A 144179-nucleotide genomic window follows, 5' to 3' on the forward strand; every position below is an offset into this window, starting at 1 on the left:
AACAGCTCAACCAAATTCATTTTAATAAGAAAAAAAGGCTATAGGGCAGAAACTGGAGTGGATGGCCTGTTTTTACACACAATGGCAGAAATGTGCTCATTTATAAAGTTAACTGAAGTTCCAAGGAGTTAAAAAAGCACCAGTAAATGTGACATTGTGCATGCTGTTAAAAAGACTGGCTGTGCCAAACAAAACTGTAGTTTTCAGAAAAATGCATCAAAAATGTAGGAAAAATTGTATTTAATGATTCTTCTCATGGTCATAAACTGCAACATGATATAGAATCTGGTTCCGTAAGAGAACTTTTGTAGAGCTTTTTACATTTTAAAAACGTTGTTTCTACTGGTTCCCAGTGTAAACCTGTTGTTATACAGTGATGCTGAACTACACCCATAAAAACTAATACAAACAAGGGTGGTGTCCCTCACAGTGTTGCTGGTGGCTGATCAGTTACACAACTGTTGCTGCATTGTAACCAAACTCTGAAAATAGAAAGGGAGGTTTTTAATTTCAGTTCTGTTCAGGTATTTCCTGAGTTCCTTATGTTTCCTGTATTTTCCGCATTTGCCTTGGTCTTTCGTTCCTTTCAAAGCTCTCTCCATTTCCCAGTGTGTCTGCTACTAGTTGTACTGTGTCCCAGGATCTTCATTTTGCTTCTGTGATGCCAAGCAAAAATCATGAATGCATTTCATGTTTCACACACTAGTAGAACTGAAAAAACTTAAATGTTTTTCCATTCCTTCACATTCCTCAGAAGGACATGATCTTATCTTCAGAGTGGTGAAATTTGATTCTGCCTTTTGGAGAAGCCAGTATATTAGTCCCGACAGCGTGGAAATGCATATATTTTAGTGTCAAGAGGGCTCTCGCCTTGTAGAGAACACTATACGTTAGTCTCCAGGCCATTCATGTCAATGGAGCAGTGGTCCCTGTCGACCCTCTTGTGAGATGGGGACTTCTTCTTCTCGGCTGGCCGAACACCTTCCTCCAACTGAATGAGTCGTGCCACTTCGGGTGGGATGTGGTCTGGCTTTACCCCTGGTGGGGGTTGGAAACGCCCATTCTTCTGGTAGGTCATCATTTGCTGAATGCTTATTAAGGGTTTGGTTTCACAGATCAGGGGAACCTGGAAGGAAGAGGTAGATGGTGACTGGAAAGGTCAAAACGTCTGTAGGTCTGCCTCAGAGGATCCCAGTAGAAGGCACCAGCTTTCATAGCACCATGTAATATACCATAACTAACACATAAGCACATAACTATTTTTACCAAGATCATGTGAGTAATTAATACATATGTTGATGACTTGACCACTTTATCCTGTTTTTCACCAGAGTAATGTTCAGCAGGTGTTCAATTCAGACAAATTTCAGAACAGTATAAGAACTGGGTGTAACACCTCACATGTGAGTTCAGTAAAGTGGAATGTCAAGATCACTAATAATCCATTTAATAATTACTCATATTTTGACACAGTTTTTTATGGTAAATATGTTAAGGGAATTAGTAACAACATTCAGAATGGATGCTCTCTATTAAATACGGTAACAAGAAACTAATGGCTGACGCCTATATGGTGTACCTCTTCTCCTTCTTTGACAAAGTCTTTTCTGCAGATGTGTGCCATGATGCCAGTGGCAAGGGCATCACCCATTACATTTACCATGGTCCGAAACCTGTCCCTGTGGAGGAATAAGTACGCATCTTAGTGAAATCACAATGAATTTCTAATGTTAAACATACAGCAAAAAGTGAGGAGCCAAAGTCCATCCTGAGCTCTTAGCTACTTGGTCACAGAGTTCGAAAAGGAACATTGAGAATCATCAACTCAAGCACTGAGAGAGAAGGTACTTTACAACTCTTTTAAGACAACTTACAATGCCCAGTCCACAGCAATGATAAGAGTGATGTCGTCGGTTGGCAGTCCTACAGATGTTAACACAATCACCATGGTGACCAGTCCAGCTTGAGGTATTCCTGCGGCACCAATACTTGCTGCAGTTGCTGTGATACTGGGGATCACAAAATACTTTTGATAAAGCATTGCTTTGTCACAAATCCTAGCGGAGGAAACTTCTTAATACCTGTTGGGAACGTCATGACAATGGCTCTCAATGTGTGGTCTGCAGATTACTGCTGTCCTCCAGTGCTCTTTAAGTGGGCTACCAGGCTGACTTCACATTAATGATGTAGGGAATTGGCTGCCCCAGCAAAATATCTGCCTTCACTGCTGGGTGATGACTCATCGTATGGTTTTATATTTGATGTTTTGTTATTTAAATTTTCTTGTGGAGGGAATTGAGTGCATTTTCATTACATTTTTTGGAAAACAGCTTGGGAACTGCTGCTGTGAGAAAACTCACTGAAGGATTGGTTGCGTTGCCATCCTTACTGACACATTACCCTTCACTTTGATGAAATGACATAGATTAGACTTTACCACTAAAGGTTTAAAGGACACATCTACTCAGCTGTTGTTCTCACAGGACATAAAGCAATACAATTCTATGGTCTATGTACAGTATGTATGCTCTAACGGACCCTGAGAATTGAGAGGGCTGCAAAGAATGTTAAGTGGAGATGACACGTCACCTTGGAGACATTGACTTACACAGTACATTTGATCTTCAAAAGAGGTTATTATGGGACTAGATGTTTCATTAAATTTCTCTAAAGCAGCCCCCTTGTCACAAAAATGAACATCAGACTTCAGCTCATTGATCAATCAAAATAATACAATTTTGCTATAAAAAGTTTCTTGGAAACAGAGCAAATCCAGTTAAGCTGTACCACAGCCCATTTAAACATTTATGAAATCATATTTTTCATAATTCTTACACCATAGCAGGAAAGTGTGAAAAGTGCCCTCCTGTGATTCTGTAGCATGTAGAACCCAAAAAGTTATTGTTTTTTGTGTTATGTGATCAGTCTCTTACTTCACATTTGATAAATTCTGCCCCACCATAATTCTGCACCACCTCACTGATATTTGAGGGCATTTTTTTATGCAGAACTCTCTTAAGGTCCCGCCACACCGTCATAGGGATCAGAGCTGAACTTTGACTTGACCATCCAAAAACCCTGCTTATTTTCTTTTTCAGCCATTCAGCAGTAAATTTAATTGTGTGCTTAGGGTCATCGTCCTATTGCATGATTCACTTTCAGCCTGACTTTAGCTGTTTGGACAGATGGTGTCACATTTTCCTCTGCAATATGCTGGCATGGAGGGGAAATCATGGCGAGCTCGATGATTGTGTGGTGAAATAGCCATAAGACATCACCCTCATGACCATGCTTGGTGGGGGGTTTGAGATGATAGTGATGAGAAGTGGTGTTTTATTGGCACCAAACATGGTGTGGTCTTTCAGAAGAAGTCTTTTTTCAAGTGCAAATTTTCAAAGCTAAGCCATGCTATTTTTTCAGAAAGAAGCATTTTTCCCTGGTTTCCCAACCAGTAAGCCATACATTTTTAGTCTTTGTCTTGGGTGTAGTTATAAACTATAATATGAACTTTTGACAGAGGCCCTTGGGCTTTTCATTTTCTGAATGTCATATGCTCTGATCCTTTAGTAGTGTCAACAGTCTTGAATTAGGTCCATTTGTAAATTAGTTTTTTCTGTATGAATTCAGGACAAGCGGTTTCAGACAATGTGTGTATGTGTGTGTGTGTGTGTGTGTGTGTGTGTGTGTGTGTGTGTATGTGTGTGTGTGTGTGTGTGTGTGTGTGTGTGTGTGTGTGTGAATTCTGGAGTCCATAGTTTGGAAATGGATTTATAATCCTTCCCAGATGGATAAGCAGTAAAAGTAATTTCACTGAGATCTTTTGTCCTTGCCATGGAGTGTTATCACAAGCTTCAATACTTCAGGCAAAGCTGACCAAGTTTCTGGTCTTACAGGCAATAGCACTTTTTAACAATCAACTGATCTTGTGTACTGGGTTTTATTGACCTTCTTCATTGATGTGGAAACCCTACTGCATTCTTGGCTTTTGCATGTTCACGTATTTTTGTTTGAATAAAAAATGACAAATTAACTATGTGTTCTTGATCACATGATAGATAATAGCTAGGATTTGGTAAGGAGTAGGAGTAGGAGTAGGTTGGAGCAGCAGGTAGCATAGTGGCTAGAGCTTTTGCCTTTGGATCCGATGGGTAATGGGTAAATCACTTTAAGTAGCTTAACACAGTAAATTGCTCTGGAGAAAAACTGCAGCTAAATTAATTAATCTAAATGAGCAGATGATAGTTATCTCCTTATACTATATGTAATACCACAGTATAGAAAGAGCATGTATTGTAAATCACTGTAAATAATGAGGAATTATTGTACTGTAACTCAAGTCTTGTTTCCAGATGCAAACATGACAGTGCAGTTCCTTTAGGAAAACAATGTAACCTCAAGTATTGTATCTTTTGAGTGTGTTCTGAAATTAAATGTTAAAACCGTGTTTTAAAGCATGTGTTGAGCAGTCAAGCTTAGAAAATGCAATTTGGTAATGATTAAATTGCATGAGAAAAACCAAGATGAAATGAAAATTGCTGATAGGGAAAGCAAACATTAACAAATTGCTTTTTCGTTTATGTGCATAGAAAAAACTAATTGCTGTTTGTCCAGTACAACATGTGAAAAGGGCTGTTAAGCTCCAGCAGAGCAGTCTGTCTTTTTTGGAATTTTGTCTACCATTTTCGTTGTTGAAGTGTTACTTTTTACACAATATCTAAAGTGATTCTCAACTGAAGACAAGCGAACAAAAATTTCCAGAGTATATTAGTTAGAAATATTAAATTTTTTCCTCTCCTTGCTTGAGACAAACCTTATGGTGATAATCTGCCCAAAGTCCAGCTCGTAGTTATTGACTTGTGCAATGAAGATGGCGGCCACTGCCTCGTACAGTGCTGTGCCGTCCATATTGATGGTAGCTCCAACAGGCAGCACAAAGCGAATGATTCGTCTGTCAATGTGGTTGTTCTCCAGGAGGCACTTGAAGGTGATAGGCAGTGTGGCAGAGCTGCAGAAACAGAGGAACCAGCACTACAATCACCATCTCTCTGAATGTATATTATCATTCTCCTGCTGAAAAACCTCTATTTAGTTACAATGGTTGCCCTAAAACTTGCTGACAGATACCTGGAGGAGGTGGCCAGTGAGATGAGCAGGGCTTGCAGGATACCACGAATATAGACAATGGGACTCTTCTTGGTGATGAAGAAGTACATGGCAGGCAGGATGAAAAGACCATGCAGTACCAAACCCATCACAACAGTGACTGCATAGAAGCCCAGCTTCTTTCCCATAGCTGAAGGATCATCCATCTCTAGTATCTTCCCCGCAACCAAGAACACAATGCCAAATGGAAAGTACCTGCATATCCAGAGAATCTGGTAAACATCACCCTCTACAACCATGCTTCACATTCATGGCTTAAAACAACAGATTTTACCAAATTCTACTACGGTGGTCATCATCATTACTCTACTGCACAGTGATTTCAGCAGAAATGAAACTGGCTTAAGAGGAGCTGACTGACAGAATCATACAGACCAGATGACAATGGCAACAATCTTCAGGACAGCTTCATTCAAACTCTGACAGAAGTTGACCAAAGCACTGCCATTTGGCCCCATTCTGCCAAGCATTATACCTAGAAAAAAAAGGGTAAGTTAAAAAAGCCTATTTAAAATTCTTGTCATTATTCCATAGGTGAATCCATGATGACTGAGAGTAACTGACTGGTAATAAGAGAGTTGTGATGGTCCATACCCATAGTCGCTGAGAAGATGACAATGCCTAACACATTCATGCCCTCGCTAGTTCCAGGGAGCGTACGGAAAATGACATCTGGGGGAGGTGTCAGATCCAAGGAGAAATTCTGAATGTCTGTGCCATTGTCATCCTGAATGCCATAAACGAAGACTCGCCGAGTAGCGGTCTCTGTTGGGTCCTGGCTGATGGTGGGCTTAGGAGACTTCAGGATGGGGATACTCCTGGTTCGATACTAAAAGGGATAGAAATTGTTCAGCTGGTGAGCTGGTATAGCTTGCTGATTACTGACATGGTCATTGTTTTAATTGGCTTATATTTATGTATATATAAACTGAGCTCTGAATTGCTATTAAGATCAAAAACCTTGAAGGTAAATCATACAACAATTTAATCTACCACAGTGGTGGTACTGATTAAGTGTATATACATTTTTTTCCCATGTCATGGTCCTTTTCTTGCGAGTGATCACATGATTCGACTGTCCCCCTATATCAAATGTAACAAAGATAAACATGAGAATAATCTGGTTCTGTGCACCATTTGACATTACTCACCTGCTGAAAAGTAGCTTGAACTAAGTTTGCTGGGAACATGTTGCTGTAAAAGAAAATAAGATATTCTTTTCAAAAATTATCAGTTGCAGTGACAAAATGCTTTGCCAGTAACAATGTTCTGATACACCTCCAAATAAAACATGACAATCAAAATACAGAGAAATAGTTATACGTCATGAGAGATGTCTCAGGTTTGCACACTATATTTAAGATTCAGTTCAAAAAGAGCACAAATGCAAAATGTGTTTTGTTACCATGTGGATCCTATTACAATGATTGTAATTATTATAAACAGTAAATCAAGCCAATAATTGTAGACATTGCTGAAAGTGCAGAACAGTGATCTCAATGCTTCTAATCAAACCTGGGGATATTAAATATTCAGTGAGAGGCTGCTCTGAAAGGGATTTAAAGTCAATTCCATGGCCAGCTGTGCTCTGGGATGGGGAAAAAAATGAACAAAATGAACACAGAGAGCTAACTGTGTACTCTCACCTTGCGCTCCCGTCATCTCGTTGTAATTCGCTAAATAAACAAAGCGGAGCATTGGACTGAAGAATGACAATGTGTAACTTCAACATATATCTGCTAAGGCTTTATATTGGTATTTTCCATGGTTCTGGCTATACTGTCTGCTACAGTATTGTGTAAAATGTGCTGTATCAAATTAAATTTGACTTGCTGGTGGATAATAATAGAAAAGGCATGTAGGCCTTTCGCGTTCAGGAGAGATTCTGCATCACTGTAGCGATATAAGGGATGATTTGGGTGAATTGTATGAACTGTTCAGCTGAACGTCTGTTGCAAAGCAATGCAGGCCATGGCCTACTGAGCGCGACCCAGTGACACTCAGCAGTAACGCGGTCCAAGGCTTGTTCCATTCCCCTGTGGGAGCCAGTTCAAGGAGACTCACCTCAGAGCCAGGGATGTTAATTATCTTACTTCACATGTTGACAGCACAGGCATTACACCTGTGCTTAACTCAACTGTAGGAGATGTGCTCAGTGGTACTTCTGCCCACAGGTCGTGCAATTTTTCCTCACTCTAAATGAAGCTAACTGTTACCGTGCTAATGTGGTGAGCACAACAAAACCAAAGCCCTTCAGGTATGCTGGAACCTCCTATTATGAACATTCAAATTAAGAATGCTCAAAGCTACAAACTTTGTTCAGTTTATTCATTTAATTGCACTTTCTTCACTCGTTTAATTTCGTTTGAGAGAACGTTGGCGCATTTCCACATCCACCATTGGTTGGCAGTGAAAATAAGTACAAGAATGAGTAAGAATGTATAAATTGAAGGATTTTTGCATTATTAAGCTTTTACTGACTGTGAAATAGTGGTTGCATATACCAAAAATCTAGTTATGAAGAAAATTCTTCTGAATACGTCTGAAGACCAAGTGTATCTGCTAACATTTTGCACCTTTAGTTAAATGCTTCCTTTTGGATATCAGTAGTCCCCTTTCATCAGATTTTATTTAGCAATTTGTGCAATCTAATCCTGAGAAGTTGAGCTGTAAAGAAGATTGCATGGGTCTTGCGAACTGCAACCTATTCTCAACACATTTTCTCAGGTCCGGAAGGCTTCTCGCTTCTCTTACCGGATAAGGTCAAGCAAAGCATCGGCAGAGCTCATAATGGGCTTGCCACTGTCCTCTGAGTCCTCCTTCTGTGCTGCACCTCCTGGATGTATGATGATAACCATGATGATGCCCACCACCACTGCCACAAAGGTGGTCCACAGGTAGTATGAGATGGTCATGATGCCCAGGCGACTGGAACACTTGGCATCCAAAGCAGCCAGACCAGACATCAGACTGTAGGAAAGGATTCAGAACAGTGGTCAATCCCAAGCACAGGTCAAAGGATGGAAACCAAAGTGTGGTCACTAATATGAAAGCTGTTGATCATCTTCCTTTCAAGTTTATTCATATATGCTTTGGAGTGGATGGTTTGCAGTTTTCTCACATTCATGTATCATGGAGTTCTTACACATACAATTCACAGAGAAAGCTGGTAAAACAATGTTTTAAGGTGATGAGTCTGATTTCAATTTATATACTATTTAAAAGCTTATTGACATTTTTTTCCATATTCTGTGTTGCACAAAATGGAAACAGCATTGCATTTTTCCTCACCTGGGAAGTTAGAAAAAGTGTGGTTATTCCCCAGAATCATCCTAATAACCAGTAGATGTACAGTAATAGCTATTACAATGTGGTTGTATTGCAGTTGCGAAAATTATTTGCAAAACTTTGTTTTATAAAAACAGATAAGTACAGTAAAGCATAAGTACAGTAAAAAGCACTGAGTTGAGAATGACAATGGAGAATATTGCTGTGGCTATGATGTAAATAAAACACAAAGCATGCCATAAAACAAGACATTACTCACATATTTCAGTTTACCGAAACTAAGTCCAAGAACCTCTCCACCCACCTCTAGAGTAAAACTGATTTCACCACGGTGACCTCCTCTTCCCCCACTATATATCTTCCTAACTTTTGTACTGTAAATTAACAGTAATATTTTTGGCTGACAGAAACTATAATTGACTGATTTTAATTAACAGTTGACAAGTTAATTGAGATCTAGCGCTCAAAAATGGTGGAATTGTTAAAATCTGTTATGTTCAGACAGACATTGTGAACTTTAAAGGAAAAGGTCCATCTAGAGAGATTACATATCCAGGTTATCATAGATCCAGCAAAAAATTCAATATAGGCATCTATAAATTTAAAATATAAATTTTTTTGTGCATGCAACTTTCTGCAGATGCAAATATACGTACACACAGCCGCACACAGATGGTTCACTACTTTAAGTCACCACAGTAACCACTCTTCAGGATGTCAGAGTTCAAGCTGGTGATATGTCCTGTTGTCAAACACCCATGAGGCCACATAGCTAATCCTGCACAGCCAACAATAGCGCAGCACTGGGATCTATTGCATGTAGCCCGATTCATTAAGGAAATGCCAGCCACCAGATTAATTCTTCATCAACTCAAATGCTCCAGTTGAAATCAGTACACAGCCATGCTTTTATATCAATTACTTAGGCATGGCATAAATTTAAGCAGACAAAATACTGCACAATGTATACCACAATCGCGAATTTTACCATCAGTGGGCCTGTGAATATTACGTAATTCGAAATACTGTACTCATTAACTATCTATAACTATTTATCCCATCGGATTGTGGTGATCTGGAGCCTATCCCGGAAGCATAGGACACCAGGCATGATACACCAGTCCGTTCAGGGGAAAGGTACACACATTCATTCACACATTCCCATACTAAAGCCAGTTTGGACTCCTCAGTTCACACGAAAGACATCTATGGACTGTGGGAGGAAGGATGAAACATCACTGCACACAGACTGAAGTGGGGTCACAGCAGTGCTGTGAGACATTTAACAAGCTATATGTTTCATACTTTTGTCTACAAAAACTTTACTTTCCCAACAGCTGTGGATACCAGTCTGAAATTCCTGTTTTTCCAGTAGCAAAACACTCTGATGTTACCAAAATCCTGCTGGTGTTATTTTGTGGAAGCATCTCTCTTGCTCTGGTACTGGTAATATCGAATATTCATACTGGTTGGTGTTGAAATTTTCTGATCTGCTAGCTGGAGCAGTGGTGTAATTTCCCTTTTTTTTTTGCAGATTGGAAACAGTGCAGTGAAAAATGAGTGTGAATATGTTACAGTTCTTATTTTCTCCATTCATTAACATTCCTCTGCCTCTGAGTATTGTTCACCTCAACCTTCTTTGACGATAGCTTTGCATTACATCACTTTGCTGCCTTGAGGCCCGTTTAAACCTGTTAGCCCCTAGTGTCTGAGCTGTAATAAAGTTATTCTTCGGCCGCTGCTAAGTCCACTCTCTATCTTCCAGTTTTCCATTTATTGACTTCCCCCCTTTGCTCTCAATGTACCTTTTGCACATGCTTCTAGTCCTGGATCTCACTCTTTCAGGCTTCTTTTGCAGTTTCGTTGAAACAGGTTACTGACCTTCTCCTTTTCTACTCCTGATTCAGGGTTTCTGCTTCCTTTTCTGCTCGGTTTAAAGTTGAGCATTCTTAGATGTTCTTCAGACTGGACCTCTTCTGTTCCATCCAGCTGGAACTTTCTGTGTTATCTTCTATGTTGGTGAAGTTTTTGAGTCACACACACTGGATAATGAACAAACTGCTTTCCACCGTTCAAAGCAGTCTAGTGAGATTTTGTGCTATCTCTTATCTCACTTATTTTGCATTTCTCTTTTCCTGGAATACTCACTTCATGACTCATTTTTGATTTCATCAAACATCACTTGTTCTTTTCGGATGTCCAACATTTTTTGATACTCAAATGAAAAACCGGTTCTGTCCCTGTTTCCCATGAGTACTCACAGATATGAAAAGATATGGTGATACAGATTATGGCAAGAGGTACAGAGAGAAGGTATAAAACCAGCGGTGACACACACTCACAGACTAGAAGCAAAACACAAAAATTCAGATCTTACTACTTATGAAAACAAAATTAGTATTATTTTAAGTACATTATCATAACAGCAAACCTAAGAAACAAAGTGTGCATTTTCGTGGAGTTCTTTCTCACCACGAAACAGTAAAAAAGCAAAAAAAAAAAAAAAAAAGTGCTGGAGTGGCATATAGTCAGAAAAATCTGAAAAATGTAAAATGTGTGCATTTTTCTACTGCTACAATTAAAGGTTTCTTCCTACTTATGGGCTCTAAAAGTTTTTACATTCATCACTGAACATGCTCATTAAAAAATATAACTTTGACACTGCTGGATGCCCTTAAATGTCAGATAGTTCTTTCTGTGTGACAGACCTTTCTGGTCTGCTTAAACAGGAGAGGACTGGTCAGTACCAGCTTAAGAGACAAATGAGGGATAAGTGGCTCCTCAGCACAGTTGTCGCGGTTTCTGACCATGCAGCTCGATGGCCACATGTCTGCAAGCCCCCGGTGAGCACAGCAGTCACCAGAGCTTAGGAGAATTATCGTCTGATCTTCACACAGGCACACACAACACACACACACTTTTTAGAGCAGAGCTTGCATGCTGAGCAGCCTGGCTGATTTAGACTTGGTTAAAAACACTGACAAAATCCGGGAGGGGTGCTGCTTTAACAACTTGGAGAAAGATACATAGCCTGTACAAAACTAAATATTCAGTAGTTTCAGTGGGGGAAATATCTGTGTTGGAAAGAATTTGCTGCAGGAGCAGTAAGAACAAACTTTATAATTAATACTATTAGGTGAGGTTGCCCTGTACACTTGAATAACTGTGTGACAAGGAATTCCGAGCCTCCCATTTGATCAGATAGAGATTTGGTCAGATTCTTGTGGCCTCTAATTCAGTTGACACCACTTGGTTTTTTTGCTTTCCGTTTTGGCATTTATACAGTTGGATAGGTGCCGAAACAAAAACAGATTCAATGAAGCAAGGATGCTCATTCAAATCTTTTGCTTTCTAATGTTATTTTTCTAGCCTTGTGATACACAGGATTCGCTCCATGTCCTGCCAGCTTTGAAAACTGAATTATTGAATATGTGTCATTTTCTTTGTTCCATAGAATCAAAGCCATAGATTGTATTTCAGCATGGACTTCCAAAAATATTCGTTGAATTTGCACAGAGCTGGAACTACAGAAGTGAAACAGATGAAGAGAGTGCATCAGAATTAACTAGGGCTTTGACTTTTTACCAGTATATTACTTACTTTCACTGGTTTTTTTCAATAAAAGTGGCACCATACCAAGCATAATTAAAACATAAGTAAACACCGATAAAATCACATAAGAAATTATTCCGAAGCTATACACTGAAATTACATGAGACCTAACGCCACTGGTCACTCATATAGTTGCCCTGGTGACCAACAGGATATGTAAACTTTCAAGCTCTGCTTCATTAGATGAAGCATTTTAACCATGTTACAGCAAAAATTAATTAACCATGTAATTTGTCCATTTAATTTTAATTGCATAATAACAGTAAAATGGGTGTCTCATCACAAGTACTTGAAGTATTGTGTTTCAGAGTACAAAAGCAATTGGTACAAAAGTACAGAAATTATCTGCTGTTTTAGACCCTGCTTATTCTTTGACGAAGTATATAAAACAGAGTTTGACACAATTACTCCTTTTCATTTTACCAGACTCTAAATTACTCCAGGCTTTAAACGTCTATCAAAAAGGCAAAACAGACTATAAGTAAACCAGAGTAAGTATCAATTTGCACATTTTATTTATTCTATGTGTCACATAGCATCAAAACATCACAAGCAGCTGTGAGAATTTACTAATTCTCACAATTAGTTGTGAGAAACCTGAGAATTTACCAAAGAAACCAAAGACATAAGGAAATAAATTTTATACCAAAGAAAGCTGAGCATAGGAAAGGAATGCTCTAAAAACTAATACTATGTTTAGGGAAGTTGCCTTGTAGTCTCATTGTCCTTGGTTCAGATTCCCACCCCTGCTGTTGTACTCTTTATGAAGGTGTGTACTCTCAGTTGCTCCAGTATAAATACCCTGTTGTATGAATGACTAAATAATTTTATAGTTGCTTATCTTAAATCGTAAGTCTCCAGAAACAAATGAGTCATCTAAACAAAAATTAATAGAAATAAAAGGGCCAAAATTTTGACATAATGAATACAAATAGCGTGTTCTGCTTTCCAGTGTCACATTGGAAATCCATTAAAACAAAGACTACAAGCGCACTGAACTATTTTCCTAGATAATGAAATGTCCATGAAGGCAACATATACCTTCACTTGATTGAACTCAATACCTCAGCTTGATTGTTATAATGCGACGAGTGTACAGAATGTTGACATTTGTTTTTAATGGGTTTAAAGAACGATTTTACAGATGGATTTTAGAAAAATTCCAAACATATGGTTAAAATGGTCAATATCAACATTTATTCATTTCACACTTTTCTTTGCAGAAACGCACAATTCTGAGTGTACAAAAGTACATTCAACAACATAGATGCATTAACATCATACATTAGTTTGAACCCCAGACATGTTTATTGACATATTTAAATTTCATTTCACAATGCCTGGTCTGCAACCCAATTTTTTACAAAAATTCCAGCATCTGTATTTTCAAAGAGTGTAACGAAGGACTTATCTGAAGCCCTGTGTCTCTGTGAGAGCCTTGCTCTGGTTTGCCCTTCAGTCCCAATTAGCCTTTGATTGCACAGTTCCTCCACAGAGAAACACTCATGTGCTTTCTGAGCCTGTGCACCGAAGCCTTGCAACTTGTACATGTGAGAGCGCCATAAGAATGCTGGAACATATGGAGATTACTGAACCTACAATGTGCAAGAGCCTTACAGTAATCCAGCCCAGAGATGACAAAGGAAGGCTTATTTGTTCACTCACACCAAGAGCAAGGCACCTTGCTGGTTAGTGCATTCTGATGGAACTGCCAAGCTCTCCATGTGGGTTAAATCAGCTCTGATCCATTCTACTTTCTAAATGCACCCTGATCTTCAGCTGAATGGTGAGATACCTTGAGACATCAATCTATCAGCATGAACAGATTTGTCCTTTCAGATGAAGTATTGTTCAGGAGCAAGTGGTTATATCTGCAGGTATTCACATTAACGTTTCCTGCTACCATCCAGGCTGCAGGTGGTATAATCACTAAAAAGTGGGTTTGTGACCCAATTTTTGTCCAAGAATAAAAAATGGTAGTCCCTTCTAAAATAAATTCTCATAATCGTGTGATTTCATGGGTGTGTAGAAATAACTTAATACTGTCTCAAAGTTTTGAATTTTACAAAAGAACTCCATTTGAGCCATGCCAAAGAAATAGTACAGGTTTTGGTTGAAAATGTTCTTTATGAATCATGTATAGACAAAATTTGCCGTGGCAGTGTATGATCTGACTTTTCAAAACAGCATATAATTTGCAGAGATGTTGCTGGGCTCAGCAGCTAAATTGTATATGAGTTTTTGTGCATATTTTCTTATTGCAACTAATGGCGTTCTCATTCGTTTGATAGACAGAGGAACACTTGTCGAAATGTCAAAACTAATAAATAGCCTTTCACATATTCCCATTGACTCTAACAGTCTGAGCAATTTATTATTAGCATCCAAGTAAGTATGTAAATAAAATAACACTCCAGCCAAAAGAATCATGCATTTCCATAAGATACTCAATGGGACTTTTTGCTTTCAGAAAGTTTTTCATATGATGGTAAAAACTGTCCCAATGTATCCTAAAATGACACAAGCCTCAAGCTTTAAGGTGTACCTTTCTAGAAAAAAATTGTGGGTTTTTCAATACAGAAGAAGAAATTGTTAACATAAGAAAATCTACCTGTCCACTGAGTAAGATGCATGAAATGCCTTCATCGCCATACATTACATAGAACAAACATTATAGAGCAGTCATCATAATCCATGTTATGATATGCAAATTTGTAAAAACACCAGGTTTGTCAATAAAAGTGGGACCTCTGGTAGTGTAGTTGTTAGTGCTACTGCCTTTGGACCCAAAGGTTGCAGGTTTGATCCCCACCTCTGACTGTAGTACCCCTAAGCAATGTACTTATTCTAAATTGCTCCAGTGAAATTACCCAGCTGTGTAAATGATTGTAAGCATGTAATAATTGTGACCTTAACATTGTAAGTTGCTTTGGAGAAAAGTGCCAGCTGAATGTAAAATGTTGTACTTTAATCTTTCAAAAAACGTCTTTCATTCACAGTACAGTGCTACAAATGTACGATTGTCTCAGTGCTCCAGAATCATGAATTATTGTTGCCTTACAGGAAACTGAAAAAGGGATTTTACTGCTCAAAAGTGCAATTCACAGTGGGGTAAGAAATAAGTTAGCACAGCGCTTCACATGAATTGAAAAGGTTTGGATAAGAACAGCAACTGTACATCCAAAGCTGAAAGTTCCTAGTGAAAAGTGTCCTACTTCCACGGTTACTAATGACAACTGCTTTTCCTGTTCGCTAGAGAGAACTGTCCTGTTCAGGTAAAAAAAAAAATAAAAATCTTAATTTATTACATTTAGGAAAATGAAAATCTAAAGTACCTCTCAAGATTTAATTTTTTTAAAAGCAGAAATTAGATTTGACAAATCTTTCAAGGATTCGATATGTGTAAATTCTTATTGTTATGTATGTGAGCAGTTAAAATGTTTGAAGTTGCAATTACAGCAACAGAAAGGTTAATATTACAACTTAATAGCAGAGTGCAGGCAAGCAAGAAACTGGATGATAGAAGGTTTGTGAGCAAACAAACAACATGGTCTGAAAAATTATGCCAGTCTGGCAGTCATGTAGAGTAAATAAACAATAGAATTTGTAAAAAAAAAAAAAAAAAGGAGGGAAGACTTACATTTTAAATATTTAATCAAGAAGATCTAACTCTGTTTGAAAATTATGATGTCCAGACTCTTAGGAAATGGTTTAGGGCTACAAATGAAACTCCCACATGATGCACAAATCAACTATAACCACTTCCTATGTTGTTTCAATTTATTATTTAAACTGAATATGAAAAGTTATGCTTCCAGATAGGGATTTTGGCTAAAATTTACTCTCTAGTCTGGAAAGGCAGAGTAGCAGTAACATCGATATAATTTGTGTCACTAAATAAGTGTATTAAATATGCATTTAGGTTGTACTTAAAAAAATGTCGGTATAGATTTTATCTCTAGTTCATCTATTTCTATTCATCCATTTTCAAGACTGCGTTTCATTTATCCTGGTGAGGGTTACAGCAGCAACAGACCTTCCAAACTTCGCATTCCATGGCTTTATTAATTCTTTTTGACTGCAGTAATACTAAAATGTGGTTGTTTTTTCACAATGATCCACTTTTTGGTTTTTCATATTGAGCTAAATTATTTGGCTTTTGTGCAAATATTTTCCCCTGGTAAAAATATCAGGGATGCTCTTGGTGGAATTTTGCAATATTTTGCCAGATATTAAATCAACTGTATAAATCTAAGACACTCATACCTAACAGATGGTGCAGAATCATATGAAATAAGTCATCTGATGCATGCAAATCCAACAGCAGAAAAAGAGAAATAAGTTTTTTTCAAACAAGGGAGAAATTCTAAAACTTTTAAAGGGATGAATTTGGAAAGTTCTTTAAATTAGTTTCATGATGCAAATGTATGCTGATGGATTTAGCCATGTAGGAGCAAAACTCTATTAGAGCAGATGAAATTTATGAACACTTTCCTCTCGTGGGTATGGCTATGGTAGCATTTCTTTGAAGCAATTGATTTAGAAATCCCACCAGTACTACAGGTGCAAGCATTAAATTGAGACCATAACAACAAATTCATGAACATCTTCATAAATGAGGACACTGCGCTGCATTACAGTTATTCATTTATCAGACACTTTTCTCCAAAGCAACATACATCTCATAGAAAATACCATCCATCCATTGTCAACAACCGCTTGTCCCAAGCGGGGTTGCGGCAAGCTGTAGCTTTACCCAGCAACACATGGTGCAAGACTGAGGGGACACACCCAGGATGAGACACCAGTCCGTCACAAGGAACCCCAAGCAGGACTCAAAGCACAGACCTGCCACATAGCAGGCACTGACCAACCCTGCCACGCCATCACACCACCATGGCCCCCTCCACAGAAAATACATTTTGTGCATTACCTTAGGAGAAAGAGACACAGCTGCAGATGTGTGGCTCTTAAGTACAGTTGATTTCCTTCACCATATGCACCGACGTTCATCACACAAGTAGCGGCAGACAATTTTACTAGAACATTACCGATTCCTAATCAGCTTCCTAAAGGTTTTTTTTTGGAGATATATATATATATATATATATATAGAAAAATTTATGTTACATTGCAGGAGTGGCTCTGTAAAGGATTGATCTGAGCATGACCATGAACATTTACACCTTACACGAACTTAAGCGATGGGCAAAGTGAGTTTGGAAGAGATGAGTTTTAAGATCTTGTTTAAATGTGGACAACGCTTCAGCAGTTTTGAGCGAGAGGGGGAGGTTGTTCATCTAACGATGAATTATAAATTGTATATAATGCGTTGGGGGCATGGGGTCACAGTGAGTGATGGCAGTACCTCACATCTCCTGAGCTCCTTGGTGGGCATGCGGTTCGAGTTTAAGTACGTGGAGTTTCTCCCTGTGTTTGCTCCCCCAGATATATATGAAGAAAAAGCACTAGAAAACCGCTTCTGTTCCCCCCTTGCCTTAGAAACCAATTCTGTGGTTGCTATGAATCAGCATTGACTCTGTGGCACTTCCACACATCCCAATATTTTGTTAAATTGCACTTGAATACATATATAAAGAACAATAGGTTTCATTCTCTTGCCCACAGCGCATAGGTACAGTAACTGAGCTCACTTTCAACAAATACTATAGAGAAATATGTGTGATGTAACTGTCTCTGTTTTTAAACTGTTTTGTTGTACATTGTCTTTCATCTTTCCATGGAATAGAAACCTTGAATACTCAAGAACTATTTGAACTACTCAAAAACTCAAGAACTTAGTGCTTCAGTTCAATGGCATGTTGTTAAGGGTCTTATTCCAGCACAATACTGCATTATGGCAGTCTTAGAATGCTGGCTTGTTTTCAAAAATCACAGTGTCGAACTTCCACACTTGGCTGTGCATGTACACTCTGAAGCTGGACCAGCAGTTACCCAGCAGCCTCGGGGGACCTTACCTGGACACGACGAGAGGCAGAATAAGCATCTTCAGCATCCTCATTAGCAGCTCACCTGGGAATTGGAAATATTTCACCTCCTGCCATAGAGATCCAAAACAAACACACAACTCTTACAAATAGTGCAAGGGAATACAGAGTGATTATCAAAATGGCAAAGGTGCAGCATTATTGAGCTCGTCTCCTAAAATGGGTTGAATACATGTCAGCTGTGTGATTTGCTACTATTGCTGCTGCAATTACATTTAACTGTCATCATTTTGTTAAGACCTGGGATATAAAAGGAACAGCTCAGTACATAATAGCACTGGTGATGTTTTTGTTTATGAGGGTGCCCTGGGCTTGGTGTCCTTATGCTGCGAAGTCACACTCATACAGAAAGGAGCAGGCATGAATTTTGTATAAGTGTAATACATGCATGTATGATCCTGTGAATATATGAATGTCAGAGCGAAAGGATGGGTAATGGATGAGTATAGCTGCATCAGTGAGATAAAGCTGGTGATAGTGGAAATTGAGATGTATTGCAAATACAGTAAAAATAACCACTGCTTCAAAGATCAAATGTATTTCAGAAAAGACCTCACAAAATATGGAAGTATTTGAAATTTTTTACATAGATTCATTCTTTAGCAGTCTGTATTACCTACTAGTTTCTGTCATTCACTGTCCTTAACTGCTTATCCAAGAGAGAGACACGGTGATCTGGAGCCTACTCCAGAAGCAAATATAAGTAGGGTACCACTTGGACAGGATGCCAGTCTATCATAGTATAGCCACACACACTCATTTACTCACATGCTATGGACTATTTACATTTCCAGTTTAAAACTTGTCTTTGGACTGTGGAAACCAGAGCACCCAGAGGAAACTCATGCAAACATGGGGAGAGCATGCAAGCTCCACACAGACTAAGATGGAATCAAACCTACACCTGAGCAGCCTGCTGTGTCCCCTTCTGTTTATTTTAACATAATTGAATGTCCAGGGAAATCATCTCCTAAAAAACAATCACATCATACAGGCCCATTGCAATGCGCTGTGATACCCAAGAGGAGTGGGCAGCCATTGGTACTTGGACCCCCAGAGGTAAACTTTTCTCCAGTTCCTTTCAATTGTTTTCCTTTCTGAAGTTGCTTTCCTTTTCACAGTGATGAGGCCATACTTGTTGCAAGGAAATAAGGACCACTGCACCGCACTGTACTGCAGAACCAGTATGGTGAGGATACTTTTGCCGTGTTCCTGTTTTGCATCATTTTCATATACCAAGCCAAAGCAGAAAAATGGAGTAAAGAGAATAGAGCTCTAGTACATTTAAAGTGGCGCTCCCTGAAAAGCTCCCCCAGGGCCCCTGGAACAGATTTATTTCAGTCATTGGAATCAGGACTTATTTCCTTTCAGGAAATGCATTCTGTCAGCCGGGCTTTTTGCTGGCATACTGGACCTGATCTCGCATTAAAACTAACTGCACATCAACCTAACATTGATGCGTCATTGAAGCGTTTATCCATAGCTCAGCAGCGGCTGATTCTGAAAAAAGATGAATGAGCTTACAGGAGCAGAGAAAAACTGTTCTATTTTTATTGTTAGCTGTGGCATTGGTAGTCCCATAAAAACAGGGTTATTTGTTACATGTCATGTATTAATATCTTAGAGTCAAAGGGTCACTTAAGAATCCTAGAATGACTCAGATGACGTGCAAGTGATAATTCTAATCTGATCCCACCACATCTTGTTTTTTAAACTCTTTTTTCCTTTTGGTGGGGAAAAATCACAAAGAATGGGCCCACAGGGAGTATAGAAGATCCTGATTTGACTCCTGCTCTAGTGCCCTTGAGTAAAGTACCTATCTTTGAATTTCTGTGGTAAGAAAAACTGCTGATCTATTCAAAAGAATAAAGGCCTCACACTGCATGGTGCTTCGACAAAAAGTGTCACATAAATGAACTAGTAGTGACTAATAACGTGCAACGAAACTAAGCACAAAAAATTTCGATTTTTGTGAAATAATTCTATTTGATGATCCAATGCAGGGCGGCACAGTGGTGCAGTGCGTAGCGCTGCCTCCTCACAGCATCTGGCTCAGTTTGTATGGAGTTTGCACGTAATTGCGTGTTTTTATTTCATGCGCTACACGACTCAAGACAGCATTTACCCACAAGCCATGAGGTCACTCAACACCCACCCGCACTTATAGCTCCATGAAAAGACTTGACCTGGTAATATGATTATTGTCTGTTCATTGCTGCTGTATTTACTGTCCGTGCATTTATTGCCTGCTTTTTATGTATAACTTTTTGAGTCTGCAGGAGACATGCAAGCAAGAATTTAAGTGTGCAACGTACACCCATACTATATATTCAACAATAAAATCGACTTGCCTTGACCTATGCATGTTCTCCCTGTGTCTGCATGTAATTCCTCTGGGTGCTCTGGTTTCTCCCAGTCCCGGCACATACAGTTCAGGTTCACATCACAACACTAAATTGCCCCAAGTGTGTAAATGGGTCAGCAAGTGTCTGTGGCTACCCTATGATGGACTGGAATCCTCTTTAGAAGTGTACCACCTCACTCTTGTGCCCACTGTTTCTGGGATAGGCTCCAGACCACTGTGACCCTAACCAGGATAACCAGTTAGTGAAAGTGAATGAGTGAGTGAGTTATAACATAAATCAATTTGCATTGTACTTTAATCACATTTAAGTATCGTAGATTATTCCCTGTATTTATGTCACAGGATATGAGTTTTTTTGTGGAGGCCACGTTCAGCCTGAACTATTTACAAGTTCATACATTTAGAAAATCTGAGACTTGCTTGGTCTTGTGTCTGCAATGCAACATGGCATCTGGCCCATTCGCTCTCAGTGGTTTCACACTTTGAGAAATGAGAACTTACAGAAATCTCACTGGGGCTTTGAAGCTTTATTAGGTGTCTGCATTGTCCTGCAAAACCCACCTTTTTAGGGCCTGTACATCAAAGATGTTTATGCAAGTATGCTAATGAGGATATCCAGCTTTATCTTTTCTGTGGTCTCTCAGTTTTGTAAGAGGTGTACTTCAGCTCTGCTTCAGCTGCAAAAAACAGTCGGTTTACATTGCTCCCAATCTAAGGTCAATTAGAAAACTGTGAGAGAGGGCACTGAGATCTATGACATGTTGTTTTATACCCGGTGTTGAAATGGCTCAGTTTTAGGCCATCATATAAGGCAGCCACTGCACACGGTCCAGAGAGGGAGTGGAAGAGAATGGCAGATGACGACGGAAGCTAAACAGCTTTTCTCTTCTGCATTATGGCAAGAGGGCTTAGCTTGGCATTTCGGAGCGGGATGAGCGCACCAGCTAACTGGCCCGTGCGAACACAGCACGGGTGAATACTCCCGTTGGCACAGCACTCCTGCAGCTGCCACTGGGCACCCAGACCGTAGGCCGCCAGCACACGGTGACCCCATTTCCGCCCTTCAGCAAGACCATAATGCTGTGGTTTATGTGTGAATCGTATGAAGCTATGCACGCCCACACGCTTGGCACCGTCTCTTATCCAGCTTATGAGCGTCATATTGTACAGTAAAGCTTTGACTGTTGCAAATAAATTAACATCACATTTGGTCTCTTGCAAATCAGTTTCTGAATTCTATTTAAAACAAAAATGATATTACTCACTCTGTGCTGTATTGGTAAAGAGCAATTGGACATAGTTGAAATGCATTATGGAAATTTCTGAAATAACTAGGGGCTTTATATGTGCAGGAATTAAAAAAAAAATACACAGAAAAGCTTGGACAAATCACACAGTAATGAGCCCCTGGAATAGCCATCTCTTACTTTTTTGTGTTCTTCTTTAATTTACATTTACATTTACATTTATTCATTTAGCAGATTTACATCTCAGAGAAATACAGCTTGTACATTACATTAGGAGAAAAAGACACAGTTGCAGACATGTGATTCTTAAATAAACCTAGTTTGCTTCTTTCCACTTTATGCACCGATGTTCATCTCACGAGTAGGTGCCGAAAGCTCAGTATAGACGAATCCTGATCACATCTAATTTATCCATTCCAGATTGTACATAAAGACATATTCCACAAAAGGAAACGGAAATTTCTTTCTAATATTCCTTTAATAGAGAAATCATGCAGCACTACCGGACAGCAGAGAACATGAGTGACAGATGTTAAAATGTAATGTTTAATCGACTCTGTTGTGGTACCTGCGATGTGAATGTGCTAAATTCTCACTTCAGCCAGTTTTGGACCCATAGGGGGGTCTGTCTGTTCCAGTGAGGCTTTGACCTCTTGTAGACATGGGAGCTGGCAGCAGTTCGCTGCTCTAATCCAGCTGTCTGCCCTCCATTGACACTGATGGACACAAGGTAAGAGGACCTGGGAAGGGTGCGCCCGACAGCAGTCTGACTCATCACTTCTCTCACATAGTCTTTGTCCATAGTCTGTGGAGAAGCATTCAGGAAGATTTTCATGATACATGTACATGGTACTTGTATCTATGACAATAAACTTGAAACTTGAACTTGACAGTATGACCTGCACCTTCTCTGCCCTCTGTGACTCTCAGTCTTTTTTCACACTCTGCTTCCTCAACAATGTGACCAACAGTCTATTTGTACTTTTCGGCACCCTAACTTGTAGTTCTTTAAAGCCCCTATTCACCATCACTCTGAGCCTCTCTTGTTCTATGGTTCACAGGCTTTATGCACTCAGGAACTTTTAACTTTTTCATACTCTTTGACTCTCTGCCTCATTGAGTCATTGACTCTATGACTTACACTCGACCTCCCTAATGGACCATCTCCTACACTTCAACATCAGGAAGCCTGATGGAAACTGTGTTTGACCTTGTCCACCAATTTGTCTATTCCAGCATTTTTACCATTTAGCCTTTTCCTGTATATCTGATGTTCTTACGGACGGAAGCATACGTTGCTCTTTTGGAGAAAATTAGTTATGGCAATACATAGCTGCTGTCACTGCAAATGTTCTGGAAGAGTTCACTAACCAACGTTATTCTGACGGCCAACTTAAATAGTTACACAGCACAAATACTGCAGTTACTGAAGTTATCATTGTTGGTGTTTTTGTTTTTTGTAGGATTAAAGCTCAACGAGAACGTAATTTCCTCATGCGTACTACAATTCTGAGTGAAAGGTTTCCGTTAGGCCAACAAATGATGAAACCACATGTGTGTTTTGCCTCAGTGAGTGGTAATTTATCTTTAACGTGAAATCGTAAGACTTTTACGGTAGACCTTCCACAAGGGTAGGGCAGGATCTCTCTCCGGTCTTAAATAGTAATCTTTTTCTGACAGCTTCAGTTTTTTTGTTGTCAGAGCTACCTGCTGACTTGTCAATCTCGCTTCTCTATTGTATATTTTCTAAATCTTATGCCTTCTTTTCAGATGTTAATTTCAATGTGGAGCATCACTGAAAAACTGCCAAACTTTGAGTGAGCAATAATGAAAAAGAAATTTGTCGATCCTTTTTTGCTTTATAAAGTTATATTAAAAAAGGCTGTGCTTTTGAAATGCACAACAAACTGTCTAACCCTCAGGCTATATTATCACATGGAAAACTAACATGACACATCGTCAAGAAAAAAGATTTTGAAAGCACTTAAAGAAAAACAAGCAATGGAGGTGAGTGTTGATGGAGCTCTTTAGAAGCTTAACCTTTACCCCTACCTTTATGTTAAAAATGCCTGCATTTTAACATGGTGAACTGTACATTTTATCCATTATCGCTGGCAGCGGAGCGGGTAGACAGGGTGACAAGGCAGTTTGTCTCTACTACAGAAGCCAGACCTGACCTATGGTACGAGATAATCAGACTCCTTGTGCTTTGGGTGAGCATGTCAGCTGGCTAAGCCTCCACTAAGCATCTACAGTGGGGCTTCTGTAAATTTTCTGTAAGTCTGTTGGCAAATGGCTTCACCGTAAAAGACTAATTTTAGCAAATTAAAACTTTGATGAATGTCTGTTTTGTTCGGCACACCGGAATATACTTAGTCTTTAAAAGTAACTTGTAATGGCTGGCATTTGCATCTTTTTAACTTTAAGTAGAAGCAGTCACCTGAAAATTTTTAAATGACATCTTCACTGGGAAAAGTTAATCATTATAGACACATGGAAACTGTGGAAAAACAGCACCTATTCAAATGGAGCGTGAACAGTACAGAGTGAAGCAGTCTGCCTGTGCCTGAGGGGTAACTGGCAAGGCAGTGTACTGATATATGCGAAAGATGCGTATGTTTGCTCCAGGGGGGTAAGCCGCCGGTGGTGTGGTGGATTAAAACAAGCTCTCGATGGACACTTGATAGGGAAACAAGAGATCAATGCCAAGCCTGCAATATGCTGCTCCCATGTCTTCACAACCTTCAAGCAGTAATGTATACCACTGCAGGCAAATCACAGTTGCTTCTGAAAACAGAAGTACAAAGTAAATGTGGAATTTGGGACCATATCTAAGAACAGAATAGAAATATTGGGGTATCTGTTATTGTAATCATTCTTCTCAAACACCTGCTATCTAAATTTGGCCTGGAGGGGCCCTGCTATTCAGAGTTGTACAAATCAAATAAGCACTTTTGTTAATCAGCAACTTTGAATATTGTTCTGTTCCTGCAGTGTCGATTAATAAGCATCATTTAGTTGTGGTTCAGCATGTGAGCATTGGTAAGTATCATTTTTTTAAAGAAAGATTTCTTGTACATTTTCTGCATCATTACTTCTTAGGTGGCACACATACTTGAAAGTTCATAGAAAGCACAATGTGCTCAATTCAAATGCCCGGTTAAGTGGTCCGAGTGCTGTGCTCATGTCTTCAGTGAACCAAAGGAAATAAAAAAGCTATTTTTAAACAGCTTGAACTTCATCCTGAGGACCTTCTGCAAGATACAGTGGGCAGCCTGTTCAATGCTTGGGGTTGCTCTAGCATTTCTTACAAATAAATCTGTGCTTATGAACAGCAATATTCACCCATTTATTAAATGTCATGTGTTCAAAAGTTAATCATACTGTTTCAATAACTGATTGAAACCTATAGCTTCAATAGTTTTCTCAATTTTTCACTGAGAGTGAAAATGCTTTTAACTTTATGCTTTTCTAGATCAATTATGCCCGTACACACTTAATATTATTTTATTATATTTTCATTTGGACATATTCATATATATATGTATATATATATACAGTATATACTGTATATATAAATATATTGTTTTTCAAGTAATAGTACATTAAATTATTAATGAGATTTGTTTCACAAAAATGTAAATATTTGACCTGATAATGTAACCTCTGTGTTGCATAGGCTTCTCCTGGAGGTTTTACCTTACTTAGCCTTGCCCCCTGTGCCTCTGGGGTAGGCTCTGGACACTGTTTGACAATAAAAATCCTTTTCATTTTTCTCACACTTTGAGAAGAAGTTGCTCCAGCCATTGACAATCTCAATTAAAACAAATGGGTTTCTGCGCTTTGTTTGCTGTGTAATTGAATGACATTTACATTTTCTGAATATAGTGTACACTTTTCTCACAAGGAGCATACAATGATTATCGACTATTATTTAGCCAACGATGGTAGATAAACTGCATGAAATTCCAGTCATTCACCCATTTATACACTAGAGCAATGTGTCACATTCATTCACTCACGCATACGCACAATAAGGACAACTTAGACTCCCCACTTCACCTGAAACACATGTCTTTAGGCCATGGGAGGAAACCAGAGCACCTGGACCAAACCCACAAACCCATACTGGGAGAACACACAAACTAAACACAGACTGAGCCAGATTTGAACCAATGCCTAAACGCACAACCAAGGTGCTGGGAGGCACCAGTGCAACCCAATGCAACCCAATGCGCCACTCTGCCACCTGAAAGAGTAAAGCATCTCGCTCAAACACAAGGTGTACACTGCTGGCAGTGATAAAAGGAGAGCAGTAGTGCCATTAATGAACTGGGGATAATGGAACAAGGCATAATCTCAGTTATAGGGATGACACTGATTCACTATATTAGATATTCTCTTTTGCCCATATATCTTCAAATGTGAATTTGGAAGATATACGGGCCAGGGAAAGAGGTCCAAGACTGAAACATACCTCCCCAGCACTGTGCTGATGAAGGAGGTATTCAAGTGGAGCAGGACATGACTGGGATCAACGGGCAGACTGACCTGCTCAGAGAGGTGTTTAGCACGAAGGAAGAAGCCCAGGAGACACCCGATGACAACGGCCAGCACAGAGAGGATGAGGAGCCCATTCTGCTTGCACACATTCTTCACCCGAACCCACGTCGAGTCCAGCGCCAGTGCCATGGCAGATCCCTAGATTGGCAACTGGTCAGTACCCCATGCACAGTAAAGATTGTGTAAGCAGTGGGCACGAGGGGGCTTGGAGAGGAGGCTCAGGAGCAGAATGAGCCTCAAGTTTCCTCCACATAAAGCCCCGTGTGGCGTATCGGCCAAACTGCTCTCTCCGTGTGAATCCCAAGTAAGATCATCGCATGCTTCCAGGCGTACTGTTTGGCCCCACCCCGCTCAACCTGACTAAACCAGCCCCTCCTACTTTAGCCCCCACCATTGGAGGGCCTGTGACAGCTGGCTGTTTTGTCCTCAGGGTTAGTATAGCCAATCCTATCAGAAGACCTTGCGCTAAAGGGGATCTGGAGCCGGATTAAGGGCCTCTAAACAATTGGACGGAGGATTTTGACAATGTAGAGAACAACAACGCAGAGGAATGAGAGAGGGGAAGTGCTTCTGCATCAAATCAAATCAACAAAGGTGCTGGTCTACATCCGGCCACCGTCATGTGATATTCAAGGACACCACATCAGGACAGAACTGATGGATGGCTGGCTTCCCAGCATCTATTTTACATCTAATTACTTGTTAAACACTCACTCACTCACACTCATTTTTAGAACCGCTTGTCCCATACAGGGTCGCGGGGAACCAGAGCCTACCTGGCAACACAGGGCGTAGACAGGGCACAGACACACCCAGGACGGGACGCCAGGCCGCCGCAAGGCACCCCAAGCGGAACTCGAACCCCAGACCCACCGGAGAGGAGGACCCAGTCCAACCCACTGCACCACCGCAACCCCCACTTGTTAAACACTGGCTTACAAATTGTTACTTTCTAGAATGCCCAGGAGGGGTGGGCAACCACTGGCCCGTGGACCCCCAGAGGTTTTTTTTCTCCCTCAACCTTCAGTTGGGAGTTTTTGTTCCTTTCCCTAGCAGCCAGTAGGTATACTTATAGCTCTATAATAAGTTCTTCATTATGGTAGCCATTAGTTGACTGTCTTCTTTGTTTGTATCAATTTTTCTTGCTGTATGCTTGTGTTAAAACTCTCTGTGTCACTGCATGAGAAGAGCGCTCTATAATAATAATAATAATAATAATAATAATAATAATAATAATATTTGCTCTGCTGCTAGAATTCACATGATTTCTCGTTCACCATAAACAGATTGTGCAATATAGGTCCTCATCAGTTTTAAGAGTCTGTTTTGGATGGCTTACAGTACTAAATCAGAGTAAAGAATGTGAATTTTAAAAAAGGGTAATGTAAATTACAAACATGAAAAAGAAATGATGAACCAGAGCAAAGTGTGAGCTTTGCCAGGTTGACTTGTGACTGTGATACAAAAAAATATGAATTTATATTGATTACCCTGATCACATAGTGTATTAGTTATTTACAGTTTATTTAATTTATTTTAATAGTCTATTTGCATGGGCTTTACTGGTGGTATGTTAAATGCTTATTGTGTGAAAATTGGAGGAGGTAAAAGGTACATCAGCTGAGTTTTAGAGTTTTTCGTTTATTTGCTCAGGGACTCTGACAATCACCATGGACAACGCCAAGTGACCAGAAATTCACAAAAAAACTATGGTTGTGTTGAAAGTTTTGGGTTTCTAATTTATTTTCGTCCTTTGCAGTAATTATTTGCAGCTTCATGATCAACACAGCTGTATTTTAATATTTACCCCCAGCAGTGGCTGTAACCCTATGTGACATGAGACTGATCCCTCATCTCACATCATTTGACTGAAGTGAAATGGTGTTTATTGAGGATTCACACCTGCCACTCATTAGGCTGGGGTTTGTTAAGTGTGTGTGTGTGTGTGTGTGTGTGTGTGTGTGTGTGTGCGTGCAAGAGGATGAGAGTAGTGATGCAGCATGTAATTTCAGAGCTGGTCATGTGATACAAGGAAATGCCACCAGGAACAAGTGTTAGCCACAAGTGTGTTCATGTTGCTTTCTTGGATGCTTTTATCTAGACTAAGGTAATTGACAGTGTTTTACATTGAATAAATTGTAAATATTTGAAAAACCTATATGGATCTACTCGAGTAATGTATACTACTTCATATGGTGCCATGTGACAAATGGGCTTCCCTCAAGAACCACGTATCTGCATCCAAATGTCCTTCTATTCATGTAATGTACTTTCTGTATTGTTCTCTGAGATGTACATCACTTTGGAGAAAAGCATCTGCTAAATGAATAAATGTAAATGTACTATTGTAGATATTTTCCTGAAGTGATTTCAGGTTATTTTTTGCACTCTGGAGGATAACAGCAGTATATGTTTTGGGACATTTTTCTTCCAGCACCACTTTACTAATAGGCTGGATGTGTTTCTCCAGTTCAGAATCCTTTTACTCCTCAACATGAGTCAAAATGATTGTAAACGCTTATGCAATCACCTGTATGCAGTAATCAAAAATAACCTTGAACCTTGCTACTCAAAGGTAGCTTTGAATGTGAATATTACGCACCGTATTTCATATTATAACTACTTCAATAAGCTGAAGTCAAACAGTCTTGAAGAAACAATTAGACAATTTACCCTATCAATACCACCGCAAAATATAGTTTGTTCATCATGATTTCAAAAATTTTACTCCACACCCCTTATTCAACGCAGTGACTTCCACTGCTAGATACACTACTTACACTGGGTCACTCATCCATACATCAGTGGAACACACTCTCTCTTTTACACACACTATGGGGAAACCTGAACAGCATGTCTTTGGACTGTGGGAGGAAACCAGAGCACCCAAAAGAAACCCACACAGACACAGGGAGAACATGCAAACTCCACACAGACTGAGCAGGTATCAAACCCACACCCTCTCGCACCACCCAGGTGTTGTGAGATAGCAGCGCTACTTGCTGTGTCACCATGCCCCCCCATAATTGTTTCATTTCAGTTTTACAAACATGTTTAAAAATATCACACTAAAGACTGCTAATTGCTACTGAAAGCTGACACTAATGTCACTGATGTTAATACTGACACTGCAATATCTTGCAGCTAATGTATTTAGATATTTGCAATTTTATTCTTGTGTGGGGGGGCGCGGTGGCGCAGTGGCGCAGTGGGCTGGACTGGGTTCTGCTCTCCGGTGGGTGTGGGTCTGGGGTTTGAATTCTGCTTGGGGTGCCTTGCGACGGACTGGCGTCCCGTCCTGGGTGTGTCCCCTCCCCCTCCGGCCTTATGCCCTGTGTTACCGGGTAGGCTCCGGTTCCCTGCGACCCCATATGGGACAAGCAGTTCAGCAAATGTGTGTGTGTGTGTGTGTGTGTGTGTGTGTGTGTGTGTGTGTGTGTGTGTGTGTGTGTGTGTGTGTGTGTGTGTGTGGTCCCTGAACCACAGTTGTGCATTGCTTTGGGAAACTATTTCTCAGAAACCCTGTAGAAAAGATTACCACTTTTTTGCCCGTGAGGAGTGGGTGCTTAATCCATTAGTGACCTTGAACAATGTGTGATTCCTTCTTCTTCATCCTTCATCCAACAACAACAAAAAGCAATTTGTCACTGTTGTCTTTGAACGGTGAATATTTTCTTTGCAGTTTCAGTTTTTTCCTCCACATGAAGGGAGAAAATGACCAAATACATGCACAGAGAAGGAGAATTACTGATACTTTATAATGAAGAAAACATAATTATGATATTTAATACAGTAAATATTGAATAAATTCATCATCAGTATATCACATTGTGAAATCTTTGCACTATTAAGACTCCCCCTTCTAGCCATCAGATGTCTGTAGAGTCATTTGAGCCTATGACATTACAATTTATTGTGACAATGCCCTTAAGACTCAGTAACAAAGCCAACACATGAATGGGAGGTACTGACAGTGTATTAGTACATAGAAGAAGAAATAAATATAGATTTTGTTCACAATAGTCTAAAAAGCTGTAATACATCTATGTGACAATACAACTACAAGTCAGAGGGTATAAATTCAAAGCAATGCTAAAGTGGCTGCTCTAAGATCCCTAGACCAGGGCTATTTCAATCACAACCCTGTAGGGCTGACTATAGGAGGTTTTTGTTCTAGCTGGCCAGTGGAGCACTGGATTGAATTTATTGAACTCATTGAACCCATTAAACTGCCTCTCTGAGTATTTGGCCGTGTGTAGAGAGCCGGAAAACCTGCTGGGCTCGCCAACCAAGACTGTGGGCAGAAAAGCCCTGGAAGCTGTAGGGCAGTGCGGCCCATCTCTACGGTGACAGATGTGGACATACAACGCACAAGTGCGCTAAACAAGGTTAATGACAGGGTCCACAGTGCCCATCTAGGTACAGGTTCAGAAGCAGAAGAGCTTAGGCTGTTTGTTGGCAGTCTAATATCTGTAATAACCAACCAACCCACTGTTTGCCCCAAGCAGGAGCCTATCCCAGAAGCACAGGGTGCAAGGCCAAAGGGGGAGGGGACACACCCTGGATGGCACACCAGTCCATTGCAGAACACCCCAAGGAGGGCTCAAACCCCAGACCCACCACACAGAGGGCACCAGTTAAACCTGCTGCACCACCACACCCCCTCGTAACAACCATAACCAGGAAAATTTGATAAAAGTTTAACTTTCCAAACCAACAAACTCCATCGCACACACCTTTGAATATAAAACAGTATAATTTTGTTTTACAGTGATGAGCTTCTGGTAAAGTCACTGAGGATACTGTGGTAGTGCACTGTGCATTCAGGTGTCCTAATGGGGAACAATAATTGATATATTTCGTTCACTGACATGGTCCTGAGACAAGAGAAAAAAGGAATATGGAAATAAGCAGCTAGCAGTGTTGGAGATGATCTAACGGAGGAGCGAGAATTAGATACTATCTGATAAATGCGGAATTTGATGAGAGTGATGAGGAGACCATTATTTCCTATGTACCGAACTCAAAAGCTGTTCAGGTTCTGAGACTGGAGAGGTAAGAGCAGACTTGAAAAGTAGAGTTCCGGTAGGTATGATAACATCTCTTTTTCTCTTTCCACTCACTTTCCCTTTATCTCTACTATGTGACTGTAGTGGTGTGCTTCTGTTTGTGTGTGTGTGTGTGTGTGTGTGTGTGTGTGTATGTGTGTGTGTGTGTGTGTGCATGTGCATATGTCTGGTATGAGAAAGGTCTTTCATTTTGTACAGAAAAAAGACATAGATTGTGCAGGGTCTGACGCAGTCTGACGTCTGTAACATTTCCATTCTGTGCTCCGATGTGTAAACAAACTCTCTACTCCTGTGGAAAAGCTGTACCTTGACCTAGAGAGCAGGGGAGAATGGGTGCATTGATGGGGCTCTGTCAACAGTTCTCAGAAATTTTAGGTAAACAAATATTACATGTTTTCTCCTCTTATCATATGTGCTCAGAGGTTCTGATTGACTGCTACTAAGTGTCTGAACCAAAATCAAAGCCCTGAACTCAGGCATAATGTCCTGAAATTCATCTGTAATTTGGCACTCTTTCATTTTAATAGCATTAGATTAACTAATGAAGTCATGGTTTGGCATTTTATAATTTTTTTACTAGAGCAATTTAGGTTAAATATCTATGTCACCTTTTGGAACTCTATAAGTCCTTAATAATTACAACTGTATGCCTGACAGCTCACACTGACGATTGACCAGGTGCCCTGTTTTTTAAAGTAAACATCTTATTCTTGTGCAATTAATCCAAATGCATAAATGTTGCTGCTCATACACTGTTAAAATTTTCACAAGAAAGGCAAATGGAAAACGCTTGCCAAAACCTTTTACATAGCAGCTGTTTAAAATAAAACTGTTATCACATTTACATATTTAGCACATGCTTTTCCCCAAAGCAACTGCCAATGAACTCTACGTAGTGTTATCAGCCCACACACCTTATTCAACGCAGTGACTTACACTGCTAGATACATTACTTACGATGGGTCACTCATCCAGACACTAATGAAACACATTCGCTCTGTCACTCACACACTATGGGTGAACCTGAATAGTATGTCTTTGGACTGTGAGAGGAAACCAGAGCACCCAGAGGAAACCCACACAGATACAGGGAGAACATGCAAACTCCACACAGCCTGAGCAGGGATTGAACCCACATCCTTGCACACCACCCAGGTGCTGTGAAACAGCAGCGCTACTTGCTGTGCCACCATGCTACCCCATTATTATTATTATTATTATTATTATTATTATTATTATTATTATTAGGGGGGCGTGGTGGTGTGGTGGGTTGGGCCGGGTCCTGCTCTCTGGTGGGTCTGGGGTTTGAGTCCTGCTTGGGGTGCCTTGCGGCGGACTGGCGTCCCGTCCTGGGTGCGTCCCCTCCCTCTCTGGCCTTATGCCCTGTGTTGCCGGTTAGGCTCCGGTTCCCCGCGACTCCGTATAGGACAAGTGGTTCAGAAAATGTATGTGTGTGTGTATTATTATTATTATTATTATTATTGTTATTATTATTTGTCATCTCTGGAATGAGTTTTAATCAACCTTATTAACCCTATTAACCCATGCCATATTTAATTGTGATAGACTTGCGGTATTAACTTCTAGAAGCTTTAGATAAAACAGTTTTTTAACTTTTCCTTTAGTTTTATTACTTTTTCTACATTAAGGTCTCCTAAACCCTCCTGAGAACAGTGGCCGTCACTCCTCCACCAGCCAATGAATGCAGCCCGACTCAAATCCAGCGCCTTAGTTCTGGCTTAGTGGCTTTAATCTTAACTGCCTGCAAAATGCTGTCGGCAACTGGAACCCACTCAGGTCTTCTGGGTAAGCATTCCTGACGCTGCTCTCTAGTGCGGCGCTCCCTGTGTGCTCTTGATCCATTTGTTACGGTTTCATGTGTCTCTTGAAGGCTGAGAAAGCTAATTGTAAAGTCAGTTTGAACAAAAGCTAAAGCATTCAGGGGTGTCCCCCAGGGCCAGACCTGAATACCACTGCACTATAGTTCTTGCCAACCTACAGCTGCTCTTCTACATCTTGTTCTTTTCCCATTATTTTAGGAAAATGTTTCAGAGCTGCTTATCCTATTCTTTTGGAGACCACTGTACATGTACGGGGGGTGCGGTGGTGCGGCGGGTTCGGCTGGGTCCCACTCTCTGGTGGGTCTGGGGTTCAAGTCCTGCTTCGGGTGCCTTGCAACAGACTGGCGTCCCACCCTGAGTGTGTCCCCTCTACTCCCTGCCCCGCCCTGCGCTCCTGGGTTAGGCTCCGGCTTGCCATGACCCTGCTCGGGACAAGCGGCTTCAGATTTTGTGTGTGTGTGTGTGTGTGTGTGTGTGTGTGTCTGGAATCCATTACCTCATTGAATGTCAGACGACCAGCACAGTGGCATTACTCAACCTCAGGCCGCTTACACAAATTGCTTCCTGTGAGATTTGAATTATTTCACTTTAAATTTGAATGAGTACACCAATCTGTGGGCACTTCTGATAATTGATATTTAATTGCATGATTTCACAGTTAAGCCTATGAAGTCAAACAGTTCTTGTCCCACCTGTAGAGCAATTATGTTGTTTTTGTTTCAAGGAAATATCACTATAGAGTATAATTTAGGGCCTGATATGCTATTTCTTTAGCCGAAAAATCCGAATGTCTACTTCACACACTGACTGAAGCCACTCGCCCCAAGCGGGGGTCACGGCAACCCAGAGCCTAACCCAGCAGCACAGGGCACAGGGCTGGAGGAGGAGGGGACATAGCCAGGACAAGCCACCCCAAGCAGGACTCGAACCCCAGACCCACTAAAGAGCAGAACCCAGCCAAACCCGATGCACCACCCTGTCCCCGCACACCCCATATACTAACAAAAGAGCACATATTTATTACAACATGGAGCTTGTATCACACTGTGTCATGGATGTTAAGGGTCATGAGACCGCCTCTGAAATAAACCATTGTAGAAATCTCACAGTCTGCTGCATTTTTTACAGGACATGTCACTGGTGCAGAGCAAATTATTTGTGCAGATTCCATTTGTGTTTTCAGCAAACTTTTGGGCTCACATTAAAATTCAGATGTACAGCTGAGAAATGTTTTATTAGCTGGGGAAGCAAAAAGAGTTGAAAGGCCTTCAAACTGAGTCTTCATTCCCTTTTCAAAAGCTCTTTAACATTAAGCTTTTCATTCTGCATCATGCCAGCTTTAGGAAACATACTGGTTTTGAGACTATCTCAAAAGTCTGCTCTTTTGATTTTCAGCACTGTTACCCATGCCACAGTAAATCATTTGGCAGTTTTTGTGACATGAAACTGCTTTTCGTGAATCAGATGTTTGGCTTCATTCCAGCTGTTTGCTCTCTTGTTGCTTTAGAAACTCAAATACTGATGTGCTGATTTTCACACCTCTTTTGTACCTGGCAAACACTGTTAATTGATATGCAGCATGAGTCTCCTCTATGTAGACACCTTTTAAATGTTGATTGAAGCACTTCAAAGTTTCAGTCTTTTTTCACGCGTTTCCGTCATTTTGTACGCTCTCTGTATTTACCTCTCGTGGAATATTGCTGTTTGTATTGAGTTACATTTAATGATTTCAGCAGATAGTGTTATTCAGGATACCTAAAAATTGTGATGATAAAGGTACAAGTCCCATAACAACCATTTAAATGCTGAATTTAGAACAACTTCAGTTGAGTTTCAGGTATCACATGTTACATTAATGCAAAATACTATGCAAATCTGTGAAACTGATTTTAACTGAGAAGCTTTTCTGAGCTTACAGAATTACATTTCCATGAAATGAACCCATGACTGAAAAGAACAGATTGATACAGAGAACCCTCCTTTGTTGTATGTTGCCTCACTACTCCAGTAATTACATGACTAATGGTACTCAATATTTATATTTATTCACTGAGCTGACACTCTTTTCCAGACCAATTTACACTGTTAAGGTACCTACGACTATTTACCTATTTAAACAGCTTTTTAATTTTACTACAGCAATTTAGATTAAGTATCTTGATCAAGGGTACCACAGCAGTTGGTGAGATTCAATCTGCAACCTGCAGATCCAAAGGCAGCAGCTTTAACCACTACGATTCCTCTAAAACAATTCCACTTTTTTGTAGGGGAAAAAAAGTGAACAGACAGCTCTGCAGCATCTTAGTTTTTTCAATGAGTTTATCCAGGCACTGTTTGCAGTGGAAAAGGGGGTGCGGTGGCGCAGTGGGTTGGACCATAGTCCTGCTCTCCAGTGGGTCTGGGGTTTGAGTCTCGCTTGGGGTGCCTTGCGACGGACTGGCGTCCCGTCCTGGGTGCGTCCCCTCCCCCTCCGGCCTTATGCCCTTTGTTGCCGGGTAGGCTCCGTGACCCCGTATGGGACAAGCGGTTCTGAAAATGTGTGTGTGTGTGTTTGCAGTGGATTAGAAGGTAGGTACTGTACAGGAACAAGCAAAACCTCAGACATGTGTCCTGTCTAAAATTAGACATCTTCATCATATGTCTGCTAAATGGATTCTTAGAATTCACAAGCCAAGACGCAATATCAAGGATGAGTGCAATCAAAAGGATAACAATTCTAGAAGGACTGCCTGACATTTTTGGTGCAGATTGGAAGCAGAAAATTTCTCTGAGAGTCTCAGTCACTGCCATATGAAGCTGGTCTTTTGTATTGAATTAAGCAAGGAAATGGTGGTTTCACAGGAGATAGTTGTCATCATCCTTCTGTGAAGTACACCAGGTCTCTATTGATGATGTTAGTCTGGCTGACATGACACAACTGTGACTAAACTTGTTCCATTCGGTTTGGAAATAGGTCAGTTCAGAATACCATTAACACACACTTATTCACTCAAACAACACACAGAGTGGACCCATGCAAACTTGGGGAGAACATGCAAACTCCACCCAGCCTGAGGCAAGGGGCAAGCCAGGCCTGATTGAATGTATTTGTTCTTTTCTTCAGGTGTTTGTCTTCGATGAGTTGAAGAACATCCTTGGACATTCTTGGGGTCAGCAGCTTTCCCAAGACAGCTTTGATGAATGTAAACCCTTTAAGGACATTTGTCCAAAAAGCTGCTGGGGACTAAGAGACACATAAGCGAGAGACTCATTTGGCTTTGCGAGATCTGGCTCATCACAATAGTGCAGACCGGGTGTTGAGTTGGCTGTCCTTCCCTGCCTGGCACCAGGAGGATCTAGGAAATAGGAGCATATTAATTCTGTTCGATTGGAGAAGGGAAGGGGGGTCTGTAGGGTTTGTCCAAGAGGCTCAGGTCTCTTGACGGGCTTCCCCACTGCCCTGTCGAAAATGTCAGCGAGTTGTCAGCACTGAACAGTGTATCACGCCTCCAAATGGGATTCAGCTGTAATCAGGGGAGCAAGAAACAAGTGTTGCCTGCTCCTCCGAAGGTGATGACTCATTAAGAACTGGATAGTCAGTCACAGCCAATTCATCAGATGAAAAAAAATGGAGTGCTGCATCAGCAGGCCTTCAGCACACATACATTTCTTGGACATCAGGATGGTTTTTACAATCTGTCTGGCAGGCTCTAGCCACCCACTCAAGAAAGTGAGACAGGTGTGGGAGACAGAATAAGACAAATAATAAAGACAAAGCAGAGAATCATTGACAAAATGCACTTTCTCAAACGGCATGGATAATAGCAGAAAAGCTATATGTTGTTGAGCACAGTTCGTGTTTTAAAGTCTGTGGAAAACCATTAGCAAGGTGCTTTTTGTGTATATATATCTTTAAAGTAAAAGGAATGAAGAAAAAACTGTTCTATTGACTTTCTTCCTATCTCCACATATAAACAGCAATTAATGACTGAAAAAAGTTAACTGTATATCTGCTTTATGGTCTACTTTTAATGGCAAAGCTGTGAAATTCTAAAACTTCGAACTCCAATGGTCCTACTGTAGACAATGAGTCCTATTGCCCACCTCACATTTAGCTTTTATTGATTTCTCATGGCCTTGATTCACCAAAATACTCAACTCTGTGGAATCACCATGGAAACATCACATCCTTAAAATCCCTCTTTATGTTGACGGTTCATTCAGCCTAAAAACCCTTCTTTCAAACAGAATAAACACAAAAATATCAAACTTTAAAAGTAAAAATTAAGAAAACAGTTTTTCTCTGCTAATTGTATTTATTTTTCGGATTATTATCAGTAATTTCTTGATTCAGCATTTTGGCAGCTAGAACATCTGTGCTGCAATGTATCTGTTCTGCAATTATTATTATTATTATTATTATTATTATTATTATTATTATTTAGACTAAGGGGGGGCGCGGTGGCGCAGTGGCACAGTGGGCTGGACCGGGTCCTGCTCTCTGGTGGGTCTGGGGTTTGAGTCCTGCTTGGGATGCCTTGCAATGGACTGGCGTCCCATCCTGGGTGTGTCCCCTCCCCCTCCGGCCTTACGCCCTGTGTTGCCAGGTTGGCTCCGGTTCCCCGCGACCCCGTCTGGGACAAGTGGTTCAGAAAATGTGTGTGTGTATTATTTAGACCAGTTAATCATGGGGCACTCACATATGTGTAAAGTCACTCATACATCTGGACACTAAGCACAATGCCATGAAATTGGCAAAAATATGCAAACTTTGTTCAAATAGAGCTGCCAATGGATTCTCAGCACTGCAGAAATCCTGGTCACAGCTGCTATTTCTGTCAGCTCTGCCTGCTGTGTGAATTACTGCATGCAAGTCCATTAGTGGCAGAAATAAGTTGTTAAGCTCTCCTGGGGATCCTTAGAACAACCGATATAATTAATTAGCATAATTTGCTATTTCACCAAAAGACAAAGTACAAATTCTGTTCTGATACACATTAAATGTATGTTGGAATGTCTGCTAAAGGATGTTATAATATTAACAAAATTCTTTGGTTTCAATTAGTCAAACAGGCAGTTTTTCTCTATTTCTATGCCCTGAATGATTTTGTTTTTATCTGTCCAATTTTTTTTTTTCAGCATAGCTTGGTGCCGAGTAAAGATATACAATCTGTCTATAACATGAGAAAAGATAGGCTAGTGTGTAGTCATCTTTCCCTTAATGAGTCAAAGAGAGGACAGATAAAGATAATATATCTTTGTTAAGGAAACTGGAGTGAACTTTTGCCCAAAAGGTCTGTAAAATTTGAATGTACAATTTTCATAACCTATCCATCTGTTTCCAGTGTTTGTCTCTGGAGGTGAAGTACACTTTCATCAATGGCATTGATCTCCTGGTTGAGTGTTTTGGTTTTGCACAGAGTTTCCACAGGACATTTGTCACTGTACCATGAAGGTGAACATAAAAATGAATATGTTAAACAACAAATCCATTTCGACTTTTCAGAAAACCATACTTAAGTTGTATTAATGAGGCGGTCTAGCGCAAACAGAATGAATGAAATGAATTTCCCTGAACAGAAAAGATTTTTTTGTTTTATTGTTCTTTATATCACTGACAGCTTTCCCTTTGTTTGTTAGTTTTTTAACTGAGAAACTATTTATGTCTTAATTATACAACACTCACTTGCTGCTCTCTTGGATAACAAGCAATACGACAGTTCTATCTACTGTATAATATATGTTTTTGTCTGTATTGTGTGTTCTTAAAAAGTTGTCACAAAGCACCCTGTGAAGTTCAGTACAGGGAAGCTATATAGTGCAAAATACAAACACTTGCTTCTTTTCAAGCTGCAACTGTATTTCATAAGGCAGATAGTGTCATGTTGCCAACCCCACCCCAACCAAACACACCTGGTAGAAGTCAGCAGGGGCGAGTATAAAGAAAACCACACCACCACTTCGAGGTTCCAGAATCTCCATCAAGACAACCTCCCCTCTAGTCCCCTCTGCATTTGCCACCTGCCACTTCGCCTCGCTCGTCCCTTGCTTCATGTTCCTGCCTCATCTCCCCAGCCCTGATTCCTCATCCTCAAGTCCTGATGCCCTCATCTACAACCTTCACTTCGTACTTTGACTTCAACTTCGGATCATCAAATCGAAATTCACCCCCTGATTCTTTGACCCACGCCTGTCCTCGACCACGATTCTTGCCTTGGCCTTTGGACAACTAAAAAAAGATCCCGCACTTAGGTCCTACCTCCTGTCTCCTGCCCTCGTTCGTGTGACAGATAGCATATAAATTTCCTGTGCTGACATTTGAGAAAGGTGTCAAAGCCAAGTTGGTAGGAAAAAAATGGAAAGTGTTCCAGTGTCACTCCAGATGTACCGTTCAAAGCTTCTACTGAAGACTGCTCAGTGCAACAGTAGAGCTGCAAGAAAGTAAAAAAATGCAAGAATCAACGGGTTCCTAGGCATCATTAACAATACACACATTCCTTTTGCAGTGTTTCCTAGGTGACAGAGGGCTACCTTGTGCATATTTTCAATCTGTCTATTTTGAGAAAGGACCCATTTACCTGCAATGCAAGACCAGGCAATTTCTAAATAAGCAACGTGGACCAAGATATTAATTCTGTCAGAATAACAGCCACTGCACTGGCCTTGTGTCTTTGAGTATCTTCAGAGACAATTTGTTTGAGCACTTTCCTGCCAATGCAATTTCAGAAATCAATTTGATGCGCACATTACTGCTCAAGGTCCGAGTATGGTTTAAAAGAAACTATGCAGGACTGTTTTCCCCAAAATAAAATTCTGAATTGGAATGTTTTTGGAAAACGTAGGATGGCTACATTACATTAATATATTTAATAATCCCTAGATATGACAACCATTCAAGTATTGGGGTGGACAAAACCATTAGCAGTTGTACTAAGAAGAGTTATACACAGACCTACTTGAACACAGGGATAACAGGTCGCTCCGACCATCTGCTTCCCATTGTTATCTCTATGCCATAGACAGTTAAATATTATGAACTGAGTAGTAAAAAGGAGAGTTAGGGTGGCATAGTGGGTACCTCCTACAGTAGTGCTGGGATATGAGTTCAGAAATAGGTTAGAATCCGAACCATTCTGTGCAAAGTTTGGATGTCCCTTTCATGTTTGTGTTGGATTTCTTTGAGCCCTCCGGTTTCCTCCTTCAATCAAAAGACATGTGTTTCAGGTGAACTGGTGACTCAAAGTTGGCTGAAGTGTGTGAAAAAGTGTTTGTGATACCCTGTGATGGCCTGGTGTCCCCACCAGATTGTACTCTGCTTTGCCCATTGTTCTTCTGGGATGAGCTGCAGACCACTACGACACCGGAACTTGACATGCAGTTACTGAAAATGGATGGATTAAAGTACGAAAAAAGGTCTGACATCATTCATTATGCAGGTTTTTCCGTGTAAAATATCACTGTCAAATAACTGACATCTGATTTGATGAGAAACGGAATTCCATGAAGAGCTCAGTACCAGTAGTATTAATTATGAGGCACTCTACCCACACAAAACCTTTTATTCTGGGTACCTAAAGTTGGGTGGATGATGACAGATTAGATTCTTGGATAGTTCCTTTGTCCACATATATGTATATCTTAAAAAATTAGATCACAATTTCGATTTTCTGTAATGAGTTCAGGGTACATCAAGTGTGCAGGTGTATCACAGCGCCTGGGCTGTGGATTCAGACATGGGACTGAATTTAGCTCAGTCTGTGTGTATTTTCCATGTTCTCCCTGTGTTTGTGCAGGCTTTGTACGGGTGCTACAGTTTCCTCTGGCAGTCCAAAGACATTGCTTTCATGTGGACAGTTAACTCTTAATAATTGCCTGTTGTGTGTGTGTGTGTGACACTGTGTCACATTGCTCATTGTACAGGTGGACGAATGATTGTATCAGTTACACTTCTGCAGCAAAACAATGGGCCATCCAGATAAGTGCAATAGTACTCCTGTGTGCGATAACCATTGTGCACAACAGGACAAGTGTAATAGCTGCGCAGTATTCTGTGTGCAATACTCTGACCAGTGCATTTTGTGATGTCTTGTGTTTACGTGTGAATTTATTGGTATGATACTGTATGTTCATGCGGGGTGCGGTGGCACAGTGGGTTTGACTGGGTCCTGCTCTCCAGTGGGTCTGGGGTTTGAGTCCTGCTTGGAGTGCCTTGTCACAGACTGGCGTCCTGTCCTGGGTGTGTCCCCTCCGCCTCCAGTCTTGCGCCCTGTGTTGCTGGGTTAGACTCCGGTTTGCCGCGACCTCGCTTGGGACAAGTGGTTTCAGACAGTGTGTGTGTACTGTATGTTTATTTCAGAAGTATTGTATTTACTTATTTCTGTTACCTGTGCTTCTGTCTGTCATCTGTAATATGTCTTAGTGTTGATGGATAGAGCTGTTATGATCCATCCATTCAATTTCAGTAACTGCTTTGTCCTGAGGAGGGTGGTGGTAATCTAGATAGAGCCTATACCTACCAGAAGCAATAAGGGAATTTACTGTAGCGTCACCAATCCACCTGAACAGTATGTCTTTGGACCGTGGGAGGAAACCGGAGCACCTGGAGGAAACCCACGCAGACACAGGGAGAACATGCAAAACTCACACAGACTGGGTAAGGATTGAACATACACTCAGAGCTGTTATCATGCAAAATAAATCTGAGAAAAAACTGAAAATAATTATCAGTAGTAGGTATCCTATCAGGCATCATAAATACTAGGTAATGATCATTGTAAGTCGCTCTGGAGAAAAGAGTTTGCTCAATGAGTGAATGCAAGTTTGATTGATTCCAGAATTGTGCTCCAATTACTAGTCCAAAGCTTCCATGGACCTCATGTTTGGTGGCGTGTCACACACTCATGACAGCTCAGCATTGTGTTCCTGGAGCTTCTCACGTTCAGCGCGATCTGAGGACACTATGACTATCAGCTCGGGGAAAGTGACGGTCCAGCGCTGGAAGGGCCGACAACGGAGAGAATGAGGGATGGTTTGAGAAAGGAAAGGGGGGGAGAAGAAGGCGGGGACACAGGAGAAAGAGAAAACATGTGAGATTCACTGTCAAGAAGAAATATTGAATAATATACTGTCAAAGTACAGTTTGTACAGCTCCCGCCGCGTACACAGCACATCTCCGCGGCTCGAATCAGCCCGACCTGCGCAGCCACCGCTCGGCGCGAGGCGGAGAGCGCGCGCTGCGCGCGCACACGCGAAAGAGGCGCCCGCGCCACTTGTTGTAGCGGCAAGTTGGAGCCGTGACGGAGCATCCCGCGGCGAGGTCCGTCAGCGCTCGTCTCTCGGTGCTGTGCGCGTTCGCGTGTGTGCTCCACCATGAGCGCGGAATGCACGGGGTACTACAGCTCCGAGGACGTGTTCGTGGACGCGTTCACGTGTCCCAAGGCGGACAGCGCGGCCACGGCCGTTTTCTGCTGCGGATTCAACGACATCAAGTACTGCTGCGACGACCCCAACAGCTTCTTCCCCTATGAGTACGGCTACATGTGGTGGCTCAGGTGAGCGTCTCGACACAGCCCTGGCATTTGCGTCCGTTATTTTTTAAAAAAAAAAAAAAAAAAAAAAACAAAACAAAAAAAAGCACTGTCCTAAAATGTGAGGCGTTCGCGAGCCGCACTGAGTAAGTGGTTCTTCCGAAACCTGGCGATGCGCTCAGGAAAGTCAAGTGCGCCTCTTTGGCTTGTGTCGCCGGTTGTTCTACCTGCACCTGCATCACACACACAGTTCAAGACTTTCATCGAGCTTTTTTTTGGATGCACCGCGGGATGCATTGATTTCTTTCTGCAAACTGCAAGTTGTAGAAGAATCTGTCAGACTCAGCAATAATAATAATAATAATAATACTAATAATGACATTGTTGACTTTTTTTCGTAGATTTCATTGTTGATTTGAGGTTTGCTAATCCAGGTTCTTCATGAGATTTAGGATTAAAGCAATATGATCTCTGGAAGACATTTTTTAAACCTTTTTTTAAAATGTTTTTATATACACGACTAGTTAAAGGCAGGGGTTGCAAACCTGGTTGTTTACCATACCAGCTTTTCATGATTTTTTAAAGTTTTCCTTACACTTTTCACCAAAGTGACTTAGAATGTTGAGCTACCAACAATTATTTTCATAGCTGGGTACTTTTACTGGAGGAATTTAGGGTAAGTACCGTGCTTAAGGATACTGTAGCTGGAGGTGGGATTGAAATCTGCAACATTTGCACCCAAAAGGCAGCAGCTGTAACCACTACACTACCAGCCCCCTCTACTATTTTTTGAAAATAATTTTGTGAACAACATGTAGATATTTCTATGTGTACAGAGCAAGACATAGGAAAGGTCAAGGGTTACCATATATTGCACCTTTGATCACCTAGCACTTTCTGATAATTTCCAGAATGGTTTCCAGGCAGTCCAGAATTCCTTAGAACTGTAGTCAAATCAAAAATGAATTCTTGAAATGAAACACATTTTTATTTATCTCTATTTTTCAGAACTTAAGTGAGAATGAGAGGAGAATGTCCAGCCTGTCTTGGTTATTGTGGTCTTTCTTGACCATGTGTTCAATGAACTGTATGTAGCACAAGGGATTTATTGAAACCCCTTGTCCCTTATGTAACATATTTTTCCTTCAGCATTCTTCCCCAGTGCATTTCCAGTTCTGGCTGCTCTTTAATCAGCACTTTTTTTCATATCGTTTTTCACGTTCAATTTCATATACCTGAAGATCTCATATTCAGTGGTACTGACTGAAGAAGTTTAAAGTCTCCATGCTGTCCTTGTGTGACAGTCTTTAAGACCAAGAACAGTTTTTTTCTGTTGGATTTTTTTTGTTGGCATAGGTTCATGGTCCTAAAGTTCTTCTGTGGTACCAAATTGACATATTTACCTTTTTTCTCTGGAGTTGCTTCTGAGCACTTATGCAAGGCAATACCATCAGAATTCATTATTTCACAGGTGCAGGAAATTATTCACATTTATTTATTTAGCAGACACTTTTCTCCAAAGCGACTTCCAATGGATACTATGTAGTATTACTATCAGCCCACACACCTTATTCACCGCAGTGACTTACACTGCTAGATACACTACTTACACTGGGTCACTCATCCATACATCAGTGGAACACACTCTCTCTTTTACACACACTATGGGGGAACCTGAACAGCATGTCTTTGGACTGTGGGAGGAAACCAGAGCACCCAAAAGAAACCCACACAGACACAGGGAGAACATGCAAACTCCACACAGACTGAGCACAGATTGAACCCATGCCCTCTGGCACTACCCAGGTGCTGTGAGACAGCAGCATTACTTGCTGTGCCACCTGATTTTATAGACATATCGTTGTGTAACTCATCTCTAAATATCAGAATCATACCTTTAGATGTGTTTGAACTTCCTGTATATTTGGTTCCTTCTGGTCTGAAGTCACATTTTATTTACTATTTTAGAACTACTCTAAGTTCTTTTATAGCTAGTAAAAGACAGAAATACAGTACATTTACATTTATTGATGTAGCAGGTGCTTTTCTCCAAAGCGACGTACATCTCATAGAAAATACAATGTGTGCATTACATTAGGAGAAAGACACACAGCTGCAAATGTGTGATTCTTAAGTACAGTTATTATATTTCCTTCACCAGATGCACCAATCTTCACCACACAAGTAGCTGCATAAACCTTTACCAGAATTTTGCCGATTCCTAATCACCTTCCTATAGTATTTTTTTTTTGACATACATATAAACATTTTCATTACTTTGCAGGAGTAGCTTTTAAAGGATTGATCCGAGCATGATCATGAACATTTATACCTTACATGAACTTGAGAGATCATGGGCAAAATGAGTCCTGAAGAGATAAGTTTCAAGACCCCTTTTAAACGAAGAGTGGACAAAGATTCAGCAGTTCTGAGCGAGAGGGAGAGGTCATTCCACCACAATGGAGCCAGAATTGAGAACCTCCATGCTTTACCTTTCGTGCATGGGACCACCAAGCGGGCAGGTGTGGAAGAGCCTAGCAATCTGGTTGGCGTGCAGTGAATGATCAAGTTTTTTAGATAGGTGGGTGCAGTTCTATTGATGCATTTGTAGGCCATAACCAGGGTCTGAAATTAGATCCAGGCAGCTATGGGAAGCCAGTGCAGAGAAACGAATAGAGGACATACATGGGGACGCTTTAGCAAGTCAAACACAACTCGGGCAGCAGCTGTATCAGTTGTAGAGATCTGATGGCGGTAGCGGGAAGACCACACAAGAGAGACTTGCAGTAGTCCAGAGGGGATGTCACCATGGCCTGGACAAGTAGTCGTGCAGAGTCTGTTGTGAGATAAGATGTATCTGCAGGTCCGGGTTGTGGCGTTGATGTGCTAATAGAAAGATAGACTTGCGTCAATCTAGTAGTAGAAGTAGGCAGAATGAGTGAGCTGTCCAGTTTGAATTACAGTCATATAGTTGGTTCCCGACTTACAGACTTAGCTGGGACCAAGAATAGGGGGCTTTCTAAGTCAAATGTGACATGGAGCAGGCCAGGGGCTCATCATCAGTTCTATACACAGCTATCTGTGTAATGCATGCTCACAAAAACTGTAGTTTTGGACTAAGCAACTTTACTTTGAGAATCTCATGTCTGCATTTGTATCTCTCCATCTGTTGTGGCTTTTGTTTACTTAGTTGTACATCGCTTTGGAGAAAGTGTCTGTTAAATTCATAAATACAAATGTCAAGAAGCCCAGACAGCTCTGTGGTGTTGGGGCCAACAGTGGGGTTATTTGGATTGTCTTTCTCCCATTGAGCAGAACGAGGATTGTGAGGAGGCAGACAGTTCGTCCCTCAGGTGAGCTGAGACCCTCATGCACATGTCAGAGTGTTCTGAGCCCACTGACAGGAGTATTTAATCTGAATCTTTATATATATATCACAAAAAATATATTGCGGCTGGGGTGCGGTGGCGCAGTGGGTTGGACCGCAGTCCTGCTCTCCGGTGGGTCTGGGGTTCAAGTCCCGCTTGGGGTGCCTTGCGGCGGACTGGCGTCCCGTCCTGGGTGTGTCCCCTCCCCCTCCGGCCTTACGCCCTGTGTTGCCGGGTAGGCTCCGGTTCCCCGTGACCCCGTAAGGGACAAGCGGTTCTGAAAATGTGTGTGCGTGTGTATATTGTGGCACACAGCACTCTCCATTTGAATGGGTTGCAGAGAGTCACAGCAGCAGCATTCCTTTTGAATGTTTGATTAGAACACCAGTGCACAGCAAAACAACGTTCCTGATCCAAGTACCCTGTTTCATCAAGGACCTACACATCAAGGCAGCCTTCCTAGCTTGTTTAGCACACCTAGGCTTTTTGTTTTCCTACTGGCAAACACCCCATTATTTTCCCCATAAGTCACGCATCTCCATCTGAGTGTCTCTGCTAATGTAATGCACACATTGTATTTTCTATGAAATGTACATCACTTTGGAGAAAAGTGTCTGCTAAATGAATAAATGTAAATGTATTTACAATACAGTGTAAATAATTAAGTCCAATTAAGAACCCTGGCTCAGAAATATACCAGGATGTTACTACTTTCCTGCGGTTCTGTGATATATTCTTTTACTCCTTTAAGTGTGGATGACAACTGCATATCGACTTGGAGCCAGAGATATTACGTGTAGGTGGAGGTTGAGAGAACGGTGGCTCTTCGCTGATAGGTCAAAACTGGTAGATGTGAAAGGTGTAGCATCATCTACAGCGTATTTACCTTCAGTTTGCTTCTTTTCCACCTTCGCCACTTCTCTGAAAAACCTTAAGACAGCATTTGCTCTCTGTTGGGCCTTCAGGTGAAGCTTTGCCATGTGATTTGAATGAGGGTACCAAAAAAAAAAACAAATATGAGAACTTTCTCAGAAAAGTTTGTATCAGCAAAAAGTTTGTTACTTGAAAGTGTGTAAGTCGGGGAACAAATCTGTAAATGTTCTAGTACAAAAAGATCCTCTGAAGCTACAATTTTACTCATTTTTTTTATTTGCTATGGACAGGGCTAATCTTGGTTAGCTGACTGAACTTCAGATAAGCTTTGCATTATATACAAAGCTTTCCATTCCTTTGGTACTTTTCAGCTCAGAGGCTTTTACAGTGTTTATGAATTTTCTGTTGAGGCTGGCATTGAAATACTTGAAGGTCGGACAGGCATCTACCACATATTTTCCTCAATGTAAGTCAATGCTTCTGTTTTCTATAATATGGGGCATTTTCTTACAGATCGCAAATTTTGTGCAATTATCATATTTCAGCCTCATTACAGAGGGGGTGGGCAGGTGATAGATGAGACCTAGCTCTCAGTTTATCCTTTCTCTTTCTCTCTCCTTCTTCTTTTGGAAGTCTGGGGGCTCTTGTAGGCCTGTCCATTGCTGCTGTCGTTCTCCTGGCCTTCATCATCACCGTGTGTGTCCTCTGCTACCTCTTCATTGCCACCAAGCCCAGTCGGCTGGATAACGGCCTCCCGCTACAAGCTACAGGTACCATGGTAGATCGAATAAAATTTAAGGAGTAAATGAGTGTGGAGTGGCAAATTTTCCTTACATTTGATGAAAATTTTATGTAAATTTGAAGGTAAAGATCAGCCAAAAGCTGAATTGGTCCTTGTTGCAAAAAGACTTTTCATACTCTGTGACAAATGGTGTTCCTTATGCATAGTAATTTAATCAAAGCTTTGCACTGAACTGAAATGACAGAGAAAAAAGCACTCAGAGATATTATTCAGTCTTTAATGGCACTGGACAGGGCTTAAAAAAATTTAAAATGCAGTATACACTTCTTGGGTTAGCTGTCTGCATAGCTTGTCTAAATCTATATAGAACAGTGTTACTCAAACCAGCAGGTGTGCACTTTTGCTGGTGCTGGCTGAGGGTTTCTTGTATGTTCGACTTGTCATTCCAGCTGAGCACTTAATTTGCTGTGGGTTACCTGTGGTTTGGATGAATTGCATGATTCAGACCATGCAGAACCAGATTCAATATACTTTTTCAATTGTGTGAAGCACAATTCATTTTGATCCAAGAAAACTGTTTGTTTGTTGTACGTGAATTTACAATGTTTCACATATCTGATTCTTGAAATAAAAACTGATGAAGTTATTTTGATACTCATTTTGATGTGTCAGTACATAGCTGTTGCAAGAACTATTGGATTGAAATGACTGCAAAATTAATAACAATTTTATGGAGAAAATGTAAGTCTTGGAAGTAGATGTTTTCTCATGCACATTCCTCAGATAGCACACATTGAGTTTAGCACATGTATAATGTAATGTGAATCCTCTACTAAAGCATTCAGATTAAAATTATTTGAATTGTGTAAGGCGTTCAGTCAGTAGTTCCATCAGTAATTAAATAGTACAAATGTTAGTAGAGATGGATGGTGTCTCAAGCTAGTTCTGTCTGTAAATTTGAACATTCCAAGAAAGTCCTATTGTCTGTGTTGGAAAGGTTAGTTTTTAGTAAAGCTGAACTTACATAGCACTGAAAAGAAATTACCACACTGTCAGCAGTTTTTTTCTGTGAATGGCACCTTTTACTGGAATGGAACATGCAGGCAACAAACTGCTGAAACAACGTCAACAATTTACAATAAAACGGTGTTTGATCACTTGTCACTTGAAACATGCAAATGGAAGAAAACTGAAATGGGTCATTCATGCAGGTTATGGATGTTTGTGGGGCAGAGGTGGTTCCAGATAAATTATGGCATCTGGTAATCAAAACAAAGATCATAAAGAAGAGGGAAAGTAATAACACACTGAAATGTCACACCACAAACTATAAACTCACCAGAGACGCACAACGACAACGGCGCAGTGGCACAATGAGTATTGCTGCTGTCTCACAGCACCTGGGTGGTGCAAGAGGATATGTGTTTGACTCCCCCTCGGTCTGTGTGCAATTTGGATGTTCTCCCTATGTCTGCATGGGTTTCCTCCCACATGCTGTTCAGGTTCCCCCATAGTGTGTGAGTGACAGAGAGAGAGTGTGTTCCACTGATGTATGGATGAGTGACCCAGTGTAAGCAGTGTATCTAGCAGTGTAAGTCACTGCGGTGAATAAGGTGTGTGGGCTGATAACAATACATAGAGTTCATGGGAAGTTGCTTTGGAGAAAAGTGTCTGCTAAATAAATAAATGTAAACCACAAAGGTGGGTGCTCAGCTCTCACTCCTTTCCTTCACTCTCTGTGTTCCAGTCAGCTGAGCTCTTTTTATTCCATAATGGGAGAATTAGTCCCAGTCAAGGCTAAGTACGCTTCATTTCCCGAGATAATTAATCATCATGGTGACCTGTAGCCAAGATCTGTGCTTCAACTCCTTGTTGTCACATAAGGACAGAAGTAGTTAATAACCCCATTCTTTGTGTAAAATTATTGAACTGGGAATTCTTGCTAACCTTTGTTTTGTACTTCAAAGTTTTTTTTTTTTTGCATGGTTTTTTCCTGCATGTTTTTTTTGGGCTAATATTTTCCTTATTCAAGGGGGGTGCGGTGGCGCAGTGGGTTGGACCACAGTCCTGCTCTCCGGTGGGTCTGGGGTTCGAGTCCCGCTTGGGGTGCCTTGCGGCGGACTGGCGTCCCGTCCTGGGTGTGTCCCCTCTCCCTCTGGCCTTACGCCCTGTGTTACCGGGTAGGCTCCGGTTCCCCGTGACCCCGTATGGGACAAGCGGTTCTGCAAATGTGTGTGTGTGTGTGTATTTTCCTTATTCTACATTTCTGAGAAATAAATGAAGATTTTTATGTTAAATAGATGCCAAGGACAAGAAAAGAGGGGAAAAAAATGGTTTTCTTTGTCAGGTGATTGATGACAGTTCGTCTTGCCAATAGTTGTAATGGATTTTTTTATTACAGAGTATACAGTAACTCACTGATCATAAATATTTTGTGTATAAGAAATTTCAGTAGGGTTAAATTATACCCATTGTTATCTATTTTAGTTTAGCCACAGGAAATGACGTTACAGTAACTGTCTGCACACTGTCTGTATCCCATTTTCTGCTAATAAATCCAATTTTTCTACTGAGGATAGAGGCTACAGTGAAATTTTACTTTGACTGATTGCCTTTCCATGAGCAAAAATAACTGCAAAGCAAATGTTTTGAGAACAAGTCCCTTGAATGACCCAAATCATTTATTGCTTATTAATTATCACTTAGAACCTCAAGATTGCTGCTCATGTGTAGCAGCGCCATTGTAATATATTGTAACGACCCGTGTTACTGTGTGTTTAGGCGGGAAGATTTCCTTGTTGTAAATAGTTGAATTGTGGGTAAATTGTAAATAGAGGGTTCAACCACTAGGGCAATTTATGGGGAAACTAAGGGGGTGACTGTGTTTAGCTTTTGGGGGAAAGAGGTAGCCTGGGGACATTAAGCAAGTTAAGAAGGCTAGCTGGTGTTGCAGGTCCTTGAAGGAAGGTTTTTTTTTTTGGACTGAGAGTATTATTTCCCCGTGTGCTAGTGTTCAAGAAAAATGTTTGAGATGAATGCTGCCTTTGTGTCCTTTTTCACTCTCTCCAAACCCACAGTGCTGCATGCTATAATATACACACACACACACACACACACACACACACACACACACACACACACACACACACACACACACACACACACACACACACATTTTCAGAACCGCTTGTCCCTTACGGGGTCACAGGGAACCGGAGCCTACCCGGCAACACAGGGCGTAAGGGGACACACCCAGGACGGGACGCCAGTCCGCCGCAAGGCACCCCAAGCGGGACTTGAACCCCAGACCCACTGGACAGCAGGACTGCGGTCCAACCCACTGCGCCACCGCACCCCACTCTGCTATAATATAATGGTTCACAAAAATGAAAACATTTATTTCTGCATCTGGAGGGTCATGGAGGTTTTAACAGAAACACTTTGATATCTGTGTCTATTCTTCTCATTTTCACTCGAATTTAAAAGTAACAGTTTCATTGTCCAGAATGACAGCGATTCAGACAGAAAATAATTCAGATTTTCCTTGTTTCGTACAAGCCTCACTGCATCTTGCTTTGGAGCCAACCTGAAAAAAGGTTCTGGCAGTTTTATTGCACAGACCCATGACATTTCCAAAATTAAGGAATTTTTTTCAACCATTATTTACATCCCAATTATTGTGAACACACACACACATTTTCTGAACCGCTTGTCCCATACGGGGTCGCGGGGAACCAGAGCCTACCCGGCAACTCAGGGTGTAAGGCCGGAGCGGGAGGGGACACACCCAGGACGGGACGCCAGTCTGCCGCAAGGCACCCCAAGTGGGTTATTGTGAACAGTCATTTAATATTTCAAAGTAAGAATATGATCTTATGACGGTTACCATTGAAAAAATAAAGACTGCACTTACAAAAGGAAAATAAAAATATAGATTGAATATTGAGCTAAATTAGTGTATTTTATCATAGCTGATATTTTAAATGTACTCTAACTTTTATGTATATGAACTAGTGTTGTCATTGCTAAAGTGACATGATGGGTATAGAAACTTCAGCAGAACTTGAAAAGTTGGATTATTTAACGTTTTTCTTTTTTCCCCCCAAAACTATTTAAAAGTTACCCAGAAAGTGAATCATTTACTGTGAAATCTGTCCTCTTAGCTGGAGGAAAAGTTGTTCATGACTCACCTACATGGCTGTAGCAGAGAAAAATCTATAGGTAAAGATGAGTTACAGAAGAAAGCATTGCGGAGGCAACTGGGCAAATAGTGTGTCTAGGTGATTTTTACATAGAACAGTATTAATCACGTCTCAAAACTAAAACCAGGAATCTACCTCTATGGACTCTGTATAACTTTGTTCACAATCAGGTGCACAAATGTAATCAATAAATTAAACAAATGAGATAAATAATCAAAAGACTCTTGATAATGCATGTGTCACTTGATTCCTATATGGAAACATGGATGTGAAAATAATTAAATTTTTGAAAGAATGAGTATGTGTATCTAATGAGGTGCATTTTAATACACTGTAGGCAGTATAGTCTGCTTCGTCGCTCGCTTCCATTTGTAATGCTAAATAACAGAAGACGTATTTGTAGTTTATTGGATACTTTCCCAAGAATCTTAACTATTCACATTGTTATTGTTTCTTTTAGGCCAAGTGACTCACAGTTTTACATATCCGCAAAGCTGTGTAATTCATATGGGTACCTTTTCATGAGGATTTGAAACTGCAGCCTTCAGGTTACAACTGTCTCCTTAACCACTACATTTATATTTGCATTTACATTTCTTCATCTAGCAGATATATTTCTCTCTAAACTGACGCACATATCAGAGAAAAATACAATCAGTGCTTTACATCCCCTTCAGTGCAGCTCAGGGTCATTTATGCAACAGCAAAGTAAGTTAGGTGTGTACTGCATATGTTCACTTCTTTTGTGTTCCAGGTTCTGACCCCACTGCTTTGGAAGGACCCAGCCAATGCAGCGTCCCCAGTGGGCCACAGGGTCTCCGCAAGCACTTCCCGAGCCGTAAACTGGACTGTGACAACCAGCCTGCTGAACCAGACCGCCTGTTCCAACGCTGCTTCATGGCTACTGTCACCACGGTGAAGAGGGAGGGTCCCTAGCTCTGCTCCACACACACAGGACAAGCTGCTCAGAAGCCATTGACTGGGGATCCTGGTCTAGTCAGAAGGCAGAATTCTCGTGCTCTCTGCTTAGTGTGAAATGTGGCTGTGACATTACTAACATGAAGACAAAATTATGTCTTGCCCAGTGAACTGTGTCAGAAACTGAGGCTCTAGATAATTAGCTGAATCAGCTGTATATAATGCTATATGCCCTCGACTACCGCAGTCCATTCACACAAGGAAGTCCTTTTTGAATAAGTGCAATTGCACAACAGCTCATTTTGATTTCTTCACCCCAGATGGATACACCACCTATGAATTACTGCAGGGCATTTATTCCTACCTGATGTAACACCATAGATTCAGCTGGGAAAGACCTGCATTTAGACTCCAGGGGAAATTGTCACCCGACCGAGAAACTGTGTGGCATCGACTATTGTAACTCGACCATGTATCATATGACCTTGTCTTGCATGCTGATTCTCAATGTGAACTCTGTTACAGTCATTCTTCTTGTGAAGGTATTAGTCATTTGTCCAAGTACATTTACTTGGCCATTTCAAGTGCCAAAGTAATGCTGAAGTGCCCTTGCCTTTTAAGCCCTGGCTGAGCTCAAATGATCAAAGCAACATTCAGCTAAATTTTCTTACACAGCACAGGCAGATGATGAAGTGCCAGTTCTAGAATCAGTTTGTTACAATAGGGTTTCGCCGCTATAAGTTAATATAATTTGATGTGTGCAACATTTGAAATTTCCTTTTATATCAGTTCGTATGGAAATTAATATTTTAAAAACAAAACATCATATTTAAACATTTGGCTTCTTTCAAAATTTGGATGTTGTAATGCATCTTAAGAGTATTCTCATACTCCCAGTTGATCCAAGCCTGTATGCTTTGCAATGAAAAGAATATATGCACTGTTTTTCAGTTCTTCATGAAATTGCTGAAGGTATCTGAGCTCAAGTAAGCTGTTCTTCTAGTGAATAAGATACAGAAAGAAAACTTTGCTTTTTTATTTTTAATGGATTTAATGACCATTTCAAATTTAAGTAATAAATAATATTACTTATATAAATTTCTGTGTGTATATATTTCTGATTTTGTATTCCAGTACACAAAACAAGAAAACTGTAATGACTAAGTTGAAACACTTTTACATTACACATCTTTCATATTTTTCAATAAAAAGCTAACTATTCATGTTCTTCTTAATCCTGCTTGGGCTATGCATTTTGATATGGGTATGAATCTCTTATTCTGAGTACAGTTAAATGAAAATGACTGATCTGTCAATGAATGGATTGAGGGATGGAATGGATTGAATAACCTATTAAATCTCCTCCACAATATTAGAAAATCTGAAGCAAAAAGAATATTTAAAAAATGACTCAGTTCTTAACTGTCCTGTGATAGCTTTAAACAAATAATCATACTCTCATAATTTGTGTTCAGTAGTGGTTAAGGATATTTCTTTCTAATCTGAAGATTGTTGTTCAGCATTGATCAAGGAATTATCATGAATTTTTGAGGAAAAATATAGTACTCTACTGTGAAAATGGGTAAATTACTGAAAGCCAATTTAGATGAAGGCATCAGCTAAATACATATAATAGTAAAGAGGAATATGCAGACCTTAATGTTGCATTAGTCTTGATTTGATTCAGTCCTGCAAAGGCTGTAAACAGCAGTCTGTTGAAATTAACATTGATCTGCTGCGCCAGCCCTTTTTTTCCCAATTAAATTTGTTTGAGTCTGTCCTTGTATTTCTGTGATTTCCGAACAAATAGTCCGGTGAAGATTTCAAAGGCACACAGCCTGAAATACCATCTTGTACATCTGTATATAAAGCACTGTGGCAGCCTCATCTGTAAGGCAGTAATCACCATCTTCAGAGTAAACTGGTTTTGTGTTATAATGAAAAGCCAGTAATATCAGGGAAATTTTGTTGGATAAGCAAGTCAATTAAAATCTGATTGAGATATAATTTGAAAGCGAGAAGGCAGACCTTTTTTTCTTCTGTTCATCAGAACTATGACAAAGCTTTCATTAAAGTACTTACATAATGTTTAGCCATCTAAGCAAATGAAAGAAATTATAATAATGAAAAACAGTATATGAAGTGATGGTGAAATAACCTCCATCTTAGCATCTATATTAATTGACTCTCATAAAAATATTTTCTTTTTCATACACCTCTGTGGAAAAAAACTGAATACTCTGTGACTGTGCACATTGAAATAACTAGATAATTTTTGAAGCAGTGCAGTATGTTTCTTGATGGTACAATGGCAGTTCTCACACAAGGTTTTTTAAAGGATCCAGTTACACCTTTAGACTTTAGTGGCATATATAAATTTCTTGTTGCTTAAATTGCCAGCATGTGGTTACTTCATAAGCTTCATCTCCTTTTGGTTTAAATAAGAAATGAATTATAAAGAAAGAATAGTAATATTTTTAGCTATTGGTCCATGTGTGAGTGCGTCAGGTAGGGCTGTGGTGAAATTCCTGGCTACACAGGCTACATCGGATGTTAGTCCTTTCCAGAACTGTTTCTATACGTTTGTAAATACACACACACACACACACACACACACACACACACACACACACACACACACACACACACATTTTCGGAACCGCTTGTCCCACACGGGGTCACAGGGAAACGGAGCCTACCTGGTAACACAGGGCGTAAGGCCGGAGGGGGAGGGGACACACCCAGGATGGGACGCCAGTCTGCCGCAAGGCACCCGAACCCCAGACCCACTGGAGAACAGGACCCGGTCCAACCCACTGCGCCACCGCGGCCCCCCTTGTTTGTAAATAAATCATTCAAAATAATTTTGTTAACTTTTTTCTTCATAACTTTTACAAAGGCTCCAGGATCTCACTCGATATTTTATTTCTGTTCATATCCATTACAAAGTGAAGGTTGGTAGCCAGGAACTTTGAAAAGGCCAGGAATCGTTGGACACATGGGAGTATCGGCTCAAGTGAGGTTCCACAAGGAGGCACGGAATCCCGGTCCTTTTATTCTGTGCCACCTTGATGAGAGGCAGGTGCGGGTGAGATACGTGCGAAAGGTTCCTGATCGCCTTCCGACAAATTTTTTTTTTAAAGATACACAAACATCCATCCATCCATCTTCCTCCGCTTTTATCCGGGGCCGGGTCGCGGGGGCAGCAGTCCGAGCAGAGTCCTCCAGACTTCCCTCTCCCCGCACACCTCCTCCAGTTCCTCTGGGGGAACCCCAAGGCGTTCCCAGGCCAGCCGGGAGACATAGTCTCTCCAACGTATCCTGGGTCTGCCCCGAGGCCTCCTCCCAGTGGGACAAGCCCGGAACACCTCCCCAGGGAGGCGTCCAGGAGGTATCCGGAACAGATGCCCAAGCCACCTCAACTGGCTCCTCTCGATGCGGAGGAGCAGCGGCTCTACTCCGAGCTCCTCCCGGGTGACTGAGCTCCTCACCCTATCCCTAAGGGTGCGCCCAGCCACTCTGCGGAGGAAACTCATTTCTGCCGCTTGTATCCGCGATCTCATTCTTTCGGTCATGATCCAAAGTTCATGACCATAGGTGAGGGTAGGAACGTAGATCGACCGGTAAATTGAGAGCTTCGCCTTACGACTCAGCTCCCTCTTCACCACAACAGACCGGTACAATGACCGCATTACTGCGGACGCTGCACCGATCCGTCTGCCAACCTGCCGCTCCATTTTTCCCTCACTCGTGAACAAGACCCCGAGATACTTAAACTCCTCCACTTGAGGGAGCAACTCCCCCCTAACCCGGAGGGGGCAATCCACCTTTTTCCGACTGAGAACCATGGCCTCGGATTTGGAGGTGCTGATTCTCATCCCCGCCGCTTCGCACTCGGCTGCAAACCTCCCCAGTGCACGCTGCAAGTCTTGACTTGATGAAGCCAACAGGACCACATCGTCCGCAAAAAGCAGAGACGAGATCTCGCGGCCACCAAAACAGACACCCTCCGTTCCCTGACTGCGCCTAGAAATTCTGTCCATAAAGATAATGAACAGAATCGGTGACAAAGGGCAGCCCTGGCGGAGTCCAACATGCACCGGGAACAGGTCTGACTTACTGCCGGCAATGCGAACCAAGCTCCTGCTCTGGTCATACAGGGAACGAACAGCCCGTAACAACGAGCCCTGAACCCCATAATCCCAAAGTACCTCCCACAGGATGCCACGAGGGACACGGTCGAATGCCTTCTCCAGGTCCACAAAACACATATGGACTGGTTGGGCAAACTCCCACGAACCCTCCAGCACCCTAGTGAGGGTATAGAGCTGGTCCAGTGTTCCACGGCCAGGGCGAAAACCGCATTGCTCCTCCTGAATCCGAGGTTCGACTATTGGTCGGATTCTCCTTTCCAGTACCCTGGCATAGACTTTCCCAGGGAGGCTAAGGAGTGTGATCCCCCTGTAGTTGGAACACAATCTCCGGTCCCCCTTCTTAAAAAGAGGGACCACCACCCCGGTCTGCCAGTCCAGAGGCACCGTTCCCGAACTCCACGCAATGCTGCAGAGGCGTGTCAGCCAAGACAGCCCCACGACATCCAGAGACTTGAGAAACTCGGGGCGGATCTCATCCACCCCCGGAGCCTTGCCGCCGAGGAGTTTTTTGACTTCCTCAGCAACTTCAGCCAGGGTAATGGATGAGTCCCCCTCCAAGTCCCCAGCCTCAGCTTCCCCTACGGAAGGCGTGTCGGAGGGATTGAGGAGATCCTCAAAGTACTCCTTCCACCGCCCGAGGACATCCTCAGCTGAGGTCAGCAGCACGCCACTTCAACTGTAAACAGTGTTCGTGGAACACCGCTTCCCCCTTTGAGTCGCCGGACGGTTTGCCAGAATCTCTTTGAGGCCGACCGAAAGTCTTCCTCCATGGCCTCTCCGAACTCCTCCCAAGCCCGAGTTTTTGCCGCGGCGACTGCCAGAGCCGCGCTCCGTTTGGCCCGTCGGTACCTGTCAGCTGCTTCAGGAGTCCCATGAGCCAGCCAGGCCCGATAGAACTCCTTCTTCAGCTTGACGGCATCCCTTACTTCCGGTGTCCACCACCGTGTTCGGGGATTGCCTCCGCGGCAGGCGCCGGAGACCTTATGGCCGCAGCTCCGAACCGCCGCCCCGACAATGGAGGCGCAGAACATAGTCCATTCAGACTCAATGTCCCCCACCTCCCTCGGGACCTGGTTGAAGCTCTGTCGGAGGTGGGAGTTGAAGACCTCTCTGACAGGGGCCTCCGCCAAACGTTCCCAACAGACCCTCACTATGCGTTTGAGCCTGCCAGGTCTGTCCAGTTTTTTCCCCCGCCATCGAATCCAACTCACCACCAGGTGGTGATCAGTTGACAGCTCAGCCCCTCTCTTCACCCGAGTGTCCAAGACATATGGCCGAAGGTCAGAAGAAACGACTACAAAGTCGATCATCGACCTCCGACCTAGGGTGTCCTGGTGCCAAGTGCACTGATGGACACCCTTATGCATGAACATGGTGTTCGTTATGGATAAGCCGCGACTAGCACAGAAATCCAATAACAACTCACCGCTCGGGTTCAGATCAGGGAGGCCGTTCCTCCCAATCACGCCTCTCTAGGTATCACTGTCGCTGCCCACGTGGGCATTAAAGTCCCCCAGTAGAACGACAGAGTCCCCAGTGGGAGTGCTTTCCAGCACGCCCCCCAGGGACTCTAAAAAGGCCGGGTACTCTACACTGCCGCTAGGCGCATAAGCACAAACGACAGTGAGAGACCGCTCCCTGACCCGAAGGCGTAGGGAGACGACCCTCTCATTCACCGGGGTAGACTCCAATACATGGCGGCTGAACTGGGGGGCTATTAATAAGCCCACACCAGCCCGCCGCCTCTCACCTTGGGCAACGCCAGAATAGTGGAGAGTCCACCCTTGATCGAGAAGAGTGGTTCCAGAACCCAAGCTTTGAGTGGAAGTGAGCCCGACTATATCTAGACGGTATCTCTCAACTTCCCACACCAGCTCAGGCTCCTTCCCCGCCAGTGAGGTGACATTCCAAGTCTCAAAAACCAGAGTTGGCGCCCGAGGTTTGGGTCGGCCGGGCACTCGGCCCCGACCACCGCCCAAATCACAATGCACCGGCCCCTGACGGTTTCTCCGGCAGGTGGTGAGCCCACCGAAGAGCGGCTCCACGTCATGGATTTGGGCTGAGCCCGGCCAGGCTCCATGGGCATAGACCTGGCCACCAGGCGCTCGCATGTGAGCCCCCCCCCCAGGCCTGGCTCCAGGGTGGGGCCCCGGTGACCCCATACCGGGCGGGGTAAACGAAAGCCTTGATTTTTTCTTCATAAGGGGTTTTCGAACCGCGCTTTGTCTCGACCTGTCTGCCATGGGAGACCCTACCAGGGGCATATAGCCCCAGACAACATAGCTCCTGGACTCATTCAGGCACTCAAACCCCTCCACCACGGTAAGGTGGCGGTTCACGGAGGAGAGATACACAAACATTTATGTACAATACAGGAGTAGCGGCTGTGTAAAGGCTTATCATGATAATGGGCGATAAATTGAATCTGGAAGAGGTGAGTTTTCAGACCCTTTTGAAATGTGGACAGAGTTTCAGTAGTTCTGAGCGAAAGGGGGAGGTCGTTCCACCACAGCGGAGCCAGAACCGAGAACCTCTGTACTTTACCTTTCATGCGCGGGACCACCAACCGGGTAGAAGTCGAAGAGCGAAGCGGTCTGGTTGGGGTGTAGTGGTTGATCAAGTCTTGTAAATAGCTAGGAGCAGCTCTATTGATGGATTTGTAGGCAATAACCAGGGTCTTAAATTTTGGCTGAAGGAACCATAATTATAGAGAAGCATATGAATTCATATAATTTTAATGAAGTCATATACATGGGTGAAAATGCACAAAATGATCTATGAGAAAAGATCTGAAAGAACTTTCTTTTGCTCCTATTTCATAAGAAAATTACATATTTTAGCTCCTACAGAATGCAAAGAAGCTGTTCTTAGGAGGAGCATCTGGTACCGTTGTGGTTAGAGCTGTTGCCTTTGGACCCAAAGGTCACAGCTTTGAGTCTCACTTACAGCTGTAGTACCCTTGAGCAAGTTACTTACCTTAAAATTGCCCCAGTAAAATTATCTAGCTGTGTAAATGGGTAAATAGTTGTAAATACCTTGATACTGAGAGTCATCTTAGAGAAAAGCCTCAGCTAAATGAAGGTAAATAATGCAGAGAAAATTAGCTGCTTCCTTATGATTTGGCAGATGCAGTATATGAATGCACAAATATCTCAGATGCGTTAAGAACATATCGGATTAGCAGTAGCAGAAGCGTTGTTATGCAGTTTAAGCCATAAATGATGTTTAGAACTGATTACTGAAAGTATTATTTCAATGAAATGCAGTTTCATTATGTGCGTACAACTTTGGATAAAATATTTTTCATGATTTTTTTAAAATTAAGGTTCATAATGCCAACTGGAAGCTGAGCCTATAAATACTGTACACTTTTCTGTAGATGCATGATTCAGAACAATGTGATTTGGTTAATTCCACTGTGTTTGTCCATAATCCTTGTACATATCCTCTTTCTAGAAAAAAAATGTTTTATTTAGTCATGTAGAAATAATCCTAACCTCTGGTAACTATGTGATAGGGAGAGCAAAACATTTTCTTCGATGAATGCTATTGAAGTTCAAAACTATGTAAAACTAACCCTTACGTTGTAATCAGAACTATACACCGATCAGCTACAAGATTAGAACCACTGACAGGTGAAGTGAATAACATTGATTATCTCATTACAGTGATACTTGTCAAGGGGTGGGATATGTTAGGCAGCAAGTGAACAGTTATCGAATTTGATTTGTTGGAAGCAAGAAAAATGGGTAAGCATAAAGATCTGAGCGACTTTGACAAGGGCCAAACTGTGGTAGGTAGATGACTGGGTCAGAGCATCACCAGTCTTGTAGGGTGTTCCCGGTATGCAGTGGTTAGTACCTACCAAAGGTGGTCCATGGAAGGATGACCGGTGAACCGGCGACAGGGTCATGGGCACCCAAGGCTCATTGATGCACGTGGGGATCGAAGACTAGCCCGCCTGGTCTGATCCCACAGAAGGGCAACTGTAGCACAAATTGATGATGGCTGGGTGCGTGTCATTTACCTGGGGAAGAAATGGCAGCAGGATGCACTGTGGGAAGAGGGCAAGCTGGCGGAGGCAGTGTAGTTCTCTGGCCGATGTTCTGCAGGGAAACCTTGGGTCCTGGCAATCATGTGAATGTTACTTTGACATGTACCACCTACCAACAGATTGCTGCAGACCACGTACACCCCTTCATGGCAACAGTATTCCCTGGTGGCAATGACTCTGCCACATTGCAAAAATTATTCAGGAATGGTTTGAGGAACATGACAAAGAGTTCAAGGTGTTGACTTGGCCTCCAAATTCCCCAGATCGCAATCCGATCGCGCGTCTGTGGGATATGTTTGAAAAACAAGCCCGATCCATGGAGGCCCCACATCGCAACTTACAGGACTTAAAGAATCTGCTGCTAACTTCTTGGTGCCAGATACCACAGGACACCTTCAGAGGTCTTGTGGAGTCCATGCCTTGACGGGTCAGAACTGTTTTGGCGGCAAGAGGGGGACCTACACAATATTAGGCAGGTGGTTTTAATGTTTTGGCTGATCGGTGTATATTACCATAGCTGATAAGATTGATTCTCTTTTGCATTTTGCTGAAGTATAGCAGCAATCTATAATTACTTACCAAAAAAATTTTACTTCATATTTTGAAGCAATGCAGTGTCAGCAGAGGAGGGAAGCAAAACAATACACAATGTTCATTGACTCAGCTGTAATTTTGGTTATAAAATATTTTTAAATTAATTGTGACACAAAAGGCTCATCTTCTTTAAAAGCTTTTGAATTAATTTGCCGTTTTTACTTTCCAGCTGACCGAGCTTAAAATAAGTAACGCATTAATCAATTTTATAATCTGTTTAGCAGAATTACTGAAAAATTATACATAAAAAGTATAACACTGGTGCTCCCAGTTTAAAAATTACATATTGATGTATTAACATTGTTTGACATGCAGACACTGAATCAGAAACAGTAGAAAATATACTGTACACTTGTTTGTCAATTTATGAACGTGACCGAGACCAGAAAAGTGCTAATAACTCTACTTGTTTCTGACTGCAAAATCACTTTTATTACTAAATAAAAAAATTGTAAAAGCTACATCACGCATCCCTTCATTTATTCACCTGTTAATTTATCTAAAAACAACTTTTGAAACTATAATAAAAAAAAATAAAATACTCTGTAACACTTCTATCCATCAATGTATTATCAATAATAGCCTGTCCAGAGCAGGGCCACAGTGTGCCCAGAGCCTATCCTGGAAGCACAGGAGGCTGAGGACATTGTGTGTCCACTTTCAACTTCTCCTCTTCACAGTGAATGAACGCTTCATCATGCAGACTTCACTTGATTTTGAAGGGTAAGTATGGATATGGCTATCATAAATAAAAATACACGCACACTTTCCGAACCGCTTGCCCCAAACAGGGTCGCGGGGAACCAGAGCCTACCTGGCAACACAGGGCATAAGGCTGGAGGGGGAGGGGACACACCCAGGACGGGACACCAGTCCGCCGCAAGGCACCCCAAGGGGGACTCGAACCCCAGACCCACTGGAGAGCAGGACCCGGTCCAACCCACTGAGCCACCGCGCCCCCCTTTAAATAAAAATACATGGCAAAAATTCTCATTTGACCAATTTTTTTCAACTTCTAGCTACAAATTAGCACTATATAAAATGAATGAAGATAAAAATACCTTCACTCCACAAACTTCCCATTCAGTGCTGATAGTTGAATGATTCATCCCATAAACACCTGCAACATTTGTCATCTTGTTATTGATCAGCATACACAAACAGCGAACACAAGTTGTAAACACTGTGGAAGTGAACTGAATCAAGGTTGACCAAGTCCTTTCCTTCCTCTATGCTTTTTACTGACAGCTAATGCATGGATACAAAAACACAGATATTTTTCACTCTGCAGCAGACTATACAAACTGTATATTACTATAGAAACTCTAAATAAACTGTAATGTCATTTTCAGTTTTTTTACTTCTATTAATGATACTACTAATAGAAGTCAGATTTTTTAATGAAAACCTAATCTTTTTTCTTTGTAATACATTTTTTTTAGCCCTTTATTGTATATTATTGTTTGTTTTTCCTGTCTTGAAGTGTTAGTTGTAAACCCTATTGTCAGCAGTTTTGCTGTTTAATGAAGCTTTCAGTGGTATAGAGTCTAGACTAGGAGAAGTAATGGGTTTCTTGCACTCGACTTATACATTTAATTTTGCAAATGTATTATACATGGCTGAAAACAGCTCCGTACCTATACATCAGTAGGGATTATTTATTATTATTTTCACGTTTATAATTGGTGAAAATTTTTTATCATCTATTCCACCTTTTTGTGATTTATACAGCAAATTATGTCCACACCCGAGTCTGGAAAACTCCTCTACTGAACTTTAAGATCCAAGATGTTCTCTCCAGATACTTCACAGGTTTTTGTTGTTTTTACTTAAAATATATTTATTTGATGGGAGTGTGGTGGCGCAGTGGGTTAAACCAGGTCCTACTCTCCGGTGGGTCTGGGGTTTGAGTCCCGCTTGGGGTGCCTTGCGACGGACTGGCGTTCTGTCCTGGGTGTGTCCCCTCCCCCTTTGGCCTTATGCCCTGTGTTGCCGGGTTGGCTCCGTGACCCCGTATGGGACAAGGGGTTCAGAAGGTGTGTGTGTATGTATATTTATTTGTAATCCTTCCCAGCAATTTCTCTGTATGTGACACTCATTTTGTGAAATCTTTTGATTAATCTTTCATACAGATACAAGTGAATTAGTCATTTATTTCCAGAGAACATATTCAAGTTTTGAAATGAGTTGGCGATTGATTCTGTACATTTACTACCATCTGAGGCTTATCTTTCAAGCTATTAATCAAGGTTCTTTGTTTGGATTTCCAGACATGCTGATGTGATTTTTAAATGTCTTCCTGCCTAAGGTATAAACATAAGACACATATAATACACCTCAGAAACAATACCTTCTGATTTTATGATTTTGAATTATTCTTCCTTAGAGAAACCTTGAGAAGTTCAACACTTCAACTCATGCATAAACAAAAAATAGCTAATAATTGTGTTTCTCGGTCATTTTCTTCTTACAAAAATTTTTATCCCAACAAATCTCGGGTCTCAGCAAGCAGAAGCATTTTCACAAGTTGTTTTTGTACATTTTTATATGTAGCAGGTTTCATCAGGTGTGGTCCGCTGTATAAATAGCACAAATACACTGTGAGGGTAATAGAGCGGGACATCAGGCCTTATTTAGATCTGCCCTCTAGTGTTTAGCCTTATGAATTACACATATTTGGTCCGTCTGACCAAAGTTTTGAAAGTGATAGATACACCGTATGTTATTTGCTTTTAAAATACATACATATATATACACACACACAACCGCTCGTCCCATACGGGGTCGCGGGGAACCGGAGCCAACCCGGTAACACAGGGCGTAAGGCCAGAAGGGGAGGGGATACACCTAGGACGGGACGCCAGTCCGTCACAAGGCACCCCAAGCGGGACTCGAACCCCAGACCCACACCCACCGGAGAACAGAACCCAGTCCAGCCCACTGCGCCACTGCACCCCCGCACCCCCTTTGCTTTTAAAATAGTATGAATAAATATTGCTGAGCAAGTTGACTGCAGTATATACTATATATGTACATATGTATATACATACATATACACATATCACATTTACACACACACAGTAACAGTATAGCTTTTTACATGTAATTATTCACTGTGTATTTTCTGGCTTTAACCATAAATAATTGTAAATTATGTTTATGTAACTGTGAAATTATAAATTGTAAAAATACACACACACACATTTTCTGAACCGCTTGTCCCAGATGGGGTCGCGGGGAACCAGAGCCTACCCGGCAACTCAGGGCGTAGGGCCGGAAGGGGAGGGGACACACCCAGGACGGGATGCCAGTCTGCCACAAGGCACCCCAAGCGGGAATCGAACCCCAGACCCACCAGAGAGCAGGACCCGGTCCAACCCACTGCGCCATCGCACCCCCCCAAATTGTAAAAATATCACGTTTTAAATACACTTCTCAATAAACTGTAAAAAGTAACTTCAGCTGTGAGGTGCAAATATTATACGTATTTATTCACGTAACAGACACTTTCCTCCAAAGCAACTTACAATGCATGTAGTGTTACCAGCCCACACACCCTATTCACCGCAGTGACTTACACTGCTAGATACACTACTTACACTGGGTCACTCATCCATACATCAGTGGAAGACACTCTGTCACTCACACACCATGGGTGAACCTGAACAGCATATCTTTGGACTGTGGGAGGAAACCAGAGCTCCCGGAGGAAACCCACACAGACATGGGAAGAACATGTAAACTCCACACAGACTGAGCAGGGATCAAACCCACATTCTCTTGCACCACCCAGGCACTGGGAGACAGCAGCGTGACTCACTGTGCCACCATGCCACCCAAAATTAAATTAAAGAGGTGATTTTTATTACTCCCCTAAAGACAGTAAAATTCAAAGAAGTATGCAGTACAGGCATTTCGGCTGGTTGGTGATTAAGAATATGTTTATTAAAGTTGTATGCAGAATCTCATCTTAAAAGCCACAGTAAAAACAAAAGTGGACACACTGTTGGACACTGGATGGCAAAACTGAGTCATAAGTCAGTATGGGAGAAAAATTAAAATGACAGTGATGATGATCTGCTCTCCAGTTCTGCCTGTATGAGGTTTACATACTCATATTTTTACTCCCGCTCTCCTGTACTTTGTTTATCCTGCTTTTTGTCCCCATGTCAAAGACATGCTAAGAAGTTTGATTGTTGAAATTCCAAAGATCTCTGTAGAGCTTGACTAAATTGAATTCAGTTCAATTTATTTTTATATAATGCTCTTCCCAGCAAAGCTATATTTTGAGTTAAATTTTTTAAGAAAACTAAGCCGATCTGAATTTTTAACTGCATTATTTGGTAAGTTATTTGTATTTTATTAATTTAAGCATATAGAGTATGGTAACAAGTTGCAGGTTTCTTCCGACAGTCCAAAGACATGCTGTTCAGGTTCCCCCATAGTGTGTGTAACAGAGAGAGTGTGTTCCACTGATGTATGGATGAGTGACCCAGTGTAAGTAATGTATCTAGCAGTGTAAGTCACTGCGGTGAAGAAGGTGTGTGGGCTGATAACGCTACACAGAGTTCATTGGAAGTCGCTTTGGAGAAAAGTGTTTGTTAAATAACTGTAAATGTAATGGAATTTGCCTTAAAGAGCTGATAACATACCTAGCTGCTATATACCTTGTATTAGAGCTAATGCTTGCTGCTGCCTAATTTTGATGTGCTCTAGACTGACTCAAGTATTTTCATAGAATGTAAGTAATGTGTGAACTGTCCCTTCTCATGTATTAGTCATTTTGATATACTATAGTTACTTGCTTGGGTCTTCCTGGTGCAGAACATTAACATTTAACTGACACTTTTCTCCAAAGCAACTTACAGCATTAACCTATTTACTCATTTTTACAGGTGGGTAATTCTACTACAGCAATTTAGGGTAAGTACCTTGCTCAAGGGTACTACAGGGAGAGAAGATTCAAAGCTCCATGTTTTGGGTCCAAAGGCAGCAGCTCTAACCACTACACTACCAACACTACCAACTCTCCCTGAGAATGGTTGGTAATATAGTGATTAAGGGTAATAACTTGCATCCAAAGATGGTTGTTAGATCGAACGCTGCTCCTGCCATTATGTTTTGAATTTAAGCAATGCTTTTATATTTACCTGAACTGCCTCAGTGTAAATACCCTGATATATAAATCGGCAAACAGTAAATTGCTTTACTTTTGCAGACAGTGGTTAGAGCCATCACTTTACAAAGGACATAAGTTTGAATCCCCACTTGTCCTGTAACACCCTTTATTAAGGTACCCTGAATTGTTATAGTAAAAGCCAACATCTATTCTAGGGGCAGTTGGTAGCGTAGTAGTTAGCGCTGCTTCCTTTTGACCCACAGGTCATAGGTTCAGGTCTCAACTCCAGTTTATAGCAGCCTTGAGCACTGTAGTAAAATTACTCAGCTGTATAAATGGGTAAATAATTCTTAGCTGCTTCTGGAAAAAGTGTCACAATAAATGTGTGAATTATTCTGTATCAAGATGCGCAACAAAAAATACCTGTGAAGTTTATGAATGTATTAATGAATTTTTGAATTCTTTATGAATAACTTCTTGAATGCTAATTTTTGAACGCTTTATGAATGAATAAAGGTGTGCTGAAAGCGCATGATAAAGGTTTCCTGTATGAATAAAGGAATTTGACTACTTTACGAATGGGAGCGACACAAGTCAAGACCCAAGAAGAGAACTTACGAAAAACTGACAGAAGTGTGTGTTTTGAACTCACACGACCGATAATAGGCCGTCATACAGATATTTTATTCGCCAAAGTTCTACGAGTTTTGGGGGGGTGAATATGCGCTTTCGTTCGCGCGCGTTGTGTTTTGCAATCCGCATAATGATGACGAGCCAAGATAACTCCTGCAAAGTCGGACCTCGTTTGTAAATACTGTGTACAAGTGTGCGAACCAATGGCGCCAGGGATCGTCGCTTTGTCCCACCGGTCTCCCCCACAATGCACCGCGCGGGGAGCTCAACATGGCGGCCGCGGCTGCTGTTTTCACCGCGGCCCTGGATGGTTGATAGCGAAACGGGGTGAATATGGAGGCTTTACTGCCGCTTTTCCATTAAAGAGTACTTGGGAAGAGTGGGCAGAACATCAGCTACTTTCTGAGCGTTGGGATCCCTTCGCGTGCAGCAGCAGAGCGGGGTAAAGTGGGCCTAGCCGACGTTATTGTGCGTAGGATAGAGCCGCTGTTGTGCTAATAGCTAGTTAGCATGTTAGCTGTCGCCAGCGCCTGTAAACCAACCAGTACCGGAACGTTTGTTTGCATAATGCGCGGTGATAAGTTTACTATCTGCTTTGCAAAGGACAGAGGTCCTTTCCGTTGCATAAGTCGCATTGTTCAAAGGCGCCTTTAAAAAAATTATAAGTGATCATGTTGATAGTAGTTGTCTCTCTCGCTAAGCTAATTTCGTCATGATTCATAATATTATATTATTATAAGTTTGTTGTTTTTTTACGCACCAATTTGTGTAGCTACACAGAGTGGAAACTTTTGTTTACTGTAAAGAACAGCTTTATAAAATGTATTTATTTTTCACTCATAGCATTTGTCCAGCCAGGTGTTCCGTGTGTTTTTTGTACACTGAGTGAGAGACGCCGTCTCAGACGGTGTCTCAAGAGTCTCATTAAAAAAGATCGAACATTTTGTCTGTTTTTGGCTAACATACAATACATCATCTAGTTTAATTATATTTGTTGTCGAACCACTGCACTGAAATGGACCGACTTGAATTCTCTTCAGTAATGTTTTCTGAGAGTCCCAGCTTTGGCAATACACAGACACAGTAGCCTAGGAAGGGCTTTTAAAAATATCAGTTATAAGGATGTTTTTTCTTTATTTTTTCCTCTCTTAGTGGTTCCAGAGGTTCTTGAAATGTTTGTTCTCTGTCCAACATGTTTCGTGAATGTCCATGTTAAAAAAAAAAAGTACGTTTTTTTAGCAGCAGTTTTTATAAGATAGCGTGGACTCTCATGTCGTTAGTTGCCTGTGGTGTATTTTGTGTTGGTAGTTTCTTATTGGGTTGTGTTTTAATTCCCTGGTGATCTAGATCCTTAGCAGCAGTCTTCCCTGGACGGAGTACGATATGGACGAGTCCAAGAGCCCCAGGAAAGCAGTCAAGCTTCCCCGCTCCGAGACCAAAGGAGAGAATGCCACCATGTCCAAGCACCTCAAGGAGGCTGCTGTGTCGAAGGATTGTGTGAAGCCAAACAATGGCAACGGTGAGAACAAGCCCCAACCGGGTGTTGAGGCCAGAGACGCAAGCAGTCAGAGCAGCCATGGTGGGGGTAAGGTTCCTGGAGGCAGCGCCGTGGACCAGGGGCGAGGGAAAGCCCGCAGGCTCACCGGTCGGAACAGCCCTGGGGAGAGGGGGAAGGGCAAGGTGGGCCGGCCTCAGCTGTCAGATACCCAGCAGCCCTTGCAGGACAATGAGGCTCGATTGGTGGTGGCGGTGGCGGCACCCACTGTTAGCAGACCAGCACATGTTAGGGATTCTACTGCAACAACAGCATGCCACAAGGCCAGTGTGGACCACCTTCCATCCAGTGAGGAAGAGCGCATGAAAACCAAGGTGACCTCTGTCAAGAAGGACTTGCCTGGTCCCTCAAGTAAGAACATATGTATAGTAGACTTTCTAAGTTTTTGCCAGTGCTTAACAGATATTTCACTATATCTCTTTAGAAGACAGTGATTTTTTTTTTTTTTTTTTTTAATAGGGGTTTATGCAAACTGGGTGGATCTGAATAGCAGTTAGAGGTATTCTGATGAGTTTGTGCTGAAAGTGTTACCGTGCCAAATATTTTGACTTACAGCGAATATGGTTAAATGTATTACAAAAATGTATAGACAACATACATTTGTACCACACGCACGCTGTCTGAAACCGCTTATCCCGAGGAGTCATTGCAAACCGGAGCCTAACCTGGCAGCACAGGGGACACACCCAGGACGGGACATTTGTACCAGTTCTTAGGAACTACATCCCTGCTCCTTTTCCTATTTTGCAAGATGGGGAGGAATAATTCACTGTGTAGATTAATAATATAAAACTTTATGCTTGTGACTCTGAACCAGCTCTCTTAAGATGGAGAGGTAAATGAGTCTCGTAAGTGAAGTAAAAGCATTAATGAATACATAAAGTAATCCCGGCAGCCCTGACAGCAGCATGTGGCTGATGAGAGCACAGGTTGTGGGCCATTTCTGACAAGACAGGTGTTGGCTGCACCTTTGCAGGTGAGGAGGTGAAACCTATGGCTGGATTGGAGACGGTGATAGACGAAACGTCTCTCACCACAGAACAGCAGCTGGGGCTCCAGCAGGCTGAGGAGCGCCTTGTCAGAGACTATATACACCGACTCATTAAGGTGCGTGTAATCCTGTCCAACCTGCTCTGCTGCCACCTCTTTTTGGCCTTAGTTCCCTTAACATCCTTATGTCATTTTCACATACACTTGCACAGACAGTAACATTTAAAGTAATTAAATGTCGAGTGATTAATTTTCCACTTCATTATATTTTTGTTCAAGGTTTCCTCAGTGTTAGCATAGTAACAAGAGCAAAAAGTCCAAAGAAACCTTCAGCAAATATAATGGCATTAGAAATGACAAGTTATCATTATGAATAAATAAGGAAACAAGTTAATATATACAATTTTTAATACTGTTGCTTAATGCTTAAATTAGAATTTTAATGAAAAAAGTACAGTCCTATTCTCCCCAAACTACTGTATCTATAATTGTTCTCGCCATTTTAGAAAGCGCTCACACACAATTAAAATACATCTGAAAGATTCTTTGAAAATTGATGTCAGAGCGATTCAGCTGCTCTGGGTTTTGTAAAGGCATTGTAGGTACAAGTTTAAATACTTTAAACAATTATTTGAAACAAACTTTCAGTCATTTGCAATTCAGTAGTTACTGGTCTGCCTAGCCAGCCTAAATAGAAATGTCCTTGGGTAAGAATTTTAGTAATGGTAGGGTGTGGGGCTGCTACTGTCACTTTACTTTCGTTTCTGTTAAAATGATCCTGAGAGGGTTTGAAGAGGGAGAACCAAATGAAGCACTTGTCTCCAAAAAGAGTAGCGAAACACAACGAAGTCAGCTGTTCTTATGCAAGTCTACAGCAGAATCAGTTGCGAGTGGAGCTAAAAGTCTTTGTCATTATGTAACTTGGTGTTTTTCAAGGCATTACAACATTCATTGTCTTTCAGAACTGCTGGTCTGTAATTTGTTAATCTGAAAAGATATGATTGCCATCACTTTGGGTAGTATCTGCTAAATCCATAAACAAGAATGCCAAAATATGTTTTAGCAAACATTCGTTTCAGTTGATGTTTTTACTTTGGGTGAAATAGTATAATAAAAGCACTCTGGAGTTTAGGTGAACAGGAGGAAGTTTGTAGTTGCAATACCTCTGTCCAGGATGTTGTGAAGTGGGAGGATCTTGACTGGGGATTACAGCTCAAGGGTGATTGATTGTGACTATCTTCTTAAGTTTACTTTGTGTTATCTGGTTTTGTGTATAGGCTTCTCTAGTTCTTTGTGTTACATTTTCATTTATTCATTTAGAAGATGCTTTTTCCCAATCCTTATATTAGAGACTTGGATGCAGATGCGTGATACTAAAGTACAGTTAATTTTCCACCATATGAACCAATTTTTTTTAAAACACATTTTACAAGTAGCTGCGTGAAGGTTTATATGTTATTCGCTACTTATGCTCTCAAAGTTATAGAACATGAACATTTACACATTACATGAACTTAAGAGAGCACGGGAGGAGTGAGTCCGGAAGAGGTTTTTTTTTTTTTTTTTAAGACTCTTTTTAAACGTAGACAGAGATTCAGCAGTTCTGAGTGAGAGGGGGAGATTATTCCATCACATCGGGGCCAAAACCGAGAACTTTCGTACTTTTTGTTTTTGGACCTTTTGTATGTGGGACCGTCAAGCGGGTAGAGATGGATGAGTGTAGCAGTCTGGTTCGGGTGTAGCAGATGATCAGGTCTTGTAGATATGTGGAGCCGTTCCATTTATGCTTTTGTAGGCCATAACCAGAGTCTTGAATTTGATCCAGGCGGCTATCGGACACCAATGCAGAGAGACAAGGAGGGGAGATATTTCATTTACATAAAAGGTATTTATTTTATTTGTATTTTTTTCCTCCGTGGTCTTGCAGCGTTCTCCAGACTACCCAAATTTCCAGTACCTATGCAAACTCTGCTCCGTGCACATTGAGAACATCCAGGGTGCTCATAAACACATCAAGGAGAAACGGCACAAAAAGAACATCATGGTGAGAAAGTAACATAGCTGCTCTTAGTTCTTATTCTGCTTGGCATATTGGCTAACCTGATGATATGATCACTTTTGTGTTGTAGGGCTAGATTGTAAAGCACATTTTTCTTTTGACTGTTGAAACGTAGTGTTCAGTTTTAACAGGATTGTCTCATTAATCCCTTGATATGTCTTTAATGAATGTTGAAAGTGGCGAAATGTAACTCAATACTTGGAATTATTAAGGCAAAATGTCAGCAAATATTTATGCATTTGCCTCAAATAGATATTTTGAGCTCCCTGTGGACTTGGTAGAGAAGATAATCCATTGAGCTTCTCAGTACTTATCTTTTCATGGATTTTTATATTCTTTAATTAATAGTTGTGGCATATACAAACTGCTCTTTTTGATTTGCGCTACTTCTTTGAAGTGTATTATTGTAATATGACATCTCTAGTAGACGTTAATGATTTTTTTTTACATATTTTGCGAATTTTAATGTATAATAATAATAATAACAACCATACAAATGGAGGGAATAGTGTTTCTTCTGTAGAATTCCGTATCTATTTCTTATGTTACCGATAAAGCATGCTATGGCAGCGTGTGTGTTACCGTGCATTACGACATTAGCATTGTGTGGATTTGGGGGTGCCTGCAGGAAAAGCAGGAGGAGAATGAGCTGCGGGCCCTACCTCCTGCCTCACCTGCCCAACTGCAGGCCTTGGGTGCAGCTGTGGCAGATGTTGTCTGCCAGCAAGGCATCTCCGAGGAGGACTTCCTGGTGCGACAGGCCGTTGTTCACAGGATGGAGAAGGTCATCCAGAAACACCTCTCAGGTGGACAGCAGTTGGTGTGATAAAGAACGTGACTTGGAACTGGAAGCTTTCCAGTTTGAGTCCCAGGATTAGCTTGAGAAAGTAAAAGGCCTGGGCAAAGTAACATCCTTGAACATATTCTAAAAAGTCAAACTAGCCTGATGATGTTTGAGAGCAAACTTTTTCTGGATTTCACACAAGACTGTGTTTAATCGGAATATTATCAGTGCCCGGTAGTATTTGGTTTTTATGATAAGTCGGACTGAATTACCACTATGAAGTGAAAGCATTTATATATGGAACACATTGTTTAAAGTTTTGTGCTTCAGTCATTTCAAGAAGCGTCTTCATAAGCTGAAGTGTTAGTAAAACCCAATCTACCTGTCAGTGAAGTGTACCCACTGTGCTAATGTTTCCTTTTGTTCTGCTTGCTCATTCAGTTTGTTCCCTGCGGCTCTATGGCTCCTGTCTTACCAGGTTTGCCTTCAAAACCAGCGATGTCAACATTGATGTCACTTACCCATCCAATGTAAGTTAAGGTGGCATTTTAAAGAATAAATTCAGTTTAATTAAATGTGTATAATTTCTGGTAAGTTTTGTGTGTTACATATGCTCGCTGTGAGGGTTTTTAGGAGACATATGTCCATAGGTAGATCAATAGTAGTGTAAGTTTCTAGCTTAGCCTGGGGACCACTGTGAAGAGCTACAAACTTGGGTGGTGAACTGTAGTCTGTGCTTAAGAATAAGATTCTCTGAAACAACTAGTTATTCCTCGCGTCTCTTTTTTTCCCTCTAGATGACTCAACCAGATGTGCTGATTCAAGTACTGGAAATCTTGAAGAATAGCTGTAAGATTGCTTTTGCAGATGCCCTCAACTGCAAAATTGAACGATTGTGTTTCTGTGTGAAGCGTTGTAAACTCCCAGTATAATCACTCATTTGTTGTTCTTGGAGGAGGTGAAAAGATGTCAGTGTAATAGAAAACTTCCAACATCCTTTGCAAAATGCAGTTTAATATCATGAATGCCAGACTTGAATAGAAATAATGTAGTGAGCAGTCAAGCCTTCCTTTAAATACAACTGCTGTTAAATCTTCAGAACACTCCCAAAAAACTGAATTGCAGTAAGTCTGATTAGTATTTGCTTCTTTTTTTCTAGCTCTGTATACTGACGTCGAGTCTGATTTTCATGCCAAAGTTCCTGTTGTGTTCTGTAAAGATGTCAGCAGGTTAGTTGAAAACTAAAAATGTATTACTAAAATTTTAGGGTAATTACTTTGTTTTACTGGATAAATTGTTGTATTTTCAGTTTTATGAATTTACTGTGATTTAGTTGGGTTTTGCAGCCCTCTGATGATTACTTTTGGTTCAGTTTTTATGATGTTTAAAATTCTTCCTGAATTGGTTTTTTCCAAAACTAAACTGCAGCTGATCAAGGTCTGCATTTATCCCTGCAGTGGTCTTATGTGTAAAGTGAGTGCTGGCAATGATGTTGCCTGCCTGACCACCAATCTTCTTGCTGCCTTGGCCAAGTTGGAACCCAGACTTATACCCCTAGTGCTGGCATTTCGTTACTGGGCTAAGGTGAGCCATCTGTTCAGCCCTTTAAACTTGTACCTGGTCCTCTGTTTTTTTTTTTTTTCCCCCACTCTGACAGTGATTCTTTGTCAGTATTGAGTTGGTCTCATAATAGTGTGTCTGCATAGTTGGATTGACTGGAGAACTCCACTTAACTGCGTTGCAATATATTTCCATTTTTCTGTGTCAGATTGGGTGACCTTTAACCCTGCCATCTTCTCCTTTCAGCTCTGCCATATTGACTGTCAGGCAGAAGGTGGGATCCCCTCCTACTCTTTTTCCCTCATGGTGGTCTTCTTCCTACAGCAGAGGAAGACTCCTATTCTTCCTGTGTACCTAGGACCTTGGGTACTTTTGCTTTGAATTTTCTCAGATGTTAATTATTGTAAAAATTACATTTTACAATAATTATGTTCTCACATATTGGACCTAGTCATTGCATGCAACAATTTTTTTAAATTTCATTTTTTTAAGCCTTTAAAGCACTGTCATTTATTGCCAGGACTTGTCAGAAATGTGCTGACATTTGACCATTTGTATAAATATTTCAATTCTCCTCATTAGATTGAAGGCTTTGATGTGAAACAAGTGGACGAATATCACCTAACAGGGGTGTTTCTGGGCAAGATGGTGGCCTGGGAGCACAAGCCCCCAAGCAGTGTTGAGGGCCGGGGTGAGGGGAAGGCTAAAACAGAACTAAAGAAACCTATCGGGAAGAAAGAAGAGAGCAGGGATGCCAACACATCGAACTCCAAAGTATCTAGTGGCATGGTGAGTCCTATCAGGGTGTTGGAAAGTGGATGTAAAAAGCTCTGCAAGTACAAATTTAACTTATTGCATGAGTTTTGTTTGGGTCTCATGTTTCACTTTCTACAAAAGTGTCATACAGTTTTACCCTACTAAGATTGAGCACATTTGTCAAGAGAATTACAGCAAATCTTTATTAGGTCTTTAACCACTAAAATTTCATGTTAGACCACACCACCTTTCTGTTGCTGACTCATGCTTTTCCATCTGCACACGGTTCCCTGGACAGAGCCAACTGACCTTGGATTCAGTCCAGGATGTGCCTCTGGGACAGCTGTGGCTAGAGCTGCTGCGCTTTTACACACTGGAGTTTGCTCTGGAGGAGCACATCATTAGCATCCGTCTTCGGGAGCTGCTCTCCCGTGAGGTCAAGAACTGGCCCCGGAGAAGACTGGCTATTGAAGGCGAGTCCCAGCCTCACTATTGTGATGTGGTCTCTGCCAGATTGGCATCAGTCTTTATACACTGTCGGTCATAATGCAGGTGATCTCACGCCCTGTGTTTATCACTGCTGCCAGCTGGGACCACACTGTTGCATGATTATTTTCTGCTGCACTCTTATGTTCTACTGTTGTAGAGCTAGAGCTTCCAATCACAACTAGCAGATGCTTCTCTGGGCAAAGCTCCCCAAGGCTTCACCTTAAAATATTGGTAGTTTTGTATGACTCAGGCTTGCTGTAGTTTTGATGTTGCATGTCTCCTTTCTTGAGTACTCTTGTAATAATGTAATATTTACATTGTGTGTGCTCCGTGTTATGCAGGATGTGGGGTAAATTATTCTCGGCATGCTGGTCTGTCTTTCCAGATCCCTTTGCGTTGAAAAGGAATGTGGCACGGAGTCTGAACAGCCAGATGGTTTTTGAGTACATCCAGGAGCGCTTCCGCACTGCCTACAAGTACTTTGCCTGCCCGCAGAGCAAAAATGGACTCACCAAGGGTAATCGGCAGAATAAGAGTGGGAAGCCGGTTGGTAAAGGGGACGAAAGAGCCAGAGCTGAGACTCCGGCTAAAGCTCGGGGTCTTGCACGTGAAAGGAGTAACTGCAGAGAGACAGAGCAGCGATCCCAAAGGGTCGATGATGGAGAGGATGACAGTGAAGATGAAGATGATGAAGGTGCAAGCGAGGATGATGATGGGCCAGAAGGGGTGCTTTCTGCCGATCTTAATGACCTGCTGCTGAGTGAGGGGGAGGAGAGCCCAGCGCAACAAGTCTGGCTGGCAGATCAAGCCTCCCCTCCACAGAACGGGCTACTGGAGAGTGAGGAGGAGGAGAGGCTTCCTCTGAAGGAGGTGGTGGAGGTCTCTCCAGATGACCTGTATTACACTTTTGACAGGATGACCTTCACAGGGGGAAAGGTGACATGTTTCATCTGTGTTCACCCTTTTGTGGTGATGCTGTTGTACTTCTGTAGTTCATTTGTTTGCACTCTAAGGTTAAGAAATGCATACAAAAATGTGAATCTGAAATTTTTTGTGATGGAATTAACCAATTCTTGTCCACATTTGTTTTTTAAAACAAAAAATGATAAATTTTAAAAAAATCCTTTTTTTTTTTATTAAAAAGAACATTTTCAGAAGCAGCTTCTCCATAATCATCTACCTGTGCTGACATGAATGGCTGGCAATGTATGCTTTGCTTGTTTGGTCTCTTAGCCACCCACTGTGGTGTGTGGCATCTGCAAGCGGGATGGCCACCTCAAGGACGAGTGCCCAGAGGACTTCAAGAAGATCGAGCTAAAGCCACTACCACCCATGACTGACCACTTCCGTGACATCCTGGATGGCCTTTGCAGACTGTGTTATGGTAGTCATTCTAATCTCCTTTTACTTATTTACACAGAAGTGTTTTCCTCCAGTTTTCCACTTTGGAAGAAATTCCCTGCATTGACAATGTTCTGAGCTGCCTGATACTTTGCTGTAATTGATGGTTGTGTGTCTGTGTTTGCTTTTAGATGAACTGTCCCCTCCACCTGTAGAACAACAGAAAAGGGAGCAGATTCTTGCCAGTCTAGAGAGGTTCATTCGAAAGGAGTATAATGGTATTATTTAACATCAGACCGTGTAAATCTTTCAAAATGCAATGTGTGTTTCTTGTTCTGTATGCAAATACTCCTTTGAAGTTCTATTTCATTGCTGTATCTTTCATCTTCTAGTTTTTGTTAATTGTGCAAAATGCATTTTAAACACCTGTAACTTTCTGTAATAACTGTACACTTTTTTAACATGTCAGATTATTAATGTGCCTCTGTGAGGGAGTATATCTAGCAATGTATATGTGTACATTTACATACATGAATGTGCTTGTGTACCCACTGCTGTGTAGAAAAAGCACGGCTGTGTCTGTTTGGCTCCTCAAAGAATGGCTTTGGCTTCCGTGACAGTGACCTTGACATCTGCATGACGCTGGAAGGCCACGACACGGCAGAGGTAGGAGGAAATAGCTGCAGGAGGAATTTACTGCACAACTTCAAGTAGCTGGCAAAATAAGTTTGAGAGTCAAACTCCACTGTGTTTTCAGAAACTGAACTGCAAGGAGATTATTGAAGGCCTGGCCAAGGTACTGAAGAAGCACGCAGGTATGACACTCGCTGGACTATCACTGTTTAGATGTTTTACCTCTTAACTGTCTAACGGAGTGCATTTTGGCCTTTTTCCCTAGGGTTAAGGAACATCTTGCCTATCACAACAGCAAAAGTGCCTATTGTGAAATTTGAGCACAAGCAAAGTGGACTGGAGGGCGATATAAGCTTGTACAACACTCTGGTGAGCTTCACTGCAGGGTATCTCCAGGCAAAAAAGCTTTTAGATGATTCTGTGTGCCACAGCCTTTATGTAGCACAGTAGATAATTGTCTCTGATCGTAGATTTTCTGTGATTTCTGCTGTTTGATCTCATCAGGCACAGCACAACACCCGAATGCTGGCTACATATGCTGCTATTGATCCTCGTGTGCAGTACCTGGGGTACACAATGAAAGTCTTTGCAAAGGTGCATTGAAATGGTCACTTTCCTTTTGTATTTGTAGTCATTTTATTGCTCTTTGTAATTTAACCTGTAGCTTTTGATATGTTTACACTTTTGCATACTACAAAAAAGAATATTATGTGTATATATACATATATACCTTTAAAATTACCTGTTACTACAAAGAATCAGATTTGTAGTGTAGTACCTTGGACATGATGTCCGCAGAAAATCATCTTATTGTGGTGTTTCCCTCACATCAGCGCTGTGATATTGGTGACGCATCACGAGGAAGTCTATCCTCCTACGCATACATACTGATGGTGCTCTACTTCCTGCAGCAGCGACAGCCACCAGTCATCCCTGTCCTCCAGGAAGTATGTATTTACCACATCCTTTGCTTTCCTCCACGCTTCTCTGCCTTCTGAAATACACCTTTGGCTGAACTGTTTTATCCCAGTAGGAAATGTTTTCCCCATTTTCCGGTGACTTGGATTTATCGCAATAGCACGATCACATCGCATTAATAGTTCTTCTGAAGTACAGACTTGTGGATACACTGATACATGGTTGATGTCATATCTTTTTTTAAACTATTGAAGGTATTGTGTCCGAGCACAATGTACCAAAGAAAAGAGAAATGCTTTGAATTCTTTAGAATGGGTACCTTGCTAACAAGCTGTGATTTCTTTTTTTTTTTTGGTTGAACTTAATGAAAACTAATATTTCTTGCTAGGAGAAGTTTCAGCTTAGCAACAGTTGTATCACAGGCTAGTAACATTTTCACCTTTTGCAAAATATTTGGCAGTATTATCCTTGGTATGAAATGTGTATTACCAACCAGAGGTACTGAATAGCCTAATTGCAAGTGTGAAATGATGAGTCGTCATCAGTCTGGGGTTCAGAATGGTTTCACATAATATAAGAAATCACCCTTAGTCTTACACACCCTTATAGGTGGATGTCGTCAAGACTGCGTATATCATATGGACAGAAGCCGCGACTCATGACAAGTAAATGTGTAGCAAAACATTTGCACTTGCTTTGTGTGAATCTAGAGTTTACACTGGGCCTCTGTGATTTTGTTTTTTTATGTATTACTTAATTTAACAGTGGTGATTTCTTGGCGAGACTCATTTGTTGATTCTCTTCTGTAGCAAAATTAATTGCTGTTCCCCCTCAGATATTTGATGGCAAGACAGTCCCTCAGCGGATGGTGGATGGTTGGAATGCCTTCTTCTTCGATGACATTGAGGAGCTGGTGTGTAAATTGTTTAATTGAAAATGTTCTCAACCAAGCAATGCAGCTTGGCCTGACTGGTAAACTTTAAATGTTTTCTGCTTTGTGCCCAACATGCATCAGTGGTAAAAATTTAGGGTAGTTACACTAAACAATAAAATGGCTGCTCAGAGAAAGTTCCTCAAAGATTTCTGGGCTCCTTCTGCAGTTTTAGACTGTTTTATATGTCAGTTCTATAAATTATCTTTCTAGAGGCTTTTTACCTGATTTTGCATAGTTGTGCCAGTTCAGTGCAAAATCAGTTCAGGTGTCATTTCTCAGGGGTACAGCAATACTTGAAGTTGTAACTCGGTAGTCACAAGTGTCCATACTGTCTTTGTGCTGTAGCGGCGCCGGCTGCCGGAGCTGGGACAGAACAATGAAACTGTGGGCGAACTGTGGCTGGGCCTGCTGCGCTTTTATACCGAGGAGTTTGACTTTAAGGAGCACGTTATCAGTATTCGCCAGCGCAAGCGGCTCACTACCTTTGAGAAGCAGTGGACCTCCAAGTGCATCGCCATTGAGGGTGGGCAGGCCCATGCTTGTCTGTTGTTGTGGTGTTGGGGGTTGTTTTGTTATTGTTTCGCATCTAGATGATGATATGCGACTTTTTTCCCTTCTTTAAAGATCCCTTTGACCTGAGCCACAACCTTGGTGCTGGCGTTTCTAGAAAAAGTAAGTTTAAGCTGTGGTGGTTGTGGTCCTCTGTTTTTATAGTCATATCTGCAGTCCAGCAGTGTCCTCTATTGTTACGCATTGTTATAGCAGTTACTTCAAACTAAGGTGAAAAAATGTTTGAGTACTTGGAATCAGAACTTAAAGTTTACAATCTACCTAAGAACTTGTCAAGTTGAGGTCAAATTTGATCATTTCTGACAGATGTAAAACTTGTCATGGAAATGTACTTTAAATTTCTTGTGCAGCTACATCCTCCGTTCTAACCTGTGTTAAGGTGTAATTAGAACGAGAGCTTACTGTTGTCTGTGTAACAGGTTTTATTATTTCCACCAGTGACCAACTTCATCATGAAGGCATTCATCAATGGGAGGAAGTTGTTTGGTACGCCTTTCTACCCCCAGCCTGGTGTGGAGGCGGTGAGTGAGGAGAACTTACTCTAACTTAAAGAAAAGTTAACAAATGAGAATCACGTTTTTCTAAACAATAGGTACTAGTTTATTAAAGTCATTCAAAGTAATTGCCTGTATTGCTTCTTGTTTTTCTGTGTTAGTGTTTTCCAGTGGCCAGTTCCATTTCTTTTACCACCTATACACCTGCTGCTGATTTCAGATTCCATATTTAAGTAAAATGACTTTGCTTTGTTAAAGCTGCTGCATGTTGCTCCTGGCAGGAATACTTCTTTGACTCGAAAGTACTGACAGATGGTGAACTGGCCCCTAATGATAGATGCTGCCGGATTTGTGGCAAGATTGGCCACTACATGAAGGACTGCCCCAAGAGGCGCAGGTAGGCTGCTGGACATTTAGCCATTGAGTTGTAAAAGTTTGAAGGATTCAGTCATTTGATCAGCAACCTTAGCTGCTTGCTTTTCTCCAAGAAGTTAATGGTCTTGCTAATGGGTTTGGTTTGGTAGTTGATCAGATTTCATCTTATATTTTACAGCCTTATATCTGATGATTGCTGGTGGTATCACTGGTGGTCAGAGATGCCATATTGTTAGAAGTTAGTGTAGTGGTTAGGGCTGTTGCCTTGCAATCTGGAAGCTCTTTGTTTAATGCACAGAAATTTTTGGTTCTTGGCTTAGTGTACAAATCTAACATCCTAGATTGTCGTCAGCTGCTTATGTTGTAACCTTGTAAGCACTGTTGCCTTGTATAAAGCTAGCGGTCTAAGCTGCCTTGGTCAAAGGTCTACAGTAAATAATATATAATTCTGTACATAGTGATTATGTGTTTCTCTGTATCTGACTATTGCTCGAAATTAAGGATGAAGAAGAAGGAGAATGACAAAGAAGATGAGATGAAGGAGGAGGAACGTGAACCACGTGAAAGGCGCTGTTTCCAGTGCAGGGACACGGGTCATGTGCGTCGTGACTGCCCTGAGTACCGGCAACTCCGGCAGAGGAGTCCAGCAGTTCCCGGTACGAATGTCCTCCACCTGGGCTACTCCTTTTGTTTCGAGTGACAAGTTGCCATATTATCAAAATGTTTCCCTAATGAACTGTGATAGAGACCAACTTTATCCTTGAATGGGATATTTAACCTGGCTTCAGTAATGGATAAACTGTAAAATGACATACTAATGCAACATGGCTTTTAATTTGAAATGGGCTGTTGTCTTGAAAAATTAAACTGCAGTGACAAAATGGAAGAACTTCGATTGATCTCTTCTGTTGTGTCCAGTTCCTCAGGTGGTGCGTGCTATGGTTAGCTCCCAGTCCATTGCAGTGCCCCAATCAGGAGTTCAGGAGCGACCAGGAAGAACCAGGCAGCCCTCTGAATGTGTAAGAAGTGTGACTTGAAGCTCTCCAAACCAGCTTGGTGACCTTGGTGATGCTCATCCTTCTCTCCCTTTTTCCTTTTCAGTCTGACACACGCCAGACGCCTCCATACTCCCCACAATCCACGCCCTTCAGCCAGGGCTCTGCCGCATCCCCCAGCTCTCCTCAGTCCCACGTGAAGGCGCCAGGAACACAAAAGCAGTCGACCCACCCTCAGGTTCCGCTATCGCTTTTCAACTTGCCCCACTCGCACCCAGGCCCGTACCACCATGGGCTCTCAGCACTGGGTGTGCTGCAGTCCCACCAGCAGCAGCACCACCACCACTCCGTCCCCATCCCCTCCACATCCTGGCCTATACATGGACCAGTTATTCAGACCACCTCAACAGGGGGCGGCCCGCACCCCTCACCGCCGGGCCTAGGCTTCCCGCTGCGCCCAGGTCCGGCCAACGGTGGCAGCGGTGGGACCGGGTCAACTGCAGGGTCGGGACCCGTCGGCCTGAATGATCCCAGCATCATCTTTGCCCAGCCAGCAGTCCGGCCACTGCCACTGAGCGGCGCGGGCCGGGAGGGTCACTGGCACAACCCCTTGGGTCCGGGAGCACTGGTGGGGAACGGGACACTGGGCAAGTCAGGTACACACTGGGTGACACTAACTCAACTGTCTCTGGGGTCACAAACTTCGTGTATCCTTATCTCCTGTTAATTAGTCCCATCAAGTTATTAGATTTTTTTCAAACGATAAAGTACACTTGGCATTCCTAAGACTAACTTGTTTCCACCTCTGAAATCTTGGTTAAGTTATAGATGTTTAGTATGTACGAGTAACTTTTAATGGGAATGTATTGGAATAAGAACTGAGTTTGAGACTCCAGGCATGTTGCATCCAAACCACAGCAGTCGCCCAACTTTTTTTTCTTCCTGATGTTACTTAGCATGCACACCCCAACTTCACATCCTGCTTCAAGGGTGTTTAAAAACAACCCACTTTAAAATGGAGAATTATTAGAGTTGTACTCTCACCTAGGAGCCCTATATAGAATAGCTCCATGTTTACTTTGGGCTCATTGTGTTCAGGTAAGAATTTCCTTAATTTCCTCCACAGTATGGGTGGCAGGTGGCACTGAACCCACCCACTGTCCACTGAGCACCTGAAGCACACAGCAGTGGTTCTCCTTGGATATTGCCAGCAATAACATGTTAAAGGACTGCTAACATAGTCCAGAGTAACATCAGGTCGTAGTAGGTGTGATGAGCTGAATTCAGGGAGCTCACTCAGTGAAATGGTCTCTTTTTTGGCTTCACTCTCCCTCCCTCCAGACCAGGGATTCCAGGGCCATTTGGGGAAAGTGACCCAGGGCTCCCTGTCCTGGGAGCATGGCAGTGCAGCACAGTACTCATTGTCCCCATCGTGGCCTTACCACATGCCCCAGGCCTTTGTGCACCAGGGCAATGGAGGATTCCACCAGGGCAAGCCCTTCATCTCCCAAGGTTGGAACTCAAGAAATGTATTAGTGTAAATATTTACATTGTGCTTTCCAGCCTTTACAGAAAATGTCAGTGTTGGCCAAATGAATAAATGTAATAGCAGATTCTGTGGTTTTCAATCTATGCCATCACTGATATTTTTAATTTTATTAATGAGGCATTACCAGAGGTTAAACACTATAATAAAAATACACTTCACTTCATGAGGTTACTTGTGCAGGCAGCTGATCAACATTTTTGTTCTCCAGGTTCTGTGATTCCTGGGAATCAGCATTTCCCTCTTCTCCAGCACAACCCTCACATCAGTCTCAACTACATCCAGCAGAAGAAGTGAAGTCCAACCACCTTTCCCCCAACAGCTGATGAGCTGAAGTTCTTAAAGTATCGAAGATAAAAATATATTTTAACTTGTCATTATTTGGTCACAACTGTTTTTAAGCAAATTGTATAATTTTTGTACAGTTTTTACTTTTTGTGTTATCACATTGATCTGTGATACAATGTCAAATATTCTAATGCCTCCATTTTTGAAGGGGGACCCAAAAAGTGTTTTTATTTGTAAAGGAAGGTTTTGAAATGTATTTCTTTATTTTCGTTAGCTGTGTTCATGCTTTGCTTGCTGGAAGACCCAACGCTTTGAGTAGACCGGTTTTAAAAATGTACTCCCTAATCAGACAATTATGTAGTGCCAAAAAGTCAAAATACACAAAAAAAAAGGAAAAATATGAAATGGAAAAAAAAAAAAGAAAATTCAACTAACTAGTCCTTGACTCTTCGTAAAATCTATTTTTCCCCCTTTCAAATCAAGTGTGTGTTCCTGCTTCTACGGGAAAGGTGTTTATAAGGAGGTGTAAGACCATTTTTTTTCTGCAACACTTTTCATGGTTAAGCTTCAAACATCAGTTTGCCTGATCTCTGCGTTCACTGTACGGTACATCCTTTTCATAAGCCCATTTACGATGGAGTTAAAAGTATTGTCATGCAGTACACCATTTACATTTAATCTAGACATTTAACAGAAGGGAACATTATACATGTCTTATTACATCACTTACATTTTAAGTGTATGTAACAGTTGATGTCTAGGGTTCCTTTTTGTTGCTGCATACTGACTTTTCAGTGTTCCATTTTTGCACCACAGCAGGAGTTTTAACAGTTGCTCTGGATGGACAATCCTGTTGTATGCTGGCTTCTGTGGCAGCTGAGCCCATCATTTGAGCTCCATGGTTTAAACACACAGGAAGGTAATTCCTGTGCAACAAAAGTTAGTATGGCCTAAAAAAACAGCCACACAATTTCTTCAAATTTATTTTAATTTGTGCTGTAATAGAACAAGTTAGTTGCTGTTTAATAACCACTACTACTGTTATTCCTGAGATCACAAATTAAATTCAAAACTAAAAATGATAGTGGGCCCTGCAAATGTATAATGAGCATAACTGCAGCTCAACTACAACAAAAAGCAGCATACAAAAGGTATTCTCCAGAACTACAAGTGAAAACCAGCTGGTGCAGGAAAGAAGCCTTCTGGTAATGTGGAATTGGGTGAGTAGCTTTTTATACTGTTGATTAGTTTTTTTTAAAAAAAGGTTAAACATCATGATAGAGTTTGAAAGTTCAATAAACATTTAAATTTACTACTAAACTGTTCAGTAGTAGACACTCTTCAGTCACAAATGCAGTTCCCCCACCTCACTGGGTACACCTGGTTCTAAAATATTTACTTGCACATGAAATTGTATTAATGTTTGAATCCAACATTTACCCACAAAGAAGTGACATAAAATCATATCAGATTTCCAAATGTAAATGATTTGAGATTTAATATCCAAATAGAAAAACTGAAAGCTTTCCACAAAATGCAGACTGTACAAAAAGGTAACGGTAGGGTACACAATTTAAAAAATTCACTCGTTTCCTCTTCGACTTTTCTTGTGACTCTTCTTTGATCTAATGAGGGTCAAATAAATAGTACAGAATATGTCAGAGCACAAGTGTTTACACAATGTGTTCAATATGGAACGGGTAACACAATGCTCTCAATTTTCCTTCTGCAGTTATATTTTATCTTTTAGAAAATAAAACCAACCTATAATTGAAAAACGGTTACTTTAAAAAATGTGAAAGATAAGCATGACGATTATGGTTGCCCACATATGTGAATGTAATTCCATTTACCTTTCTGGAGACTTGGAATGACTCCTGTGCCTGTGACTCCTGTGATGACCTGGGTTTAGGTGGAAAAGAGGATTGAAGTTAGAGGTAAAACGAAAAAAACAGCAACAAAGAGCATAGTTTGGTTCTAAAGCCATCAATATTTTAATTAATCTAAGTAACGAAACAAAAAACCCAACAGAGGTAACTGAAGCAACAACACACAGTTCACTTAGCATGATGGCATAGAGCAAAGTACCTGGAGATTTAGAGCGGTGCCGCCTCTCTCGGGACCGACTGCGGTGTCGTCGTGGGCTCTTACTACGGTGGCGCTCCCTCCTTGGTGAAGGGCTGTGTGGGAGAGACAGCATCAATCAAAGTTAGAGAATGTGCTGCATAACTTAATTAAAAAGAAGTAACTTGTTGCAGATCAAATAAGATTTTGTGCAACAAATTTAAAAACAAACAGTAAATACTCACCTTCGCCTTTTCGGTGACCTGCTCCTCCTAAAGATCGAGATGTGTGTTTTGATCATCATCTGACTAATTATACCAACAGAGCAAACAAGTAGATATTCCATGAAATACAGAGTCCCTCATACCGTCTTGGAGATCGGCTGCGTCTGTAACGCGGAGAAGGTGAACGCCGGGGTCGGTCGTTGTCACGGTAACCCCGTCGGTGTGGTTCCTGAGACTGGCCTCTCTCGGGCTGTGACAAGACAAGAAGATATAAAAAGACATTTTTTTAAAACAGAAAACAGCTTGTATTTGTTCCACCCTTTTAAGGCTTCCTTCTACCTTCACTTCTTCCTCCTCATCTTCATCATCACTGGTCTCCACTTCATCCAGATCTTCCTCCAAAGCGCTGATGCGGGACTCCAAGAGTTCTGCTTCCTCCAGAACTTGCCGCTTCTACGGCCAAAAAGCAAATACGTAACTCTGCTGCATTAACCGCTATGCGATCCAACTCCAAAGAGCAATCTAGAGGCGTGAGACATACCTGAAGCCTAGGCAGGATGACATCACACACTCTCTCACCATGCAGCAGCTCGTCAATAAACTCATCCACGTGCATCAGCTCAAACTCTTTTACAAGGAGGAGAAGGCACGTGATCAGGTTCCACAATAGGCGATGAAACTCGAAACAGTAAGGCAAACAGTGAGGAGAAATCACCTCCATTTCTGTTCTGGGTTTTAATTTTCCGGTAGTCATTGTACAGGGGTTCCAGGTACTTGTAGCAATCCACTGACGAGCCAGTGAGCCTCATGTACATGGCACCAAGCAAACGTACATACCTAGAACAAATACCAGCAAATTATATATATATAATATAATATGCGACATTCCGAGTTGCGAAATGCTGCAGAAGTAGTGCTTTTCCCTGTTACGACAGAGATACGATTTTCACGCAGATTTCACTCGAGGAGTCTGCTGTACACACTTGAAATCCTCGTTCTTGATAAACTCGACGATGATGTCTTTCTCTGGCTGGATCTGCAGCATCTTCAGGGTGAGGCACAGGAACGGCGTGGGCTTGATGTTCCCACCGTAAACACCGCCCACGTACTTCAGCTCCATGGCCTTATCCACCACCAGCTCGGCTAGGGCACAGAGAAAACGAGATATGCACCAAACCAAGTGAACAATTACTTTATTTCGTACTATCAACTCCTAAGTGGCGGCTCCACGTGACGTTCAACAAACTAAGTAAGTAACACACCTGACAATCCCGGCGCGTGCTGAGCGATCTATCTGTTGCTACTCTACTCACCCGTAAGCCCGAAACACTCTTCCTTCCAATATTTCGACTCATAGATTCGCGTTCGAATGATCTTTTCAACCAAGTACTGCGGATTTGTGCCATGTATGCTATGTGCATCCTTTACAGTCCTGTTTGCCATTTTTCTACAACAAACCACAAGTCAAGTAGCGTTTTCCGATACAATTCTCTCAACTTCCGGCGCAATGAAACACTTCCGGTACTAGTAAATTTTTCCGGGTCGTAGTCGCTTAAGCTCAGTTCTTTAGTGTCAACGCATATCCCATTCTGATTGGCTAGTAATAACTTATAGTCTTTTGAATGGCCTATGAATCGAGTTTTTGCTGACTTTTATATGCGGTAATAAGTATGTTCAGCTATTTTACGGATATAATTAATTCACAAAGTTTACCCAAGTAAGTGCTTTATCCAAAGGCTTAAAAAAGTCATCGACAGCAGGTTCTCATTGAGCCTGCTTCAGGTCACCTATTTCTTGTTCTCTCGATCGATATGCACAAAAATTTTGTGATGATCGGACTCTCACTGCACTGGGTTTCCTGTGATTTCTCCTTGAGCATGTTTGTTTGGATTTTACAATGTGACAGACATGACGATAGGATAGATACTATGTATAAAGCTTGTCTTTTTAGATAAACATTTAATAAATGAGTGTAAATTTAGTAACTTAAAGCCCTTGTTTCCACCATTTGTAAAAGGAGAACACTAAGAACACTATTCTACTTTAGTACTACTTCCTACTTCCACTATTTCTACTTTACACAGTGTAAGAACACTACTTTCTAAAAACCCCAAAGTTGTGAGAACCGTGCGTCTATTGACGTCGCCTTACCCCATTTCTGATAAGTCTTTATTTACTTTTTCTGTTTATATTTAAATGTATTAATTTGCCTATTTTGTGTATGTATGCATGCATTTCTTTTTAAATATCCTTTTATTTGGTTATTCCCTCTGGCATTGTTATTTATTGTAATTGGATCTGGCTCTGTGTTTTCTTTATAATCCTAACTTTTATAATTACTGCTTTTTGTGTGTGCTTTTTGTCAATAAAGTTTGTTTTTAAAAAAAAAGTGCGGGGGAGGGGGTATTATCTTATGGAAAGTACGAAAATGCAAAGCTTTCTGTTTTCACATTACCTACATCATAAACTTTGTAGTAGTCTCCCATCATGTACTTGGTATGAACAGCACACATTTTTATTCTCTAAAGTGCTTTTCAGAGAGGAGTATTAAAACATTATATATGAATATTGATTAAATTTTAGAATCAAATGACATTTTCTTAAAGTTAGGACATCAAACTCCAAAGTGGTTGATAGTGTGAAGTTTTTTTATAAAGTTCCATGGAAAAGCACTGAGGATAGAAAGGAAATGTCCTGTATATCACATGACTGACAAAAATTGAAAATGTGCCAAAATGGTCTCATGATCTGTCAATACAATTGTTCTGACTACGTCTGTTAGTATTGTGTTCCACACCTTACAACAATCTTAGGACAGCTGCAGCAAATGAGCACATTGACCTCCTTCTCCTACACATGTAAGGGAAATTTGAGTCCTCCTTGTCTGGGTGTGAAAAACCGGTCCCCTCCTCTTCCCTCGTCAGCTTTCTACACACGTCTACAATAACCTCCTGAGTCAGATGACAACATTCAAAATCCTTAGTTCTGGTCCACAAAATTCCTTACGATTAAAAAAATCAAGTTTTCGTTTCTAAAGTGTGATGCAACACGTAGAAGACCAAGAAAAACTGTTTTTGGAACAGTTTCTTTTTTTTAAAAGCACTTTTCTCAGTGTAGAACATTGCTCATAGCATGACTGATCTGTAGATATGTATGACAGAGACAAAATGTGGTTTTTGTCTTTATACGCTTAACACAACAACTAACTGCAGTAAATTTGGAGGCTCATATGTGTAGCATGGTTTCTTTCACAAGGTTTAACCTTCACAGCTGTTGATCTCATGTGCTCTGTTTCAGAAACTACCCACTTAAGTGTGTGGTTCCATAGTCTTACATCCTTAAACAAGGTGTTTAAGCGACCGGTAAGCTCTTTGTCGAAAGCTGATTGGTTTAATATACAGATATGCAAAGTGTTGGGAATGGCTAATTTACTTTTATAGTTACTAATTAACTAGATGTTTGGGAAATGGTGTAGAATTACACCTCCTGTAACCTTTGCACAATTTGCCTCCATTTTTCTATCCAAGGTAAGGAAGATCACCTGTAGTGCTAACAGGTGCTACATGCAAGTGACATCTGTAAGAGGATTAATTCTTATTCTGTCCAACTCATTTCAGGTATGCGTCTTTGTTCTAAATAACATCGACAGAAGTTTGCTCTTATTTGCACTACATCAAAGGTAATTAGTAAAACATATGTTAATCTCTGAATGACCTTAATAAAACATTTTCTATTCTATCTATTTTAACATAACAGTTCACATGTTACATATTGTACTTTTTGTGTTCATCACTGGAAACTTTATGAATAGATTTCTTACATTTAAAAAAAATTTAAGAATTTTGAAATTTACTCATGATAAGGTAACATTTTATTTTGTAGTATCTAAAATATGTAATATTGAAGGGACTGGGGGGGAATTAATTGTAGATAACAGGAAAAAAAAACTATTAAGGCATTTATTTGTTAGCATTTGTGAGAAAAGAGTATTTTGGTTTGATATTAACATGCTGGTTAACATCTGTGACCTTACAGTTGTACACTTTAAGACAGACCTCTTGTAGTTTGCCCTCTGTATTCATAAGCTTTGAATATTAATTAACTGTTTCACTGGTGTTCTCTCAATAACAACATTTATTACAACAATTCACACATATTTATTTATTTGGGCCTTAAAATATATGTGTGTTTTGTTCTTCAGGAAAGGGGGTGTGGTGGTGCAGTGGTGCAGTGGGTTGGACCACAGTCCTGCTCTCTGGTGGGTCTGGGGTTCGAGTCCCGCTTGGGGTGCCTTGCGATGGACTGGCGTCCTGTCCTGGGTGTGTCCCCTCCCCCTCCAGCCTTATGCCCTGTGTTACCGGGTTGGCTCTGCGACCGTGTATGGGACAAGTGGTTCTGAAAGTGTGTGTGTGTGTATTCTTCAGTAACAATATTCTTTATGAAGGATCATGTAAAGAGAAATGGTTCAGAATGCGATATAGTGTTTAAAGACATGAACTTTCAGGCTGAAAGTTAATGTACCATATTGGGCACCGCTATAGTACCCTAGAGAGAATACGTTACCTGAATTGCTCCCGTAAATATCAGGCTGTATATGATATGCCAGAAGAAAATCGAGTTGCCTTTGAGGTATTTCTCACATTTGTTTAAACATTTTTGGAACTAACAGAAATGAGTGGCCCTCAGTCAGATTGATTAATATATTTGTGCAAACTATTCTTCTTTATCAGTTCATGAGCTTATAACCTGGGTTGGGTTTAACAAAGCAAAACAAAGTAGTAGTTTTACTGAGTGAAAGTCAATGAGCACGGCAAAATATGTGAAGTTAAAGTGTACCATGTTTACACTTCATAGTGTTTTTTGTCTTTCATTTGTTTTTACAAGAACCAGAACATCATGGGACATGTCAAGGGTGGCCTTGCCACCTTCTTGTGTTTCTGGGGAATGGTTGCTGGGAGAGACGTTCTGACAGTTGGTCCATGTGATGTCAGAATAAAAGAGGTATGTGAGACTGATTACATTACATCTGACAGAAATGGTTTTATATTAAAATATCCCTCCTAGCCAGTTTGTGAAATAGTAGTTTTCATCACATTTCATTGCACAAACTGCACTAACACATTCTGGTTCAGAATGTTTTCTGCTTCAATGAACAATAAGAATACAGTGGTTACATGGTATTTTTGTGTTGATATGCACGGTTTTCCTCTGTCATTGATAACTTTGTATACTTTTCAGTATGATATGAGGAATATTGCTACTCAGGTCTTGAATATGCACTATTCAAAGATAAGAAAGAAATAAACTAACTGTACTTAAGAATCGCATCTGTGTCAAAGTCTCTTTCTGCTAATGTAATGCACGCATTGGATTCTCTATGAGATGTACAGTACATTGCTTTGGAGGAAAGTATTTGCTAAATAAATAAATGTAAATCTAAATCTAGGTAAATTCTTGCATGTGCTTGTTTAGCATTTAGTTTTTATTTTAGTTTTACAACTGAAATATTTAATTCCGGTAATTGCATGATGTGACTGCGCTGAATTATTCCTTCTCCCATGCAGCATATTTATGAGTTCTTCACATGTTTTCCATAGATGTCTTTCAACTGCAGTCAGAGGGGACTAAAAGAGGTCCCTGCAGAAATCTGGATCAATGTGACCATGCTGGATCTCTCACAGAACCAACTGAATTTAACCAACCCCAAACACCTGGCAGCACTCCACAGGTTCCAGGAGGTGTTCCAACTTAATCTCTCAGAAAACTACCTTCCACTTCTGGAAGAAGACACATTAGGCACTTTTCCATCCCTTCAGGTTCTAGATCTGAGCACATGCCAGCTGACAGACATCAAGCCCGCTGCGTTTCAAGGCTTTCCGAAACTGAAAACTCTCCTGCTGGGCAATAATAAGATTCGTGACCTCCTGCCTAGTGTTCTCCAAAATCTGAAGCAGTTGTCCTTACTGGATCTTCATAACAACCCTTATCTCAGAAATGCCACAACTGGTTGGCTGAAGGGAGTGCAAGATGTTGTGACTTCAGTAAATGAATCTGGTGGTGTGTTTTGATTTCATAACCATTTGTTTTTCATCCTGATTCTTTATTTACACTTATGTTTCAGGGACAGTTGGTAGTGTAGTGGTTAGAGCTGCTACCTTTGCACCCAGAGGTTGCAGGTTTGATTGCTATTGCTGCCTGTACTACCCTTGAGCAAGGTACTTACCCTAAATTGCTCCAGTGGTATTAACCAGCTGTATTAATGGGTAAATAATTGTAAGTTCCTTAACTTTGTCAGTCACTTTGGAGAAAAGCATCAGCTAAATGAATAAATGTGAATTTTGGCTCCTTCTCAGCTAACATAAAATCTGTTCCTTGGCAGAGCTTACTGAGAAAGACTTGGTGAAAAAAAATCAAAGAAGACTGCTAATAGAAGACTCTGCTCTTGTTAATACCCTGAACAGTAAGTTTTCTGCTTTATTACTCTTGTGTTAACAAATAAAAATATTCTTCAATCAGCAGTCATTTAGACCGTCTTAAAAAGAGTGAACTTTTTGTACTGGAATATGGGCCATCGCTTATTCTTTACCCTTTATGTAGCCAAGCAGTTTGTTATGTTAAAGCTCAGCAGTGGTTTATATTTCTAGTTTGTTTTTTCTAAAATTTTGTATAGCAGAACAGTACTTAACTGGTGGAAGATACGGGAAACAATGAGCATTAGAGATTTTTAAACTGGGGAACTGCTGTTGGATCCCTGGGAGAGGTACACTACCACAATGACTAGAAAATTACCAGTAAAATTTATCCGTATAATAAATGGATTGTAAATTGGTTTACATAAAACCAATTGTTAAGCAACAAAATAATAGTGTTAGTTCTGTCTTGGTATCATATCATATCCATTATCCTTCAGAGACCCAAGATAAGACCCTGGAGGCTGATCACACCCCTAGCTGGCCATACCTGCTGGGTGTACTGGGGACAATTCTGGCTATAGCCCTCTTCATCGTCATGCTGGTCAAGTGTAAACTATTCCAGCAATACCTAGACAGCTATCGACATTCACTGCTGTCAGAGGTTGATACCACAAGTCAGTGTGACCCCGCCAGCCTGGGGCATGGTTTCTCTGGCCACAACATGGACAGCCGGGCTCCTGGCTTTGAGGACCGCAGTGAGTTGGACGATGATGACGGCTTCATTGAGGACAACTACATCCAGGCCAGTGAGAGGGAGAGGGCTCAGAGGGAGAGGGAGGAAGAGGAGAGAGAGAGTGATCTTGAAGATGACATCTAGATCTCTATTAACTAACACGACAAAGGATATGGGGATGTTTATATAATCTTGTAAGAGCAAGATTTTTTGTTTACACTATCTATTTTATGCCATGCTTTTCAGCCCTTTCTTCATTCTTATTAATGCTTAGTTCTAATTACAGTGGACCATGCCAGTTCGTCTCAACTAGAATGAACTGGACTGTACTAATTATCGGAACACTTCAGTTGCTCTTTAATTGTATGAGCTGCTCTGCATCTCTCAGCATACTAAGAGTTCATTGCGAGGAGAAACCCAAACAGCCATAGTTTCTAACAAAAACCGCTACTGGTTTCGGCATCCAAAATTTTGGGGTTACAGACACTGATATCAGACAAATAGGCTTTAATATGTGCACAAGAGGGGGCGCAGTGGCGCAGTGGGTTGGACCACAGTCCTGCTCTCCAGCGGGTCTGGGGTTCAAGTCCCGCTTGGCGTGCCTTGCAGCGGACTGGCATCCCGTCCTGGGTGTGTCCCCTCCCCCTCCGGCCTTGCGCCCTGTGTTACCGGGTTGGGCTCCGGTTCCTCGTGACCCTGTATGAGACGAGCGGTTCTGATAATGAAAATGTGCACAAGATTCATTTAACAGATATTTTATATATACATATTTTCTTCTTGATCAAGAAACTCCAGATTGAAATGTAAATATTTTCTATATTTATACATACACATTTTTTATTTCACTATTATATCAGAGAGCACATTCTAATATTTTGGTCAAAAAGACAAAAGCTGTTTCTTATATTACAAAAAACACTATAAAATTGTTAATTTGTATTTTTTTATTTACATTGCAAAATAAAGTTAAAGATTTTTATTTCTTCTGAAAATTATATTCCTGTGACTGTAACAATTCTTATCACTTTTGTAATTATGATACAATAAACATACTACAAACCACAATATTCCACTATATATCCTGGCTTTATCAAGCAATTCTTGGAATTTATTTCTGTTGATAGCAAACATACAGATTAATAAACAAACAGAATTCTGATGTGAGTTGGGATATGTAAAAATCACAGTATTTACCCATTAACCCTGACATCAGTTACTAAATAAGTTCAAGCAGATTTTAAAATTGAAATTAGATAAATTATTTTAATATTGTGTCACCGTATCATATTGTAAAAATCTGAATCAAAATTGTGTCCGGAATTCAGTCAATGAATTATACCACTCATTTGTTTTTTCACAATACATCCTCCCAAGGTTTCATTGGTTTTTATGAGTCTTAAGAGAACTAACACATTCATTGTTTTTTGTAGGTTTCTATTGCGTTCACCTGATATAATCATTAACACAAACTGCATTCCCACATGCAAATAAACGCAAGGGTTTGTGTAAATCCAGCTGATTGTGCAACTTTGCATGCTCATCACTATAGGGCGATGGATCCTGAAGATGACAAATGTTTGGCAAGTGATAGGCAGCTGCAACTGGACAATAGATGACTGTTGAAATCTGCCTTCGTGACTCACGTGGGTCACACATCAGCAGGAGTGATATGGTCATTCCAGCTGTGAAACGAGAGTCAGGAACAGTCTATTGCTTAAGCAGTCACCATGAAGCAATCTCATTTCGTGTTTATTAAATCAAGGACTATTGTATCAGCATTACATTTTTGCCTGCTGATACAACTGCTAGTAAATTTTCTAGTAGAAATAGTTTACAGTGTTAAAGTGAAATCTTAGAAAATGTTTAATAATTCACTGTTTTAAGAAGATGCACATGAGAGACACGAATGTGCAGGTAATCAGGTCTGTAAGTGAAAGCATTGTGTCTCAAAGGTCTAGCTAAATAAAGCAAGACAAATGCATACAGAATCCTCCAGTGGGCTGATACCTTTTTTACCAGTGGGCTGGTACCTTTTTTACCAGGATGGAATCGTATGGATCTAAGTTTCACATTCAAAGTCATCTGTTTCTGAACCAATGAAAGACTTTGATACCCCTTGTAATCCTCAAGCAGGATGTGTGGTGAAGGTGAATGAAGCTGAACTCTGCTCAGTGTGTCACTTTGATCATTTCTTTGCTTAGATGAGGTTGGCCATGCTGGCAGTGGTCTCTCTTTGTCTGTCTCTCATCTGGCCAGAGATGGTGAAGACTCCTATAACCCTGTCCTGCAGTCTCTGCCCTGAGCCTGTGCTGTCCAGGACTGAGTTTGCCACTAAGTAGCCCACCAAGGCCAGCAGGGTGGCCCCACCTGCAGCTAGCAGCGCCACCCCAGACACAAACATGTCATCGTACACTGGCTGGGTCCTGGATGGAGGGGTAGCGCCAGCGACGAGGGCCACATTGACCAGTGCCAGTCCACAGATGAGCAGCGCCAGGCCGGCTAGCAAGAAGACAGCCACATCAGAGGGCCCTCCACTCTTCAGCAGCTCGACACGACGTCTGCTGCGCACACAGTTCATGTCCTGCACGGCAGAGCTCAGCAGCTGCTTGAGCAGCACGGCCAGTGCCAGCAGGCACAGCGCCATGCCCGCACCCAGTCGCCACTCCCCCGATGGGCCAGTGGCTCCAGAAAGCAGGCCTATGCCACCTAAGCTGCAGCCCAGGACAAGCGCCACCGAGGCACAGTAGCACAGCAGTGATTTGCGTGGCTCGCGGAACCACCACAGCTCCACCTGCTCCTCCAGCACGCTGCGCTGGACCTGGGCAGGGCTGGGGCGGACGCGGAGTGGACGTGGACGTGATGGCCGCGGTGGGCGTGGCTGCCTTGGCAAGGCTTCCATCTCTGGCATGTTGGATTGTCCACTTACAATCACCAGGTCTGATCAAGTGGCTGAGGGTTAAAAACAGAGGTGAGACACCTTGTCATGGTCATATATACTTCTTAAAATTTGCCATTGTTAGGTAAACTTATTAGAAAAAACCTAAGAAGACAGTTTCTTACCTCTATACTCAATTATAAAAAAGTAGAAGAAAGGCGGTATATACATTTATTACACAGTTACTTAATACAGTTAATACTCATTCAGTTCCCTTTCAGCTGGTCTTTTTAAAGTTAAAATATTTAATTCAGTCAGCTCTAGCGGCATCAGAACTGCAATGCAAACATGTAAATGGCCCTGCTCACCCTGTCATATACTACTGGCGCTGCCAAAAAGATCTGATCAAATTTAATGTGAATACGCTTCCAAAGTAAGAAAACACAACAGAAATGCTACAGAAGCCATGAAATTATAATAACATGAATTCATAAGAGTAACCCTGCATATGTGAACATATTTAATGGTGTTTCCCACTCATACTGGGATGATTATCTGTCGTTGCACACCCCTTTCGGATGAATTCTAGGATGATTCTAAATGTTCAAAGGAATCACAAAGCCGGCATATGACCTGAATTTATGCTTATTAGAACAGTTCTGACATACACACCACATACGTTTTAAAATCAGTTTATGTAATGGTGTATGTTAAAACTGTCTGTCAGTGAAACTATTTTTAGGTAAGGTACAGTAATCTTCACTTGTGTCAAAAACCTTGATTTATTGATTTTTCAATGTTTATTAAAAAAAAAAAAAAAAATCATTATTAAGTGCAACGTTCCGATACGGAAATGATCTGATGGACCCAAGCGCAGGTTGAACCGGCTTTTATTTTGGGGGAGCTTCCAAGAAACATAGTCGTGGACAGGCGTGGGTCTTTGATGTGCGTACGTCGTTGTGAGGGAAATCCAAAAGACAGGCGGAAAGTTCAAAACACAAGAAGTCAAGAAACCAGGTCAGGACGTGGTAAGGAACAAGGAACTGGGACAAGGCCGGGGAGAACAAATTAGCCATAGCTCTGCCTCAGCCTTTTATGCCTCCGTCCTCGCCGAGCCCCAGGTGTGCCTGTTGCTCCGGTGGTGTGGGCGTGGCACTAAATAAATCTATTCCAGAGCGCACAATGCAGACAGGCTTCACAACACGTGTTTCAGATTTTTCTACTGCTTACTTCAAATATTTTAAATCTTTATTAAACCTATTTTTAAGTCTCAAAATTTCAGGTCTCACTTCAAATTTCCTTTCCCGGTTTTTCTTTTTTGTCTTCTAATATAGTTGGTCTTCCACTAACAAACTTAGTTGAGACCAAGAGTTGGTTTTTTACTCAGAAAGTTCATAAGTCACCAGTGACGCAGAGGAGACGAAAGGCTCCTCGTCACTGACTCGTGTAATGTGTAACAGCTACGAGAGTGGTACTGGACAAACTAACACGAGAATTGCGCGTTTCTATTTCAAAAAAGTTGTGTACTTCAGCAAAAAGTTACTCCAAAGTTTGTAATTTGAAGACCAACTGTATCATATTTTCTTGTCACTCTTCGTGACCAATACTTCTGCAGTTTGCAGACATTTTATTCTTCAAGACAAATAAATCAAAGAATGGGAACAATTACGTTTTAAGCTCTGCTTCAAAACCAACCAAATTAGACAATGCAGTACGAGATGATGCTCGTTACATACGAAGAGTAGAATTGTTTTCACGAAAGCCTACCTGATGAACGAGCACAGAGGTCCCCTTGCTGCAGCACAGACTGCTGGTTAGCCCATCACCACCCCTCATGTCTCTTGTCAGCAGCCCAAATCAGGTACCCAAAACACTGAAGCACCTCTCAGTTACCTGCTAGGAATTCATGAACACATGGGAGGAAGTTTCAATCAGGTCCTAAGCACATTCAGAGTCGTTCGGTGCAGTCTCTCCAGCTTCCTTCTTGCTGCAGTTGGGACCTGCTGTTCCTCCTATCTTGTATAGGTAAATAACAACAGGATAAGGGGAGCAGGGTAACTTTGTGGTAACTACCACAAGGCATCTGGGCACAGTGCTGTTTCCGTGGAGGGCTGATCACTATCCTTCTCCTGTGCTGGACAGCCACACACATACACACTCTACGTCTCTATACATCAAACATCTCCCTGCTCTACTCAAACAGTGAGAACAAGAGGCACAGATATGTTGGTCCAGAAGAAGAAATCACTGGAACTATTCTGTGTATTTCCAGCAAAGGCAAAGAGACAAGAGGCCTGTGTACAAACGAGTTGTAAGAAACTGAACTGGTCAATCCCTTGAGGAGAATACAGGGATTTGTCCTGGTGATGAGAAAAGCTATGATGTCACCCTGGCTACAGAACGCTTTTTGTGACCAAGCGAGTGCTGTAATGCACATGATCTAAACTTGCCTTGTGCTTCAGTACAGAAGGCTTTTCAAACCTATAAATGATTGCTGATGTTATTTCTCATAGTGCCAGTTTTAATCAAGCTACCTCTTCAATACATTAATACGTAAATTCAATCATCTTCCTAAATAGTACTGTTACATGATCACAGTCTGTCTAGATATGGGTCTGTCTTTTGTGGTCAAACCTTTAATGACTGTAACTCAAAAAACATCCTGCTTGCAGAAATTCACACCTGGTAGGAAACTTTTAAAACAGAAATAAAATGTAGTGAAATATAGAATGTTTACAGTATTTTGTGGCTCATTGAGCAAACTGACATAATAAAATTAAGTTTACTACATTTATATTTATTCATTTAGCAGATGTTTTTCTCCAAAGCGACATACATTTCATAAAAAATACAATGCATGCATTACATTAGGAGAAAGAGAAACATAGTTGCAGACGTATGATTCTTAAGTAAAGTTAGTTTATTTCCGCTATATGCGCCAGTGTTCAGTGTACTGCTAGTGGTAATTTTACAAAAAGCATAAGAAATGGATATGAGTGCCATGGATGTTGTATTAATGTACTTTGCTCTTAAGACTACAAGTTTATGCAAGGTAGGATTGTTAATGTTTAGTCAGTGCAGCAAGAGCAAGTGTCCTGTTTTAACACTCCCTGCCTTGACTATGATCTGTTAGCAGTTAAACCACAGAAAGCGGTTTTTTCCCTATCTTTACACCATCCTTAGTGCATTAACTTCTCTCATTTATAATTCTGGATAAAATGTGACAATTTAACTTTTTAACAAGAAAATTACAAAAATGCTGTATTTCTCAATCAATCACAATTGCAAATTACAATTTTGAAAAAAATGGATCCGCAAGACATTGCATTGCCTACAATCTCTCGTCCCAAGTGGGGTTGCAGCGAGCCAGAGCCTAACCCGGCAACACAGGGTGCAGCGCCGAAGGGGAAGGAGACACACCCTGGATGGGATGCCAGTCCGCCGCAAAGCACCCCAGGCAGAGCTGGAACCCCAGACCTGCCACACCACTGTGCCCCCCTCAGCAAGACATATGTTGCACTTTTTAACAAAATTATAGTTTAGTTTTTTTAATATATCCTTGTACAGTTGTACAATTATTCAGTCATTTTCTACTTGAATGGGAAGAAAAAAACACTGGCTCCTCAGTACATGAACACAACTGGGACCAGAAGTCTTGAATTTGTTGTTCTTAACTCCAATCACTTTTACTACTAAAATCACAGCCAACCAAAGCTTAACAAAACATGACTATATATTATTTGCAAGCGTGGTTCTACAAAATCTAACTATAGTAAATAAAAATACCTTTTATTATACCATTTGTATGAACTTCAGGCATGAAACATATATATTTTACATAACACACACACACACACACACACACACAGAACCACTTGTCCCATACAGGGTCATGGGGAACTGGAGCCTACCTGGCAACACAGGACACAAGGCTGGAGGGGACACACCCAGGACAGGAGGCCAGTCCGTCATAAGGCACCCCAAGCAGGACTTGAACCCCAGACCCACTAGAAAGCAGGACCTGGTCCAACCCACTGCGCCACCGCACCACCGCACCACCACGCCCCCCTCCACATAAAACATAAAAAACTGAAAGCAGTTTAACAGAAAATAAAAACTCATCAAAATAAAAATCAATTTATAGCATTTGCTTTACCGTTAACAGGAAAATGCAATCAAAAGAACATACAAAAACTGTAAAATGTCTGTATTTTTGAAAATCACACTGCTGTTTGTCACACAAGGAATCAGTATGTGTGATGAACACAGAGTAACCAGACAAAATGTTCTTCTCCTACTGACTGAACTGGTCCGTATCAAATGGAGGAGTACGTCTGTCGTGGAAATCCTGTGGGTCTCTGCAGTCGCTGTCCCTGAGCTGATCCATGTTGGCGGACATGTGGTTCACTGGCTTTGACCTCAAAGAGGCTTTGCTTCCTGATCCTCCTTCCACTGCTTCCCTGGCTCTCGTACTCTTGAACCTGGGAGCGGACCAGTCTCAGCTCCTGCCTCAGGTCATTAATCTCCTTGATCAAGGAGACATTCTCCTGTCCACCAAGGCAAAGTTCAGAATTCAGTCAAAGGCTAAATGTGGCACATTTGCTTAATTAAAAAACAGAGGCCCCGGGTCTAGTAAATTAAATTCTTTATCTGCTTCCAGGATGTCCCTCACCTTCATGATCCTGATATTATTTGCACGGTACACTTCAGAGTCCTTGGCCAGCTTCTTCTTCAGAGAAGCCAAGTTCCTCTCTAGCTGATCCCGCTGGCGATTGTACTCGCTCTGGATCTCAACCTCCACCCCTGCAATGTCCACCTGGAGTGGACAGGTAAAGCAGCACAGCCCTCAACCTGACCAGTCTGCAGCAAGAGCCACCTATTTGAAATAAAAGTAAATTCCTGTGTTCATGTACATACCATGAGGCCTGGGTCCAGCAGGCTTCTATTACAACCACTTTATTTAATTAATTGTCTTTACCAAACATATTCTACTTCCTACTCTTGGTTAAATGGGATGAGGAATAGACTGCATTTGGTGGAACCAAATTGAAGTTTAAGAGCGTTGCTGAGGAACATCCTGCTCATTTCCTTGAACAAAACAAGTTGTATGTCTTTGTGGAAATTGCTTTCTTGAGTACTTCTGTATACCTTCTTTTAGAGTCTTTGTGATACTCACTGGCCAAGCAGTTTTTTGTAATTCTATCAGCAGTTTTTTTAAGCATTTTGCAATCTAGCCTCTCTACCCGTGATGGACTGGCATCCAGTCCAGCATATACGCTCACCTAGCCTTGCGCCTAATGATTCTGGACCCTGACCTGGACTAGTGGTTAGCAAAAGTGGATGAGTACCTGAAGGAAATCAAAAATGAAAAATTCTGAACAGAATAAACAGTCACCACATAAGAGCCAAGCAAAAAAATTTACATTTATTCATTCAACTTATGATTTTCTCGTAAGTGACTTACAATGTTAACCTACTCGCAATTTTTTACCCGTTTATACAGGTGGATAATTTTTTTTTAAGAGAGTAATTTTTTTGGGTAACTAACTTAATCAAAACTCTGCCATGGATGGTCCTAAGCCCAGCTGAGAAAGGAAGAGGGTGGAGTGTGGGGCTAGCTACCCCATACCATAAAAACCTTGCCAGCTACAGAAACACCAACAAGGAACATTCAAGGCATCTCAGTCAGAGATGCCTGGAGAGCTCTTGTTGGCAGCGTATGTCCCAGAAGGGGTGGAAGGCATTGATGATGACCTTACTCAAGGGTACTACAGCTGGAGGTAAGATTTGAACCTGCAATCTTTGCATTTAAAGGCAGTAACTCTTGACTACTATACTACCAGCTGCCGTTCAAGAGGGTGATGCTATTATAATAAGGTTAGTGGGATGGCCACCACAAGTCACCAAATCCTCACACTTCAACAGAGATTTTTTGTCTTAATTCTTGTGTGCTCACAGACAGACCTGAGTTTCCAAGCCAAGATGGACAGATCTCTCACCACGTCAGACTGCTGGATGTATCGGCTGTACAGCTCACAGATACTATCCTTGAGCTTTTTGGGCTCTTGGATGAAGCCAACACAGTTGTGGAGGTCAGTCTTGAACTTCCGCACCACTGCTTCTATGTCCCGCACCTGCACACAGAGTAGGGTGAAAAGGAGGATAGAGACTTAATTTGTTATTACTGATGTATTTACCCAGCACATACATTCAGTGTAATTTTTGTAGGAAAAATATACTGAAAACTGATTTCATGTCTCTGTACAAGCCTTCCTAGTGATGTCATATGAAGACAGAACACCATCACTTTCAATGCCAAACCCTGTAGAAGTCCACATTTAACTTGAGACATCCACAACTGTGCACAATTACCGGAAACCTGCACATAATGAATATAATTACGGAATCTAGGTAAGAGCTGATATGGCTGGTAGAAAAGTGAACTGAGACATTTCTGCTGTGGATATCTAAATCAGTGCATTGTTGGTATCTACAGACACATCTATAGGGTGGTTTCTTGAACAACGATCTCATTAAAAGTTCTATTTACAAATGAATACAAAAGCTTGTCAGTTTTTAAAATTCTGAGGTTGTGTAAGTTCAAGGGTGCTCCATTCTTAACCATTTTTGGGCAAATGGTGGGCTTTCAATGAAAAATCACAAGGCAACCAGTTGGGTAATGCTTTAGACCTGGGGTTCAGGGGATCCATGAAGCAGAGGATTGTTTAGACATCGCTTAAGAATAAAAATATTATATTACTAACATCTATGACATAATTCTGGGTGAAGATATCAAAATTCAATGCAATTTGTTCTCTCAACTTATGTACTGTACAGACATTTTTCATCACATTCTTTTAAAGGAGTTCATGCCCTGAAAATATGTTGAGACTGATCTAAACAATCAAAATTTTCAACAACCGATCCCTTCTCATGGCAAACAGTTAATTCTCAGAAAATATCCAACTGTTAACGAAAACTTTATCTGCGGATGAACATCAAGTCTCCAACCAGTGCATAACACAGTAACACACCCACAGGTACGCACCCTCTGCATCTCTCTATGCTTCTCTTTTTCCACAGCTTTCAACCTTAACTTCAGGTCTGTGATGTTCAGCTCTAGCTGGGTATTCCGCTTCTGGAACTGCTCCAGCTCACCCTCCATCTGCAGAGCACATAAAACATGGATTACATTTGTATTCCACATGTAATTAGGAGCTAGGTATCAGTGTCTTATCAAATTATACGATCCATCCATCCATGCATCCATCCATCCATCCATCTTTCAAGAAAACCACATACACGCTCACTCACAGAGGCACACTAAAGTTAACCTGAAACGCGTCTTTGGACTCGGGAGGAAGCCAGAGTACCGAGAAGAAACCAAAACCCAAACATGGGGAGAATATACAAACTCCACACAGACTGAGTCAAATTTTATCTAAAATACAAACCAAGAGCCACGAAGCTGTGAGGCAGCAGTGCTACTTGCTGTGCCACTGAGTGCCCCCTCTCTAGCTGTTCCTTACACTGGAGTTAAAAGTGGCCCTCTCAGGAGAAGGTGCAATGTGACCAACATCTCAATAGGCAGTGCAAACAGAATAGATATAAACTCTGGAAAGGTGCGGGCACATGTCGTCACCTCTTGTGTCTGCTCCTTCAACTCCCTGATATCATTTTCTCTGGGCTCGATCTGTTTCCTCAGCTCTTTGATCTTATAATCCAGCACAAACTTGAACTTCTCCAACTCCTGGTTCTTCTTCTTCAGGTCATAGATACGCTTTTCCTGCAAAGATTGGCATTTGTAATCCTCACAGATAATGAGTCATTATCTCATAATTGCACAGTTTGTAGACGGGGGTGAATTTCTGAAGAGGAATATATAAGAAGTGGAACTCAAATACTCTCGAAAGGATCAACAGAAGAAGTTGAGAGAAAACCATTTGCATTGGACATTAATTAAAAAGTCTTATGGTCTTTCAACACATGTTGGAGCGTTTAACCCATGTCCCAGTCAAACTAATCTTCAGTGATGTTGTTTTTTAATATTTATATAAATTTGTGTATTTTATGTACTTTTCATATTTACATAAATTAGTGTATTTTCTGTATTTTTCATCTTCTAGCAAATTTAATACAAATAAATTCTGTGATTTTTAGTACTGCAGTAACAATAACATCTGCTATGCATATATCTGTGTATGTTGCAGTGCCACTATATTTGTAGGAAGGTGATCAGGATTAGTCTATCATGAGTTTCATGGACCTACTCGTGCGATCAACATCGGTGCATGAAGTGGAAAGAAACAAACTAGGTTTACCTAAAAATCGCATGTCTGCAATTATATCTCTTTCTCTTAATGTAATGCACAAATTCAATTTTTTCTGAGATGTACGTTGCTTTAGAGAAAAGCGTCTGCTGAATGAAGAAATGTAAATGTATATGTTCTATGGCTGGAGACCCCTCGAGACATACCTTGTCTTGGATGGTCTCATCCCTCTCTTGGATTTCCTTCTTCAGCCCCTGAATGTCCTTCTCCAGGGACTTGATTACCCTCTGAAGCTTCTGTTGCTCTGCCTTCATGGTCTCAATTTCCATATTTTTCTCATCAATCTCCTTCTGCAGGCTGCTGAACTAGTATGCCAAGCAATTAAGATGCAAGAGTAATGCAGTGATCCAGCAGAACTCTAGGTTAACATGAGCAACCGATCAGTGTCGATTCATACTTTAAGGGACATCAAACAACACTGGGTTCGTCTTTAGGCTTTCTGAACATGTTGCCATGTTACTTTTAACGTAATCCGCCTTCCTTTCTCCTAAGGCTGAGTACCGATTTGTTGTATATAATCTGATGCTATTTCCTTAGCTACTCTGATATCATGTCAAGATGTTCTCTCGATGCTTCCAGCACACAGTTACATCATGTATTCTGCAACTGTTCAGCAATGGTAATAAAAGAGAAGTAAAATCACAACCTTTGCTTTATTGGTACACTATGAAACAGAAAATTAATTTCCAAAAAAAATTAAAAGATCTTTTGTATACCTTTTTCCTCATGACGCCCGTCTCACCCTTGAGTCGCAGATTAGCTTCCTTTTCCTCCCTGAGTTTCCTCTCGTACTTAATGCGAATATCCTGGATCTCCCTTTCCCCATCCTCCTCCATCTGCTTCTTGCACTCTTCAAACTCCCGTACCTGCTGGCGGGACTCCTCCTGACACTGATGTCCAGGACAGAGGGGAGGCAGATAGCAGAACAAACACATTTATACACTTAAATCACTGTTCTTATTTCTGAATGAACAAATAATTTTTTTCCACTTATGCAATATTTTCCATATATGTCATTACAACAGAAATATTTCATCCAGATATACTTCAGATTTTTGGCAGTGCAGATAAAATTCTTCAAACTGTGTTTTTACTGTGTTGCTGCTTTTTACTCTAACTGTTGTCTTGGTGAGGGGGTTCGGTGGCGCAGTGGGTTGGACCACGGTCCTGCTCTCTAGTGGGTCTGGGGTTTGAGCCCCGCTTGGGGTGCCTTGCGATGGACTGGCGTCCCGTCCTGGGTGTGTCCCCTCCCCCTCCGGCCTTACGCCCTGTGTTACTGGGTAGGCTCCGGTTCCCCGTGACCCTGTATGGGACAAGTGGTTCTGAAAATGTGTGTGTGTGTGTGTTGTCTTGGTTCCATTTTCTTAAATTTGATTAATTCACACATTGTGACACAATTCACACGTTGTGGACTGTTAGATCTGTGAAGTACAAGGGGAAACAATGGAGAATAATCATTACCCTGCTGTAAACAAGTTGAAGTAGAGTTTCAGTTCATCCAATTTCTTAACAAAGGATCATCCTTTGTTTATTTTATTTATCGTCACTGAGCCTCAAGGTATGGCAGACTGTGACACAATCTTCATAGTCTACCGGGAGAGTGATGTTCTCCAACTCACTTCATGTTTCCGTTCCAAGAAACCTTCCCTCCTCCGTTCCACTCTACCCATCTCTCTCACCTGGCCTAGAGTGAAGACTTTCTCTTGCAGCTTGGTCTCATAGTGCAGGGTGAGCTCCTCCAGTGCTTGCCTCTTGCTCTGCTCCATGTTCTGCAGCTGCTGCTCATAATCTTCCTGCATGGACTGTGACTTCAGCTGCAGCTCATCATATTTCTCATACTCCAGCATCAGCTTCTGGCTGTTGCTGGACTCTGTGGAGCCCCAGCAGAGAGGAAAGGTCAGTATTGCCTTTTGTGCATCTTCTCTGATTTACCTACAACAGCATAGCCATGAGTTCTTGATTCCAGACAGTTTTGCAAGAGTTCAGCATTGCCTTCTTTAAGGGGGCCAGTGATTGATGGATTACGATATCCAAACCTGACTAAAGGAGATACCTAAGTCTTGTTTTTCTTTAGAGTGTCGCTCCATTAGCTCCATCATCACCTGCTGGTGGGAAACCTCCTCTTCTTCCTTCTTAGTCTGTAGAGCCTACAGATGAAATTACTGTTACCTCTAATGAACGAGGATTCAGGTTCATAAACAATGGTCTTTGTGTCACCTTTTCTGCCGATCTATGCTTCTTGTCACGAGGCTTCCACATACCTGGTTCTTTGCTTTCAGAGAGTCTATCTCCTGTATGAACTTCTCTGTCAGTTCTTTGATTTTGTCACTGTAATTCATATCTGTCAGTCGGAGCTGATACTCATTCTGTATTTTCAACTCCTCAACTTTTGTCTTCAGTTCAAGCATCATTTGGTTCTGCAAAGGTGGTGTTGACATGGAAATGTTATAATAAAATGTATGCCAAAAAAATTTAAATTTTCTTTATTTAATATAAAAGAAGACTTACCTTTTCCTCCAGGTCATATTTTGTGATAAGGACTTCCTCAGTATAGTAGACCTCCTTGTCCCTCCTGAGCACTCGTCCTTCCTTCTCAATGATTTTCCAGATGAAAAGGCAGCAGTCTTCCGAAACGGTCAGCAGGTACTGGTCATCACATGTAATGACCATCTGGAAAACCAGTGATGTGAAAGTTCAATTTACCTTAGCATCAGCGTAAATAAATCCACAAACTCTGTCACATTGATAAATACAACACTGCAATATGGTAGCACTTCTTATTACTATCTCATCAGATTTAACTAGACAGATTCAGAGTTTGAACATTTTCTTGCCATGAACAGAACTGATTAAAACAGGGAATTAAATCAACTGAAGTGGGTAAGCTGTTAGAAAAGGTTTTCAGACATATGGACTCACCTTGGTCACAGGTGCAGCATGAGCTTGATACTCAATCCAGTTCTTTACTATTGGTAAGGGGTACTTGATGACTCTGATGGTCCCAATGGATGTGCCCGCAAAGAGGACCCTACCTGAACGGGACATTGTGATGGTTGTACAAACCACACCCTCAGCTGGAAGCTCTCTTAGGATCTGTCAAACAAACAGAAGCATCCATTACATCTTGCAATGCCATTGTAACTGAAATTTAGAAGCAAATTGGTTTTCTGCCTTACAACAAGAAACTCATTGGCTAAAGTGAAACTCAATTATTAATGATAACAAATATAGCATGGAACAAGCCAGTCTTAAAAGATCTCATCTCAATAATAAGTGCGAGAAGTCCGTATGACTCCATTGACATTTGTGAAATCTATAAATTAACAACATTGTTCACACAGTGCAACTGATGGAGGAATTAAAAAAAAGAATCTGTATGCGACCTGATAGTCCTGAATTTCCTTCACGGTGCAGTCTGTCCCCACACTGAAGAAGGTCTTGCCATCTGGGGACATGGTGACACTATTGTAGCTGCAGGACTTCAGGACACTTTCAGACTCGCGCTTGCCATTCAGAGTGTTCCACTCATAGACAGCACCATCCATGCCACAAGACACCAGCCTGCTGTCATCCATGCTCCAAACAATGCCACGTACCTGACAACAGGAGAACATTCCACTGAAGTTCAAAGCCATTCCACCAATAATAATTCTCAGTCTCTTCAGCATTACATCACCCCCAAATTGGAGACAAGTGTCTTCAGTTCTTTTGATCTATGGTTTTGCTCTATGATTTTGTTAGCTTGAACAACACTCAGTTTTGCACATTGTAATCTTGATTCCAGAAACTTACCTTTCCATTGTGACCCTTGAGATTCAACGTGTTTTCAAAAGTTGTACTAGAATAGATCTGAATGATGTTTCCATTGACGGCAGCAAACAGGTGTCCCCCATGGCTAAAGACACACTGAAAGACAGAGGTCTGAGACTCACACACTCAGGCTTTTTGGAAACAACTGCTTCTGTCTGTGGACTTAAAGCTGCAATGCATGACAAAATGTTACAGTATCCAACCATAAATACTTCCATGTAGAAAAGCAAGCAATTGTCCTTCAGTCATAGGCCTGGAACTGTAGCTTCCCAGAAGCCCACCTCTCTACAGCCCCGCACAGTGAATTCTTTAAAGGTCCGGATGTCATCAATGAGCAGGTTCATCCAACGCAGCTTGTCTGCAAAGCCCACCAGGACAAAGAGACCAGAAGGATGTAGAGCAATGCTGTAGGCCTCCTCCTGGAAACCCTTGTAGAGCTCTAAAGTGCTGGGAATTTGGGAATAAATGGACATAACAGACACAATATCGTCACAAGAGGTTTGAAGTTTATAAAAGCTGGCTGGTTCTTAGGCTTGGCCCCAGTGTAGTGGCATGAGCTACATTCAAGAAGTGTCTGAGAACCATCTCTATCAGAACCATTTCTGTCTTATCTCCTTACAGCTTAAACTGTACATCGCCATCTGCTATGGCTATTTATGTATTTGCTATTTGATTGTTACTTTTATAGGGTGCTATTTGAGTAGCGTGTACCAGATTAGACAAACAACCTGTGCTTTGGTTACAGTGTGTCTATACTCATCCATCTTTGCTGTTGAATTCATTTTGACTCTCACTTGCATGCTACTTTGGAGAAAAGTATCTAGAAACAGAAAAAATGTAAATTTAAACCTAAAATGGAATGTGTATGGTTTGAATTGTAAAGTGTACAATTTCCAGACATTAATTAATCTAAGAAATTAATCTTAGTAATATGGCATGGCTATAAGTGTCATTTTACTACAGAGGAAAAATGTGTTGACGCCTCATAAAATTTAAGATGCTCCCTTAACACCAGCGTGACCCATACCAGCCATGTCAGAAAAGGGAAGAGAAAACTAATCCACCAAAACACATGGTAATGGTCTTCAAGGTCTAATTGCCCTGGTTTAAAATCACTTCTTCACTTCCCTGAAATGAGTGTCAGAAGACAGAAAGCTGGAATGCTTTCATTGGGGCAACAAAAGAACTCATAAGTGCTTAGAACCAAAGTGATGACTGCCATCTTCAGCTTTTTTTGCCATCAGTTCTTGCATATTTATTCTGTCCAGATTTCTTCCTGTGTTTTGTTTCCAACACTGAAAAAAACCCACTGTTCAAAAAAATTTAATTTTAAGTAGCTATTATTCCCCCAGCAAATGTGTCCCTTGTCTGTCCTCCCTTCTCTGACCATTGGGACATGTAACATCTGCTTAAACCTGTAGCAGTAGTATAGCTGTAGCTCAGAGAGACTAAAATGAGACAGAGATGTCTTACTTGGTGTCATAGTTCCAGATGCGCACAGAGTGGTCCAAAGAGCACGTGGCAACGAGTGGCTTGCGGATGCAGACGGACAAGCCCGTGATGACCCCCGAGTGGAAGGAGTGTGAGAGGAACTCAAAGTGAGCTTGCTCCCCCTAAAAGAAATGAGACAACAAAAAAAACTATTGAATCCAGTTTCCCTTATTTCTCGGTCTCCTCAGCATACCTGAAAGATGGTGCTGGTTGCCATGTACCTTACTCATTTCTGCAGAAGACAGGGTAATGCTATAGAGTTGACCAAAGTCAGTGGTGACCACCAGAGTTTCCTCACAAGGACTGATGCACAAGGTGTTGATTTCCTGCTGCTCTGCTTGGCTGGACTCATTAATGCATTCATCCTGAGGAATCTAGGGTGTACAAATATGGAAACAAATATTTACTATTGTCAGGAGTTTTCAGCTTGATGGAACTATACACCATACATCTGTGCTCTAAAGGTACTAAAAATAAAGCATGATTGAGTCCTCTGATGAGCATCTTATGAAAGGACTGCTCACTGCAATAAGCTTACTGAAATTTGGTTGCAATCCAATTTCCACTTGTGACAGAACTATAGTATCTGTGGCACCTGGATTTCCCTGCCTTTCCTGTAACTGTCCTTCTCTGTCTTTTCAAACAAGCACACAATGCCTGGACCAGCTGAGCAGGCAAACCCTTTTGAGTAGGCTGCGATCGCTGTGACGCGAGGAAGGTGACTAGAGGCTGTGGCAGCATCATCTTGCTTTTTCCTCTCAGTTGACCTACACAAGGGAAAAAAAAAAATCACGAGTCACTGTGAAATGTCGTTGTATGAAAGGCAACATAGTACAGTAGTTAAAGAAATGGAGTGTAAACTGAAGTTCTTGCTGTACTGCAGTTTAGTCACCAGTTCACCTGAAACACGTCTTTTTGAGTTTTCACTGTTGCCAACAAGTTTCTTGCTGTAAACCAGAAAACAAACGTGCTTTTAATCTATTAATTTAAAACATAACCGGTATGAGATTACACGTTAAATCTACGGTGGACAGTTTCTGCCTTTGAGATTCTGTAGGTTTTATACCCATCACTGCTGGCCATCAGTGACTGCTTCACTTGTCAAACTCCAGACAAAGTCGCAAGACGACTTGTTGTTCAAATAATGACCCCAGGCACACCACTAAGCATCAAGATTCGATGAAAACCGGCACAGCTTTCCAGCGACTCTAGGAACTGAATTTCCCACCCTGCTGTAAGTTGGGATTTGACCCTTTGTGGCACCTTTGAGCCTCCTGTGTGGTAATGTTGGACGTCACGCTCATCTCCCACCGCAGTTCTCCTGACTCAAACACCGTCAGCCGACCGGCCTCGGTTCCTGCGATCACACGCTCCTGTGACATCCAGACATGTGACAGGAAGTTGTGCGTCTCCAGCTTCAGGAAATTGGATTGCTTCAGGACTCCCTCTGTGTAGCGAAAAATCTTGAATATGCCGTTCCCGATTACACAGATCTGAGTGTTGTCTTGGGGATTAAAGCTGACCTGCAGATGTGACACCGGAAACGTTAGCCAACTGTTGCAGATGTCTAAGAAAAATGACAGCAACAAAGTTACAAATATATTTGCATTGCTGTTAAGGAGAACTGTAACTAGAGCTTAAGTCTGAGTTTTGCTGTTGTTACATTCACTCAGCTGGTACAGCAGTGAGATGTGGATGTCTAATCATGTTTGCCAATTCACTTTTTATGACCTCATCTGACCCAAAATTGAACCGCCGTAGTTCTTTTTCAGCACAATACACAACTTAAATCTAATTAAAATATCCAGGTGCGCAACTGGGGAAAGCAACCAAACAATAAGTTAACAGTAATAATAAAGTGTGTGGGAAAGTTGAGCAGAAATGTATTGAAATTTCTTTCCCCGGTGCAAAATCTGGTTTACCTGGTTGACAGGGTTTGTAATGCCGCTGGTTTTAACTGTAGCCATGAGCTTATGCTTCTCCCACATCCAGTAGAAGAGGGTCCAGTCTGGTGCTCCTGACTGCCCAATGAGATACTTGGAGTCGGAAGAGAAAGCCATGCAAACAAACTCCTTCACAGGGGTCTCACCCCCACTCAGCACCTTCCTCTTCTTGCTATGTTCATGCTGCAGATCATGCACCGTGATGGTGCCCTTCTCACCTCGTTCGGACACTGCCAGGTAGCGGCAGTTCGGGCTGATGGCCAGTGCCCGCATGCCCTGGCTTTTCTCTGTACCTGAGAAGTGTTGGGAGGTAGCATTTAAAAAAGTTATTGCGTTTAATGATCTTTCAGGGGTGGAACAGTCAGATGGCTGAAAGATGCAGACAGCAGGGATCCAGATTGGAGATTTTTCACTTACATTTCCATTTATTTATTTAGCAGACACTTTTCTCCAAAGCGACTTCCAACAAACTCTACATAATGTCACCAAGGTGATTTACACTGCTAGATACACTATTTACACTGGGTCACTCATCCATACATCAGTGGAACACACTCTCTGTGTCACTCACACACTATGAGTGAAATATTCTTAATATTCTTACAATGATACACTTATCATTGTCTTGATTTGCATTTATTTACGTAGCCAATGACTTTGTCTGATGTATCTTAGTACATAGGTGCTTGATGACTAGGCAGTACACTAAGGTTGCAGAACTTAGATTTAAGTGACATCAAAATCAAAATTTGACTTACAGCAGGGAAAAAGGTCCCTGGACAATGTGGTAAGTGGATCCAAGTGCTGAATTTATGTGAAAGTTGTGAAGCAGCCTAATGTCTTTTCTAATCATTGGGGGCATTTCCTCCGAAGAAGGAAAAGTGGTGAGCCTCGCAAAACAGGATTCAGGGATGTTGCAAGGATCTATTTTGAGACCCGTACGAAATTAACGCCATATGAAAACACATTTTGCATTATTTGTACCTGAATATGAACACATTCTGTACTTGTACTGACACAACGTGTTTAACTTCACTCATCATTTTGTGTAATTATTTGTACAGCAGGAAATAATCCAATACCTGGGATGAATCTCTGCCATTTCTGAAGAATGTTGTAGAACACGCAGTTGTTTCCAGCTGGGAATATAATGATTTGCTCTTCAAAAAAGCAGAGGTTGTTGGTCACATCCCTGCGCAGACCAACGATGAAGTGGGACTGAAGTTCAGCTGAAGACATTGTTCACCTGCCAAAGAGCACAGATATTTAGATTCAACATCCTGCATGTTATTTTTGTTCAATTCAATAATCTTGGAGCTCTAGCACACAAGTAATGTTACAAGCTGAAAGTAACATGCAAGCACCATTATCTGAACAACCAGTCAGTTTACCCAGTTGGGTGCACAACCATGACTCCAAACATAACTCGACAGCTCGATGCTCACTAATCCTCCCTCAATCCGAATCAGTCCATTAAGGTTAAAAAAAGGTATAAAACTTCCAGCTTTCGTCGACAGGCACTTATAATTATTTCACTTTTCCCCTAAAAGTGCAGTACCGGGATTCTTACTTGGCTGGAAAACTTAAATCCTCGTTCGATCGCTTCCAACACTACAGTCAGGAAGCGGAGAACGTTCGTCCGGGGCGTTCAGTTACCGTGGCAACGGGACGCCGAGCTGTCACTATGGCAACGGACATGACAATAGTGTACGAAAAAAATGTCTGGACAGCCAGAAGCCACCAATACACACACACACAGGCTGCGGATTCATTTATCTTAATGAAAAAATTATCATTCAACACAGTCGTTCAGCAATCTCAGAAATATTTTAATTGTTTTGTACACATTCCGGCAAAGGCAATTTAAACGACCATGATAAAATGAGTGTTTCCAACAACTGAACAAACTTCTTTACTTGACTTTTATAGAAACGTCAGTCATTATTATGATTTACTGAGAAGCATGTTATTATTATACATAAATTGTACAACAATCGAGTCAGTTTCTTTCTTCTTGTGTCCTATTAATACCCTTTCCACAGCACAAATAAAGCAAGGCTTAACCTTGCGATGAAATGAGCTGAACAAACTTCTTCAAACCCATGGTGTGTGACGACGCCACAGTGTCTGTGTCCTGGGGGCAATAAAAGACACGGTAGTGAACCTGTGAACTTTAATTTCTTTCTGTCATAAAGATCCGTGAGCGCAACAGAACCGTGTAGGTACCGTGTGTGTGTCGCGCCCTTCCGCAGTAGGAAAGATTAATATGAAAAGACGAGCTACAAATAATAATGCTTCGTACAAATATTATAAAAGATACTGGTGTCATACTAGCTGCTGCTGTGTACGGAATACCTGTTTTTAGGTATTTTAATTAATTTTACGGGAACCAATTTTTTTTTTCTATAGAAAACATAGAAACGACCACAAAATGGGAATTGACTTAAACGAGGGGATTTCGTGGAACGGCCGTCTTGCTGTCTGCGGCTGTTTTTCAAAGGACAAACGAAGGACAGAAAAGAGATTTTAAATAACACGTGTGTTCGGTCTTCATTTCGCAGCAGGCAATGCGACGCTCCACCGGTAGGGGGCAGCAGCTCACGGGCCGAAAGGACGCGGGAGCGCGGTGCTTTCTGCTGGGGGAGAATCGACGTCTCCGTTATTCAAATACTGTAGAGCATCTGAGGGCAGGTTCGTGTCAGCGATGTGAGAGGTGTCTCAGTGAAAAGCAGCCCCTTGCAGTATTTACAGTTTACCACTGTCACCACATACTGTTGTACCGCGGTCCTGGTAGTTTCTGAAGGCACACTAATAACACTTCCCGCAAAATGTGTCCAATAACCGCTGAATTCAATGCCGCCTTTATACATCTGGACTTCTGGACAAACATTTTAGGAGATTTAAAAAAAAAAACATTTTATACAGGATGGGATGCCAGTCCGTTGCAAGGCACCTCAAGCAGGACTCGAACCCCAGACCCACCGAAGAACAGGGCTCTAGCCAAACCCACTGTGCCACTGCACCATCGTGCCCCTATGGCTTCCGAGTTCAAGGAAATTATTGCAGGATTTCCAGGCCCCTCGTTGAATCGACACAATTTGCAGCCCTATGGACGCAAAGTCTGGCCCTGCCCCTGTACTTACATAGCAACACAATTCTTGAATTGCCTTTGGAAGAAATTTTAAATGAAGGAAATGCAGTGTGTGTTGGTTTTCTAAGTGACAAAAAGTGGTGTTATTCTAGAGCTGCGTCTGCCCTGTAGAGCTTTAGTGAAATGTTGTTCTGTTTATGAGCAGTGGCTCTGGCTGTGTGTCAGTCTTAAGTACATCAGTGTTAAGTACAAAACTATAGATTCAATTTAATAAGGATAATAATATTAATAATACTATGTAAGTACAGAACACTTATACCTAGATATTGCAAAACAAATGTTTTAATGTAATATTTTTGTGCCATAACCAATGTCAAGTACACACACATTTTCAGAACCGCTTGTCCCATACGGGGTCGCAGGGAACCGGAGCCAACCCGGTAACACAGGGCGTAAGGCTGGAGGGGGAGGGGACACACCCAGGACGGGACACCAGTCCGTCGCAAGGCACCCCAAGCGGGACTCGAACCCCAGGACTGTGGTCCAACCCACTGCGCCACCGCACCCCCTTACCCAATGTCAAGTATTCTCCTAAAATTAAAAAATGCATTCTACAACAATATTTTTATTTTTTGGGTATTCTGTGACTTTCGAGATATACGTTTTCTGTCTACCCACTGGGGCCTGAAGACCTTGTGTTTCACTGCACATGCACAGCAAGTCAAAGTGCAACTGCTGTGACCAGACAGCATAACCGTGCATGTTCCCTGCCCTCTCTACCCTTGGCTTTCCTGCTGTCTGTTTCACTTACTGCCCATTCCGCCCCAGAGGTGGTATTCGCGGCAGATAAGCATACAAAACTGAAAATGAGCCCAGTGTGGCCAGGCTGTGGTTCTGAAAGAACGACTAAACAAAGTGAGAAGGCATTGACGTACAGCGAAAAAGAACATTGCATGGGTCTGCTGCTTCCCAGCGTGCAGTGCACATCCCCATTGTTCCTTCTCTTATTCTTGTTGTAAAACCTTGGCTGCTAATTGATGCTGTGTTATACATTTATTCATTCAGCCGATTCTTTTCTTTCCCCCCAAAGGGAATTACAATGTTAAGGCCATAGTTATTACAGGCTTGCAGTTAGATACCCATTTATATAGCTGGGTACCTTTACTGGGGGAAAACAGGGTAAGTACATTGATTAAGGGTATAACAACCACAGGTAGGGATAGAACCTGCAATCACTGGAGCCAAATGTAGTATCTTTAACCGCTCTATTACCAGCTGTCCCTGGTACCACTCTCCTTTCACATTTATATTTACATTTATTCATTTAGGAGACACATTCCTCCAAAAGGACGTACATCCCAGAGAGCAATGCAAATAGTGAATTACATGAAGAGAAGGAGATATTCGGATCCAGGCATGTGGTTCTACAGTACAGTCAGTTTGTCACAACCCACCATATGAACCAGTATATAATATGCCATTAGCTGAATACTTTCCATTTAACTGAATTACAGGGCATAAGTGAGGGTTTTTTAAAAGCTGTTTTTCTTAGGAATCAAATAAAGGCAACATGAATGTAGTTGAAGGAGTTCTTAGAGTTTTTTTGTATGAGGCTCAGGTTCTGAAAGTTTTCAAAGACATCAGGTATTATACTTGTATAATTAGAAAATGGTACTGTCAGCAGAATTGTGATCTTTAGTTGTGCCCATCTGTCTCTGCATTTCTGCCATTGTCTTAAGAATGCAAGGACAGCTTAATGTAACATGACATATATTCTCACAGGTCTCTGGTATGTTGGCAGCTGACAGCAGGTGTCATAGTAATTATCATTAAAGCCAAAGGGTGCTGGTTTAGGTCCCAGAAAAGACTTTACTGTTGCATTTTTAGAAAGATTTGTATATAACATTAACGGCTGTGTGAACTAGTGTAAGCTGGAAGTTTCTGTGGATATAAGCATCGGCATAAATAACAAGGTGAGGTGGGGTTAGTTCATGTAAGCATTACATGTCACCCCCAAAAGGTGCATATAACTCCACTGAGAACTATGATCTTGATCCCAAGAATATCTGTCACGTTCTTATATAGCATTGCTACAAGTCTTAATGTCACTTTGTACTGTTTAAAACTTCTGCATTTGCTTATTGCCTTTTATGGCTTCTGCTTAAATAGTTTGCCGTTCATCACCGCCCAAAGACAGTTTTCAGAGAAATTGTACCACACACAGGAATCAACCAATCATTTCGTTGTGAACTGCACTAGCATTAGCCATGGCGCCCAGTGGAGTTGTCTTTCCAAAAAGCGTAGACATACGTTCACTACATTACCATAAGTGCTCAAAGAGCCTGCAGCATGACACGTAAACATTGCATTATTATACTGTAGCAAAAATGCTTTCTACAGTGGATTCACATTGGGTGTCCTTTTAAAAAACGAACACAGATTTTTAAGATTTTAGCTGTAAAATTCATAAGAGAACTAACAGGCATTCCAATGGGTCACAGAGCTCAGTATACAGGCAGCTTTGTGTTTTCTAGTTAAACCTGGCTAACAGCATTTACTGTAATTTTCTATAACAATTACTGTTACTATTTCATTGCTTTTGTTTTATCCAGCAGCTGACATGAAGTTTTCTGTTTGAAAATAAGTTTCATAATTCAGATAACTGACTTTCACTTAAAGTTCAGCCTGTTGTAATAGCACCACTTAACTGTGATTTTATGAACAGTATAGGAAAGCCCACAATGCCTTATTGCTTTAATATTATGCTGATTGATTTAAAGAAGTCCATCTTTTTCATCTTTCATTTCATGAAAACCAACTGTAGTTCAAATGTGAAAATTTGAATCTTAATTTTAATCTATAACATTTAAATCTGTAATATGTCTGTGCATGAAGTGGGAAATAACTGCTTCATTCAGAAAACACCATAAAAAGAGAATGCATTTTTTTCAATATTGCTATGCAACTGTATTGTGTTGCTGAATGTAGCTTTGTGAATATTTTGAGAGGGATTTGGATTACCCATCCTCATGGGTAGACAAGCCATGAAGAGAGTTGTGCAACGATAAAGACATACTGTATGTTGCATGCTTACTAAGCTGAAGTAACTGAGGTTCTCTTATCTGGAACTCGGGTTGTGCTCCTACAGGCCAAACCATGGTTGGAAGGGAGACATTTTAGGCGTCGCAGCTCTTAGAAGTCCACTTTTAAACCACCTCAATGTTTTTTCTTTCCTTTAAACTGAGAGATGACATTTCATGTAAAAATTCTTACATCGTTTCGTAGGCGAAGACCACGCAACATGTAAGCATTGGCATTTTTTTTGCAGAACTCTGAATACTTGAGCAATGAGGTCTTATTTGGTGTGGACTTGTACTTTGTAAATGCTTGAGAAGAAATGTAAATTTCTTCGTGGAAGAATTCAAGTGTGCCAAGGTTGGTTTGGAGTTAACACTGTCAAGCTCAAGAGACCCAGTGGTGAGATCGGTTCCTGTAAGTTTAAAAAAGGGACGTAAGTGGGATCCACGGGTAGCTGTTGCGCAAGCGCAGACAACGCTTGAGCACAGCGATGTGGTCGGTCAGGTGCAGGTAGGTAGGGCGGGGCTCGGTGCCGGTGATCGAATAAAGTTGTGGAGTAAAGCTAAGTTGCCGGAGAGGAGAAAGATGGTGATTGGTTTTATTCGCGAACAGGAAGAGGAGGCAAGGCGGGTAACTGCGACGTCACATGGTGTGCAAGGGCGATGTTTGGCTTGGGAGCATGTGGAGAAGCGGAAGATCAGCTGGCGTGATCTGTGGGCGATGGACGCCGGTCGTATTAAGTTTCTCATCGGAGCCACCTACGATGTTCTTCCTACTCCGCAGAATCTTAATCGCTGGGTAGGTACAGAGCCGACTTGCAGCTTGTGCGGTGGTATAGCCTCTTTGAGGCACATTCTATCTGCATGTAAGGTTAGTTTATCTCAGGGAAGATATACTTGGAGGCATAATGAAGTGTTAAGATCCTTGGCATGCTTGTTGGAGAACAAGCGGGTTGAAGTTAATTCACTCCCGCAGTATGGAAGAAATAAGCTTATTTCTTTTGTGCGGGAGGGGGAGAGTGCTATAAGTCACGCGCGTGGTCGTGGTGATACGAGTTTTAAATGGGGGGAGGTGCGTGACTGGAAGTTGGTGGTGGACGCGGGAAAACAACTGCAGATGCCGCAGTGCATTGCGATCACGGCGTTGAGACCCGATATTGTGCTGTACTCCGAGGGCGCACGGATAGTGTACTTCATTGAATTAACAATACCCTTCGAAGACTCATTGGAAGATGCCTTTGAGAGGAAGAAATTGAAGTACACTGAGTTGGCTGGTGAGGTGAGGGAGCGAGGCTGGCAGTGCGTTATTAGACCAGTGGAGATCGGTACTAGAGGGTTTGTTGCAAAATCAACCACGTCGCTACTGTTGGAGTTTGGTTTTAGGGGTCAGTCGTTAAGAGCAGCCGTAAAGGCTTGTCAGAGGTAGCAGAAAGATCCAGTCAGTGGTTGTGGATGAGAAGGCACCAGGGTGTTTGGGGGAAGCACACTTGAGTGGGGAGTACTCGCCTAGGTGAACATCAATGGTTTGAGTTTTGTTGTCACCTCCATATGCTGATGTGGTGTATTGGTTGGTTGTTGGTGGTTGGGGTGGGTTTTTTGTGGGTGGAGTCGCTGGGATGGCACTGTGGGAATGGAGAGGGGTGGGTCTGGGACGCCAGATCTCGCCGTTGAGCCTTCTGGAGGTGTCGTGGACTCAATTCAATGAAATATCAACGAAGGAAGGTGCCCACTTGACAACCCCAACGAAGTGCACGCGGTGGCTCCCGGCAAGGAGGATGGTGTTTGCCCATGATGTGGGCTGATTTTTTTTCTTTTTGAAGGGAATTGTTTGGTGGGGTTTCGGGAGGGAATATTGCGGCGTGGTTGGTTTGTGTCTAGCCCCCCTTGATTTTGGCACGAGGGGTTGAACATCTTTCCCTGTGTATTATTGTATGTATGCTAGGTGTATATTTTAGATGAGGGAGGAGGGCAGAAAAAAGTCCTCATCAGAGGTTCACTACAGAAAATAACAGTGACTGTTTTAAAAGTGGTGGCGCGGTGGCGCAGTGGGTTTGACCAGGTCCTGCTCTCCAGTGGGTCTGGGGTTTGAGTCCCACTTAGGGTGCCTTGCGACGGACTGGTGTCCTGTTCTGGGTGTGTCCCCTCTGGCCTTACGCCCTGCGTTGCCGGGTAGGCTCCGGTTCCCCCCAACCCCGTATGGGACTAGCGGTTCCAAAAATATGCGCGTGTGTTTTAAAAGTTTTTGTCTCACCACCTGATCACTCCTCCACCTCCCTCACTCCCAGTATGTGCATCTCTTATATATTATTCAAGAAATCCATGGATACTGCCCATTTCTAAATTATTTTCAGTGTTTGATTCTGTAGGTTTCCCACTTTTTTTAAAAACTTTTATTTGCTTTAGTTGACAGTTCACAGTTGACAGAATGATGTTTTGTCATTTTTCCCCTTAAATCTTACAATTCAGCTTTTTAAATCAAGTTGGGTGAATTTCATGCTTCATTCACTAGAGCTATTGCTAGACTTGAAATCCTAGAATCTAAGAGGAAATTATAGAATGTCTCTGAAATGCTAAAATTTATATATCTTTTTTTATTCTAGAAATGGGTTTGAAAATCATTTTTCATTCCTTTGTATTTATTTTCTTATACTTTTTCCTTACTAACTGAAGAGTGATCTCTGATGTTGCACTGTGACGAGTATTCTGCTAAATGATGCTTTGTTTTGTTTCATGTCAGAAATATATTTTCCTGAGCTTTGCATCCATCCATCCATCCATCCATCCATTTTCTTGACTGCTTAATCCTTCAAGGGTCACGGTGGCAAGGGGGAGAGCAGATAAGCCCAGACGTCCCTGTCCCTTGCGACTTCCTCCAGCTCAACCCAGTGGATCCCCAGCTGCTCCCAGGACAACTGGGAGATATAATCTCTCCAGTGGCTCCTGGGCTGACCTCAGGGTCTCAACTCAGTTGTCCGTGCCTGGTACATCTCCAAGAGGGAGGCGCCCAGGGGGCATCCTTACCAGATGCCCAAACCATTTCAACTGGCTTCTCTCAATACAGAGGAGTAGTGGCTCTACTCTGAATTCCTCCTGGACAGCTAAACTCCTCACTCTATCAGGGAGAGTGAGTCCCACCACCCTGCGGAGAAAATTTATTTCAGCCACTTGTATCCACGATCTTATTCTTTCAGTTATTACCCAGAGCTCATGACTATAGGTGAGGGTAGGAATGTAGACCGACCGGTAAATAGAAAGCTTTACCTTATGGCTCAGCTCCCCCTTCACCACTACAGTCTGGTACAGCGACTGTATTACTGCTGCCACTTCTCCCAGTCTGCAGCCAATCTCATCATCCTTTCTCCCCTCACTCATGAATAAGACCCCAAGATACTTAAATTTGCCCCAGGTGGGGGAGTTTCTCCCCGTCCATGAAGAGCGCATGCCAATCTTTTCCGTGAGAGAACCATGGACTCAGACTTGGAGGTGCTGATCCTCATACAAACCGCTTCACACTTGGCTGCAAACTGTTCCAGTGCATGCTGGAGGCTTCCATGTGAGGGTGCCAAAAGGACAACATCATCCGCAAAATGTAGGCATCAGCTTCCGGCCCCCACATGGAATGCCCTCCTGACCTCAGCTGCAACTTGACATCCTGTCCATGAAAACCACAAATGGGAGTGAGGACAAGGCACAACCTTGGCAGAGTCCAACACCCACACTGAACAGGCGTGACTTAATGCCGAGTATGTGGACACAGCTCTCGCTCCGTGTGTACAGAGACCGAATGGCCCACAGTTGCGGCCCTGGCACCCCATCCTCCTGAAGCACCTCCCACAGAATTTCTTGGGGAACACGGTCGTAGGCCTTCTCCAAGTCCACAAAACACATGAAGACTGGAAAGGCAAACTTCCATGCCCCCTCAATTATCTGTGAGAGGGTGAAAAGCTGGTCCACTATTCCATGGCCAAGATAGAATCTGCATTGTTCCTCTTCAATCTGAGGTTCAACTATTGGCCAGAGCCTCTTTTCCAGCACCCTCACATTGAATTTCTCAGTGAGGCTGTGAAGTGTGATACCTGATAGTTGGCACACACTCTACAGTTCCCTTTCTGAAAGATAGGGACCACCAGCCCAGTTTGCCAATCCAAAGGCACTGTCCCTGAGGTCCATGCAACATTGCAGAAGCATGTCAGCCATAACAGCCCCACAACATCCAGGACCTTAAGTAGTTCCGGGCGAATCTCATCCACCCCTGGTGCTTTGCCACTGTGGATCTTTCCAGCTACCTCAGTGACTTCCACCAGGAAAATGGACTCTGATACCCTGACTCCTGTAAGGAAGGCATATGTCTTGGGTTTAGGAGTTCCTCACAGTGCTTCTTCCATCTCCTGACAATGTCCTCCTTTGAGGACAGTTTCTCCACCTTTGCTGAGCACAGCTTGAGTGAAGCTCCTCCGACCCCTCCCGAGCCACTGGATGGTTCACTAGAACCTTTTTGAGGATTAGCAAAAGTAATTTTTAATGGCTTCTCCAAACTCCTCCCACGCTCCAGATTTTGCTTCTGCAATTGCAGTTGCTGCCGCCTTTTTTTGCCTGCCGGTACCTATCTGTTGAGTCAGGAGTCCCCAATGCCAACCAGGCCCTAAAGGCCTCCTTCTTCAGCTCGACGGCTTCCCTCACCACCGGTGTCCACCAGTGGGATCTTGGGCTGTAGCCATGACTAGCACCAACAAGCTTTTAGCCACAGCTGCGCCTGGCTGCTTCCACAATGGAGGTTTTGAACAGGGTCCATTCAGACTCAGTGTCTCCTACCTCCTCCAGGACATGGAAGAAGCTCTCACGGAGGTGGGAGTTAAAATCATTCTGGACAGGGTCCTCTAACAGTTGTTCCCAGCACACCCTCACTATGCGCTTGGGTCTACCGGGTCTGTCCATCAGTTTTCCCAGCCATCTGATCCAGCTCACCACACAGATGGGTTTCACAGTTCAGCACCTCTCTTCACTCGAGTATCTCCACACTTGCCCAGCACCTCTCACTCTGTGCAACTCCTGAGTAGGAAAGAGACCACCCCTTATTGAGGAGTTTGGTTCCAGAGCCAACACTGTGAGTGGAGGTGAGCCCAGCTGTATCTATTTGATATCTCTCAACCTCCTGCACCAGTTCTGGCTCCTTTCTCCCCAGTGAGGTTACGTTCCACGTGCCAAGAGCCAGTTTCTGTCGCAAGGGTCTGTGATGCCATGCGCCACCCTGCCCCCTCCTGCTGCCTGAAAGGTATTGCAGCAGAACTCCATGTTGATCTTGCCCCCATGTTGCCTTTTCGGGCTGTGTTAGTCTGGATCTTCACTCCAGACCTGGTAGCCATGGGAGACCCTACCAGGAGCATACTGCTCCCGACAATATAGTTCCAGAGAACCCTAGATCACACAAGCCCTTCTGCCATGACAAGTCCCCGATCCAGGAAGGGCTGTGCATTCATTAGGGCTGTGCATTCATTAAATGTAAAAAGCTAAAATAAATGTACGTTTTTGGCAAATCAGATGAAGTCAGCATGCAACTATTTTTATTAAGCTTGTTTGACAGTAGATATGTACAGTGGTCCTTGGAAGTTTGTGAACCATTTAGAATTTTCTCGGTTCCTGCATAAATGCAGTATGAACTAAAACACGAACTAAACACTAAAACATGATCAGATTTTTATGCAAGTCCACAAACTAGAGAATCTAATTAAACAAATGAGACAAACATACTTTTTCCTTTATTTATTCAGGAAAATGATCCAAAGAAAATTCAAAAATATTCTTGAAAAAAAATTTTTGAAACTAATCAAGTTGACCATGAACTGTGTGAAATTTATAAATGACTCAGTAAAAACTGACAGGAGAAACAAAGTCCTGGTATTTGCAATAAAGAGAACCTATTAAGAAATAGGAAATGCAATTACCTTATGCTTTTTGTTGAACACACTACTAACATTTCATCTGCATCTCATTTCAGCAAAGTCAGGTGAAGAAAAAAATGCACGAAACAAATAACCCTTTTCCTTAATGAGAATACTGCATATACAAAACAGCTTAACATTTATTTTCTAATGCATAACGCTGTCATTCAGTTTTTCAGAACAAATTTTAACTGACAAAATACCTATTTCAGAAATAATGTAGACTAAGCTATACTGTAGTCATTATTCAAAATCAGACATGGAAAAAGATCCGACAGCAGTTTTGAAATTTGAACACTCCCTTAGTAGCAATACATTGCAAAAATGGGTGAAATAAGTTTCACAACATGCTTTAAAATTTTATAGAAAATATGTAACATTTATAAAAACATTATTTATAGTGAATACACTTTAATGTTTATATAGATAACTGAAAAATGGTCAATGGAGAAAATCAAAGATTATTTTTAGAATTTTTTGTTATTTCTTTAAAATTGTATTTTTTTTCATTTGTATTATTTTATTATGTATCTGTGTTTCTTTTATCTAACATATGTAATGCTCAGTGTTTGTATATTAAAATGAACATTTAGTTGAATACTTTTAAGGTATATTATCAAACATAAGTAATTAGCCAACCAGTTCACTGAGCCAATTGCCTCAGAGAAAAGCAAAAAACCATTAAACCATACATATTTTCGAAAGACTTAATTATATTCACAGCTTCTGGCTGTATCCTCAAAGAGTGCTCTGAGTGGACAAGTCACTATCCACAGAGGTGTCGTTGGATTCTTGGCTGCTATGAAGTTGCACATCTAAAACATGAAATAAGTCTTCAAAAGCTGTTAAATGTAAACAATAGATATGTATGCTAATGTAGCTTTTCTGTATAAAGACCAACCCAAATAATAGGGTTAATTAACATGGAAATTGTATAGTTTTTACTGGGAATGTAATAATAATCTACATTTGGCCATAAAAGTGTCAAAGAGATTACATTACTGGTAGCTGTACATTGTTTTTGAATGTACAGCTATGTACAAGAAAAAAAATGCATATTCAAACAGGAAGATGACAAGTACAGTTGTAAACTGGAAGGCAGCACAGAAGAGTTAAATAATTAGGGGCTTGTATAAATTTCTTAACTATTTCACTCTTCTATACTGTCTTCCAGTTCTCAACTGTACTTGCTGTCATCTGCAAGTCACCTTGGACAAAGGCGTTTGCTAAATAATAAGAATAATGCAAAGACATAACTGTAGTGATTTCATGAGTGCAAAAAAACATGCTGTATTCTTACAAAACAATCCCAAGGTATAGTAGGAAATTTATTTTAAATCAGTGCTGATGGTCTTTATGTTTGGTGTCATACAGGCTTGGGCCCCTACCTGTTTTATTTGTCCTCCTGTCCCCATCCATGTGGAATGCAGGGCCAGGAAAGTGTCTCAGGTTCATCTCCTCCTGGACACCTGGTGGGAACCCAATGGGGTGGATAAACAGCGGGACTGGTCGCACCTGAGACAGTGGACACACAGGACAGTGTCAGTTCGACAGCATCAGGGCTAGCAGAGAGCCGTAGAACACGCTCACAGCAGAAATAACGCCAGGCGTTATCACGGGAGGGGCCTTGTTGTTGTACACTTGGGAAGGGCACCTAACCTAATTTGAGTTAGTAAATACCACCTGAACAAATGGACAAATATTAATTTGCCTCTGTGCTGCTTTGCATAAATAACATCTGTTATTCGTACAACGTAATACCTGTTACTGTCTGTAAGAGCAGAAGTGTTGAGGTATAATATCATCATTCTTTATTTAGCAGCCTCCTTTGTTCAAGATGTCTTGGAATGTTAAAAAAGTCAGCTTTACAATGCTTTACCCATTTCTTCAACTGGCTATTCATATTGTATCAGTTCAGGTTAATTATACAGATTAAAGGGTACTACACCCAGAGGATGATCCAGTCAAGAATCTTCAGATGACGATGCTAAGGACAACACCTCCTGCCGGCCTACAGTACTCAGGTAAATAATTACATATCTGATCAGATATATTTGAAGAAGAATTCCTATCTCCTTACATGTGAAGGCCCAGTGTCAATGGAATTGGGAACAGTGTAGGGCTGAAATTGGGGAAACCTAAGGTCAAGGTCTCCAAGGCCCTTGGGCCATGCCAGGGGTGGGTTTAGCAGGAGTGCAAGGATTGGGTAGCTGTCAGGGTAGCAGGTGAGTGGCTTCACTGGGACAGGAACGGTCATTAGCTCGCCCAGATAGAGCTCCCTCTGGAAGACCTCGGCCGACGCAGAGTCCACACGGAAGTGGGGGTTTGCTGGAAAAGAGAAACAAACAATTTCCACTGAACAATTTCCCACGCTTTTCCACCTTCGTCCGCTTGGCGCTCCTGCTCATAAGTGATCCACATACAAAAGTCTGTGACTTCTGTTTTTGACTCTGATGAAGTGGAATGGACCCCTTCTGTCGCTCAGAGCTGCTGAAGCCCTTTCAGCATTAAAGAAAGGCCTGGAAACATGTATTTCAGAGCCAGTTCTCTCCTGATTTCCTAACAGCTTCATAAATTTACGTCACACCACCTGTTAGGATCACCTTTATATTTCCGATCAGTTCTATATGGAGCTACTCGTGTCGTGTCACGTGCGTCGGCAAAAACGGGGTATCGGACAAAGCAGTGGGTTTCCACAATCGCGTGTCTGCATCTGTAAAGTCTTCTTCTTCCGATGTGACATGTACTCCTCTTCACCCAGAGTTGCACGGCGTGTTGGATAAAACCTGCTAAGTGAATGAAAGTAAATGCAGGTTGAGACCTAAAACTTAGTTGACTAAGGTGCACGGCGATGTTCATTGTGGACTAGCCGTCCTTCGGCGGGCTTCTCTCAACCCAAACCGCCCCCTCTCACACACAATTACCACAACACACACACACATTTTCAGAACTGCTTGTCCCATATGGGGTTGCGGGGAACCGGAGCCTACCCGGCAACACAGGGCGTAAGGCCGGAGGGGGAGGGGACACACCCAGGACGGGACGCCAGTCCGTCGCAAGGCACCCCAAGCGGGACTCGAACCCCAGACCCACCGGAGAGCCGAACTGTGGTCCAACCCACTGCGCCACATTCTTCTGAAAACATTGCAATATATACGTATATTATGAACTATCATGTACAGTCACACGCGGAGCTCTTGAAATTATTTCCCCCACACATCGTGAGGAAAACTGTCCACCTGAGATCCGATCGCGTGGATCGCGGAGGGAGAGAGAGGGTCGCTGCTGGACCACGGCATGTACGTCTTAGAAGAACATTATGATTATTTAAATACTCGACTTTAGCTTACATGTCAGTTTTTTATTGCTTTTATTCATTTGCTAAAGCGGCTGACTCTTTGACAGTTAGTTAGTGTTTCTCAATCTCAGGGCCAGCGATCGGATCTTTACCCGGACTCCACCGAGGGATCTCCCGCCCGGTCACGGTGGCGTCTGACCCTCCGAGTCCGAGGGCACCGAGTCCCACATCTGTCCCCGCGGCCGCACTGTGAGTCTGCGGGTTCCTCCGGACCTTCACCTGACACCTCGCTGCAAGCTCCCCCGCCGCCCGGCGCCTCCAGCTGCGGCGGCGTCATCCTCGTCACACTCTGCGTTCTGACAGGCGAGCTCGAGGACACAGCCGGACCGGCTTCTCCGCCGGCATGATCGGGGCCACTGCCCCCGCCGGCCCGCGATCGCACCTCTCTGGACTCGCTGGCCCGGCGACACTCCAACCTGTGCGCTTTCTTCATTCGCCGGTGGCTCGCCATGATGCTCGTCCTCTGGGTGATGAGCGAGCACTTCCAGCAGCGGCAAAGCCCAAACGGGCAGCCGCCCGAGTGGCCCTTCAGTGTCACCACGAAGCCGTGGTTCCGACACCTCGAGCATTTGGGCTTCCTCTGAACTTTTCGGACCGTCTCCTCTGCTGGCGCGTTTTCAGGCTTCGAAAATCGCGGCATGACTCAGTACTGCCACCGTCAGTGCTTCGGGAGCTGGACCCGTCCGCCTCCAGCTGTCAATCACCGCAGATAAGTTTCGACGACCGGCGGTACCGGCGCCTCCGCACGAAATTCTCATTCAGCCAATCGAAACGGAGCTCGTCACGTGACCTCAAACATTGTAATCTTTTCACTGTGGGAACAGAACTTTAGCGCTGTTCCCCAATTAGCGAAAGGAAGAAATGCAACAAAAGAAGAACAAGGTGCACCCTGCCTCACCTCGTCTATTTCTGCGACAGGCTCGTGATCATCCCGAGCATGTCTTGGACAAGCACTTAATGGAAATGGGGAGAAATTAATTCTAAAAATCATGATGCAACAAGGAAGAGCCCCAGTTCCTGCAGACACCTGTGTACCGGCGGGTTTTCTTCCAAAAAAGGCTTGTTAACAAAACTGATTGAATGCCTTGCTATGATTATTAACTGTATTAAACCGACTTAATCAATGTACTGAACTGAAACTTAATGCTAATACACACACACACACACACACACACACACACACACACAGTCTGAAGCCAGTTGTTCCAAGCAGGGTCGCAGTGAACTGAAGCCTAACCCGCCCGGCAACACAGGGCGCAAGGTGGAGGGGAAGGGGACACACCCAGGACGGGACCCCAGGCCATCGCAAGACACCCCAAGCAGGACTCGAACCCCACACCCACCACACAGCAGGCACCGCGTTCCCTAATGCTAATACAGTGGAAGAATTTTAAAAATGTTTTCAACAGTTTGACCAAGTTTCCAAGTTGCAGGGTATTCCATGTTTTGATATATTGCGATTACTCGTTTAATGTCTCTTGGTGGCAGGGGGTGCGGTGGCGCAGTGGGTTGGACTGCAGTCCTGCTCTGTGGTGGGTCTGAGGCTCGAGTCCCCCTTGGGGTGCCTTGCGACGGACTGGTGTCCCGTCCTGGGTGTGTCCTCTCCCCCTCTGGCCTTACACCCTGTGTTACCGGGTAGGCTCCGGTTCCCCGTGACCCTGTATGGGACAAGTGGTTCTGTGTGTGCGTGTGCGTGCGCGCGTGTGTGTGTCTCTTGGTTTTATATTCTGTCAAATGAAAGCGAGTTTTTGACTTTACTTTTTTTGTTATGTTTTAGTGAGAAGCTGGATCTTGCTTGGGTCTGAACTACATCTACTCATTTAGCTGATGCTTTTTTCCAAAGGGAGTTACAATGTTAAGGTTACAATTACTTACCCATTTACACAGCTGGGTAATTGTACAGGAGCAATTTTTGGTAAGTACCTTGCTCAAGGGTAGTCTGCTGTGTTTTAAAAACTTTAATGAAATAAAATTTGGGGGAAAATTGAATTTGTCCAATTGAGGAATACCCGTGACAGTTCCTGTGGGAGGCAGGATGAAATAAGGATGGTGGGGGGGGGCACAGATGAAGGTACATTTACCAGAAATACTATACTGTGTGGGGACTGCGATGGACTGGGGTCCCACTCAGAGTGGACCCTTCCTAGGCTAGCCTAGCACTCAATGATTCCAGCAGAGGCTCTGGACCCCTGTGACCCTGAAGAGGTTAACGTGAGTGAGTGACATACACTCTGTCGACTGGGTTCGGGAGGCCAGGAGAAGAGGCAGAACGCGGTGCTAATAGGGAATGTACTGTTGAGTTGGTTGAATTCAGAAACTGGCTCTGTCATCCTAGGCCAGGGCCCCTGTGAGCTCTGGGAGACGGTTAAACACAATGAATGATAAGGGTTCTTGCACACCGCTGTGTTCGGGGCATCTGCTCCTTCCGCGGGTTCTATAAGAGTGGAATAATGCGCAACGATGTGAATTCTCTCAAGTAGAACGTCTACACAATATTTAACATTATTAATCATATATACAGTATACACACTGTGCTGCACTTGGATGGGGCAAATAAGGGCACACAGATGCCGTTCATTAGGAACGCTTATTATAACACCAGTACACAGCCAGAGATATAGGTGGAAACACAAAGAAATAATACTCTCACAGCGAGGACCACTTTTCCTCACGGACTTGCACCTTACCTGAAGCCAGCTTATTTCGCACTTCTCCAGCTTTTCTCCTTCCCCTCACACTGGCCAACAGACACTTACTTATATTCCCCGTGAGCCCCACAGCAGTTGAACAATCATTTCACATTTTAACCACAATTCTCAACCATGTACAACAAACCCATTTTCCTACTCAAAAATAGCACTCCCCAGTAATACAGGTCATTGCAATATTAATAGAAAGCGTAACACAGGCAACTGGTAGTGTAGTGGTTTGGATACAAAGGTTGTGGGTTTGAATCCAACCTGAAGGCGTAGTACCCTTGAGCAAGGTGCTTATCGTAAAATTGCTGCAGTAAAGTTACCCAGCTGTATAGATGGGTAATTCATTGCAAGTAGCTTAACACTGAAAGCCGCTCAGGAGAAAAGTATCATCTCAATGAATAGATGCAATGTACAAAAGTATTACATTATAGGATGTAGTAATAACAATAATAAATTATTAAAAGTTGGCATGAAATTAAGAAATAGGAAGTAAATGTCAATTCAAATAAGCATTTGGTATTTAAGCTTTTGGGCCTTTCAACAGCAGTCTCTGTGTGTGCTGTCAAAAGTTATTTGAAGCACTGGTATGATGAATCTGGTGGTTTTCTTGACCGCTCTCCTGCTGGGTACATGTGCAGTGCAATGGCACTGTAAGTGGACTAGAAAGTTCAGATGTCTTACATGGGAGGTATGAAACTCCTGGAGCCCTAGTGGTTGTAATGCTTCATTTTATGTTAAGGAGGAGGGGCTTAAAAAGCTCAGAGTGATTTATGAATCTATCAAGGAGCTGCCAGAAGTGTGTCAGTGCTTCACAGCACTCTGCTCCAAGCGCTTTATAATTGTCACCTTCTATCAATCCCGTTCTATGTTGCTTCTTAGAATATCATTTCTACTGAGTGCCTTTTATGGCCTCATAGACTTAATGCAAAGAAGATCTTAGGAAGAAGATCAGAAAAAAAACTGTGACGAATGAAGTCACTGGTAAAATGGAATGGAAGCATTATTTACGAACACATTTTCATTTGCTTTATTATTCTCTTTGGCGGCAGTACATTCCTATGTTCCTCCTACATTATGTTTTCAGTTAAATGTATTCTATCCTGAATTTGATTTTAGTTGTCATATTGATCTGCATTAATCTACATTCAAATGAAGTTAATAACTGATAAATAATTAACATGCAACAATGTCTTTTTTCTTTGTTTTTCTGCATATTTTTATTGTTCCTGTTTGATTAATGATTGACAAGAAATAAGATACAAGCCCAAATCTTATGTGAATATTTCAGGCTCCAGTTCAGTTCTATAAAGGTAGGTCATATGGAGTTTAAATGTTCACTAAGAGAAAGACTAGAGATACAGGGCACATTATTTTCATTATTTTTACAGTCAGCCCCTCATTTGGGAATGTGTAAGTGTTTTGCATTACAAAACACATAATGACTGTGGGATAATCTCTGGGATCTATACAGTAAAGCAGGATTAAAGTCTAACAGGGTCATTTAATTCTGAGAGTATGGGTTCACCAAAACAATAAAAGAGTCACGGAAGAATGCACATGCTAAAAATGGGAACAATTTATTTCTGTTCACATAAATTATGATGAGATTTTTGCAGGTATTTAAATAATTTAAAGGCTTTAGAAAGGTTTTAAAGCTGGGGTGAAAATGAACGGTCTGTAGTTCATATTTAAATCACATGATATAAAAATGAATAAGAATTAAAGTATTAACCCATGCAGTAAGTGCTATATCGGTCATTACATTTTATTTGATAGAGCGGGAGAGTGCTCTGAGTAACCTACTGTAATAACTGTGTCTCTGCATGCAGGCTTTGAAGAGAACGATGAGGCAACTTGACAGCTGGGGCGGGATTTACAGAACACAGTTGCTGGAGGTAAATTATATATGTTATCGTGCTTCAGTATTTCTTTCATTAACTCTCCTTATGAATCAAATTAGGCTGTGTGATGTATCCTGGCCTAGATAAATGGAGGGAGCCAGTATAAATGAATAAAAAAGTATTAAAAAATTGACTGAATATAGAACTTAATGCATTCTACAACTGGAAGGCTGAGATGTTAACCTGAATGTGTGTTAGATGACTTTGTGTTTGTGTGATTGTGTTGTGTCTCACTGACTTCTTGTTGAGCTTTTATGTTGTGCTTACTGTGCTTTTAAGAACCCTCAAATTCACCTGTATGTTGTTTTTCATTTTCCACACATGGGTAGCAGTAGCATTAATAATAAGAAGATCAAACATGAATAATGCATATTTGATGTAGTAATTACTGGAATGTTTTTGTATTTTAGGTGACACAGAGTTTTTTAAAAATAATTTCCTTATATGTCAAATTGTTCTAAGGGAAATAGCAATTGTCTGTACAGCCAATGATTTTTGTAATGGTTTATGCAGTAGAAGGTCGTGATGAATAACAACAAACAGATTAGACAATAATTTACAAAATAATTAAATATGTAATATGTAATATGTAATTAAAGGGGCGTGGTGGCGCAGTGGGTTGGACCGGGTCCTGCTCTCCGGTGGGCTGGGTTCGAGTCCCGCTTGGGGTGCCTTACGACAGACTGATGTCCCGTCCTGGGTGTGTCCCCTCCCCCTCTGGCCTTACGCCCTCAGTTGCTGGGTGAGGCTCCGGTTCCTCGTGACCCCATATGGGACAAGCGGTTCAGAAAGTGTGTGTGTGTGTGTGTGTGTAATATGTAATTAATGTAAAATAATTAGAAGAGTACAGTTATTTAGAGATATGTCCTGGCTACAACTGTAATAAGGACCTGGAGTTAAACTGTGAAGAGTTTTCTATCGCTGATCAGGTCCAACGATCAACGTTAGGGACTGTTTTGTTAAGTTATGTGCAGTCTTTGGAGAGGCTAATAGAGCAGGTGTGTTCTCATGCAACCACCAGGTCAGCAGGTGTGAACACACTGGGCACAGGTTGTCTCTGTCATGGACTGTGTGCTGAATCCCACATTTGTGTGTAAGGCATTACAAAACCATACCCTCTTTCAAGCTGATTGCCATTTTATCCTGCTGCCCAAGGGAGACTGGGCTGTCCAGCTTCAGATACACACACTACATACACAAGCACAAAGCAGTCACTAGAAAAATATTAGTGTGAAATGAGAAACAAATTGCACTGGAAAACAAAATATTTCATCACAAATACATGTCATCTCGTGATACTATTGAATATACTCTGGAGTTGTGGTGACTTGTTTTTTTAAATTTTTCCTACCTTTCAATATTTAGCATCAGGTCACTGTTTGTGACTAGCGAAAATCTTAACCAGAAGCCTAAAGACTCTGAAAAACATTTTCTTGTGCTACATTTTCAGGTCAAATGTTGATATAGAAATGATACTAGTACTGTATTCATTTTTATTGCAGAAATTTCTATGTACTATTGACAGAATCTGATATCTCAGCATATAACAAACAAACGTCAGGAAGATTACTTTTAACAAGTGTTTGCTTTTCCGATGGGTTTTGAAGAGAAACTGCATATAACATAAACTGAAGAAATTTTTATTACCATATTAAATATGGAATGAAAAATATTGCTTTGCACTCCCATGAGATCAAAGAAGCCTGAAAAACCTAATTTCTTCTGCTGAATAAAAAGCACCCTGCAATACCTATAGTCAGAATAAAATTTTGCTGAGGTATTGCATTGTCAAGTAAGTCAACTAATGTAAAATATAGTTTGTTTTTAATTTGATCTGATAGCGTTGTGTTAGAGTGGAGTAAACACACAACACACACACACGATATCTGAAACTGCTTATCCCAAGCAAGGTCGCGACGAACCGGAGCCTAACTCGGCAACACCAGACCCATCAGCAGCAGGACCCAGCCAAACCCATTGCGCCACCCATAGAGCAAAGAGGCCTGGTATTTTCTCTATTTAAAGTGAAATGGCCTACAAATGATATGCATATAGAATTTACGATTAAAAAAACTGATTAAAAAAATTACATTGACTACTCAGATCAGACATCATTCAATACAGTTGTCACGTCCACGCCCACAACAAAAGCGACAACACCTGACTCTGCACTAGCTCATGAGTAATCGCTCACCCTATAAAGACCCTCTTCAGCTCCCGTACCGTTGCGGAATCTCGTTTGGGACAACCGCCCTTCCTTGTGTTACCACACACACACACACACACACACACACGTTCTGTTCACAATCTCCGGTTTTTTGACTCCTTGCTTCGTTCTCCGACCACGTCCATGGATCCTCGTTCCTGTCCTGTTCGCCGATCGACCGACCCTTCGCCTGTCCCTGGTTTTGAGAACTTGCCTCTTCCCTCAACTTCTGACAAACAACGCTGCACTTGGGTTCAGCCATCCCAGCTCCCTGTGTTCCACGTGACAACAGTATAGTGGCCATTTTATAGACTATGAATAATAAATGACTTTGAATATCTACCTAGAAACATAAAACACAGAAAAATATATGGTGAAGTATGTTTGGAACCATGTTATTTAAGGAGCTCATGTGAACATTGCAGGTACAGCTGAAGAACACTTACTGTACTTATAGTTCTTCATTTACATCTATTGGACTGTCTGATTTATCCATACATATTAAATCCAGGTTATGACAAAAACATTTTCTGAAAAAAACACCTTTTTTCTGAGTTATTTTCACATGCTATATCTTCCCTATTTTTTGTTTGCTAATGAATATTTTTCCTGGCTTTGTGCATGCTAAACATTCTAATCAATAATTATCCACACACATACACACACATACACATTGTCTGAACCGCTTGTCCCATATGGGGTCACGGGGAGCCGGAGCCTAACCCAGCAACAACAATGATTATCCATCCCAAATCGATCATAATGGAAAAATGGATTTGTTGTGCTCTGTTGTTTTAAATGGGTCTGATTTAAACACCCTGTTTTGCAATGTGTTTCACTCAGAGATGGTATTGAGTTACTTGACTGTAAAGACACGAAGCTGTCATTGTGAACCTTATGTGACTTCTGAGTTACCCTTCCATTCTGTCGAAACTTACATCCCTTGTGGAAAGCATGTCCCTGTGTCATGTTTCTCAAATATGTTTCTGTGCTTGACACCTCTTCAGCAGCACAGCCTACTAATACAAAGAAATCTGAATTTCTTAATGCCTGGGGCGGACCAGAAATGCTTTCCATCTACCCTTTTTGGATGCTGATTGTGTTGCCATCAATCACTTCATATGCCAAAGGTGGAAATTCTGCTTTTTAATGTAGAGATGACAGGATATATCTGCTGAATTTTGGAACATTTGGTTTACTTAATTGTGTGCAAATATGGCAGCAAGACCACCTTGCAAAAGGTCATCTGAAGACCCCTGTGGCTTTTGGAGCAGATGTCTGATTCATTAAATAACTCAGTGAAGATTCAGTCTTCATCCTTCACTGATTCACATAACTGATTAATCCAGAGCAGACAACTGGATGCTTACAGCCAGGCTTCCACAGCCAGTCTCTTAATTTCCTATCCTCTGCTGTATGTGAAAGAAGTAAATTACTGGTGAAAGTCTCTCTACCCATAGTGGGTCACAGTGATTAATTAGCATTTTTATGATTTATAGAAGTTCCAGAATTTACAGATGATTCCTACCAGCTGGCTCACAATATCATTAATTAAACCTTTACTGCTGGTGGTGTTGTTAGGTATGCTTTTGCAACACTGGCCTCTAATTATGGCAACCTCTGCTGTGCCAGCCCCTAGCTAGGTTCACCACTGTGTTTCCAGCTGTACATTTAGATAGGCACTGTGCTGCAAACACTAGAGTGGAAAAATTTTAAGTCGCTGACCACTTCTAATTGTAGGCAATTTTTTGTAGCTTCAAAACAAGCAGTCTGTTGACGCTGAAGTGCAGAAAGACTTACTCTGCTTATGTTATCTAGAAGCTCTTTGCTGAAACCAAGTGCCACACATTTACATTTATTCATTTAGAGGACAATTTTCTCCAAAATGATGGACACCATAGAAAACAATAGAAAAGTCCATTGCAGCAATAGATGGAAAGATGTACACTTCAATATGCAATCAGGTTAGTCTCATACTACCATATCAACCAGCATACATTCTGTCAGTAGCTGCATATAGTTTTTTCAGGTAGCATAGTCCACATTTATAGAGCACATAGGAGATCAGAGGAGAAGTGAGTCTGAAAGATATATGTTTTGAGATCCATCTTGAATGTTGAGAGATATTCAGCAGTTCTGAATGAGAGAAAGGGGGAGGTCATTTCACCACATTGGAACCAAAACCAAAAACCTTTACGCTTTTGATTTTGGGCCTCTTATGCTTAGGACCGCCAAGAGTCCAGAGACAGAGGAGCATAGCAGTCTGGTTGGGGTGTAGCAAACGATCAGGTATTTTAGCTATTGGGAAAAAGATCCATTGTTGGTCTTAATGGCCATGACTACAACCCTAAACTTCATGTGGACAGCTAGGAGACGAGATACATGGGAAAGCTTTGGCAGGTCAAATACAACTTGCGCAGCAGCATTTTGTATCAGCTGGAGAGGTTTTATGGAGTTGCGGTAATCCAGGGGGATATCACCACGGCCTGGACCAGAAGCTGTGTAGAGTTTGTTTTGAGATATGGGTGGATGCTGTTATGTAGGATGTTCATGCAGAGCCTAGTTGTGGTGTTGATGTGCTGCAAAAAGTAGAGACCGAAGCCAGTTGTTATTTCCAGGCTCTTAACAGATAAGGCAGATAAAATGAACGGGTTGTTGACGTTTATAGAGAGACCAGACATGTGGTAAGGCACAGTTGTCTTATATAGCAAAGCTCTCACATAGCTTCACAGAGACACCTTACCAAGGTAAAACTAAAGGTAAGGCCAGCATATCCAGCATGGACATAGTTGGTTTTGATGTTCAGTGGTTGTGTTTAGCAATAGAGAACATATAAAAAACATAGAGAGAATACTGATGGTCAGAGTTGGATTGATAAAGAGTGCACCTGGTCCTAAATGAAGGAATTAAAGCACTGAAGTCTTAGAGAATAAGGACAGAATTGTGATCTGAGCCAACTCATCATTTTCCAGCAGCACCAGATGAGGGGTTCAGACTTCTCAGGGACGCAATGCCTCCAGAGAGGAGAGTGCGTTGCTGATTGCCTGTTTTCTTGTCAATCTGGCCATGCCCACCCTTAGAGCCCCCTGGCAGCACCCTCTACGAAGGATGCCCTTCAATACACTGCAGTGTGCCTGCACAAAACATTTTTTGGGCTGCTGTCGTACTACATCTTCACCCGTTCCAAAAGATAGAGTCAACAAGCACAGACAAAAGTCAGTGTTTTAATTTATAATCCTCCCCTTCTTGTACTCAGTGGCCTCCTTGTGCCAAGGAGCTTGTAAGGCGACTGGAGTTCTTCTGGAATGAATTGGGAGACCTGCTTGAGGCATTTAATGAATTTTAATGATGGCCAGACATGTTTTGAATTGATCAGGTAATGAGAAATTACTTTCGTGATAGCCCTCCGATCAAGACACCAAACACAGCAGGGAGGAAGCAGTGACACCAGACATCACTGCTCAATTTAAATTTTTAATTGTAAACTTTAAATTTACAATAAACACATTTGAATATATTGCATTTATAGTAATAAATTTATCGTAAACATTTACACATTAGTTTCAGATTTTTATGTCAAAGTAAAAATGATGAAATACTGTCCATATTGACAGTGCTGACAATTGCCTTCACTGAACCTTAAATGTCTTCTTTGCTGAAAGTCATTTTCTCTGTATAAAACGTTTAATTCTTTTTAAATGTAGAATAAGTTTGTTCACATATGATGTGCGACACAATGTTATTAGAAATGTGTGATATAAGACTGTGAAAAACAATACGGAGAGCGTACGTTATACACCAAAATGAATCATTTCTGCAGAAAGCTTCTACTAGATGTCTAGTGAAGTCAAACCGTTGAGAAGACCCTTTGACCTGCTCTTGATGAATGTGCTGCACCATATCACATCTTAAGGAAGTGCGTTCCTGGATCCTCAGTCGTTGATCACAGTCCAAGGCAATTTAGTACACCTGCCTTAAAAGAATTACTGTCTTTGATAAAAGTTATTTTTCTCTCCCGGTGTAATATCACTCGATTTTATTTGTTGTGTGATTCTGCCATTCTCCTGCTTGCTATTCAAAATGTGTTTCCACCATGGGTGTAGGTTGGAGCAGGAGCCGGGCGCAAATGGATTTTGTGTAGGATCCATATGCCCCAGTTTTACGCCCCCATATTCATCAAGCGTTGGGGGTTGGGTTACTCTTCCCTTGCCCAGTCGTGAGCTCTGGCTCACACGAGTGCTGCCCACGCATGTGTGAACGCAACCCTTTGGGGGAAGTCATGTCTTTGCCATTTGGGTTGTGGTACTTTTCAACATTTGCAATCTGCAAGCATCTCTTGCCTTATTCATTTTTTATCACGGCTAACTTGCACAAATCCTTACTGGGCTTCAGCAGAGGGATATTTAGTAAAGCTTGAGTAGGCTTCTCTTTGATTATCTTTTTGGTTTTCCCACAAAACTATTTTAGGCCAAAAGGGCAGATTATATGAAGTAACAAAACACAGTGGTTAATCTGTGCCTGAAACCAACATTAAACTCATAATCACTCATTCTGGCACCTCCTCGCAATGATATAAATGAAGTGCTCATAACTGTTGTGTACTACTTGCAGGCTTAATTAGGTAGTCTGAATTAAATCAATCAAACATTTGCATATGTGAATGCTGAACAAACCATACACTGTCTTTCTGCAACATAGTTGTCATGTGATGCTATAGGTATTTTTAAAGTTGTACGGCTGTACCTCATTTTATGAACACAACTGAGGCTGGAAGTCTTCATAATTGAGAATTGTTTCTAAGTCCACCCACTTTGTCACAACCAGTACAAGCGTAATAATACAGTTTAATCTCTCCATTTAGTCATGTGTTACATTTTGCTGAAGATGGCAAGTAAAGAGATAATGAAGTTAAAAATTTACTACAAAATTTGTCTTTTATTTATTCTGTTTTCAACACATACAATGCAGAAACATCTGGTCTGAAAGAGGGAATTCTGTGGATGGGAATCCATCTTATTTTATCTTGATGAACCTCGGTACAGCAAATGGTAGGTAATAAACTGGGTTTGCTTGAGACTTTCATGTCTGCAGCCATGTCTCCTCCTCTTAATGTAATGCATAAACTGTAAATTTTGCTGAGATGTACGTCGCTTTGGACAAAAGCGTGTGCTAAATGAATAGATGTAAACATAAATATTATTTTCACATGAAGCAAAATGAAGGTTAATTCTACTTTAAAATGACAAATTAAAAACATGTCTAATGTTCCCCATTTACGGTTCACTATGTTGTGTTCTGCTTTACACATGTGAAACATTGCTTTGTTTCTTCTGTACATTAGGCAGAGAGAATGAGACAATAACACAGTTAGTAAAAAAGAATGTGTTGGAGAACCACAATTATCACTTTCAAACTTATAATGCAGTAACTGCCCATCTGTGATAAAACCTGAACATACAGTGAATCATTATATATTACTGTATATAATACAGTGATCTGTAATATATTAGGTATTCAGGAAATCGGCAAACACTGTTAGTTACTTATATGTGTGTTATTCTGACATCCTAAAACTTTCACCATTTGCTGTATTAAAATAAAACAAGCAAGTACCATTTGGTAACTTGTCCAACTTATTTGAACTGAGTTTGTTCCCTTGTGGCAATGCAGCTGGTCCTCGGTGTGGTGCACGGAGATTTATTTCACTGCCTCCTTGTATCAACATGGACAGTAACGTGTTTTGTTTATGCCACAGGCGAGGTTCCAGTGGTTACTCATACATTTCATATCTGTATTGTAAAGCAAAGGCACCTTTCCAAATATCTCCAGAACGAACAAATGAGTTATAACCACTTCTATTAACCGTTTAACTACAGGTCTGCGGGTGGAATCAAGTGAATCGTGCTCTTCTTCAATTTCATTTCATCACCTGGTGATGCCTGCAGCCCCCAGAGTGCAAAGAAATTGTGTTCTTACCACATGCACATTGCAGGAGGTGTGTGAGCATGTGTTCTGCCCTCCTGAGTGTGTCATGCTTCCAGGGAGATGGATAGATAATTGGATATGACTGAACTGGATGGAAAAAAAGGTTTAATGCAAAAAAATAGAAAATAATGATAAATTTAGGGATCATTTATTCAGCTCAGGACAATTCCTTGGGTTGAAAGCAGCAGTTTTTGCAAAGAATTAGTGTTATAGAAGTATAACTCAGAGCATAATATTTTTTGCTGTTAGTGAAGCCCTGTGTTACGTTGACTCTCTCTCTCTGCACTTTAAATGCTGCTGGCACAACTTGGGGGTTGAAATATAAACAACTTTTTTTTTTTTTTTTTTAGTCATGAAGAGGTTCCATTTTACCACCCTCTTGCTTCTATGTGAATTCACTTTAAAATGAGTCTTAAATTTACATTTATCCATGTGGCAGATGCTTTCCTCTAAAGTGATGTACAAATTAGAGAAAAGAAAGTGCCTCCAACAACAGACATCAAGATTAGATATATACAAACACATATATAATTAAATTATAGAAAACATACATGGCTATATATGCTGGAGGGGATTCAACAGCTCTGAGGGTAGAAGGGGATTCATTCCGTCACACTGAGGACCAAGACTGAAAATCAACTGGTTTAGGAATAGATCAGATTTCATAGGTATCAAGGTGACAGTCATCTGACTGTCTTGTAAGATGAAACCAGAGTCTTGAACTTGAAGCAGGAACAGGAAGCAAATGAAGAGAGATGAGGTGAGAGACTCATGGGAACACTTTTGCAGGTCAAAAATACAGCTGTACTGTAATGTTCTGTAACAGCTGAAGAGGCTTTATAGCAGATGATGGAAGACCAGAGTGAGGGGTATTCCAGTATAGAGTTTGGTGTGAGGTACTGGCAGATTGTAAAGATACTGAAGAGTGTGTTCCTGCAAGATAGGCTTATTACTGCAACGTGTGGCTTAAACCAAACACTACCCTTTAATAAATTGTCACTCCTCTCACTTGAAATGGAACATATGTGGAACAGAAAATTGATGGATGGACAAAAAAGACTTGTTTTCTGAAAGTGATTATCCCACCCTTGCTATAACTATATACACTAAATCACTTGAACAGATGTGTATTTCTGCAACATTAAATCATACCAGAACTGTGATATTTGTATATTGTACACACATTCTTCAAAAATAGTAAACGTTTTCTCAGCTTTCATTTTATTGGAGTATAAACTAAAAACTGACAGGAGGAAATGGGATACTGCAGATGTATGAATACTAAATGGAATAACTGACTTACTGGTGTTTTTTTGTAAGTGGCTAAATACTGAATGTCACAGTTGTGCCTGTGAAATTCGAATCCATGTACCAAAGTGTGTGCGAGACCTCAACACACAATGACTACACTAAAAACTAGACATAAGCAATTATTGGAGTGGGTGAAGAGGCAGTGAGGCTGCCATCATCTAGTTATGATAATTTTTTTGCAGTTATAGCACCAGACTTGGCAAACTACTCTATTGTTGAGATTTCTACTGTTTCAGCAGAAATTAAAAGAAATCATATTAAGATGTAAAATAATGAAGTGTGTAAGTTGCTATGAAAAACATTATTATTGCAGCATCCTCATATTTTATTTATCTACCCATCTAGCTCTTATTATTTTATTAGATGCATGTCTCATGGGTTTCTTTCAAAATGGAATGTATAAATAAAGCAAAAAAGTGGAGATAACATAAAGGAATTCCTTAATAGCTTACATGCGTTAAATGTGTTTCTGCAAATGTCACATTTAATAAGTTAAATATGTCAACAATGGAGTCTTAGGCTGTACCTGAGGCTGACTTTCACTGTAGAGGTGAATTTACCCTGCGGGCTGGTAGTGTGCCATTATTGCAGTAATTCACAAATCCTGCAGTGACTCCAGTTTTGTTGTCAAAGAAAATAGGTTACTCCATAAAGGTAGGAATGAAGCTGGTGAATTTCAGTTGCTTTCCTAGACTTGAAAATAATTCTAGACAAACTTTAAAGAAACATCATTTATGCCTGATGGTGAGCTGTCTTTTCCATTACAGTAATATCTAGCTACAAACTCTGAAATATGCTGTTTTTCCTAATCATTAGAAAAAGAAGACTAAAATACCTCTTTTTAGAACATTATTGTGACCATTTGTTTCTTATCCTAATCTTGTGGCACTTGGCCGCTTGGCTTGGCAACACTTGGCCAACATAAATTGCTTTGGAATGGATTCTAACTCTATGACCGACCTGTTACAGCAAACATTTTCTATAATACTGAAATAATTGTGATCATTAGATGGCTATTTTTATAACTCTGTTAAAATTTTCTGCAACTGAATGTAGGAAAATCATATTCAGGTATCTATCTATTGCTGATGGGAACACCATCTTTTGTTGTGTCTTGTCTCTACCTTTGTTTCTTAAGGTACAATATGAAGACAGGGAATATGGCAGTTGTAAAAGTTCAGCAGCCTATCCACCAAGCACAAGTCTGGAAAGGCACCAGGCACAAGGGGGGACTTAGGCCTCTTTGGAAGAGAGACCTTTGACCTTACTGTAAGGACTCACCTACCATTGGTATATCTGTGCTGGAAGCCAGCCCAGATTTAGTCGATAGCTCAGGCACCAAATTTTTTGCAAAAGTTAGGAAGCAATGGAATCTCAAAGTGTTACATTCCACTTGCTGCTCAAGCATTTTGATGGGCCACTACACAACATAAATGATGTGCTTTAACCAATGAGCTGTAACACATACACACACACACACACACACACACACACAGAAACCACTTGTACCGAGCGGGGTAGCGGCGAGCCGGAGCCTAACCCGGCAACACAGGGCACAAGGCTGGAAGGGGAGGAGACACACCTGGGACGGGACACCAGTCCAATCACAGGGCACCCCAAGTAGGACTCGAACCCCAGACTCACCAGAAAGCAGGTGCAGGCCAAACCCACTGCACCACCATTCCCCCCCGTTGAGCTGTAACAACGGTTAAATTTTTGGTACAGTTTAGATACTATATAACATTAATTGAAAGAGCTTGTTTCAGATTCTACAGAGGTGTCTGTTAATCCGTAGACAGTAAGACTGTAATTACATCTGGATGTCTTCTTAGAAGCAGTTTGAGCAAGTTAGCCAGCCCTAACTGCTTAGATATGCTAACATACCAGACTCATGGGCCTTATGACTACCTGAAGCCTAGATTAACAGATAACTTTCCTTGCAATCTAATTAATAAAACTAACAGTCTCCAAGCTCTGTATAGATACATTTATACAGGTGGTCCCCGACTTATGATGGGATTATGTTCCGCAAAACCCATCGAGAGTCGAAAATATCTCAAGTCCAAAATGCATTTAATACACCTAATACATACGTCTGCGTGACAGACTGAGAGAAGCAGATCGCTGCTTCTGCCCAGCATCGCGAGACAGTATTGCACCGCATATTGCTTGCCCCGGAAAAAAATAAAACAAAATTCAAAATTTGAAGTACGTTTTCTACTGAATGTCTATTGCTAGCTCAACATTGTAAAGTCAAAGGCAAACCTTTATAAATCGGGGACCACTTGTATATGGGTAAATTTTTATTTCATCAACAGGATGAAGGTTGAGAACACTTAATTTAACCCAAGTGCACCACTATTTTTGAGTTCTCAGTTGTTTTAAACCATTTTAGTTATAAAAACCATGACTATGTACATCATCCATTCACTTTTTGAAATGCTTGCATTATTACAAGACCATTCTTCAAAGAACCCAAAGAAATGGTCTACTCAGTTCTAATTTTAAAGAGCATTCTTGGCTTTTGGCACATACAACCAAGTTTGCCTGAAGGAGGCTGCTCTGGTTATAATTAATGTGTGCCAAGTACAATGATTGAAAATGCATACAAGGATGTCAGGGAAAAGATTTTGTGCATTTTCAATGTCCAAATCAATGTTTTGCTTTTACAGAGCAGGCAAATGAGCATTTTGGTGCTGGAGGAATCAAGATTCAACCAAGCTAAACGGAGTTTTATGTGAATGGTCTCTAGGTATTATATCTTTTGATGAAATCAAATGAAAAAGGAAACATGACACAGTAGCTTCTTTCCCTGTAATAGAAGAACAAACACTCACTGACTTAATACTCACTGAGCTTATTTTTTGCCTGTCTTCTTGCCCATATTTGTACGGTGCAGTCAAAACTGAGCATTAGGTTTAGAGATTGTAGTATTGCATGTTGTATTATTCTGGCATTCAGTCATTTTAATGGCATATGTGGTATTTCTATGAATATATATGTTTACCAAGGGGTGCGGTGGTGTGGTGGATTTGGTTAATGCCTGCTGTGTGGCAGCTTGGGGTGCCTTGCAACGGACTGGTGTCCTGTCCAGGGTGTGTCCCCTCCCCTTTTGGCCTTGCA

General features: G+C 41.6%; 8 protein-coding genes across 8 annotated transcripts; 3 read left to right on the forward strand and 5 right to left on the reverse strand.

Moving 5' to 3' along the window:
- Positions 1 to 883: 883 nt before the first annotated feature.
- Positions 884 to 26375, reverse strand: slc1a7a (solute carrier family 1 member 7a). The gene is made up of 11 exons (XM_018753296.2): positions 26235 to 26375; positions 18042 to 18121; positions 7918 to 8133; positions 6315 to 6357; positions 5758 to 5992; positions 5539 to 5638; positions 5125 to 5358; positions 4811 to 5005; positions 1875 to 2009; positions 1580 to 1679; positions 884 to 1126 (listed from the first exon to the last, which is right to left on the reverse strand). The coding sequence occupies exons 1-11, from the start codon at positions 26373 to 26375 to the stop codon at positions 884 to 886; spliced, it is 1722 nt and encodes a 573-aa protein (XP_018608812.1).
- A 16056-nt stretch (positions 26376 to 42431) lies between these two features.
- Positions 42432 to 52795, forward strand: LOC108935111 (protein shisa-like-2A). Its single transcript, XM_018753402.2, has 3 exons — positions 42432 to 42686; positions 47537 to 47673; positions 52602 to 52795. The coding sequence occupies exons 1-3, from the start codon at positions 42505 to 42507 to the stop codon at positions 52781 to 52783; spliced, it is 501 nt and encodes a 166-aa protein (XP_018608918.2). The 5' UTR covers positions 42432 to 42504; the 3' UTR covers positions 52784 to 52795.
- A 14802-nt stretch (positions 52796 to 67597) lies between these two features.
- On the forward strand, positions 67598 to 85042 carry tut4 (terminal uridylyl transferase 4). Its single transcript, XM_018753658.2, has 30 exons — positions 67598 to 67761; positions 68667 to 69225; positions 69851 to 69981; positions 71792 to 71908; positions 72552 to 72729; positions 73149 to 73237; positions 73505 to 73556; positions 73867 to 73936; positions 74165 to 74291; positions 74514 to 74633; positions 74850 to 75056; positions 75322 to 75496; positions 75898 to 76448; positions 76746 to 76896; positions 77045 to 77131; positions 77416 to 77519; positions 77611 to 77668; positions 77752 to 77855; positions 77991 to 78080; positions 78320 to 78433; positions 79240 to 79317; positions 79684 to 79861; positions 79963 to 80010; positions 80347 to 80429; positions 80684 to 80799; positions 81279 to 81433; positions 81696 to 81796; positions 81879 to 82428; positions 83114 to 83284; positions 83530 to 85042. The coding sequence occupies exons 2-30, from the start codon at positions 68703 to 68705 to the stop codon at positions 83613 to 83615; spliced, it is 4614 nt and encodes a 1537-aa protein (XP_018609174.1). The 5' UTR covers positions 67598 to 67761; positions 68667 to 68702; the 3' UTR covers positions 83616 to 85042.
- A 69-nt stretch (positions 85043 to 85111) lies between these two features.
- prpf38a (pre-mRNA processing factor 38A) lies at positions 85112 to 87402 on the reverse strand. The gene is made up of 10 exons (XM_018753659.2): positions 87208 to 87402; positions 86878 to 87037; positions 86610 to 86731; positions 86436 to 86521; positions 86234 to 86347; positions 86038 to 86144; positions 85916 to 85942; positions 85695 to 85786; positions 85460 to 85508; positions 85112 to 85231 (listed from the first exon to the last, which is right to left on the reverse strand). Exons 1-10 carry the CDS (start codon positions 87335 to 87337, stop codon positions 85189 to 85191), a joined length of 930 nt encoding a protein of 309 aa, XP_018609175.1. The 5' UTR covers positions 87338 to 87402; the 3' UTR covers positions 85112 to 85188.
- Positions 87403 to 89523: 2121 nt separating this feature from the next.
- Positions 89524 to 93199, forward strand: LOC108935001 (leucine-rich repeat-containing protein 19-like). Its single transcript, XM_029250148.1, is given in 5 exon segments — positions 89524 to 89573; positions 90779 to 90895; positions 91492 to 91900; positions 92274 to 92354; positions 92805 to 93199. Coding segments are annotated over 4 exon segments (990 nt in total). The 5' UTR covers positions 89524 to 89573; positions 90779 to 90790.
- A 1124-nt stretch (positions 93200 to 94323) lies between these two features.
- Positions 94324 to 98632, reverse strand: LOC108935084 (transmembrane protein 125-like). Its single transcript, XM_018753362.2, has 2 exons — positions 97683 to 98632; positions 94324 to 95989 (listed from the first exon to the last, which is right to left on the reverse strand). Exon 2 carries the CDS (start codon positions 95946 to 95948, stop codon positions 95238 to 95240), a length of 711 nt encoding a protein of 236 aa, XP_018608878.2. The 5' UTR covers positions 95949 to 95989; positions 97683 to 98632; the 3' UTR covers positions 94324 to 95237.
- Positions 98633 to 99992: 1360 nt separating this feature from the next.
- On the reverse strand, positions 99993 to 113127 carry cfap57 (cilia and flagella associated protein 57). Its single transcript, XM_018753191.2, has 22 exons — positions 113060 to 113127; positions 112572 to 112735; positions 111469 to 111782; positions 110810 to 111069; positions 110142 to 110313; positions 109768 to 109920; positions 109529 to 109668; positions 108337 to 108502; positions 108038 to 108151; positions 107629 to 107841; positions 107165 to 107338; positions 106754 to 106915; positions 106507 to 106662; positions 106299 to 106392; positions 105925 to 106115; positions 104962 to 105135; positions 104392 to 104550; positions 103558 to 103701; positions 102964 to 103080; positions 101915 to 102049; positions 100588 to 100731; positions 99993 to 100462 (listed from the first exon to the last, which is right to left on the reverse strand). The coding sequence occupies exons 2-22, from the start codon at positions 112726 to 112728 to the stop codon at positions 100232 to 100234; spliced, it is 3570 nt and encodes a 1189-aa protein (XP_018608707.1). The 5' UTR covers positions 112729 to 112735; positions 113060 to 113127; the 3' UTR covers positions 99993 to 100231.
- An 11248-nt stretch (positions 113128 to 124375) lies between these two features.
- LOC108935000 (doublesex- and mab-3-related transcription factor B1-like) lies at positions 124376 to 127636 on the reverse strand. Its single transcript, XM_029250708.1, has 4 exons — positions 127047 to 127636; positions 125677 to 125924; positions 124985 to 125111; positions 124376 to 124411 (listed from the first exon to the last, which is right to left on the reverse strand). The coding sequence occupies exons 1-2, from the start codon at positions 127592 to 127594 to the stop codon at positions 125810 to 125812; spliced, it is 663 nt and encodes a 220-aa protein (XP_029106541.1). The 5' UTR covers positions 127595 to 127636; the 3' UTR covers positions 124376 to 124411; positions 124985 to 125111; positions 125677 to 125809.
- Between the last annotated feature and the right edge of the window lie 16543 nt (positions 127637 to 144179).

The sequence above is a fragment of the Scleropages formosus genome, chromosome 3, assembly GCF_900964775.1.
Source record: "Scleropages formosus chromosome 3, fSclFor1.1, whole genome shotgun sequence".
Taxonomy (NCBI): domain Eukaryota; kingdom Metazoa; phylum Chordata; class Actinopteri; order Osteoglossiformes; family Osteoglossidae; genus Scleropages; species Scleropages formosus.

Excerpts from the sequence above, each read along its gene's own strand:
- slc1a7a (XM_018753296.2), bottom strand. The coding sequence starts at position 26,375 with ATGGCACTGGCGCTGGACTCGACGTGGGTTCGGGTGAAGAATGTGTGC. Across the intron at positions 8,134-18,041 it reads CTGCCTCTCGTCGTGTCCAG|TCTGATGTCTGGTCTGGCTG; the intron begins GTAAGGTCCCCC and ends CCTTTCCTACAG. Across the intron at positions 5,359-5,538 it reads ATTGTTGCCATTGTCATCTG|GTACTTTCCATTTGGCATTG; the intron begins GTCTGTATGATT and ends CTGGATATGCAG.
- LOC108935111 (XM_018753402.2), top strand. The coding sequence starts at position 42,505 with ATGAGCGCGGAATGCACGGGGTACTACAGCTCCGAGGACGTGTTCGTG. Across the intron at positions 42,687-47,536 it reads GGCTACATGTGGTGGCTCAG|TCTGGGGGCTCTTGTAGGCC; the intron begins GTGAGCGTCTCG and ends TTCTTTTGGAAG. Across the intron at positions 47,674-52,601 it reads CCTCCCGCTACAAGCTACAG|GTTCTGACCCCACTGCTTTG; the intron begins GTACCATGGTAG and ends TTTGTGTTCCAG.
- tut4 (XM_018753658.2), top strand. The coding sequence starts at position 68,703 with ATGGACGAGTCCAAGAGCCCCAGGAAAGCAGTCAAGCTTCCCCGCTCC. Across the intron at positions 77,520-77,610 it reads AAGGCCACGACACGGCAGAG|AAACTGAACTGCAAGGAGAT; the intron begins GTAGGAGGAAAT and ends CTGTGTTTTCAG. Across the intron at positions 80,011-80,346 it reads TGCTGGCGTTTCTAGAAAAA|TGACCAACTTCATCATGAAG; the intron begins GTAAGTTTAAGC and ends TATTTCCACCAG.
- prpf38a (XM_018753659.2), bottom strand. The coding sequence starts at position 87,337 with ATGGCAAACAGGACTGTAAAGGATGCACATAGCATACATGGCACAAAT. Across the intron at positions 86,522-86,609 it reads AACCCAGAACAGAAATGGAG|AGTTTGAGCTGATGCACGTG; the intron begins GTGATTTCTCCT and ends TCCTTGTAAAAG. Across the intron at positions 86,348-86,435 it reads TCATCCTGCCTAGGCTTCAG|AAGCGGCAAGTTCTGGAGGA; the intron begins GTATGTCTCACG and ends TTTTGGCCGTAG.
- LOC108935084 (XM_018753362.2), bottom strand. The coding sequence starts at position 95,948 with ATGCCAGAGATGGAAGCCTTGCCAAGGCAGCCACGCCCACCGCGGCCA.
- cfap57 (XM_018753191.2), bottom strand. The coding sequence starts at position 112,728 with ATGTCTTCAGCTGAACTTCAGTCCCACTTCATCGTTGGTCTGCGCAGG. Across the intron at positions 107,842-108,037 it reads TCAAGGGTCACAATGGAAAG|GTACGTGGCATTGTTTGGAG; the intron begins GTAAGTTTCTGG and ends TCCTGTTGTCAG. Across the intron at positions 106,916-107,164 it reads ATGCTGCACCTGTGACCAAG|ATGGTCATTACATGTGATGA; the intron begins GTGAGTCCATAT and ends CTGGTTTTCCAG.
- LOC108935000 (XM_029250708.1), bottom strand. The coding sequence starts at position 127,594 with ATGCCGCGATTTTCGAAGCCTGAAAACGCGCCAGCAGAGGAGACGGTC. Across the intron at positions 125,925-127,046 it reads GATCCCTCGGTGGAGTCCGG|CAAACCCCCACTTCCGTGTG; the intron begins GTAAAGATCCGA and ends TCTCTTTTCCAG.